The sequence below is a fragment of the Photinus pyralis genome, unplaced genomic scaffold (genome assembly GCF_008802855.1).
Source record: "Photinus pyralis isolate 1611_PpyrPB1 unplaced genomic scaffold, Ppyr1.3 Ppyr1.4_LG3b, whole genome shotgun sequence".
Taxonomy (NCBI): Eukaryota; Metazoa; Arthropoda; class Insecta; order Coleoptera; family Lampyridae; genus Photinus; species Photinus pyralis.
This window is the reverse complement of record NW_022170510.1, coordinates 5,578,237-5,722,415: the sequence shown is the minus strand read 5'-3', so window position 1 is coordinate 5,722,415 and position 144,179 is coordinate 5,578,237. Positions and strand designations below refer to the sequence as shown.

Below are 144,179 nucleotides of genomic sequence, written 5' to 3'. Positions count from 1 at the left end.
CCCACTATTTAGTTTTTTTCCTCGATGAACCGTTCGGGCTCGAGCGCCAGTTGAAAATTGGCGTATTTCGGCTGTATCCGCAAATACTCATCATTTATTATTATTTTATTATTATTCTGTGCAAATATAAATCCATACTTTTCATTGTCTACCGGTCTCCTCAAAAGATTTTATAGCTGTTCCGTCTGGTATAAAACTCTCCCACTCCTTCACAGATGAGCCAAGGCCCTTTACGTCCCCGTGCACCTACGTTTGCAGTCTCGAGGCCCTCCTCCCATACACATACATACACAAGCGCACAAAGTTACACAGATGGACGGACGGACAGTCCAAAATCATGAACTCGCTTTTTGTCGCTGGCTAACATGTAAACAGAAAAGAAATAAATCGGGTTCAGTTGTTAGCAGACATAACTTGCGTTACCCCACTCCGAGAAGTACGTGATTCTTCAGAACACCGGAGCAAGAGGGATAATGCCGTTGAATAGGAAATCAATATACCCCTTTTGCCATTTGAATTTTTTGAATTAATAATGACCACAGCGCCACTTTCCCAAATTCAACAATAATTATCCAAATATGCTACGGTAGGGTTTTGTGATTTCTTTATCTGGTTCGGAAGAGAGTGGGAATAATTTTAGATAGCACAGTATAAGTATTATATATTATAAATAATATAATATGATATACTGTTGTTCGTTAGAAATTAACTTTTCATACAATTCTGGACTACAATAAACACCTCGAACGTTATGAAAATGAGAAAAAACCACCCTTACATATAAAATTCAAATAATAGTAGGTAAATGCAAGGAATTCACTTATTGACAACGCTTAATATTAATTTAAGGTTTTAGTGCGAAAAAACTATGTTTTGTGGAGACAGCCGAAATACGTCAATTTTCAACTGGCGCTTGAGCCCGAACGGTTTATCGAAGAAAAAAACTAAATAGTGGAATCTGCAGGAAATTTTATGTACTTTAATTTTGAATAAGAAGGTTATTTTCGAAAAGTTGATAGTTTTCCAGTTGTAAGCACAAAACTGACAAAAAAATATCTTTTTCAAATTCTTTTGTATTTTTTTCAATGTTGCGTCATGAAATTTTGTTAGCAAACCTCAGATTCGGATTCAGCACCCCAAAAAACATATGGCATCAAAGAAATCAAAACTACCCCACAACTTTCCTGGTAAAAATACAATTTAACTGGATTAAACAATAAATACAAAAAATGTTGTTCTCCTACATTCTGAACCGTACTTTTTGTTGTTGTTTTTTTTCTTTTTAATACCTGTAGGTGGCTATGCCAAATGATCAACACTTTCTGTTTAATGTATGTTTTTCTGACGAGTGCTCCTTTTTCCTAAACGGTACTGTGAATCGTCACAACTGTCGCTATTGGGTTGATTCAAATCCCAGACTATTTCGTGAGGTGCATACACAACGCCCCGAAAAATTGAATGTTTGGGCAGGCATTTTTGGTAACCATATCGTAGGCCCCTTCTTTTTACCTGGCAATCTAACAGGAGAGATGTACCTGGAGTTATTAGAAAATACGATTCATCCAGCATTAGTGGAGATACTAGAAAATAACAACGAGTACTTGGAAAATCGTCTAGTATTTCAGCAAGACGGTGCGCCACCCCACTATGCTGCAAGGGTTCGTCAATATTTGAACCAAACGTTTCCAGGACAATGGATTGGAAGAAGAGGAGCTATTGAATGGCCTCTTCGTTCCCCGGACTTAAGTCCGTTAGATTTTTTTTATGGGGACTTTTAAAAACTAAAATTTATGCTAGTCAGCCAACATCGCTAGAGAACTTGCGACAAAGAATAATTAATGAATGTCGTCAAATCACCCCAGAAGTTTTGCAAAATGTACGGGAAAGGTTTGAACAAAACCTGTATTATTGTATGGAAGTCGAAGGTCAACATTTTCAACATTTACTTGATTGATTTTAGCTTTGAGCACTTAAAATAAAACTGATTTAAATCTTAAGAGTTATAATCTACATAAATATACATTCAAAATAAGGTATCACTCGACCCCCTATTCGATTTAAATTTTGGGGGCACTTGTCACCCCCGCTATGACTTTGCCCTCAGCGGGGCGAAACTAGCAAAAAAATGGTTCCTCCTTGGATCAAAAATTGAGGGGTCCGAGGATTTTTTTGTAAATGTTTTGAGGTCCTCAAAATAGGCTCTGTTTCGTTTTCAAATGGCCACCCTGTATAGCCTAGACTATTATTCTTTCCTTACGGCTGGCGGTCATTTTCTGTTTTTCTAATTTTTAGCTATTCCTAGCGATCGCCGTTTTTTGGACATGTTAAAATTACATCAAACGTCGAAGTTTAGACCATTTTAAGCTACTTTTAAAGCGTACGTGCGTTGGTTATTTTCCGAGGTAACACGGCTCGACGGTTTTTGTTCAAATTTTGGATATGCTTAAATATATTAGACATGCGGAAACGACAAATATCGGATTTTTGAAAAAAAAAATTTTCAAATAGCAACCTATTTAATTAGGATATTTGAAAGACCTTATTTTTCTGTGTACAACCTCCAAAAATTATGATAGGTTTTATTCCAAAAAACGGCAAAAAAAGTATCAAAGTTAAAAAACAAAAAAAAATTTTTCGACAAAACTGTTGTTGCTTTCAGTAAAATTTTGGCAGTGTACATTAGGCATAAAAGATGTAAAAGTGATCAACACTAAATATGAGTTTTTAACGCCGTGACGTCATACAACTGTTTTTTCAAATAGTTATTAACGAGGAAGGTTTTCGAATGGTTACCAATTCATATACAACTATTAACCGGGAGCAACGTTGCTTGAATGTAGATAATAAATAAATCATTAGTAATAAATATAAACAAGAGTAAAAAAAAGAAAGAAAGGACGTATCATAACAAATTATTGACTCTCGCGAACTAATTAGAATTATTAGTTTAATAAGGGGTAAATTTTGTCCGAGGATAACAATAGAATTCCGACCAAACGAATAACTTCAGGGGCAATATATTGGAGTTTAACTGCATAAACGAGACGAGTTGGGGTGTAGCCGAGAGGTCACTTCTTTTTTAATCTGTATCTACCAGTTCCGATAATCTCAAATTTCATAATTATGGAAGGGTCCATTTAATGATTATATGCATATTTTCACAACTGTCACTTAAGAGTCAAGTGTAGTGCAAATAATTTTTTTAAATGGAAAGCTAAAAAAATAGCTATACCATTTTCAAAAAAGTCTACACAATATTAACTTTATTGTTTGAATTGGTTTGTAATTGTAACTGTGAAAAATTCAACATTATCAACATTATTTCTTTATTATTAATTATTATACAGGGTGACAATTTGAAAACTTACCACCCCCCATATCTTAGTAAATAAACGAGATATTTAAAAAAGTCAAAATCCGTTTCGGTAATTCGGAGGGGGAATCACAATGACATAGTTGGCGACGCACCCCCTCTAACCCCCTGCGCCCCAGCCAAAACCCCCAGCCCCAACTTTTAAATCTTAATAGTGACCCCCCATGTGTGATACGTCGTTGGAAAGCTCTGAAAAAATGCTTTCCAACCATACCAAATAGCATTACATTTAGTTTAGTAATTATCGTGCAAATCAAAAAATAAACATGGAAAATCGTATTTAACTTGAACTTCCAAAGCCGACTCGACAGCAACTCATTTTTGATCGCGCGTTATAATCTATTCTCAAACTCTTGTCGAACCTTTCCAATGTTGGTTTTGCAATATTTCGACATTCTTGAATTATTCTCTGTCTTAGTTCGTCTATGTTCGCCGGTTGCGTTTTAAATACGACAGATTTCAAATGTATTATATTAGTTTATTTTTTGATTTGCACGATAATTACTAACCTAAATGTAATGCTATTTGGTATGGTTGGAAAGCATTTTTTCAGAGCTTTCCAACGACGTATCACACATGGGGGGTCACTATTTAAGATTTAAAAGTTGGGGTGGCTGGGGCGCAGGGGGTTGGAGGGGGTGCGTCGCCAACTATGTCATTGTGATTCCCCCTCCGAATTACCGAAACGGATTTTGATTTTTTTAAATATCTCGTTTATTTAATAAGATATGGGGGGTGGTAAGTTTTCAAATTGTCACCCTGTATGAACAATAAATTATAAAAAGTAAATATAGATGCTATACACATCTATATTTACTTTTTATAATTTATATACTGCAAAATAAACACTATTATAGAAAAAGATAAATACAGTAAAAAAAAAGTAAACAAACAGTAACAAAAAAGGATACTTGTATATATAATAGTACACTTAATCTTGCAAAGTAGAAAGCATTTCTATGAACGAAGGCAAAATAAATTCGAGCTTAAAACATTCGATAATGAATTATAATTAATGTCACAGTTCTGGCAAGTGGCAATGCATATTAATATTACATGCCATTGTTTAAGATGGGGTTCTACCAGGAAGATTAGAGTAGATGAATAAGTGAAGGTGTCTAAATACCTGGTACAATACATTGGAATAATAAATTACAGTTTTCAAGTAAATAAGGTCAGTATAAACTTTAGATCACACTTGCTTTTGGAGGTGATAATGATCTCTATATTTACTTGCGAAATAATATAAACGATTTAAATTCTTATCCTTACACTATTTGTGATGTCAATCGACAGAATTAAAAAGAACTGAGTGGAAAATTCTCATTCTGGTTTCATAAACATGCAGCAACAGTAAAAATTTGATTATACCGCAACTGGACTTGATCAAACAAGTGGCAAATCAGCATTTGCATGAAGAAAGCGCATTTTTGGTGATTCATATCAGTAGTTTATTAGCAAACTTTATCTATCTCACGAGTAATCTAAGTCAAAATACGCTAGAGCACTATAGCAGAAAGCTTTTAGTGAAAATTTGAAGAGTAGAGCTATTGTAATTGCTGAGATCTCGGCCGAACAGCCAGCCAGTCAATAATGGCGTATTTTTGTTTTCAAAAATGTGCGAAAAATAAAAATGCAACAATACCTACCAATATTTCCCACGACTTCAAATTGTTGTCTGTTAAAATAGGTAAGTAATGGTTTTAAAATGAATATGAAGTTATTATGAAGTTATTATACACGAATATACACGCAGTTAATAATACTAATTTTTGCGTAAAGAAACGTCAATATTACGGCCACGCAAGTACCAGTTGATGAGTGGGACCCGCTAATTAACGAAGTACGCCATTACGTCATTATCCAAATACGCAATACGCACAACAATCAAGCAAATTAAACCGGAAAGGCATCGAAGAGATCTAATAAAAATTTGGTTAATTGATATTTGAATGGGACCGGGCTTCAAGTTAAGAGAGGTTCATTTTTTCTACCCAGCAGTCAACCACCAAATGAATGGGAGTTATGAAACCCGTTACATTTGATATTATTTAGATCCGGTCAGGTAGAAATGCGATTCCCGGTCCTATTCCACACATGTTCGGCATTTGTATATTATAGGTGAAGGTGGGTACGTCATACTTAAAAATTAGAGCGGTGGTGCGACAAAAATCGCAGATCGTAGTGACAGGTACTTAAAATTGCGACAGTCAAAACACTCGTTATAATCGGGCTAAGAAAATAACGAATTATTTTCCAAAGGGCGATGGTCGCAAAGAGGTTGGATGTGGCGTGCTGCTTCATATATAAGTGGCAACAGATGGTTGATTTGCTTCCATGATTGCTACCCCCGGTTAATATTTTGGAAAAACAGGAGGAATTTTCGGCCGAGCCGGTAGGAGGTTACGCAGAAACAAGGGTAACGCTTATTTATTAACTCTAATTTCATCAATAAATTGGCTTCTTTTAGGAAATCGAAATCTTCAAGAGATTATGAAGAGCTCAGATCTGAAAGAATTAACAACCGTTTAACTTCATTTTATTTTGTTTCTGCACAGTCACCCGCCAACAAATATTCGATTAAGTTACATCAATAGCAGATAATCATATACAATGACCAAACTAAACGCTTTTCTATAATCAACCTGGTCGGTGGTCTCACCCCTACATTCTTTATAAAATATTGCACTTCTTTATTATTATTAAAATAGTCACACCGATTTCTCCTCGAGCCGCAATTTTCGACAAGTCGCCCTGACAGTGATAAATAGATTTACGGAAGGGTACAACATTCTCATTCTTCCAGGTTTTGTGCAAAACGCGACACGCCCATCAAACGAAGGTATACTCTGTTGTTCGCAGAAATATTTGTTTTCGTAATTGGCCGATCCCAACCCTTACATAACTTTGAAAAACAACGACGCTAACCGAAATTACCGCACCGGAATTCTTTATGTACGGCGGATCACCGCAAAATATAATTTCAAAGCATCAAATTACACGGACGGGGTGATAGTTTCCGGCAGGAGCGTTTAGATGGAAAGGCGAGATGAAATTAATGGGACATATCTTATACTGATGGTGCCATATATCGCTCACAGGGATTAGTTTATTATTAAGCAAGGGTATCGGACCACCTCGAAGATATTTAGGGTTGATTAGGCCAGGAATTACATATATTAGTTTGTATTGTTGATGCAATGTTATTTAGATTAATTACGAGAATCGTTTCCTTTAACCCATTCTTTTGGTATTAAAAGTAGAAGGTTGCTGGAAGGAAGTTCACATTACTAATATTCAAGGAAGCCTCACTAATTTTTGCGGAAACTATGATTTCTTACTTCATAAGGCATATTCCTGTCTTTACTTTATGAAAGACTTTTGCGTTTACGTTTATTAATTGTTATCAATCACATTCACTAACTCCGAAAAGGTATAAATAAATGGCTTATTCTGCATTTATCCTGGCATTTATCGATATAATCTACATATGAAAAAAGGTATCAAAAAAATTTCAAAAATTCCTACCGTATTTGAGATCTGTAGGAACATATCTACATACATACAGAGTGAATAGTGATTTTTAAAGGCTCATTTCATTTATGACACATTATTCATAATAATAATTAAAGGATCATAAAAAATTAACTCTGATGTAGTCTTTATTTTTACGAATACTATGAAAAGAATTAATCTGTTCATCGTTTAAGTAACAAAAAAACTTTAATTGAAACATTTCTTGTATTGAATATTGAAATTGATTTAAATTTGTATCCAAAATACAGAACCGTACGTAAAGTTTGTTTGTAGTAATTGTAGTGTCCGTTTTATGTAAAAATCTGCTGGTTTGAATACCGGATTTCAACAGTAATCTACAGTGGGTTCATCGACGAAAGGATTATGATATATGAAACTAATGTGAATAGATTTCTGAACATTTCTGTATAGCTTTGTCCCCCTTAAATATGAAGTTAACGTATTTTTTATCTGTAGATTTTTTGTTGAAGCCTTCAATGGGCGATATCGTTTTTTATATTAGAGGTATCACAAAATGGCCAAAACCGTTTCGGTAGAATCGAGGGGGAACCAAAATGGTCATATAAAGAAGGAACCAACTTCAACCTCGTACCCCCCGCCTCCCCCATGCCTAAATTTTGATTTGTGATGTATCACTTGTGATACATCATTGGAAAGCTCTTAAAAAATGCTTTTCAGAAATACCAACACTGGTACATTTAAACTGCCCATTCACAATTTATTACACTAAAATTTGAACTCCGCAAATAGACAACTTTTATTTAATAAAATGTTCAAAATGTTCACCGTTTTGTTCTAAACAATACCACAAACGGTCTTCAAATTCATTTCTAACATTTTTAAACACTTCCCTGGAAAGTGAACGGCACTCCCTGACTATCCGGTAGCGAAGATCATTTATGGAAGCTGGTTCAGTTTTGTACACAACCGATTTTAAATGACCCCAAAGAAAGAAATCCAATGGTGTCAGATCTGGAGATCGTGCTGGCCATTCTATAGGACTTCTTCGTCCTATCCATTGTCCCGGAAATTTCTCATCTAAAAATTCACGAACAGCCATAGAGTAATGAGGAGGAGCCCCATCTTGTTGAAAATGTATGAAATCTTCAATCAAATTCATGTTTCCGTCAATTGGATTTATTTGATTCTCTATTTCATGAGTGATGAGAGGCTCGACGGTATTTTGTAGCATGTTTAGGTAAGTATCTCCAGTTAAATTTCCTTCGATAAACAGAGGACCAATAATGCTATCACCTAAGATACCTGCCCAGACGTTAATTTTTTGGGGCCGTTGAGTATGCCCCTCGCGAAAAAGATGAGGATTTTTATCGTCCCAATACCGGCAGTTATGTTTGTTCACATTTCCATTTAAAAAGAATGTACATTCATCACTAAAACAAATGTTTTTCACCAGTTCCGGATTATTTTGAATATTCTCGGTCATTATTTCACAAAATTGGATTCTTCGATCGGAGTCGTCTTCGGTTAGTTCCTGTACAATCTGCATCTTATAAGGGTAGAATTTGTGCACCTTAAGAGTTCGTCGTACAGTTTCTCGCGAAAGTCCGGTCATAGTCGCTGCTTTTCGAATAGATGATGTTGGGTTTGCACCAAAATGACCTAAAACTTCAATCTGAGTAGCTTCATCCATTATTCTTGGTCCGTCTCTTTTCTTATTTTCCACTGACCCAGTTTCTTCAAATTTAGTCACTAACATTGCAACATAAGTGTGACTGACACGTCGTTCTGGGTGTCGGGCATTAAAAACAGCTGCTGTTCTAAATGCAGATCGCGCTTCAGAACCATAGATGAAAATAATTTCAACTCTTTCGGCTAACGTGTACACCATTATGAAATCTTTAGTTAAATTCAAAATTTGTAATTTTCTTGCCAAGAAATACTAAAAACGAGACTAAAATAATAATAACCGATCAACAAATAAAGCAATAGAAAATTATTATTTACTAAAAATTGCTGTCATTGTTTTTCCAAAGCATCACTAGATCTAAGAAATTTTTTTTATTTCAAACACTGACAAATTCATCAAATACTCAAATTACTCATTTTTATTACATAAATTGTGAATGGGCAGTTTAAATGCACCAGTGTTGGTATTTCTGAAAAGCATTTTTTAAGAGCTTTCCAATGATGTATCACAAGTGATACGTCACAATTCAAAATTTAGGCATGGGGGTGGCGGGGGGTACGAGGTTGAAGTTGGTTCCTTCTTTATACGACCATTTTGCTTCCCCCTCGATTCTACCGAAACGGTTTTGGCCATTTTGTGATACCTCTAATATAAAAAACGATATCGCCCATTGAAAGTTTTAAAAGTGTCACCCTGTATTTGGGGTGGTATGCTTTTCAATTGACTCACTGTATATAAATATACAGTAAAATAAACACTTCGCGGGTTAGCAGGCAACTTACAAATGCCCGTATTATCTTAAGGGTTCCTTCGTTTAAAATTAAACTTCCTAAATCAATGGAAAACAAAATGAGTTCTATAACAGCAAATTGAAACTGAAATGACACAATAAGATACGTAATTCACGGCGAATGAACACAAGTCAATAATCAAATGTTTTACGGTACCTTTTAAATATTTTCCTCCTAGAGTTACGTCGACCCCATAGAAATTGACTAAATTCTGGATAATCCTATGACTTGGTGTATTGAACTATGTAGTAATGGCGGGCGATGTAGTCGTCTCCGATATACCTTCCAATAATTTATGTGCTGTTTGTGGCAAAAACACTGCAAAAAAACGTGTCAAGTTTGTCAAGTGCTGTAGTTTCTACCAAGATAGTTGTGCCAAATCAAAATTAAAGTTTGTATGTGTAATTGACAACGAATCCATCAATTGTTGTGAAAATCTATATACGTCAAATAATTGCAACGAGAATGACCTCTATGTAAGTGATAGTAAGCCTAGTGAAACTGATTACCTTAAAGCTATTATTCGCGACAAAAATCAATTGATTACTCTCCTATATGACAAGATTAAAGCTATGGAAGAAAAAATGATTTCTTTAAATAGTCGATATTCAGCTACCAATTTCGGTGTAGATAAAAGGCAAATTAACGATCGACCATCTTCGTCAAATAAAAATGTAAATGCTGGAATTATTTCCACATCAAATCCTACAAAACAAACACAGAAATCTGACTTGGCGAAATAATCGCCTAATGCTGATGCTGCCGACTGTATCTCTGTTAATATTTCTAATCAAGAATCTGTCACAAAAATCGCTTCATATGCGGATAAACTTACGAATAACAATCGCTCACCACAGATAAACGAGTTATGTAGTAAAACTGACGATGTCAATCAAAGATTAAAAAGCAACAACTACGAAGGAGACTGGGTAGTCAAAAAAACGCGAAGAATACGCAAAAAATCTCCCATGCGTGGCACCAATGCTACTGCTACAGATATAAAAGGTATTCCTAGATTGTACCAATTGTATATTAGTAGACTGCAACCAAATATTACTCAAGATGATGTAATCTCATTTCTTGCAAAAAATGACGTTTACAATGCCGAATGCAAGAAAATGATTTCTAAATTTCCTGACATCTACAGCAGTTTTAAACTCTCCGTGTATGAAGAGTATCTTGACATTATACGTCAGCCTAATATTTGGCCATCGGGAGTCACAATTGGGAAGTTTTTTCCACATCTGGACAAACTCAGAGAACGCCACAAAACACTAATATTAAGCCAAGCCACAACGTAACTGATCTACTAATTTTGAAATTTTTCATCTGAACATCCAATCGGTCTCTACTAAAATTTTGGAGCTGGAAGCTATTTTAGAATTAAATAAAAATGTTAACGTAGTGTGTCTGACTGAACACTGGTTAAACGATTGTGCTGCAAACCTTATTAGTGTAAACGGGTTTAAACTGATTTCACACTTTTCTAGACAGACACATATACACGGTGGTGTATTAATTTTAGTAAAAAACAATGTACAATGCGATCCTATTCTTATCACGAAGACCCTATCGAAAGAGATCGACTGCGAAATATCAGGTTTAGTTATCAAAGACTGTAATTTGATTATTATCTCGGTTTATCGGTCACCATTAGGTAATTTTAATACATTTACTGATACTCTTAACACTTTACTGTCAAAAATAGACATTTACAAAAATGTGATAATTTTATGTGGCGATTTTAATATAAGATTCTGTTCTAATGATAGGCAAGCCAAATATCTTGTTGATTTTTTACAAAGTTATAACTTATATCCTACAATATTTGAAAATACGAGATGCAACAATTGCATCGATAACATTTTTGTTAATTTTAAACGTGGTTATAGTTTTAATACGCGTGTCTATGAGACATGCATGTCTGATCATATGGCTCAGGTTATTAGTTTTGAAATAATTCATAGTACCACAGATTTAAATAGTATATTTAAATCTGTGATAGTACTAAACGTGTAAATAGTAGTTTAAAATTGTCCAAACCTATTACAAAGATGGGTAAATTTATGTTTTACCGCCTGCTTGAAAACTGCGACTGGTCCTTCATCGACGATGGTCCTAAAACCGCAGAGGACAAATTTTCTACTTTTATTACTACTTTTCTTAATTATTTTGATTGTAGTTTCCCCACCAAGGTTCGGAAGGGTGGAAGTACTAGAAGCATCGCTCGTAGATGGTATAACGATCGATTGAAAAATATGCATGATGTTCTACTGGTTCTTAATGGATGTTACAAAAGGGTGAGAAATGATGATCTACGTAAACTTGTGAGTAATTACCGTAAGCTTTACAAGGTTGCATTGCAAAATGCAAAAATTGCAACTAAGGATGCGTTTATAAAGGCATCTAGTTGTAAATCAAAAGCCATATGGCAAGTAATTAAACAAAACAACAATGATAACCAAATGCATACTCAAAATCTAACACCTAATGAGTTTAACAACTTTTTTGTTCAAATTGCTGATGAGATAAGTGCGTCACTACCTGTGCAGAACAATGATCCAATTACATATTTTAGTAATTTCAAAATCAACAACTCTACGTCGTTTGATTTTCAAGAAATATCTTTTAATGAGATGCATGATACAGTATCCAGCATTAATAATAGTGATTGTAGAGATCATTTTGACATCACGGCTGACATTGTGAAATCCGTGTTAAACGTCATAATTGTTCCATTAACTAAAATTATAAATGCCTGTATACGAAATTCAGTTTACCCCAATGAATTGAAAATATCCAAAGTTATTCCTCTGCATAAAAAGGGTTGTAAGGATAATCTTACAAACTATCGACCACTATCAATTGCTCCAGTCTTTTCTAATATTTTTGAAAAAATTAAAAAAAAACAAATTATGTCCTATTTTGAAGCAAAAAAGTTATTTTGCGACAGTCAATTTGGTTTTCGTAACAACCAATCCACTGCGAGTGCCATCTCGAAGTTAACCAACTTAATTTTAACCTGTTTTGAATCTAATGAAATTTGTGTTGCAAACTTTTTAGATTTCACTAAAGCCTTCGACCTTCGAGTAAACTTCCAAAATATAATTTCCAATATAAAAGCGTTATGTTGTTAGAATCGTATTTGAACGATCGAATTCAGTATGTAATATTTAATAACTGTGCATCGGGTTTTAAGCAAATTGAGACAGGTGTGCCTCAAGGTTCAGTACTTGGCCCAGTACTTTTCCTAATATATATTAACGACATTGCTCAGGTAACCAAGCATGATGAGTTAATTTTATATGCAGATGATACTACTTTATTAAATAAATGTAACACCATAACTGACTACACAAGCACCGGTATTAATATTGTTGAAGAGTGGTTTACTGATAATAAGTTGCTCGTAAATCATGATAAATCAGTTAAGTGTATATTTAGTTTAAAACAAATTGATCAAATCAATAATACTGGTTCATTAAAATTCCTGGGTGTATATCTTGACCCGAAATTGAATTGATCTGAGCACTGCAATCAGGTGTGCACAAAAGTTTGAGGAGTTTGAAATCAATGACATCTCATGAAATTATGCTAAATGCTTACTATGGTTACTTCCATTCAGCCATAACTGCATGGGGACATTCTTCTGGGGTTAAACGGATTTTTGCTATACAAAGACGTGCGATTAGGATACTCACTAATTTAGGCTACAGAAGTTGTTGTGGGTGTAAGTTTGTTGAACATGGTATTTTAACCCTTCCCAGCTTGTACATTCTACATTGTATATTATTCATAAAAGAAAACATTGCCAATTTTAGTGGTGAATCCAAGTATCCCAAAGCAGATATAGACTTTCACCTATAAAAGTGTATTATATATGCTACCTAATTCCAGTATATCTGGTTGAGAAGGAATTATTGAAATATTTCATGGAGTAGAGTATTCGGCGGATACTCATCGTACGATACTAAAGGAACTTTGCTAACATGAGTAGAGACTTTCGAAAGAATTCTCAACGATATATAATTAAAGGTGAATAAGGGAACTAATTCAACCTGAAAATCTCTTGATTTGTAGAAATAAAAGAATTATATTTGTGCTATTATTTCCTTAAATCAACAATTGAAGGAACATGCCCTGGTATTTACTCTAAAGAACTAAACTTTCACGTTATCTAACCCCCTACTCTATTCCAGGAAAAATTGGTAGGACTAACGCTTAATGCAAGAAAAGTTCTTACGCAGAACATAAGGAGCAAAACTGTCAAAATCTCCAGTTACAGCAGGGCTGCCGTGCAGGCAATTCGCTACTGTAAAATTACCTCTAGGTTGGTTTCCGAATGTCCATGCATTAGAACAAGTAGCAAACAACCCTTGAGCCCGTATGGGTTAAAGGGCATGCTAGAATAAAAATTAAATGGAAAAGACGATGACGTAATATTTCAAGACGGCTAACCAGAACTTGATGTTAGATTGAGGACCATTTCGCAACCTTGCCCGTTTCTGCACAGGGCTGTCAAGGAAAAAACCTAATGTTACCTGTGAGCACACTTTCGGGGCAGTGCAAACTAAAGAAGCATATGCACCAGATAGGTGCAGGAAAATCACAATCTTGTAGATGATGTTACGTAGACGACGAGCACACCACATACCTTGTGAATATCCCACTCTAGTGCAACTGAGACAATCCATGTTCGGGGTACCCTAACCGAACTTCTCTACGATTAGATCCGTTTCCCTTTCCAGCGTCCTTAGGTTCATTTCACGTGTGGGATGGCTTGAGTGACGTTGCGGGGTCAGACGACTCTAGTAAGGGAGAGTCTGAATGTGAAGAGTAGACCTCGGACTCAATAAGAAAATCTGCACGCAAACGCAAAAGGAAAATTCGTACCCACCCTTCGTATGAAGCGGTATATATTCAGGTTTGCCCATTTTAAAATTCCAAAAATTTAACGGACCCCCGTTACAATTCAAAACCTATGACGTCAGCCTGTATTAGAAATATTCATTATTTTCGGATCTATTGGACGCCCGGTAGAAGTTTTGCCTCATTCTCATCGATCAACATTATTCACCTGCATAAAAATATCGGTTGCCTGAGTAGTACAATCAAACGATCGCTTCTTATCCTTAATAAAGCTAAAACGCCACCGTACTTATAAGTGAACCTCGATACGTTAAATTTTAGTTTTATTTTTATACCACATTTGGCCTACTCATACTCAAAAGTACTTTCTAAAGTGACACGGGGTGTCCCACTTCGAGTGAAACTGTATGATTTTTTTTATTATTGATTATTATAACGGGTAGGTTCAATAGGAAGGATTTTGGTCTTTGTGTGTTGACTAAAGTTCTGTTTAGAAAAAAATGGGGATCCTATTACCACCTATATCTATTAGAATGTGAGGCCACAATTCGTTAGAATTCAGTGCACTGCCTGTGCCGTCATTTGATCTAATCGAGTGCGTCCGTTACGTTGTTAACAGTGCGGCACATCAATAAACTACCGTACATGTACTAAGCGAACAAATTGGCATCTTAACCATATACGTCAAGTGACGTCACACGCTGAAACGAAGTTATTTTTCCAAGCGCAACTTTAAAATCTTGTAACTTTTTCATTTGTGGAGTTATTTTAATGATTCATTTGCAGTTTTGTTTCATTTCACTTAAGTATTCATAATAATCAATTTACAACAAAAAAAACTGGAAACTTCTCCATTCCCTCCATTATTAATAAACAGAACACCGAACCGAACTGTACTGTAAGGTTTATTAAAGTGTTATTGTGGTTTATTGGAGCTTTATTTTACTTTTTGTAGTTTCGATATAGGCAAAAATATTTCTAGACCATTTTGTGCTCATTTAAACAATCGTTAAAAACAGAAAAGTTGGTACAGCAATATCATCAGACAAACGATAAAACGCATTGCCGTGGGACACAAGAACTAAATTTTGTGCCTTTCCTAACGTCCTCAATTTTTAGAAAATTCCCTTGGAAACGTAGTATGTGACATAAGTTTCCCTTATGTGCAGGAACAAAAGGTTGAGTACTTTCAAACTTCTTCATTATTGCAACGAAGGAAATGATTGAAATATGTAAATAAATAAATAATAATAGCAAACGTACCACAATAAATCAAATGACATGATTACCTAGGTATGCTACCGATAATAAATTTCTGCTACCAATTTTTAACAATGAAGTCTAAATGGGAGGACAATGGGCTGGCGTTCGAGAGAGGGTGGAATAGTTTATAAATTCTTTGCAACGTTATATGAAATTGCAATATCAAGTTGGTACTTAGTATACACCTTTTCAATTCTTTAGCTTCCCTCATCTAATTTGCGACAGTATCGGACCTTTTAAATGACTACACTAATATTTTGTTATAAATCACCTTTGAGCATATTTGGCCGCGAGTGCCGCCTCCTACCGAATAAGTTATAAATTTGGGTGAAAAATTGAAAACCGTCCCGGTGGGCTGGGATTAAAATAGTCCCACTACTTTACGATGTGGGGATTAGTCTTGATTACAGGGCGCTAATTTGCACTTTGTTAAACGGACCTTTTCTAATAAATTATAATCGTTTCAGTTTAGGCGATCTTAAATCATTTTCGTTTGCAATTTTATTTTCGGTGGTAGATAGATGATAATCGAGTGGCGTTGCGTTCAGTTTTAGTAGCTATAATAAATAAGTACCTACTAAACACCGACCGCTCTTTCCGGTATTATCTAAATATCTACGTGTAAGGTAATCAAGTAGTACCTTAAAAGTCGACACTACATAAAATATCTAAAATACTATTAAAGCCGGACGATGTCGTAAAAATGTCCATAGGCTTATTTACGACGATCGTTTGCACTTCTGTTTGTGCTTTCAGATATTTTTCTTCAGTCGTAATTTCTGTTCCTGTCCTGTTAAAGCTCCTTTCCCCTTCCGAGTCGAGTTATTATCTATTTAATTTCGTACAAGTGTAATGCGAGGGCGCGTGGCAAAGCAAAACTTCCGTGCAAACTTTCCGACAGTTGGTAAGCGAGACGATTTTTGACCGGAACTGCAGCAGATTTTAGGATTCGGATGATTGTGTGTATGTATAGACGCATTTAATATACTTGATGGTATAATGAATACCAAAAGTCGTTCGTGTTTGGGGATTATGTGTCGGTTAGGACAATATCTATTACCTTTCTAATTGATTTGTAATTCGTCCCGTTCTTATCGATAAAAACCAATAAAGGACTTCGGCGCGACTGCTGTTACAACCAAATACCTACTGCCTTACCTGGAAGGTTTCTTCTTGTCCTTAGATGTTATGTTAAAGGATTTGTATAGGACGTTGAAAAAACCTTTAAACATGAACAATATTAAATTTAAAAATAGGTTTCTCTCCTCACTCTCTTTGCCCTAAGCAGCAGAAATATCCTTGTTCTTACCCAAGTTTTCGTTCATCCACTGCTCCGGCGTAACCCAATTCTACTAAGCTGCTTCCGCAGTCTCCTGTTGATGAGAAAAGTTGACTCAACCAGCAGTTCATTGTATCATGAGTTCAACCACACAGAACTACATCATAGATATGTATAAATCAGAAGGAAAAAAACGACGTTCTCTAACAATTTTGCATTACCAGATTACTTCGAGCTATCTAAGGTATCTTGAGGCTTACCAGAATCGTTAAATTACTTAAAGAAGTACTCGAAATCGGAAGTACTCCTAAGTGTTGTACAAATTTCCGAAATTAACTTAATGCCTCCTTTCACATTAAATTAGCGCTTATGAAACAGTCTGTCGAGGATTCGATCCTGAATGGGAAACGTCCCAGTTCATTCTGTAATGGGATATTACATAAGGAATTAAGGGTTGAAAGTCTTACCTCCTTTTTCTTTTTTTCTTGAATCTTTTGTTTGAGAGCAACTTCCTGATGGTTAATAAATAATAACAATTCCAACAATAAACTATATTATTAAAATCAAACTCAATCCAACTCCATTTCCTTAAGATTAATTCAATGAAACCTTTCCAAATCCAACACTTTTTACCAAATTCTAAAACCATGACCCCGTTTTTCTAAACCTTTCTAACTCTTAACTCTACTTTTTCCTCCTAGTATGAAATAAACATTGAACATACCCTTAATTGTCACTATTACAAGTACCTGTTTATTATCACAAATTACTTTTTTCCAAGGACGTTTTTTATTAAATGAACAGAAATTTAATTACCCGTGCGGGGTTGCTAGTCCCCCATCGGGCGCCTCCCCAGGTGGCGGATAGAGGAAAGCCTCCTAGATATAGTAGGTGGCACCGGGGAAATGAAATACTTGGGGCGGACCAAAACTAGCAGCGGCGTCTGGCCAGCGTGGTGTTTTATGTGCAAAATTACCCCTAAGAATGCCAAACTTATAAAGGAAATGTACCCCAGGTGGGTAGGTTAAATCCGGAATCCCACATCGGACGACCGATCAGCCTCAAGGATTCTGGGAGAAGCAAAAGCTCGACAAAGACAGGGAAAAATCAGAGAAAACAAAACCAGCAGAAACAAACAGAATACAACAATAGATCCAATCCATCAATATGAAAAAATAAACGAACTCGAAGAGGAACTAAGTAAAATCAAATAGGACATTTTAGGGATATCAGAGGTTAAAGGAAGAGGGGAAATGTGTATAGACCTACATTCAGGAAATCACTAGAAGATGAAAATATAAAACCAACAATAATTATGGGAGATTCAGGAAGAAAACGGAAGGCTCTGAAAACAAAATAAAAGAGTATGGACTTGGAACCAGGAATACTAGAGGTGACCGACTACTGGACTATTTAGAACAACAAAACCTTCCCGCAATCAATACGTACTTTAATTTGAAAAAAACACAACCGAAAATGGACATGGGTCTCCCCTGATGCGAAGACAAAAAATGAAATAGACTACTTCTTCTTCAAGAACAAACAAATCTTTAAAGACGTAACCGCGCTTAATAAATTTTCAACGGGCAGCAATCATAGTATACTAAGAGCCAACATAGAAATAGATAAACTAGAGATGAAGAAAACAAGAAAGAAGCCCACGGTAATCAACCATAATAGAATAAGACAAAACGCGGAAGAATATAGACAGATCTTGAGAAGAACCCTTAAATGACAGTCGGAAGCAGAAGAGAGAGACATTAATAAATCAATAACGAAATGAAAGAAAACCTATTAGAAGCGGGAATGGAAAGGTAATAAAAACTGAGCACGAAAGGAAATAAACTAAGTAATGAGACAATTAAATTAATGGAAAGTAGACGAAAATTAATAAACGAAGACAAAAGAAACCCAGTAGAATACCTAGAGCTGAACAAACTTATTAGGAGGAAAACAAGAGAAGACCTAAGAAAATATAATGAAACCGAAATCGAAAAGGTAATCGAAAGGAATAGGGGCCTAAAACGCTTACGACCAAATTTGGGCAAACCAGTACTTATTTCAATAAATGACGAAGCAGGAAATTATATAAGAAATACAACTAAAATATCAAAAGAAGTAGAAAGATTTTATAAAGAACTATACACCTCTAAGAAAGATGCAGACGTAAACACAGAAGGATATATTAAAAAAAGAATTACGAATTTGAACTCGGAAATACTACCAAAAATAGAGAATTGCGAAATTAAAGCCGCACTATCACAGCTAAAGAATAACAAAGCACCGGGACCAGATGGAATCCTCGCCGAAATGTTAAAGGAGGAAAAAGGAGAAGTTATGGAAACATTAAGAAATCTCCCCTACTTTTGATTGAGACGTCTAATCGAAAAAGTACCAATCGTTTTGGATTCTACGCACCCAAATTAATAAGAAAAAGTTTTTTCCCGAGAAATTTTGGTGCAGTCAATTTTGGGTAAAAAAGGAAGGTTATACACTGCCTTTTTTTTTATACACTGCGTTTTTTTTTTGCCCAGAAAAAAAAATTGTCTCAGATTGACCGGAAAAAAATATTTTCTTATAGAATGTGGCCTGTAGAATCCATAATTTCAAACAGTTCCAAGATCGGGCTACTAGATCAAAAGTTACAGCCTTTTGAATTTTTTGTCGAAATTGGTTTTTTGCCCATAACTTTTGATTGAGGCGTCTAATCGAAAAAGTACGAATCGTTTTGGATTCTACGCACCAAANCAAATGCATGTGCTGAAAAATGCTCGTGGTTGGGTAGAAAAAATAATTTTGCTATTCATAAGTTACACTTTGTTTCTATAATCAAAGGTATGCTTATTATTAAGTAATTATATTTGAATAATTTAGATATTTTTCAGAGGTTCTCTGTGCCATGTACCCAACATTAAAAGAAAACGACTTCGAAAAGTCTTGTGGCGAGTGGTTCCGCTTCGCTAAACAAAGATTAAACAGACAAAAGTAAAAAACATGTTGTACATATTCAGAGGTAATAAAATTTGTTTTATTGATGTACTGTTTAATTATCCTGCCTCACATTCATTTTTTGTTTCAATTTTGTAGTAATGGTAATATAACACCTTTAATAGCAGTTATATAACATAGATACCTAACAAATATATTAATAGTATATATAATAGTAATATGATTAAGTTTTATAACTGCAACATATTTCTGTTACATAATATAAACATAACTCAACGATATAACTGTTATGTTACTGTGGTGTTGCTTTGAGTGGGAAATTTTAACTTTCTGGTAACTTACTTGTAATAGTAGATTTACATTACTGGTACATTGTGTATGTAACTCTGATATATAACTTTTACATAAAAGGTATGTATCAGTGTTTGCTGGGTAGCGTGAGGACGCTTACTGAAAGTGAGGGATGTAGTAAATAATAATAATTTAGACTTGATGAACTCGCTTCCTTTAAAACACGAACGTGTAATAAATTCTCCTCTTTCTCTATTTATAGAAGATGTAAATGAGAAGTAAAATAAATTTCAGTTGACACTGACTCCATCTCTTTAATGTACTTTGTTGCAACAATTCGCCAACGATCGATTGGTTTGTTAGATGTCGCTGTATGTCGATATTTCAATTTGTAAATTTTAACTGCGGTGAATGCAAATTTAGCTATGGGACATTAGTTGGTCTATAAGCTAAGAGGTTTATAATTAATCAGGTTCAAGTTCAAAAGCTCAGTCGTTTTCTGACAGCCGATGAAGTATAAATTCATTGGAAAGCTTCTTATGAATTTTGAATTATAAATTGTGTTGGCAATTTTAGTTAGTGCTTGATTGTGCACGAAAAAGAAACCCATCCCTTGTTGAGGTATAGAGTACTCGTTTTTCGTGCAAACTTTATACCACTTTTAGAAGCACTAACGAAATGTCTTGTGGCAATCGTTAGTGCTTGATTATGCACGAAAAGGTAACACAGCTCCTCCGCCCCTTTTTGGGGTACAGGGTATCCGCTTTTCGTGCCAACTTCACACCACTTTTAGACGCACTAGCGTAATGTTTTGTACCAAATTGTTACCACCTGCATGATACGCGGACCACGTGGAGAAAAAAAAGGGCATGGATCACGGTAAGGGACAGTGGCTTTGTACAAAAAGTTTCCCGAAGGACTTTTGTGTCAAAACCAACATTAACATTAATGGATATCCACAATATAGGAGAATGGGAGAAGCTTTACCGTAAATGGTACACGGTACACAAAATAAATCTTTGGATATTACTTATGTTTTTTTCAACAGTCCTTAAAATAAGGGAGCTATGAAGATTTTTCGAAACTCAAATGAACGCCAATAACCGTGGCACTAAATCAAGAATCGGAACTAACAAATGTTGTTTGTTTTTATAGAGTTCTGATAGCCGTTTTCGGGTGTAATGACTTAATATTAACACCCCAAGAAATACACTGCAAATATTCAAGATTTGTTGCCAAACAGTAGAACCCCGATTATCCGTGACGCGATTTCCCTTAATTGAAATTACATGTTACATTTACGCACCATACACCAGAAGCTTAAAAAAAGCTTTTCACACAGACCAAAGCATAGATATCTGAAAAATATCCCTTTTTTGGAAAATTAACTAATTCGAGTAAATATTTTACTTTGGATATTTAAAGTACAAATGTTCTTGTATAAGGCTACTAGATCAAAAGTTACAGCCCTTTGAAAATTTTTTGTCGAAATTGGTTTTTTGCCCATAACTTTTGATTGAGACGTCTAATCGAAAAAGTACGAATCGTTTTGGATTCCACGCACCAAAATTAATAAGAAAAAGTTTTTTCCCGAGAAATTTTGGTGCAGTCGATTTTTAGTAAAAAAGGAAGGTTATACACTGCCTTTTTTGAGGCCGGAAAAAAAATTATCTCAGATCGACCGGGAAAAAACATTTTCTTATAGAATGTGGCCTGTAGAATCCATAATTTCAAACAGTTCTAAGATCGGGCTACTAGATCAAAAGTTACAGCCCTTTGAAAATTTTTTGTCGAAATTGGTTTTTTGCCCATAACTTTTGATTGAGACGTCTAATCGAAAAAGTACGAATCGTTTTGGATTCTACGCACCAAAATTAATAAGAAAAAGTTTTTTTCCGAGAAATTTTGGTGCAGTCGATTTTTGGTAAAAAAGGAAGGTTATACACTGCCTTTTTTTGAGGCCCGCAAAAAAAATTTCTCAGATCGACCCGGAAAAAAATTTTCTTATAGAATGTGGCCTGTAGAATCCATAATTTCAAACAGTTCCAAGATTGGGCTACTAGTTCAAAAGTTACAGCCCTTTGAATTTTCTTTCGAAATGGGTTTCTAGTCTATAACTTTTGATTGAGAAGTCTGATCGAAAAAGTACGAATTGTTTTGGATTCTACGCACCAAAATTAATAAGAAAAAGTGTTTTCCCGAGAAATTTTGGTGCAGTCAATTTTGGGTAAAAAAGGAAGGTTATACACTGCCTTTTTTTGCCCCGAAAAAAAAATTGTCTAAGATCGACCGGAAAACAATTGTGGCCTGTAGAATCCATAATTTCAAACAGTTCCAACTTCCAAGATCGGACTACTAGATCAAAAGTTACAGCCCTTTGAATTTTTTGTCGAAATTTGTTTTTTCCCCATAACTTTTGCAGCCTACATAAAGGAGAGATAACCATAGAATGGAATGAAACTCATACAATCCTGTTATTTAGAAAAGGCGACAAAAATGACTTTTAAGAATTATAGACCCATCTCACTGCTGTCGCAAACCTATTCATGAAAATCATTAACAACAGGCTAACATACAAAATATCGTATCAACCAGTGGAACAAGCAGGATTCCGGAAAGGATACAGCACCACTGATCACCGCTTAACGATGAGGACACTAATAGAGAAAGCTAACGGAATCGCATTTAGTATGCATCGATTATGAAAAAGCCTTCGATAGTGTCGAAATGTGGGCAATAGAAAAAGCTGTTAACAACTGTAGAATAGACTCCAGATACAGAATATTAATACACAACATTTATAAGAAAGCAACTATCACAATACAACTAGAAGACCTAGAACTAGAAAATCTATTCAAATTGAGAGAGGTTAACATTTAAATAATACACTGTTGCTTGATTAATAATAAATAGCCGTATTTACTTAGTCGTACTAATATAATAGGCACCTCATATCACTTTTTAAATATTTTTGGAAGTATTGGGAAAATTCCTACCTTTGCCCTACCAATGAATCAAAAGTACAATCATTCGCTGTGTGAAATCAACATAAATACGATCCGATGTTGCCATTTAGATATGTAAATTGCTTTGATAATATGCAATAAATAAATTTTTCTACGAAAGTGTAGAAACCTTAGACCATATGGTCTAAGGTAGAAACACGATTGTTTTTGTAGGTAAATTGATTGTGAAAACAGGTCTTTGAAACACTAGTGCGGCAAAAATATTTTCTGCACGCATTTTCTACACGCTAATAAACATATGCGAAGTAACTCTTTATAATTGTATTGCTTTATTCGCACAGTTTCGTTATATAAGACAGACAATGGTAGAATTTCCTTTGCCTTCTGCTACAGAAAACGTTCTTGGGACATGATTCTTGGAGTCAGGAATCGTTAAGTATCAATAAAATTGTATCTTGTTCTGTGAAATCCGTTACAGTCATTTTACAACGTTCGCTCCGACGGCAAGCTCCAGCTACTCCAAGGACGAGAGCAACCTGTAATTAAATTATGCTTATTTATGATTTAAAAATACAATAAGAAATTGACAAACCTTCATCATTACAAATGTTTCATCAGGCGCTTCTCCCAAAAACTTAGCGATTTGTTCTCTTATGAAAACGCTCCTTTCCGAAACGCTGCTTACACTTTTGGGGTAGCAATTCATGCGAAACCGCATTAGCCATTTCCGCAACTTCCGGCGGTGTGCACATACCTTCTTCATCTTCAGTTTCGTCAAAATCTATCTTAACACTTCTTCACTACGCCACAAATTGTTTGACTTAAATTTACGATTTTTCAAACAATTATGTTGTGTCAAGGCAACCGGCTTACTGGATCATTTACAATTGAAACATCCAACTACGATCAGACTATACGATTTTTTGTCGTTATTTGGCTAGTTGAAATTTCTAATTTCTAGAGAAGAATTTTTCACTTTCGTAGAAAAAATAGTATGAAACACGCATGCCGAAACGGTAATTGAAAAACTCGTATAATAGGAACACTCGCTGGCGCTCGTGTTCCTACATTTATACTCGTTTTTCAATAATACCGTTTCTGCACTTGTATTTCAATGTACTATTTCGTATTTGTAATTTTTTGACACTCATCTCCTCCTACACAATACAAGTCTAGCGAATTATGGCCCACCCTAAAACATATTGGTCCCCGGTTGGCTCTCCCATTGAAATATTTCTGGCGACGCCACTGTTGTTGGTCGTAGTCGCGACCAGTCGTCGTTTTGATTAGGTACTGGTTGGTTCAGGTGGCACTGTTTATAATTTAATCCTCCAAACTAATATTCACCATGTCAAAGTAAGGGAAGATTTATTCTCTACAACATGTCAAATTCAAAATACAACTTGTACTACTAAAAAACACGTACTAAATTTGGTGCCCTTAAAACCAGTTCACCAATATTCAAAAAAAAGCTCAATATTTGACGTTAAATATTTCAGCTGACAAAATTAATAAAAAATGCAATTATTTAACAGTCAAGGCTAAAATGATGATCTGCAACATTCCAACCCCCGTAAATCAATCACTGGGTTGATTTACTAATGACATCCAGAACTGCAAGCTTAGATGCAGGTCTCTGAAGAAGTCGATCATTTGTTCGTATTTCTGCTCTCCGTACTTGACCGTCTTTACCAGGAAAAACTTTCTCTACTATTCCCCGTATCCATTGTTTTCGATGAACATCGTCTTCACAAATGATTACTAGATCTCCTACTTTGATCGGCTCCTTCTTTTCAAACCACTTTGTTCTCCTGGTTAGTATAGGTAAATATTCTCTTATCCACCTACGCCAAAAATGATTTTTTAAAGCATTTGCCACTCTCCATTGCTTTCGAAACGTCCATAATTTTTCGTCTGGCGTATAAGGTGATTGTATAACATTTGTATCTCCAATTAAGAAAGAATTTGGTGTTAATGGATGTTCTTCTAATGCTGACACAGGTACATGAGTCAATGGTCTAGAGTTCACCATGTTTGCTGCTTCAAGCAAGTAACTGCGTAATGTTTCAACCCTCGGAGCTACTTCCTTTAACGAATGTTTGAGAACTCTTTTAATAGATCGCACTAGTCGCTCCCAACATCCACCCGCTGATGGATTGGAAGGACAATTAAACAGCCATTCTATTCCTTTCATTGTGGATTCCGATATTATGGCATCTTTATTATACAAATTTTCAACTGTCATCAACTCACCCTTCACTCCGAGGAAATTAGATCCGTTGTCTGATCGGATTCTAACTGGAACTCCTCTCAAATTCATAAAGTTTCGGAGGCATATGATACAAGAATCTGTCGATAAGTCTTGTGCAATTTCGAGATGTACTGCACGAATCGTCAAGCAAGTAAATAATGCCACCCACCTCTTTTCACGTCTTCTTCCAATTGTAACATGAACAGGTCCAAAATAATCTAGTCCGGTGTACGTAAACGGTCGAATGTTTGGAGTTAGGCGATCTAGTGGTAACTGTCCCATTTGTGGCACCTCTGGTTGAGCTGTTTCATTTTTACATTGCTGACATTGGCGTTTAGATGACCTTACTAAAACACGTAAATCGTTAATCCAAAATTTTCGCCGAATTTCACAAATGATCAATTCTTCGTTTTGGTGGTGACATAAACGATGATAATGACTGATGACAAGTTTTGTGACTGGATGTTGTTTTGGTAAAATTATAGGTCGCTTGGTCCTCATTGGTAGTGTAGGAGCGTTGTCAATTCGTCCATTTAATCTAATAATCCCATCTTCATCCAAGGCTGGTGTCAACTTATATATATCGCTTGATTTGCTGATAGGAACACGATTAGTCAGTGAATCGTATTCTTCGTGAAAAGTTTCCATCTGTACAGTTCGGAATATCAAAATTTCAGCCTGTCTTACTTCCTCAACTTTTAGTTCACCTGTATGCAAATTCATGTTGGAAGCTTTAGCTTTTAAATTCTTTACAAAACGTATCATCCAAGCAGCTGTACGTAAAATTTTGAAATAACTCGAGCTATTTGCAAAGTTAAATTGAATCATATTTTCACGAATCATCATAACTACATGTTTTGGTGGTTGTAGTTCTAGGTCTTCATCATTTACTACATGACAATCTGTTTGATGAGGCCATTTACTTTTGTCTTGCTTCAACCATTCTGGTCCGTTTATCCACCTTCGATTAGGTTTGAACTGAGGTGGATAAATGTCACGTGTCGCATCATCAGCAGCATTTTCATGTGTTGAAACCCAGTTCCATTGAGTGGGTTCTGTTGAATCCAAAATTTCACCCACTCTATTAGCAACGAATGTCTTGTATTTTCTTATGTCATCCTTGATCCAATGAAGTACAGTTTTCGAATCGCTCCAAAATGTCGATTTTGAAATAACAAAACTGTGAGATCTCAAAACAGTTTTATACATTCTAACTCCAAGAATTGCTGCCTGCAATTCGAGCCTTGGGATGGAAAGGTATTTGACAAGTGCGCATTTAGTTTTCCCCATGACGAATGATACTGTAACTTCATTTTGCGAAGTAACTCGAAGGTAGCACACTGCTGAAAAAGCGACTTCACTCGCGTCTACAAATATGTGAAGTTCAACAGCTTTTGGCATCCGCAGTCCCTTTGAGTAACAACGTGTAATACGAAAGTGACTAACCTTTGTTAATTCTCGACTCCATGCACACCATCGCTCGTAAAGATGTGTAGGTATTGGTTGATCCCATTCTACACCAGACCTCCATACAAGTTGCAAGAGTACCTTCATGTATACAAGAAAATCCGCTAAGAATCCGAACGGATCATATACTGACATGACAATCGCTAAAAATTCTCTCTTTGTTGGAATTCTTTCACAAGTGATTACTGTCGATTCTAAACGATTAAACTTCAAGTTGAATTTGAACTCGTCAGTGGATGTGTCCCATACCATGCCCAGTATCTTATCACATGTAGAGGATTTGTCCAAGTTCATATCCACTTGATATAGTTGATCACCTTGTTCCTGATTCAAGATCGAAGTAACCTTTCTTGAATTTGATATAAAACCTCGTAATTCAAAACCACCAGCCATCTCAATATTTTTAACCATCATGGATACAGTTATTGCCTGTTCATCGGTGTGAAAGCTATTAACGTAATCGTCAACGTAATGTCGTTCAATAATTGCTTTGGCCGCTTCGTGATGACTTTCTAGATACTGTGTTGCATGAAAGTTTTTGACATATTGAGCTGTTGTCGGTGAAGATGTGGATCCAAATATCATAACTAACATCTTATATACCTCAATTTCGCCAGTTTTATCATTTCTCCATAAAAATCGTTGAGAGTTTTGGTCTTCTTCACGAATTATCACCTGGTGAAACATCTCCTTGATGTCAGCACATACCCCAACTTGACCTTCACGAAATTTAGATAAAACTGTGAGAAGTGGCTGATTTAGATCTGGACCTGTCAACAATGATGAATTAAGGGATGTTTCTCCAACTTTAGCCGCGGCATCAAATACAAGTCTGAATTTTCCAGGCTTATTTGGATTCAGTACACCGAAATGTGGTAAATACCAAGTCCGTGGAGAAATTTCAACAACCTCTTCAGATGACAATTTACGAGCATATCCTTTCTGCACGTAGCTGACAATAGTTTCCTTGTACTTCATACCGTAAACAGGTTCTTTTTTCATCTTGTTTTCAACATTTCTCAATCGACTGATTGCCATTGGGTAACTATCTGGTAAAACTATGTCATCGTTTTTCCATAATAGACCACTTTCGTAACGACCTTTGACCTTTTTTGTTGTTGATTCCAACAGTTGACGCGCTCGAACCGTTTCAGAAGACTCTCTTGGTGTTGTTGATAGTTCAACACCAAAGTTTTCAGTGGTAAAATAGTCTTTTACAATAGAATGGATGTCGTCAAAGTACCCTCTCACATGAAACATTCTTTCTGGACTTGATTGTATCTCATTGTCAACTGTTCTTCCATAAACTATCCAACCAAGAGGACTTTCTGCAACAATAGGTCCATTTGATGTTTGTTGAATCTTTCTGTTCGATAATCCCAAATGACAAAAGTCCAATCCTATTAATAGCTCTGGTCGGGCGTCAGTATAGCTGGCAATAGGAAGATTTTGTAAGTAGTCATATTTGGAATGAAGTTGATTCATGTCTACAGTTTGCATTGGAAGACAAAGATTGTTTACGGTACACACATTCCTCATCTCAAACACTTCGGCATTGTTATGGATTCCAGATATGTTAAATTTAACGATTTCAGTTTCTTCAGAACTACAGTGGTCTCCGAACCATTGGAGATTCAACTTTCGCATAGGTCCCTTCAACTTCAAACGTACAGCTACGGTTCTCTTGATCAGACTTACGCTTGATCCCTCATCAATCAATGCATACGTGGAAACAACTTCTCCTCTATTGTATAATTTTACTGGAACTACTTTAAACAACACCTTGGATTCATTTGCTTTCAACGCAGCATGACAGGATACTTCCATATTTAAAACCGTTGGCGTAGATTTATTATCTTGACATTCACTGTGTAATTGAGGATGATGAACTCTGTTACATCCATTCTTATTGCAAGACTTTCTAATGCGGCACATTCTAGTAGAATGTCCAAATTTCAAACAAGAAAAACACAATTTCTTTTCTGTTACTAACTTCCATTTATCATCTGTAGATTTATTCAAAAAATCCGGGCAGTTAGCGATGAAATGGTTCTTTTCGCATAAGACACAGTTCATTTCTTTCTTACTTGTAACGTTGGAAGTGTGAAGCATTTGATATTTCTTGGGTGTCGTCTTTTTCTCTGTCGGAGAAATCAAAGAATTGCACACAGGAACTCTGGCTATGTTGTCGGCTTTAACTTCAATCCAGTTACTAAAATCTAATATAGACGGGACACCAGTCAGTGAACTAATATGAGAGGCCCATGCAATTCTCATATTCATTGGGAGCTTTAAGATCAACTCATTAAGCAGTGTGGGATTGGCAAGCTGATGTTGACTAGAACAAGTTAACATAAAGTGACTAAAGTTGATCACTTTGTCAGCAAAAGGAATAATCTGTCCCACATTATTTTCACAGATTCCGGGAATGTTCTTCAACATAGTAATTTGTGCGTCCACTAAAAGTTCTGGTCGACCAAACCTGCTATACAATCTCTCCATGATCTTCTCCGCCATGTCGTCGTGAATTAATAACCACTGAACAAGCTCACGAGCTTTCCCTTGCAAACTACTGTTTAGTCTCGTTGTATTTTCTGAAGAAGTATATGCAAACTCTGTCGTAGTTCTTTTATACTCTGCATTGAAAACCAGCCAGTCGCAAGGATTTCCATCAAACTTTGGCAATGCTACTAAATACTTTCTGACAGGTAACGATGGATGCTGTTGCCAATATACAGGGTTATTTGGGTAAACAGAAAAACTAGGAATTGAACATGAAAGTGTTGACTGTTGGTGCGTAGAATTTCTTGTCGGAGTTATCGAAGGCGAAGGCGTATCAAGCTGTGCAGGTAATGTTACTGGGACTGTATTATTCAGTATAGCTGATGATCGAGTTGTAGGAGGGACTTCAATTTTCATCGTTCGCTGAACTTCAGCTAGTTGTCGATTTGTAGCTTCCAGCTTCTGATGAAGTTCATTATTCTTCTCTTCCATCCTTGTCTGTACCTCTGTATTTTGCATCAGCTGTGCTTGCATCAATGTAATCTGATTCGTAAGTCCTTCCAAAAGTGATGTAACCCTAGAATCTTCCATTTTGATTGTTACATCCAAGTCTTTGTCGTCGTTTGAATCGTCAGATAAACTTCCAGTAACAAATTCCTCGAGGTAAGGTGGTGGACGCCCATTATTCAACCGCTCACTCTTCTTTGGCATAAATGACTATTAGAATGTCAAATTTAAGAATAAAAATGTTGTTGGTCGTAGTCGCGACCAGTCGTCGTTTTGATTAGGTACTGGTTGGTTCAGGTGGCACTGTTTATAATTTAATCCTCCAAACTAATATTCACCATGTCAAAGTAAGGGAAGATTTATTCTCTACAACATGTCAAATTCAAAATACAACTTGTACTACTAAAAAACACGTACTAAATTTGGTGCCCTTAAAACCAGTTCACCAATATTCAAAAAAAAGCTCAATATTTGACGTTAAATATTTCAGCTGACAAAATTAATAAAAAATGCAATTATTTAACAGTCAAGGCTAAAATGATGATCTGCAACAGCCACTGCCGATACAAATCAAGGTTTCCATACCTCTAGAGCATCTTCACCAATACTATGCAGAAGTACCGCTACTTGTACTGCTGGTAGTTTCCCCGAACTCGAAATTAGTGCCAAATCTCCTTCCATTACCATCGCTTTAGGTTATTTTAAGAATTCCATCTTGTATTCGATTATCCTTCTTTAGCCTCTTCTTCAATATGGAGATAATATAAGGATTGCAAATATAATTAAAGTAGTACAATTTTCAAATCGTGTCAAATTTTTCTAATATAACAGCGTTACTTATTAGTTACCATTTGCATAGTTACCAAATACTCATTTCTTTCAGATTTGGACCTTTAATACTGAAATTGCTGTAACTTTGGACTTACAGGAGTACAAAAAATAGGGTACATACCACAGGACTAGACCGCTTGCTACCCTCAACTACGTTTCGGACAACAATCTGCACCCTCGGGATTAAAACACACATTTTAGTCCCTTGCTACGTACTATTATAACCGCCTACACTGCAGAATACTATTATTTTTGTACTTACCCAATTCAGTAAACCACAATTATTTAAAGCAATTGTCGAGGCGCCGAAAATTTACATTTAATGATGTAACTAATGTAATGGCTTTGTTGAATTAGTGAGTTAAGTATTCAACTTACATTTTGCATTGCCAAATTACTTCAAATTATCCAAAATGCTTTTAGAATTTAGTACTTATGCAAAAATGAAAACTAATTAATTGTCTTCCAGAAGTGCGCAAACAAAAAAAAGAACAAAAAGGGCCGAAAACTTTATGTTTGAATTATTCAATACAAAAACGTGGTTATCATAAAAAAAAGTAGCTTTTCGCAGTTCGAATACTTTTACCAAGAGACATAAACCACAGAAACCATTTAAAAAATTTCATAACACTTCCAAATTAAAATTAGCGATGGTCATTTTACCGATCCCTTTAAAGTACCTTCACCCGTGTCATTTAAGAAATTAGGTATAGGACCCTATCGCTGTCGGCAAATCTACAAATTTAACCGAATCCTTTTATTTTTACCGTATAGCTCGAAGGCTGCAGTCGTTGCCATTCTCTTCGGCGTAAATCTCCGAAATTATTAATTTCCCTTTTTCGCTTTTGTCATCTATAATTGTCTGATACTTTGAACACATTTTCGTGATAAATGTACGTCATGAATGAACGAATGATGTAATTTGCATACGAGAAGCTGTCAACAGCAAAGGAAGACCCACGAAGATAAAATCTACAAGAATCGAATTTATAGCCATTGTGCGTGGGCAGGTGGACTAAACTAACTAGTATTAACCACTTTTTGTAACACTATCATCTATTTATTACAAATCTATGAAATTTATGTGCAATGGCAAACGGACCGTTCGTCTAGAGAGACGGAAGTGCATTTTTCACATAGATGAATAATCTAGTTTTCCTATGGTTAAATTTGCCGGTCATTGAAAATAATGCCACTTCAGCAATGTGCATACCAGCACCTGTTTATGTCAAAGAAGAAATGCTATCAATAAGGAAGTTCACGAATTTAAATAAAGGCATAAATATTTCAAAATGCAAAAAAACTACAAATAGAGATCCTAATCGTTTTGCATTATCATAAAAGTACCTTTATTTAATTTTAATCTATCCTTTCGGCTTGCCCGGTAAAGCGCTCTACGGGGGTGGCCGAATAATTAACCGTAAAATTGCCTCAATTAACACCAATTATTTTGGTTTTATGTGCTTTACAGGTTGTTTACATTTGTAATTCAAATTTGGATTTTAGGTAAAATGGTCCAGGTATCCAAAACATCCGCTGTCCTTTTACATACTCGTTTAACAAATCGCCTTTTTTACGACGCGAAGAAGTGGGTTAAAGGAGTGAAATTCGAGATGAACATCGAGGTAGGTGGGACCCAGTTCGTGTTACCTTTACCACTATTTTATCAATCATTGTTCAATGCACAATGTGCAAATTGTAAACTGTTTTCGACATTGAAGTACTGTAAACGGCAGCTTCTGCAGGCGGGACCGAAAAATTACTGTTTACAAAAAGGAGTAGATCTTAGATTTGAGCTCAATCAAAATTAATAACGAAAGCTATAATTCGAATAGATCTTTGGCTTACAACTAAGGTGCTATTGGGGTTATCCAACAAGCGGTAACGGCGCCTCTCGCAGCGCCGATTGCAGATAATGGTTCAATAACTAATCCCTCATATTATATCGCTTCAGACCTATACTTACATTTAGCTAATTGGGGTTAGCCCAAAAACCAATTATAATTTTTAAAGTAAACATTGTTATAGCATCCGCTCTACTAAAGAGGTACAAACCGTGTTTTATGTATCATAAATTTTTGGAAATCAACGACTTAACATTAACTGTAGATTACTCCACAGCGTTACCCAACATTCGAACAACGTACAGCATATAATTTTTCGAAACATCTATCCACCCCATCAAACCACTTAAAATCGACTTTTTCGGTGTACAACTTGGATATAATTTAAAAATGTTCAAACGCATTAATTAGAGAAATTTGCCGTTTTTAAAGTCTATGGTTTCAACTTTCAGTTTAACTTTATGAGCCATGATTGAGTTGGTTTAAATATCCTCATCCCTGATGACTTTATTGGAACTTCGGCTCGTATTAACAGAAAATTTTAGATTAGATCAACAAGTTTCGGAAGCGATTATTGGGGCACTATTATAAAAGAGTGCTCAGATTCTGTATTAAAAAAATCATATACCATAAGGTTTATCCTTAATTGGATTATGTAGTAGACTACGACAACAGCACCACATGTTTACTATATTCACAGCGTCTTATTACTTTATTATTTAGTGGTATATTAATACAGGTGTATTAATAAATAATGATTACTAACCAAATAATCTCAATATTATTGTTGCTATTAAATAAATAAACAATTTAAATAATTACAATTGTGTTAACAGTCCATTTTCCTTCTTTATATTATTACTAACATTTTTTTCAAGTTTTGGTACTATCAACAACCATATAGTTTAGCCAAATGGAATGCTATTCATCAGAATCCTTTTTATTTAAATATTATTTGTAAATTGTATCCAAATTTCCCTTTCTTTTCCTCTTCTATAGGTTTTTTCGTTTTCCACTTATTATCTATCTTTTTTGTCCATTATTTACCATTTCGTGTAATGTCTCAGTGTCTCAGAGCTAGACTTCTCCTTATAGCGATGTATTTTACCCGAGGGTTTAAGGGTAAACCACTGAGCAAAAATGTGTATCTACACCAGAATTCCAGAAATCCCAGCAATTTTCATCATACTGCGAAAAGACGTCCAAAACGGCAAAATAATTCCATTCAATTCTAAAAAATTCCATTGGTTTCCAAAGAATTCCGTTGAATTCCAGTAGCTTCCAAAAGTAATTCCAATGAACTGGATGAGCGGTGTGTTGACTTTAAGGAGACATGAAAAATGGACAAATGCATAGGAGAAGGGCTAAAAAGTAGCACACGAGAGTGGGTTGGGAGAAAAAAGTATTGTTTGACGTACTCTCCCAATGGATCAACGCACTTGAGCCATGTAGTCATACTTTCATGACCAATCGGTACATGCGAACACCCAGTATCTGGTGGCGCAAAGGTCGTGCCGAAAGTATTTTTGTTGGTTCTAGGAGTTGAAGATAGAAGGTAAAGGTAATTGATTTATTTTCTAGAGTTGTGTGTCACCCGCCTTTGCCGTAAACAAAACCTGTAATTCATTCAACGTTTGCAATCGTTCCCGTCAAGATATTTCAAATATCTTTGTTGCGTCCGAAAGCTCTTGCCATTTAGAAGACGAGGAAAAACTAATATTTTAGAATTTCAGTTCCGTTAAATCATTATTAGCAGGTTTTAGTTTCCTATGTTAATTTAAAACGAGCATGACCATGCAGATTTACGCCGGTATCAGTTTGATAAAAGACCTTTTGCGGACCTGAGAAATTCCAGGAGACAATAGGTGTTAATTAGAATTATGAATTTAGAAATATTATCCAGCAAATTAAGTAAGTGTAATTAGGGGTATCTAATTAAATGAGGTACTGTAAACAGCATCCGAATAATTCGTGAAGGGTTTCAAATGAAGCCCTCTTAATTAATTTAAATTTTAAGATCAATTACAGATTTTTATCACGTCCACAGGCCGCACAATTAATTAAAGAAACACCGATAATTAATTTGTGATTTGTTGCTTTCATTCCCGCTGTGAAACTTGCCGTTTTGTGTCAGCCAAACTTCCTGAAGCTACCGTTTACTCTGATTGAGTGTGCCCGAGACTTCCGTGTACGTTCCGAAAACTTCTACTACCACCGACCTTGAGTATGGGCAAGACCTTACTCCTTAGAGGCACTCGCATCCGATTATTTAAATTTTCTTGCTCTTTGTGCGCGGAATTACTACCGTAGCTCGTTGCAGAACTCTCACGCCAAATCAAACGAGTAATATAAGCGGGATGTGCGATATCAATTGAAATCGCAAATCGACCTATTTCTGGAGCATTACATTTATTTTTTTATGTACCCGCTAGTTAAGCGTCACCGCAATATCTAATATTGAAACGCATAAGGATCTACGACATTCCATTAAGTACGGAAATCTCGATCGACTTATAAAAGACGCCGGAACAAACGAATGGTCGGCCAGACGACAGTTGATGAAAGTATTATCTTCCTTTTGAAAACCAAGTAAAACCCTAAAGTTCTACAATATTCCGTTGTCGAGATACTGGTCCATATATAAAAGGCGATCTTTTAATGAAATTCATAAATTATAAACTTCAAGAATTTTTTCAGCTTTTAGACTAAACGATGCAGGAATAACACGATAGTACTAATATATTGCCGAAAACCCGAAAATTCTACGATATTACATTGCAGAGATCTCCATCGATTTATAAACGGCGCCCGAACAGCTGACAGTTAGTGAAACAAAAAGCTTTTCTTTTTGGGAGTCAAAAATGCGATAGAAACAAATCACGGTTAAGTGAACAATAAAAATCTTATCTATGAATGTGCAAAATTTGAAAGTATGTACTAGGACTCGATTTTTCCACCTCCCAATAACTTTATTTTCCGAAGAAATTCCATGGATACCACTGTTTTGAATTTTGGTGCAATTTTTCATTATGATTGTCTTTTAATCACATATGCCTTGATAACTTGTGTGGCAATTGTCTAGTCCAGGAATATAAAAACGAATCCCTCGTAATTTATACAAATAATTCGGCTTTCTAAGACGTTTCAATTCTGAAATTTCGTTCCTCGCATATATGTTAAAATAGGTATCCATCAATATTTCCGCCTCTGAGAAATTTTTCTTAATACTGCAAAACAGAAAAATGAAATGTTTACCGACTAATTGAGGAGAATTGTTTTCCGCCTTTGTTCCAATGTAATGCACCTCTGTGTCCATATAGTAAAATGAAAAGCGAACTCCGTTGACAATTTTAAAAACTGTAAAACAATCGCCGTTGTTTTACCCTATTGTGTGTTCAACATTTTCTGTTTGCCCAAATACAAAGGAGCGTGTGTGTAATGAATAAGTCCGATTATAGGGACGTTTACCCAATGAGGGTTGGATTTCAATTGATTCAATTAGGTACATGTTTACGTATATAGTTAGCAAACAACGATAGTATAGCCACCCTTCTTGTTTGCTTGCGAATGCATATTTTTATAATACCGCCGTACTTTTTTTGATAAACCTTTAAAATTAATTTAAGGTTTCGTTTCTCAGTCTATTGAGAAAAAATGTGAATATTCAAGTGTTTTCGTATAAAGTACAGGATGAGAATGGGGTGGTTAAAAGTAAAATTCTCAACACTAAACAATTCGTTTGAAATTATAATAATTATGCAGCACACAATATTCCATGGAAAAATGGTGGGTACAATATATCGAACACAATGAAGGAACGCGGTCGGTTGTAATGACGGGGAGATCCATACAAAGCTTTGCCAGAGCTTTGAATGGTCCTAATGATCACCTTCGCGACTTCTACCGTTCTTGACTTCTTTACGCCAATATAAACAGTTATTCTTTATGTAATCGAAATACAATTTTCCACGGAGCAAAAAAAAATGATTTATAGACTGGTAGCGTTTTTTGTTTGTTTATGCGGTTAGATTAACTTTCGGTTTCATTCTTTATCTGTGCTTTTATCGGCCCACAATATATTATCATACGCGATGTAGTGAATATTAACGCGTATCCTGCTAACGATACATCTCTATTAAGTTATCGACTTTTAGCTCGGGGCTTGAATTCGAACGTAAAGAAGTCAGGTTTTATATCAATTTAATTATTATGTTCTAAACGGCGGCAAACCGAAGAACAATAATTATAATTCACGGGCTGTGTCTTTGCCGACAGGTTAAAGCTATTGTCAGCACCGTTGCGTAACATGTGTTCCCTTAAAAACATTCCTCCGAGACCACGAAATTGTCTAATTGAAATTTCTTTCATTTTATTTTTACCCAGTTAATTTATAAATAATTATATCGCATGTACTGGTTTTTATGTGGCGATCCATAAAAAGAAGACATAAGTGAGATGAGGATAATTGGACAGAACATCTTTACATTAATAAAAAGCTATGAATGGGTTGAAAGTGAATATATAATTTATGTAAATGTGCCAGTGATGTATGAATTCAAAGTTATCCATTGTGATATGGCATTTCTTTTAGCAAAATTAAATTGGTATGTATGCGTACCTACTTCCTATAACTTTTTTGATACATTAGAATTTGTGAAAGTATAGTAAGGAATTTTTCATAAATTTTTGTAAAGTTGCACATTTTGCCCATTACTATAATCGATTCGCTGAACAGAAACACTGAAACCATTAAATTTTGTCCAATATAAGCGTCAGTCAGTTTTAAACCCACAAAACGATCAAAAGCGGGAAATTAAGAAAAGTTCATAGGAATACAAGAAGTCGTGATAAATTTTCAGTCTCATTAGTGTCATGTATTTAGCATTGGTTATTCATCACACCCTAGAAACTCATTTAGTTTATTATTTACACCAAACATAACATCTGAAACATCATTTAAAGCAAGTACAATTATATCAGTACAGTACACAGTACAGTACAGCCACAGACTTTAAGATCACCCACATTTACAATCTATTACCACCCTTTTCTTTAAAACATACACGCCACTGCACATAACATAACCACACTTATATTAATATACATTTGATTCATCCCATTTTTACAGTAAGTTATTTTTAATTAGGTACATAATTGGTTTTATATAAATAAAAAATTTTCAATTATACTATACTAAACATACATTTCAGCCAAGACATCTACATTCACTTCATGTTTTATAATAAAAAAATTTTCTTCATTTATGTCTTATGACGGTAAGCAAATTTGTTATTACTTATTTATTATATGTCACGGTATATATTTTATAGCAAGGCCTGATGATGGCAAATAATATCCGAAATCAATAACCAAAAGAAACTTTAATACAAACGTTATTACCACTCGTTTTATTTTGTAAATCAGTACAGTAGCGCAAATTTTGAAAATTGCATGTGTATGTATAGTATAATATAAAGAAAGATTCATCACAATTTCAAGATTACACGGCGTTAATCAGAATTCTGATTCTGTGGAGCACGAGTCATCTCCCACATTGATTATCAAGGCTCCACAATGATGTCCATTACGATATCAATTTATCACATTTTTTTCTTTCTTCGCTTTGGGCATGCCGAATTGCGTACGTCCAATTTTCTACGGTAACATTCTCTACAACTTGCTGAAATAATGAACGCAGGCCTCATTTTAAATGTGGTGTTGTTCCTCGCAACTTCACTTTTAATTTGCCTCCATATAAATTCAATTGGATTCAATTCCCAAATTTTGTCAACAACGTACTTAGCTTGCTTGACAAGCTGCAGGACTCTTACCATGTCCTCTTCGTAAACTGTCGATTCACTTGTCAATCAAGCTTATATATCGGCTTTCTTCGTGCCTGTGTTTGGTATTTGTTCACTTTCTTCTTTGATCTTTCTTCGTGATAGTCTCCCTTTTTCTTTGATTCAAAGAACAACAAACCTCCCTCGACAAAACCATCCTCAGAACCTTTGTGCGGGATTATAAGTCGACTTCCCTTACCCGATGGATCTTTTAATCTCGATGTTAATCCTTCGATGAATGCTTGTCTTGGGTTGCGAATTGTGACGTCCTTCCATACTTTGGTTACAGTATGACCAGCATTGACTCAAGTTTCATCTAGAAAATTCAACTTCCTCTCTTCTTCCCGGTATTTTATATTTTTTCCCTAAGAACACTATTGCGCGACCCAATGAATCTCGTACCTTAATTGGAATTATTTGGTCGATGTGTCTTCTAAATTTATCGTTATCTCTTGACGCAATATCAAACATTGCAGCACCCTTTTGTGTTTCAATTGTGCCTTCCTTCCAAGACGGTTTTGCCGGATTAGCAAAGTCTCTAAATAACACAGTATCACCTAATTCTACAAATTTCTCTTTACCTCCATTGTTACGGATTTGGCGTTCTTGATTTTGTTGAACGATATTTGCTGTACAAGGTCTTATCAAATCTAATCGATTACGTAAGCGGCGGCCAAACATTAATTCCGCTGGCGATTTATTAGTAGTGGAATGTTGGGCATTCCGGTAATCGAATAGAAATTTTTGTAAATCCTGACTTGATTTTTTTAAGTACTGTTTAACCATTTTTACTGCGATTTCTGCTTGGCCGTTGCTACACGCCCACGGATGGTAAGGTGGGCTTAAAATGTGTAAAACTCCGTTACAACGAAAATAATTTTCAATTTCATGAGAAGAGAAGTAAATGGAGGTCCCCCGTCGGTTACAACTACCTTCGGAAGTTCAAATCGAGCAAATAAAGGCCTAAGTGCCTCGATAATTTTTTCCGCCGTAGTTACATTCATCTGAATTACCTCGAGCCACTTAGTGTGGGCGTCAATGATAACTAAATACTTAGGATCTCTAAATGGTCCCAAAAAATCAATATGGACACGTTCCCATGGATTCTGTGGCCATTCCCAGACATGCAATTTAGTTCTTTGAGGTAAGGGGCGAACAGAATTACATGGCTCGCAAATTTTGCATACATTTTCAATGTCCAAATCTACTGTGGGCCACCAAACATAGGAACGTGCTAGCGATTTGCACTTATTAATTCCAAAGTGACTGCTATGCAATTCTTTTAATATCTGCGGTTGCAAAATTTTGGGAATGATAATGCGGTAACCCCATAACAAACAACCATGATCGTTATGTATCTCCGCTCTGCGAGTAAAATATGGTTTTATCTCTTCGGAATCAATAACTTGTGGCCAGCCAAACATCGTAAACCCTAAAATCTGATTTAACAATAAATCCTTACGAGTTTCCTTAGCGATTAATTGATAAAATCGGGAATACCCTCTTCTACATAAAATATTTGACCTAAATCAGGCTTATCATTAGGCGTCTGGCCTTCAGGTAAGCGTGTTAAAGCGTCGGCAATGGCATTATTTTTCGAATGGACGAACTCAATGTTAAAATCGTAAGCTGATAGCATTATCGCCCAACGCTGCAAACGGCTTGCTGCCATTTGGGGTATCCCCTTCTTTGTTCCAAAAATCGACACTAATGGTCTGTGATCAGTAATTATGGTAACTTTCTGCCCAAAAAGGTACTGATGAAATTTTTTTATTCCAAAAATAATGCCTACAGCCTCTTTATCTATTTGACTGTTATTACACTCGTTACGCGATAATGTTCGTGAAGCAAAAGCGATTGGCCTGACGTCCCCATTTGGAAATGTGTGGGAAATTACTGCACCAATTCCTGTAGAACATACTGGCATCGCACGATAACGTTATCGGTAACTGGTGGATTGAAATGCGTTAACACCTTTGTTGACCCTAAAACACGTTTTATAATTTCGAAAGAGTTATCGCACTCGTCACTCCAGTTCCACGGCGAGTCTGAATCGCGCGGATCTTCTCTTTCGAAACGCGTAGGTAATCCTTCAGCATCCACGATATGTCCCAAATAACTTACGCTATTTTCGAAAAAATCACACCTATTTGCTTTAATCTTAAGACCCAACGAGTTCAATTTACCCAACACTACCCGAAGTCTCGAAAAATGTTCGTTATCTGAAGGTCCCGTAATGAGTATATCGTCTAGAAAAACGCACACTCCTTCGATACCGTTAAAGATATTTTCCATAATATTTTGGAAAATGCTTGGAGCCGAAGCAATGCCATATGGCATTCGATTATATTCAAATAATCCGCGATGGGTATTAATAGTGCAACATTTTTTTGATTCATCATCCAGCTGAACTTGTGCGTACGCTTGCGACAAGTCCACTTTGCTAAATTTTTTACCGCCCGATAATTTTGAAAACAGCTCCTCTATCTTTAGTAACGGATATTGGTTAATTTTTAGGTTCGGATTAACCGTTGTTTTAAAATCACCAAATAACCGAATTGATCTCGGAATTGATCCGTCTTTTTTTTTACCGGAACGATCGGAGTCGCCCAGTCGGAGTATGCAACCGGCGTCAAAATTCCTTCACTCACTAATCTGTCCAATTCGGCATTTACCTTCTCCTTTAATGCGAAAGGCAAAGGTCGAGATTTGCGAAAAACGGGAACCGTATTTTCTTTTAAAAGCAACTTTGCTTTTAAGTGTTTTAAGGTACCCAAGCCTTCCGCAAAAACATTTGGAAATTCTTGAACTAATTTATTACGTATGTCAATTGCGGTTATCGCGTTGATACTCGAGCACAATATTGGGATTTCCAATTCCCTACACCACGACCGGCCTAACAGAGGAGGTCCTCCATTATCAACCACGTATAATTTTAACATTTTAGAAATACCGTTATACGAAGCATTTACTTTGATGTAACCATTAGGTATTATGAAATCACCGGTGTATGCTTTTAATTTTAGCTGGGTATTTTGTACTTTCTTATTGGGGAATAATTCCTTGAGTACTACCGAATTAATTACTGATATCGCCGAGCCAGTATCGACCTCCATTTTTAAATTAACATTATCAATTTTGACATTCAGGGTAATTGGTTTATCGCTATTTTTACTATTAAAAATTAAATTAAAAAAAGTTTGGTCGTCAGATTCATACTCGGACGATTCCACATCAACAAAATGGCTACGTTCAGTAATCGGACCCGTTTTATTTTTATTTCGTGGACACACGTACCTCAGATGGCCCCGTTTTTTACATTTAGAACACACCGAGTTGCGGTGAAAACATTGCACACTAGAATGATTACGGCGTCCACAGTGTTCGCAGGGGGTGCGATCTTCCTGTTTACTAGTAGACGCGCTTGGACCTCTGGGTACTCGATTCGTTGACGGTGAGCTATGACGTTTACTAGGTTTATGACGACTTCGTAGTTGATGGACTGACTGCACCTCACTTTCGCGGGATTCCACCAGCGTTGCGTCTTTGGCGGCAGTTTCAATATTAATTGCGATTCCGTAAGCTTTTTGGAAAGTCGAAGTAGTCGCCTTCTCGGTAAATAACCTTTGGATTATTACTCCGTTGCGTAGTCCAAACACTAGCTGATCCCGCATATTCTCGTCCAATTTGGAACCGAAATCACAAGTGCCTGCTAGCTTCTTCAGATGAACGACATACTCGGATATAGACTCTCCCGCTGTTTGCTTCCGCTGTCTGAATTTGTAGCGTTCCGCGATGACAGACGGTTAGGGATTTAAATGATTTTTCACTATTTTAACTAACTGGTCAAAATTTTTATCCTCGGGTTTGTTTGGGTCACACAAATCGACCATAAGCTCATATGTTTTATCACCCACGACCGACAATAACCCTGTTACTTCCCGCTGGTGCATTAGCGATAAAAAATTGGTTAACTCGCGCTACGTATGTTGGCCAATTTTTCCCTATCGGGTCGAATTCCGGTATCCTACCGATTGACATCATTAATTCTCAATCCTCGTCGCCACTTGTAACGAACGGCAAGAAGGTACGAATACGACTATTTATTTATCGGTTATCAAATAACGGGTGATCAAAAATGAGTTGCTGTCGAGTCGCCTTTGGAAGTTCAAGTTAAATACGATTTCCCATGTAAACAAAAGTTCCAAAGGTGACTCGACAGCAACTTATTTTTGATCGCACAGTACATGCATGGTACAAACTAGATAGCCTTGACCAATACCTATTCCTAACAGATGACTGGAGTCATTATAGACATTTAGCAATGTGACAGGTGCGGCAGGAAAAGTAGACTGGTCTGCCTTCGTCATGGAAGCTAACATTTTCCTAACAGAAAGTAGGCATGAAAATTAAGGTTTCATGACGATTTTGGGTAAACCAACTTGCTTTGTCAATGCCCGTAATGTTGTCCAAAATTGCACTCGGTCTGTGATATACTTCAGGTGCGTGAAGTTTGTGGGTCGTTTTATATTCTCGAATAATCTTTTAAACACTCGCGATACTAATGTACTAACTAAATAACTAAATGTAAATAATAATTTCCTTAGGTTTTTCCAAAAATTTACAAAAAAAGAGAAGAAAACAAAACATTTGTATTGTACACTTAATGAAATAAGGATTCATGCTCAGACAACTGACTTAAAGCCAGAATACTGTTCTTAAATAAATCTTTATGTCTACAAAAACTAAAAATACCTGCTGCATTTGGGGTAAACTGTAGGTTTTTTGTTGTCGAGTTTTCTGGGTTATCTTGAGAATAAAAGCTTTGAAGATATTAAAAATGCTCGTTTCTTCAATCGAGAAATGCTTTGAAAATCTTTTTTTCGGTGGAGAAAAAGCATTCTGCAGCCCCTGCTACATCCATCCTCGCACAGATGAATTTTTACAAATACTATTTTTTTCGTATAAATGAGATCAACGGCAATTTAAGCAAGTAAACGACTATGTAACCAGAAAAACGGAATGACAATTTTTTGACAAGATGACATTTTCGCTTTTACGTAGGTTGTGTCAGTATTTACTACCCTATCACCGTAGGTTCCGTACGGAGTTATTTCGGAAAATGAGAGCCATTTAAAAATAATTTGAGAGCTTAGATCAAAGAAAAGCACTAAATAAAGAACCATAAAATATCTATAAATTTCAAGATGTAACAACCAACTAGAGGGATTACTCTGTGGCTTTCAATTGTAATTCAAACATATACTACAAAAGCGCACCGCACGTGTAAGACACGTGACTTTGTAAGCATTGCGTATTGCAAATATGAGATTGATTACATTCTAAAAATCTTTTGTGTAACGTAATGTACACATATCACTCCAAAATAAAGCAAAGTGGTTGGTTACATTGTGCTTATTTTAGAAGCGTGCAGTTAGTTAATTGCGTGGGAGAGCAATTACCGAACTTAACGCAAAATCCTTCCTTTAATTTCTGTTATTTTCACCGTCACCGAGGGCGATCGCGTGCACCGTCCGAATTATATGGTCAATCCGTGGATTCGTGTGCCTTACCATAAAAAAAGATTTTTATAGTAACCTCGTAGAGCTTTTATTTCCCTCTACAGATAATCGTCGAATGTCATCGCGTAACTACTTAAAAATTCACACTTCATTTTAACGATGGTAGGCCACCCCTAATATTAAAAGTTGCTCGATACCCCTGGTTACGTTTAAAATAGTTCTTGAATAGTAAACAGATGCAAATCGCCCTAACGCACTAATAAGGAACCGTTCGTGAGCTTTCGGCTGAAGCCAAATTTGACCACTACGACCACGTAAACGATTATTTCAAGAAAATTTGTCTGATTAATCGTATCATAGACACGATATCGAAACCTGCACGCACGAGTAGCCTTTCCAAGTGTGTTATTAGATATTATTATGGTATAATTTCGCTATGCATATTACGTATACTAATGTTTGGCACGATATACGCTACTTCGTGTGTAGTGAAAAACTGATTTCATTCATCCCGCCAATCTTCTTACCCAAAGTTACCTACAATGACGAGGTTTATCTATTGCTTTCGTAATACCATTGTTCCTACTAATAAATTAAAAGGGGCAAATGCACCTGTTAACCGACAAATTGATGGAATAACCGTCTTTCAGTGAGAGCTAGGCGTCTTTTATGAACAATACATACTTACACTAAATATAGTGGACACCACTATCGCGTCAATCAGAATTAGAGATGGAAATCGTTCGAAGAGATATCTACTCTTGATCCAATAAAGCCTTCAAAAGCTACTGGCATATAATTCTTGGAGTCCACAGTGAACGACACTCCTCTTCTAGTTTTTCAATCTACAGGGTGTAGCACCTAAGACCCATCAGAGCATAATTCCTTTACCATAAAAGATAACGAAAAAAGCCTTAGAGCCAAATTGTACACATTTACCGTCGCCATATTTCTAAAATAGTTGTACTCACCAGAGGGGTGCTATATTCCAGTGGCGTATCAAACGTGCGTTTGTTTTTTAACGGAACACCTCATATTTTATTACTGATTTGGAAAGTACTTGAAAGATACTTATTTTTTATGCAACATGTTATACCCTTAACTTTTAATATTTCGCTGTTATAACCTTTTTTCGTCAAAATTGGACAGTTTTTCGAATTTTTTTTTAGAGAAACTAAATCGCGCAGGGGGCTAGGTTTTGGACGGAGGCACAGGTTAAGCCCTCTTCCATAGTCACATAATTTTAATTTGAGGTACTTAATTAAATTTTTGATAACCGAAAGAAAAAATTGTATCAATTATAAGATATTCTATGCTACCTGCTTTTTAATACGACTCTTATAATCTAATGGAGCAGTACATCGCGAAAATATCTTTAAAAAATCTTTTATGTCAAAAAATGCTCCTTAGTGATGAAAAAGGGTGTACAAAATTTCATACAAATATCTAAGAGTGATAAAAAATTATGATATAAAATTTTAACACTCGGTAGCACAAAAACTAAGAGGTTTATAACATATATTGATATAAACTTTTCTCTTTAAAATCACCCAAGGATTCACACCCTGTATTATCGACACTCAATTAATTAACACCATGTAAATATAAAGTTATACCCCAATTTGAGTTAACATCATTTGTTTCATACAAATGGTAATTTTGCTCCTGGGTGTATAGAAGCAAGCTTTACACAGAAACGGAAGATAACGTAGAGGATATCTAAGAAGAAAGATGATGAAATTTCCAACACAACCAATGACGAAATAATGGAGGTTCACTTCTAAGATCCGTTCTTCGGTAAAGACGCATTCGTCAATCTTTAGATGTGATTTGCGGAAGAATTCAAAGAATCTAAAGAAATTGATAAAAATTGAAGGGAAACATCTGGAACACCTGAAAAAAATCTGTAGAATTAAATTCAGACAATTTATAACTGAAGAATGAAAGGATCCGGTGTAATAAATCTAAAGTTTGGTGAAATTCATGAGCTAGAAGATCGGAAAAGCCGAAATAATCCAAGTTGAGGGAAAAAGAAGAATCCGAATCAATATAATCTGTAGAATGAATTGAAAAACTGGTGAATCCTATCGGAATCTAAAAAATCTCCTGCACAATCTGAAAGAATTCGAAGAATCTAAATGAAGCATCTGAAAAAATGGAAAACTTGGAAGAATTTTGATAAATAATTAGGAACAATACCAAGCGTTTGAAGTTACGTGACTCTAAAGAAAATGAGCTCAGGGAATTCGAAGGAATGAAAGATTCTGAAAGGGTAACTCATTGCTTCGTTTTTTGCACAAGAAATAAGCCATTCCATTCGCTTTTATTTAATTACACTCTCACTTCTTTCTTATCTTGTGTTATGCCCATTAAAATTCGCGTCGACCAATTTTTAATCTGAAACTGATTTTAAAATTTGTAACTGAACCTATAGTCAAATTTCTTAAATGGAAAATTTCATAAAATAGGAAGCGGTCGATATCCCTTGATCTGTATTTCAGTTATTTAATCTCATAGTCTGACCGTATAATAGAATGATGTATTATCTAGCGTTTTTCTTTTTTTAAAAACTTTGCCGAAATTTCTTTATTTGTTATTACTTTGTTTTAATACATCTCGTCGTTGTATTACTTGACTGAGGTGATGAAAAACCGATTGTTATGATATTATTATTTATGACTATACATGGTGCCCCAAAGAAAATGTGTACCCCCTGAAACTCGGCAAAATTAATGTTTGGTAAAAACCACAATTTGATATCGGGGAGGAGGGGGTCAATTATCATGCAACAAAAATAATTCTTGCAACTTTATCTTTTTATAAGAATAGCAACCTCCCACAAGTTTTTAAATAGAACAATAGACAAATTACTTATAATTTGGAATGGATTTTCATTATTTAAATAACGGATTATTTAGTTACAAAAAATGGGGCTGGGAAGCTTCAAAGATTAAAAATCAATAAAAGCCCATAAAGTTTTATATATTGCTCGAAATGGCCCCCACTTCCATACAATAATACAATCTTGAATCAACCCAGATCTTACACGTTCTAGGACTATGGAAGTTAAACTCGAAATTAAATAATATATATGTTCATCAATTCCCTATACCACAGATTACCCTACACTGCAACATAATTAAAATTTATATCTTTGTTTAAATCAAACAGGGATATATTATGTATCTGTTTCATGTAACAAAAAAAAGGATAATTATAGTAGCGCTTGAAGAGCTTGACTATTAAAATTAACATGTTGATACAATTTGTGCGATGGTTCCCCTTTTTTCTATATAGCTTTTCTTAACGGACATAGATAAAATAGTTGTGGTCTATGATTAGAAGTAGGCGCTATCGCGTGATCCCATACTTCACTATAACGTCCTTATAAAGTTACATTGCGACCGAAATGTTACAAATAATTTTTTGCTACTATAGTTTAATGTCAGCTTCTGTATTCAGACCGGATATTGTAAAATTGGAAACCCGAGCTTCTTATTAACAAAATTCATCAATCATTTTTCTGTTACCGCCGCAATACCTGACCTCTACAATTCCAACCGATTCAAAAGTTTATGTAGTCTGTCAGAAGCGCAATTAATTAATGTGCTTGTACTCGTCAAGTCTTGAATAAAAAAATCAATTTATAAGTTAAGAAAAGGGTTCAATCGATCAAAATCAATTTTTTAGATACTTTCTCACTAAGGTGTGATAAATACCCATTATATATTGCTTTTTTTTAATTATGACCTACTAATCTTAGTAATACATTGACCATCGGGGTTAGGTGAATCTTTTTACAGATTTATCTAAATTTAGTTAAGGGTTTAAGCATGACAGCTTAAAAAGGTCGCGGCTCGTTATGGAAGTAGTATGCGTCGGAACGAAAATAAAAGGTTTACATTTATTGAGGGTCGGTCCGGAAAAGGGATGTAATAACAACCCTTTATAAGCCATATGTGACCCATAAAAAGAAAAGTCATTCCTAGTATTAACGAATCAAGTACACTTAGCTTGCGTTTACACGTATTTGCATTGAGTGATCGCGTGGAGTTTGGTAAATAATTAAGGTTTATCGATGCGCGCAATGTAAATAAAGTGTGCGAATTGATCTAAGGAGGTGGACAATTGACCACTGAAAACAAATCGTAAATGTGACCCAGATATAGGGGGTGGTAAGGGTGGCGCACGCCTGCCAACTGTGGAACCCGCGACTGCTACGGTAGCGCGTGCCCTAGCAGGTGGCCGACATATGTATCTACTGCCTAGACATCCCCCACACTTATACGTCTTCGACCCTTCGAATTTAACTTTTGACTTTTTTTTTGCAAACGTGCAAATTACAAGTGCTTTTGTTTCACCGACCAGTTAAACTCAACCTCCCTGAAGTAATTTTAATTGATAACGCGTCAACCTGCATGTAGTTACTAATTTTTCAAATTACCGGTCATCCTCCGCACTTGGATCTGCACAAAGAACAAGTGGACTACCCGGTATCCAGAAAGGAAGAATTATAAATAATCGACAATCGAAATATGCACCTCAATTGGTAAATCATATTTTTAGTAAGTGTACATTCTTATGTTAAAATTTGCAGGAAAGGAACAATTTTGCACTATTACAGTTACCGCTGCTCTTTGCTGGTAATTGGTAGTGAGTCATTAGTCAACTAGATTGCTGATTTTTCACATTAATTGACTTGAAAATCAAGAATTTCAAAAACCTAATACTTGACTTGACTTGATATCAAGCTACTTGCTTACCTGCCTAATATAGCTAAATAACCTAAAACTAGATTGTAGTCAGTGTTGTCCATTTACGAATTGAAAAATTTCATAACTGTAGAATAAACAAAAGTACTTGTCTTAGTATAATTATTATAATTAAATTATTATTATACTATAAAGTTCCTTTTCGTTTTGCAATTACGTAGTTTATATTCACACATGCGTAGCAATCCTAGCTTTTGTGGTACACCATATATTTTTATTTCTTTGATAGATTATGTGTAAGTGATCTGCAAACAACCCTCCAATTGTATTCTAAAATTAAATCTTGATTTCAACATGTGCAGCACTTCCTAATTGCGGGGGTTGGAGCTTTTGTGGTGCGCTGAATATTTCTATTTCTATTTTTGATGGATTATGTAACACACTTACATTTACAACAGTCGTCAATTGAAGGGGTTGTAATTTTTGTGATACGTAAAACAATTGTTTCTTTGGTATAGATTATACTTGTATAAGGGATCCTTCTAAAAATAAAATGCTGTCTTCAGTTATGCAATATTTGCGGAAACTTTCCTTTACATATACAGCACTTTCCCCCACAGCGGGGGTTATAATTTTTATTTCTTTGACGGATTACGTTTAAATGATCCATAACCATACTTGTAATTGTCTTATAAAAATAAATGTCCTACTTACGTAATTTTTAGAAAACTCACGCTAGCAACCCTCAATAGCAGTTGTAGCTTTGTGGTACCTACATCAAACATTTTTTATTCTTTCGCAGATTATGTTTCCTAAATGATCTACAAGCAGCCCTCCAATTGCATTTTAGAAATAAAGTCTAGTAATTAGCGTGTGAATTAGTAGTGAATTCCTACTCACTCGATATTTTAGGAAGCATAGTTTAATTTATGAGTATTGTTATGTGATTGTTATTGTTGGTGTTGGCACCTATGGTAATGATTAATATAATATAGTATAATAATACCTTTATTTGGTTACATATTGCATCCATATTATCAACCCAGTAAACAAAAACAATTACAAATGAATACATTGCGAGAGCAATAGCAACTAAAAGGGCGAAGTTCAGATAGTAGTTGCCCAAGCTCCTACTTCTGCTCTTCCACTTAACCCATTTTACATAAATATATATTTAAAGAACGAAAGACTTTAAGATTTACAGAATACCGATACAGAAATTAGCTAGAGTGTGGTCGCAGTTATATAGCAAGAATACAGAGTAGATTAGTCAGCCTGTATAATTTAAATTTCAATTGTTTAAAGTTTATTGTGGTTGTTAATTTGAATTTGATTATAGTATTTCAATCTGAGTTCATGATCGATTCGTATTAGAATTATTAGATGTTTTATTTTTTGTTTATTTAATGAATCGCTTTGTATAGTTTATTTGCGATAACAAAAATTAAGGACATTAGGCGATAATTGCGTTGCGTTTTTATAAAATTAATCCGGTCTGGCGATAAGAAGTTTTTTTATCACCAGATCAACTGCTGTTCTGCGTGTTAACAGATGTGTTTATCGAAGACCCGCAGTTCATTGTGTGAGTGGTAGAGCGCCGGTCGTTGGTCTATCACAAAAGGCATATTTGATAGGCTAACATTGTAGAAGCAAGATCGGAAGTTCCGAGAAAGGAGGAATGTTTAAAAAGAAAAGAAGACCGGGCTGTGCTTTTTGGTAAATGACAATCAGTTTTGGTGGTTGAGAAGTTTTTATAGAATAAAGTTCAGAAGATCTCTTACGAGATTTAATTTATAAAAGTGAATAGTCGAGTTAGAGTTAAGCATAAGTATTGTGTGTCACGTATTCAAAGTAGTAGATTTAATGAGGCGTTTCGTAAGGTTTTCCAAGTACCCGTTAAATTAAAGCCACATTTGCAATTTAAATTACAAAAAGGCTTCATTTCAGTCATTAACCAAGAGAGGAAAATAAACGAAGTTTCAGGAGCATCATCAGTTGGTGATTGTAGGCCTAATCTTTCATAGCGCCTCAATGTCTATCGGGATTTTTGGAATATTCGTTAGCTAAGAGTTAGCCTTAAAATAATCAGTCCAATTCTGTAACTAACAAATTTGCAATATCGCTAACTATAGCAAGATTGCTCACACAAAATTCTACAATATTATGAGCAATAACCACAAATTTGTCATTCTCTAACTACAACTTGAGCAATATTGTTAATATTCCTACACTTCGTCAAATTGTTGCGAATTAGTCAGAACTTAGTAACAGAGTGTTATCACTAAGCCTAAAATATAGATGCATTAGGCCTACTGAACTCTTACCACCTAAATTCACAACTGGTTAAACTTTTTAATTGTAAGGTTAGGTATATTTTTGATTTAAGTTTAACCGATTAGGCGCGTTGTGTGACTTTTAATTTACCATGGAAAATACAGATACCAAACAGCGTGGCGCTAGAAAAACATAGGAGCAACATTCCATAATTGTGGACAATTTAGAAAACAAGTAAAAAAGTTTTCGCCCTAAGGCTTTAGCGCATTTTTCATGCATTGATCAGTAGTTCCTAAAAGGTCACTGAATGGAAATAATGCGGATGTGCAGTGTAATTGTTTCGATTTTTCTTGGTTTTCTTGGTTTCTCTATAAATAAGAAATAAGAAATTTGGCAGTTGCGCAGTCTGCGCATTCGCACATCTAATGTTCACAATATGCGATACGCTTATCTTTACTAGAGACATCTATGTTTAAATTTTCAAAAAAATATCTCTATAAAAAGGAAAGTTGACATTGCGTCGTTTAATCGTCAAGATTTTTGCTTGGCTCAGATGCCAGAGTTCTACGCTACCGAATACAAAAAGAACGAACCAAATATCTTGAAGTGTAGGAGTAGTTAAGGCCTCGGACAGACGGACCGAGAAAGTGGCTGCAATAGAGCAACCAACTTCTTTGGAAATTGCGCTAAAAAGGCCATGTTAGTTCATGAAAGAACTGCTCCAAACGATATTAAAAACTAGATGAATTATGGGACGAATTGAATCTTCAACAGCGTTTAAAAATTCGTATTTAAACCATCCACCTGCCATGTTTGAACGGGTGAAATACACTTGCTAAGTAGATATGTCAGTATGCTGTAAGTTATATTTTGAATTACTTAAAATATTTGGCAAGCTTAAAGCATACGGAAATTTATTATTGAAGGGCAGTTTAAGGGTTGTTTATACATTATTTAAACATAACAACAGCACTTTACCTATTGCTAGTGTCAAGCTATTGAATTGTTAAAATTTTAGGCAACATTACTAAGTTTGTCAGTACAGAATACCACTTTTAACAAATATTGCTCATCTAGCAATTACCTTCACTATTAGCAAGTTGCTAAGGGTATTTTAAGTTACAGAATTGGACTGCGAATGTCATTGTAAGGATCAACTTTAACTTAATAACCAATTTAACCGATATGGTGGCTCTTGAGATACCTAACTGTAATCACGGCGATACGAGGAAAATGAGTACTCCCTCTTACAAGCAAAAAACAAAAAAATCTTTTAAGATTGGACTAAATGATCCAGAATCGTAAAAACTACATTTGTTCACCAACAGAGAAATGCACTCTATACCCAAGGGTAACCATGTCCTGAACATTGAAATGCAAAGATTTAATTCGACTTGTTGAATTTAGTGTTTAGGCACTATTTTGATCGAAATTGCCTTATATCTGTACGTAGTGAACCCCTTTAAAAGGTTTTATTTAATAGTGAGGCAGATAATAGCATGTATCTTTCAGATGATGAAATTTTGGTACTATCTTATATAAAACGCTGATCATTTAAAAATGTAATATGGACGCCATTTTTCAAGATGGCGGCACATATTAACTAATATTAATGGTAAACATCTTTCAAATGACGATACTATCTGACCGTCAAATTTGGAATGAATGTTAATGTAACCTACAAGGGTATTGATTTTTATGAAAACGCTAGCTATTTAAAAAATTCAAAATGGCCGCCATTTTTAAAGATCCAGAACATGCACTTAAGCAAATTTAATTTAAGTGGTCAGCACTTCCAAATAAATCTGAAAGTTTGTAGGAGCTTTCATACTTCGTGGTAGTATCTTCATTTGAAAAATACTTGCCACTACGAATAGTTAATATTTGGATGATCTGTATCTTGGAAAACGGCGACCATCTTGAATTGTTTAAATGACCACCGTTTTCATATAAAACCAGGTATAAAACACTACTCTTATAGGAGGATTCATACCAAAGTTCATGGTAGTACCATCATTTGAAAGATACTTACCAGTAATATAGTTAATGTTTGCGGCCATCTTAGAAAACGGCCGCCATATTAAATTCTTTAAGTGGTCAGCTTCTATCATCATCTGAACCATTCAAGCATTTTCTGGAATTTATCTGCCCCACTATAATGCTTATCGCGAAACCTATTTGATTACAGCAAAATACTCTAAATACCTATTTGGATGCTATATATCTACAATCCCTTTGAATACACATTTCAACAATTTTACGCTAAATAAGCCTAGAAATTCCTGTAATTGTGACCCTTGAGATCATCCATTAAGGGTAAATAGGTCACGTGACACCCCAGAGGGGGGAAATGTTTACGCGTGAACGACCGAACGAACCTCTGGGTTTCACCTTGACTCACTTTGCAAAGTCATCTCCAGGAAGCGAGTAACTTTTAAACGTTACCTTGACCTACAAAACTGTGACCATTAACCTCCGATGACCTTGAAGATAAATGAGAATATGAGGTCACAAAAAATGGAATCATTGACTTCAACTCTCGAATCATGAAAAGCTACTGCGAAGTTTGTATCTTAACTAACTAAAAAAATTTTCGTTTTTTTTTGCAAACGAACTTAAGATGGGACAATTTCGAATTTGTTTTGCCCTTTTTTCAGTGATGAATCAGATAAACGCCATGATATGAACACGGACCTGACAGACGAACGGACGGACAGACGAACGGATAAACTGACAGACGGGCAGACAGACAGACAGCAATACAATCTCGAGGATCGTTAATAAAAGACAAAAGTGTAAAATTATGGTAGATACACGAAAAAATTGATGAACTTTTTTTCGTAAGCGGTACAGAAAAAATCCTTCCGACACGATAGCGAACCAAATAGCAAAAAAAAGCTCTTAAGATGAACTAGCGACCGAACGGCCGTAGGGACGGACAGACGGACGGACAAAGTACTCACAAAAGCGTATTTTTTTATGGAAATGCGCTAAAAAGTAGTAAATGCGTTGCTTCAGAAAACAAATAATTAGCAACTGCATAGGGACAGTGGATAATTTCACTTTAATTTTAAAACAGCGGTTTTACCTGAAAATTTGGTCGGTTTTATGTACGTCGTTTCGGTATAGCATGCAGGAAAGCACCCTTGTGGTTATATACAGTTACTACTAACTAGCGGATAACTAGGCCTATAAGTACATATGATTAGTGCTGTCAACACGAGCCGACCGGTTCTCTTTGTGGTGGACATAGAATACGAAATGTCCATCTTATCTAATTTGTTCGGGTTGGGTGGCGACTGACCACCAACTTATACTTTCTTGTCATTAAGGTACACACCGCCTACTAAAGAACAATTTGTTAATTGCCCTGTTTCTGTCGCCAATGTAATCTACCCTGCAATTATTATTTGCTTTGAAGGAATTTGCCGATGAACGGCGGCAAGTGTATTCTGCCACTTATTTCACTGTGGACAATGTAACGAAAAAATGTAGTAGGCGATAAATCAGTTTTCATACATGAATGGTCAGCAAATAGTAATTAATAGAGAAATATTTGTAGTAAAAGCTCCTTCTCCGCAATATCGAGAAACGGTTTCATATTACAATTTTCGAATATGCGTATTTCATAGACAACTGCAGGAAGACGTAATCAATCCTTTTTTAAAGGATTAAACCATGCTCATTTGTCGATTTCTAATGATTAGCGTCACTAAAGAGGGATTATATCGTGTGAGTAAATAAATAAAAAAAAGGGCTGTTACGAAGAAATAGGTACTATATCAAAGTGCACGAGATCTATTTGTCTTGATTGGAGCCTAGGGGTACAAAAGTTCATACCTTTTTATATTTATTTATCAGAAAACACATACTTGGCTTAGTGACAAAATTTTTTATTTGTAAGAATAGGAAAAAAAATAATTATAGCGGAAACGTAAAAACTATCCAGGTCAGAAATCATCCTAACGCCGCCGTCCTTCAATTATATAATATAACACAGTTTGAAAGTCAAATTGATTAAATATTAGGTTATCCGAAAATAATAATAAAATAATAACGCTTATTTTCACACGTGATAGGCCCAATTATAAACAAATTTTGCATCAATTACTGGACCCTCCAAGTGGTGTAAGTTATACCTATTTCTTCTGATTTTCAAGGACGAGGTTGGTTTTCGATTAAAAAAATTAGTTAGGAAATGTTAATTTTTCTGTATAGGAAAGATACGTTTAAAATAAACAACTAAATTAAAAGGTTGCTGGTTCTCATGCAAAAGGTAGGTAGAAGACTAACGATGTGGGGCGTTAGGGAACTAATTAAAGCTAGACTTGATCATTACGGCACTAAATTATAGGTCAACCGAGACCACAGACGAGGATGATTGCTACTATACCACTAAATTCGCATTTTCCACTAAATATTAAAGCAAAAATAAAATATCTTTATAAGAACGATAACAATTACTTCTTCTTGAATTGTTCAAAAAACATACACTAAGCTTCATTACCACGCTTTTTGTAAATCTAAATTACGACAAACAGAAGCTTTTAATTTCGTTAATGATAATAATCTAGCGAAAACCATTAGTTTAAATTGTTCAACTACGCACACACGTTATACGATTCGTCGTTGTCTTATACCATAATGATGCAGCTCTTGAAACTAAACCATTTTTTGTATTTACTTATGTTTATTTTCTGATAAAACACGTATGACGACACGTGTCTAACTGTCGTGTATGGGAAAGACGGTATCATTTGACTACTATTTGTGCTCACGAAAAAACTACAATAATTTAAACGATTTGAGCATGTACTAATAAGATTTGGAGATAACCACTTATATAATTCTTTATTTTCATAAGAAATAAGAATAAACGCGTACATTTGGTGGTAAGTTGGGAGGCATTAGATTGTTGTATTGCTTTGTTATAGAATTTATCTGTAAATCTATCGCAACCCCTACTCGGGGATGCATTTTGGATCGCCTTTCGCGGCCTAACATAGAGCAATAAGGTGTCAATATCACACAGAACTTCAAGGGTACGAATTACTGAACCAAATGAAACTTCTTCTAGCCTACTCAATCTACTACCAAAATCGCCAAATAAAAAAAAATTATGGTCAAAATGTCCTTTGGACCTTTCTCTTCAACCTATTGAAAACCCCATATGTGGACGGTGCGCAAAATTAAATTTGGGCTACCATCACGGAGAAAATAAATTAAAGGGAGCTTATGTTCAGAAATAAAATATTTTTTCGAACACATGTTTATTCCTTCTTAGTTAGGCCACTCAATTATCATTCCCCCCTTGTACACATCTCAGTAATTCTTACCGTAACTTGTTCCATTTTCCCCAAATTGCCCTATTCCTTATTCCTCTATTATCCATCCAGATGGGTTCTCCCTTCGAAAACTGTGATTTTCACTACCGTATTCTCCAAATTTCTGACCACCCGGTAGTGGTTCGATTCTCCCGTAGTGGCGTAAATAAATTCATGCTCACTTACTTTATAATCCTAATTAGCTTTGTAACGAGAGCATTTATTTGCGTTTTGTTTTACAATTTTTTCCGTAGAACTATGCGGAAGTAAAATTTCTCAGTTTAAAAAGGATCAAGGTTTCAAGAACATTCCAGCAAACAAATACTACTCATAATAACAAGTTTTTATTTTGTCGGTTGTAATACGGTAAGCTTTTAGTATTCTTCTCACACTTTTCGTCTATGAAGTATTTGTTCTAAATTGAGTCTGTCGCCCTATTGTCTGGTTTTAGTTTTGAATTACACGCTGAAAATACATCGTATTATGTTACTTATGCAACTTTCCCAATTAAGCGCGGCTGGGTAAAAAGAGGCTGATTTTACAAAATTCTGAAGCTCAGTGAACCAAAGAAAATTAATAAAATATCGCCGCGATTTCTATTCCGCGATTGAGTAAGCGTTTTGTGTTGAGAGAGAGAGAGAATCAATGCACCATACGAACCGATTAGAAAAGAGTTAAGGCCCAGTTAGATTAGCGTTCTGATAACCAAACTTAGAAAATCGTTTTAAGTAAATTCAGGGCGATCTTGGGGTTCAGTTCGTGAACAATCCAAGTGTCACCTTTGGAGTGATTAAAAAGCAAATTCTCGTGCCGTGGAGTACACAGCGAAAATCGAGTGTATAAGTTATAATCGTCAGTTAACAAAGAGTGCCAGGTCACAAAGAATTACAGTTTATAATAAAAACTAAGCTAAGGGATATTTGCGTAAGCAGGTAAAGTCACAAGGGCTAGTCGACGGCATTTTAGTAATTATTTTATGATACAGTTTGAAATGGTTGTAATTTCCCGTTAAATAAATAGCAAAATGAATTATCAACAAATTATTTACCGATGCAATGTTTCTTATGGCTTCCTGAATCGTTCATCCGATTGCGATGAAACTTTCTGATTTAGCGAAACACTTCCCGAAAACTGCGGAAAATAGAGACTTGACCTTTAAGAACGTAAGTTTCTTTGACGGTGTTAAGGTGTACTCCGAGCAGACTTTGCCAAATTTCTCACGAAAACGCGGAAAAACGGAATTAAGGCACAATAATATTCTTGGATAGAGAATAAAGGAACCTTTCAAACGACATATGGCAAGCCCATACATCCCATTAAAAAAATTGGGAGTTGTAACTGTCACTCGAAGGGGGTTGAAAGTCGGGATCACATGTTCACGTTGATATTTATAATTTAAAGATGAAATGTTTCAGGATTTTCTATAGGTAAATATGTACAGTAACCGAAATAATAAACTTATTCCATTTGGGTTTTTCACACTTAAGAATCCTTGAAACCTTTCAGATCCCTTAGAATCTTTTTATAGTCTCCTTCTCGGAAAGTCAAAGTCTTTGCAGAATCTTCTGATATTTTTCCAGGTTTTTATACCTGATTGGAGCTTGCTAGACCGCTAAAGTCTTCTTTAGGCCTCTGTGTGCCCTTAGCAGGGTTTAGGCAAATACTTCTAAGTGCTTTCAAGGCTCTTATAAACACGACTCTGAAGATTGAAAGGCTTTCCAAGGCAATAAAAAATACTCCAGCTCTTTCGAGATGATTTCCATAACCTTATATCGCCTCTATATCCCTTTGAAAACCTCGGTCAAAGATTAGTAGTCCTCTTCAATAGTTTTAGATCACAAAGATTATTTGGTCCTGCACAAAGGACGCTTTTTGAGTCCTTTCTAAACTTTTCATTGTTCAACTAACTCTGAGAAAGATGAAGACCTAAAAAACCTTGGAAAAGATCTAGAAAGCTCTCTGAACTCTACAAATAACTTAAATACCCTGGAAATAGTTAAAAAATTATAAACAGTCTTCTAAATGCTTTCCAGACCAAATAAATGACTTGCAGTGCAAAAAAAGAGCTCTATAACGTCTTTCAACAGTATCCTATCGCATCCACAATAAGTAAGAGCGTGAGGTAGAAATTTGTAGAAAGCACTTTCAGGAGACTTTTGCAACCTTTGCCTTTCCAGAGCGTTTTAGACCTCTCCCAGGGTTTTCGACTTTTATATGTAAATTAAAAGGTTCATAACGCAATCAACTGGTACAGGTTAAACTTTGAGGAAGTAGATACCAGAAATTAATTATTGCATTTTTTTATCACGAAATATTGATTACTTCGCTACAAAACTAATTTTTAGTAAATCATTAATAACGTTACGCCCTTGCCAAACAAATCATCGCTGATGTGCGGTAGGTTATGATACATCAACACCCCCATTGCAATTTATATAAAATAATATGCACAGGATGATGCCTTTATTTGAAATTAGTTACAAATGTGAATCTTGGCATGGGTCCATTCAACGATAAATGCGAATTCGTAGCGTTTTGCCATACTTCCTTCTCGCCGCAGGGTTCGGCGGCATTCACACGATTTAGACGAATCAAATATTTTCGAAGTCACATCTAATACTGATGATAATTTATGACCTCAGATATTAATTGATGCTATAGAATTTTTATATTAAAAGTATCACTTAGCCGTAGGTATATAATTTTATAATGATTAAATAGGGGGTTGGTTAGGTTTAAAGTTAAAAAATACGTTCACACCCTCTTGAAATATTAATTAGGTAGAATTTAATCTTTTGCAAAGGGGTTGTGCTAGAGAATGGCTTCTTAAACGTTAAAAAGTGTCTTAAAATATATTACTTTCATTTTCTAAGGGTGAACCTTTCATCTATTATATTGTTCCATTGTTCCAAAACTACAATTTTATTTAATTTTTGCCGTCAAGTAGCATCAATCGGCTTCGGCCATTTGAAAAATAAAAACGTTAATTAATATCTAATTCCCTTTACGTCAAAAGATAATTCTTACTTTTACAAAATTTAGAATTCTGTTAACTTTCGCGTTCGATTTTTCTGATCTAAAAATTACAGTCGTCGAGGTGGTTATACTTCAATCCTTTGCTTAATTGATGGCTGTCGAGTTCCTGCAATTTTGAGTTCAAAGGTTGGGCGGAGTTCGCAATGTGACATGGGTTTAATATGAACCTTTATTTAGCAGTTTAAATTATATAGATTGCTCATTTTCTTCCTTGTGTTTTATGTCTACTGTACTTAACTTTGATGGGAGTATTTGCGTTGTGATTACCTTCACAAAAAACGTTTTCACGAATCCCTTTCATGAAACTGACCCCAAAATACAATGAGACGAAACAATATCGAGTTTGAGTAAGATTCTTGTCCTGCCGTAGGGCGAATGAAATGTAGAAATGTGTACGACTCTAATTAAAAAAATATATACAGAGTGTTCGACGACGATCTGAGCCGATTCTTATATTGAAAATGACAATAAATTTATGAAAATTGATGCATAAATCTCATTTCGGTAAAAAATTTAAATCTGGAATAAATTTTTCGAAATAATCTCCTCTCTAACTACTTAGTAATTTTTCAACGCCTACTCAATGGTGGAATAGTAATGGCGGCGATATTTTGTTAATTTTCATTGGTTCAACCAGCCTGCAGGGCTGTGTACTGACTTTCTGATGCGATGTCGGCATATTTTTTCCAAGCTGTGCAAAAATTACAGAGTTGCAGAAGTAACTTAACATGACCCATTTCCAATGTGTAATTCAAAACCAAACCCAGATAACGGGGCGACAAACACCCTTTAGAACAAGTAATTGATTGAAAAACGTGGGAAGATTACGAAAGCTCGCTGCTATTATAATCGACAAAATAAAAACTTGAACTTATCATGAGTAGGTAATATTCGCTTGATGGAATGTTCTTGAAACCTTGACTCCTTTTACTCTTTTTAACAATTTTTCTTCCGCATTGGTTAAATTACCCACTCATTGTTGCGCCACTGGCATAATATTTAAATTTATTTTACTGATTTGTATTGGTGGGAGGTCACTCTCGCTCAAGCCGCAATAAAGTAATGTGCTTTGTCTATGGTAACAAACACGCATAATTCAACGGGAAACATCGCACAAATTTCAACGCAACTAAATGCTCTCGTTACAGTCTTGTGAATATGAATAAAAACACAATCACACTATATTTTTGCAATTGTTATACAGCGTGATTTATATCAAAGTTGCATTTTTTTTTAATAGAACTCCTTGATTATTGCACATTTCGATTCCTTAGTCAATTTTGGTGGGATTGTATGTTCACCCTAAAGTCGCGATACATCAATTGTTACCGACGTCCTTCTTGTTGGTCAGTACGCGTATCACTATTGCTTATAATTTAAATAATTTGCTTTATTTCGTTAACCCGCCATCCATTAATGATTTGGATATCGACAGAAATAATTGCCACATTATACGATTAAAACGGTTACCGATTTGTATCGTGGACTACACTATACTACACGCGGAAGTACACAATTTGTAAAACGCTCCGTATATCTTCGTAACTATTTCACCTGCACCTGCACAAACACAAAGCGTCTCTCTCGCGTATCGTGCATTCAGCTATTTATATGAAATTTAAAGCGGAACCACCGAAACTGCTGAATCTGGCGTCCCTTTTACACTAATAGAAAACCCACATTTCTTGTTTCTATGATAATTTCGGCTTTGAAAAAAGGGAACTCACACGCAATTACGGTTGCTGCTATAGTGTAAATGCACGTTAATACTTGATCGCGCCTATTACGCTGATAAAAATCGGTATGCTTATAATTTTATTCGTATGTGTATTTTGGAAAAGAAAATTCAAGCCACACCGTTACAATTTTTACGTTTTGCTGTAGTTTTTATACAGAAAAACTGCAATTTTAAATTCAATTTTGTTCCGAGTAATTTTCCTCTGGAAGTTTATTCAATGCAGAATCAAGCATGTGCATACGTTGTCATTAGAATGTCACATTTAATTATTTGAAGCGTTTGCTTACATTGTTTATTTATCTCAATGGCGGTCGCGGTGCCTTTATCATTCGCCGCAAAATGTGATCAGACGATCAGTCGTACAGGTTACAATTCCACATAGTCTGCTACCATACTGACCAGTTTTTCAGGTTTTGGTTTATACAACTATTTCGCCTTGGGGATGTCCTGTGCGTGTGCCTTCTCCCAATCAACCGCCCTTTCCAGTTTACCGTTCGCAATACCGTTAACCATATGCGACGACTACGCCCTAGCACCACCGTACACGGTGCAAGGTGTCGACTTTTCCCTATATTTGGGTACGTACGGGTTAAGATACAGTCCTTACATACGGGAATGTAGGTATGGCTTTTGGCGGGTCCGTTCTTTCTAGCATTTCGGACATAGTTGGAAGGAAAAGTTTGATACCTATAACGTTAATAATAATTTTTGGAAGCACATTGGCTTGTGGTTTCGCACATCATTTTCAAACAATTTTCGTTTGTGTTTTCATCTTGGGCTGCGGGTAATGATGATAACATTTTCAATTTGAGAAATGGACCACTCGACTAAAGTTTACAGGCAAATGCTAATACGGTAAAAATTCACTTGGCAGAGATTTTACCAAACAAACGACGGGGAACGTTGCTGACCTTTCAGGATCTCTTTTGGAGCGTTGGGTATGTTGCCGGCACGTGTAAGGTCGAAATCAGGGATAAGGGAACTTGCTTATTAGTGTCTTTCCAGTGGTAGCGTGGCTCTTAACACCTGCAATCGTGGATCACCAGAAGGACGCAATACGTTGGGCCACGTGGAGGATGATCTTTGGTTTGTCTGGGATGTGTAGTATTATTGTGTCATGTGCGTCCGCACTTCTTTTTCCCAGCCCTCGGTACTCAATTCTTGGCAGGCAGTTCTCAGAAGCTGCAGATACGCTTACGCGCATTTACGCCATCAACAACTCCAAACACTGGGAGACGTTTTCCGTGAGTAACAAGACTTTATTTAATTGAACTAAACTCCCCTTATTTCAGATAGGGTTAGACGATCTTCGTGGTTGTATCGACGAATTCGACTTACACAAACACCCTGAACCAATATCCTATTCCAATCGCATTGCAGTTTCTCTAAGAAAAATTGCAATTATCATTTCCGAACTCTTTCACCAGAGATTCCTGAAAGTAACACTCCTTTTAATCGCGTCTAAATTTGTAGTAATATTTGAGTATGATTACTGATAACAACTCTCGTAGACCTAACGCAATGTTTCAGCTTGTTAACCGTCAACGTGTGGCTTACTCAGACTGTCACAAATAACAGCACAGACTGTACGTTCGTAATGACATCATTACATGGTGACAATTATGGCTGCAAAGATGCACCAGACTCTCACTATGGAAATCTTTTCGCTTTATCTGTAAACGTTTTCATTGGGCAATTGATTTTAATGGCACTGGTTGAACGTGTGGGAAGGCGGGTTGTATTGGGTAAGTGTGTAAAAAGATTTACGAGTTTCTGAAATGTTGCTACTGATGTATTACTTCTGGTAAGCCTATTCTTACTTTAGATTATTTTGCCACTTTTCAGTCTTTGTATGTTCAAGTTACTACTAACTATCTATGGAAGTTGCAACTATCCATAATAGTGCACACTAGATTCATCTACCGAACCCACTTTGTAGTTCAATGGTAAAGCGTTGGGCTATATAGTCGGTGGTCGGGTGTTCAAACCCGGACTGAGATAAGAATTTTTCATCTGTGACAGAGATGGGAATTTGCTTAGACCAGTTTCGAGCATTCTGCCTGCTACTCCAAATTAGGTTTTCCTGCAGCTTTCCTAATTCGTAAGGGAAATACCGGAGTAGTATAGAACAGCTTAAGAGCTTCTGCAGGGGAACCTCTAAAAAGCACTACGCGGATCACTCTGTAATTGGGCGCAAGCCTGTCGAGGGCCCAGAACAAGAGAGGGACAATAAATAAATAAATAAATAAAATAATTCTACAAACCTCTTAGGGAAATATTCAAGAAATCTAAGAGAACATTTTTCAGGCGTTACATCATGCGTCTCTTTATGAGATTATTTAAAACTTCTAAGAGATTAATTAAAAAATTAATTTTCTTGATTTGTTTAAAAAAGCTTATCTTCAGTTTATTTAACGAATTTTTTTTCAGTTAGCCTAAAGTCGTACCATTTGGAATATCTAAAGTTCGTAATTTGCTCCGCATTGTTCCTTTTGTAATCCCAATGTTCATTCTTTATTTGCTTTCTCTAAGTTTAGCACCATTCAACCTTAATGAAGATTACATTAAAACGGAATAGACGTAGTGTTTACCGACATTAACCACGAACGCCTTCACTTTGACAGATTACCATTTTTCGCAACTATAAATGAGCGCACGAAATAAAAATTATCAGAAACGTGTGTATTGTAATAAATTTTTCATCTTATTTTAAGTCAACTGCATTATTTATAACCACATCAAAAGCATTTTCTTTTGATTATTGCTACATGTATAGTTCGGTTTTATTTTTAACGTAATTTTCGCAAATAGAACTTATTTCATCTTGTTACCACCGAGAGAGCCGCGTTATGCAACTGTTGCAGCTACGAAAATAATTTTTAATTAACACATTTACTTTATTTATCAACGCGGATGTGTGCGTGTGTGAGGCTGCAAGTTCGTGCAATGACATTAGATCTAAAATTAATGCGTTATTGATATTATATTGTGAAAGGGGGTTATTTTAAAACGGCTAGAAAAACAAACTACCTCTTTTACAGATTTTCTAGGGAGCTGTGAGGGGCGATGGAGTCATTATTCATTAAAAATGCAGAGCAAATGCTTTATAATAACAAATCGTGATTAATCATTAGCCGTGCTTTGTAAATATAGTCGACGCTGTTCTTTATCATTTTCTATTATTTCCAATATAAAATATTGCAAAGCATTTTTCATAAAATTTTAATCAAACAACGCGTTTCGACAGCGAAACTGTCACCATCAGTCAACAACTGAACAGAAATCACAAATGAAAGTTTGTGTGATGGTCCCTGACATAATTGGGTGCACCTAAAGAAAAATTTTGGAAGTAATGATCTAATTACATTACCAAAATTTTGTTGCCATTTAACTAACTCATTCGGTTATAGGATAAAAATATTTTAAGCAAAAGCTCCCACAGAATGGACGTTATTATTTTTTATATACAGGCTGTTTCACGCAAACCGTTACCTCAAAGTATATAGAATGTGGCTAATAAACGTTTCTTAATTTTCACTAATAATTTCTAAAAATAGTTCAATGCCTAATGTAAAAACCCCCTTTTTCAGTTTGTGGTTGTGCGACATGTGGAATATTAAGTTACATTCCCACATTTATTCATAACACGTATACAGCAAGATTTGTAACTTCTTCCAGCTTTCTGGTTGGTTATAGCATTACAGACTCCGCTCTAAATATAATTATAATCGAATCATACCCGACTGCATTTAGGTGAGTAACACGAAAAAGTACAATGACACATTTTCGCTTTGGTTTTAGAGGAACGGCATATGGTTGTGTACAATTTTTTGCGAGATTTGTAGGTGGAATTCTCAAAATGTTTTTAATCCTCCCCTGTGAATATTCTTTTATTCTTATGGGATCTCTCATGTTGGGTACGTATTTTGCTATAGTTGTGCTAATCCCGAATATCAAATTTTTCAGCTGGTGCCGTTATTTGCTACTTTCTTCCGGAGTATAGGGGAAAGCCAATGGAGGAATGACCCGATCTGAGGCTGAGAATAAATTCTAATGCCCTTTGTTTTTTGTATAATATTTTTCAAACATCAAAATTTGGCCAGTAGCGTCCTCTTTAAGAAGTTTAACAAATCGAATAGTTTCGCCTAACAGTATAGGGCCAAATAGCAAAAACTATAACGGCCCGTGTTAAATTATCCCCTACTGTGGTTTGGTGCATATTGATTATGGTAACTGTATTAGTTGCTTGGTACAAGTCTACCATTCATTGTCAACGTTATCATATCAAAGTTCAACCACGTGGTGCATCAGAATCGTCAAAGTTAACGTGCAGGTTATCTCCCAAAAAACGTTATTTTTCTTTATATAGGCAAGATAAGGTTTTCTGCAGATAACCTGCACGTTATGTTTGACGTTCGTAATACATCACCGGTTTGTTATGCCCAAACCACTTTATATTTTGTATTTAGCTCTATTTAACTGCACCTACTCAAATATCAAAAAACTACTAGAGAATGCCAAAAAATATAGGAGTTTTTGTTAATAAATAGTATGGGGAGATACTAGGACAAAATAGGGCAAAATTTGCAGTTTTATGATCGTCTTTTGTTTTTCCAAAAATACATATTCACGGTTTGCTAGATATTTTAGAAAAAATGCATATGTTTCGACTTTTCTTTAAATCACTGTAGCTTCTTTATTATTTTTGCTACATAAAAAGTGTAATTACAAAAATAAAAGATAATTGAATTAAAGGTAATATTTATAATCTGTCAGTTATCAAATAAAGTTTTTTGTATTTGAACACCGTGTATAAATAGAAATATCTAGCAAGCCATGAATCTGTTTGGAACAACAGGGTGCTCTGAGTAAGTCACATAAAACTGCAAATGTTGCCCCACTTAACCTAATTCGTATCTCTTATACTTTCCGAAATCCCCATACTATTCGTTAAAATATATACACTGTGTTCAAGATAAGAATGTCCCTCATGAGGATCTTGGAAACCATAGAAAATCAAATTAAGAAAAAATTGCGCAATTAATGAGTTATTACCATGCTGAAAAGTAAACCAGAAAATTGGTACTTCCGAAGATATGCCAGAAAAACCGAAATTTCCGATTTTGCTTTTATTGTTTTCTGATGTTACTTGACAACACACCGTTGAGAGATTTTTATTACAACGTTTAGTTTCGGAGAAATCGTCAACTTTATTTTTTATGTTGCCCGTAAAAAAGTACATACTGTAGTGAGTAGCATTTTGTATTACGAATACAACGATGTACGGCACACAAAAAGAATAAAAGTTGAAAACTGTTGGTTACAACAGGATGGTACACTCGCGCATAAATAACACCTGTTCCTGGGCAGAGCGGCAGTTTCGGACAGTCGGGTGGCCACAGATGCCACAGTCACAGACAAACTCAACCAGAGAACGATTAAAACCAGGTATCACTCAGCAACCACTAACGAAACAAAAATGTAAAACAGAATTATGAATGCACGGACGGCAGCGAGAGCTTAAACTGAATGGAAGTACAAAACTTAGTTTTAAAAAAGCAATGTCTACAGGAAGTCCCAAGCAGGAATTTCATGGAGGGTACGACGGTTTCCCAGCCGACCCAATGTATTCGATGTATGAACGTCCAAAAATTAGACTTCTTTAATTAATTGCGTGGGCGGGGATCAAAGGAAAAATATGGCACTTAATTAGTTGATGCCTCTTGCTAAAATGCACATATCAAACCTTCGCCTCATGGACTGACGGACTTTGCCAAATATTCCAGCAGTATTGCGAATGATTCTGACTTTATAACAATTGCCATAGGCAAGTCCATAAATTAAATGCACCTCTGCATATTCTGGATTTGTTAATTTAACCATCATTAACAATGACAATAAACAGAATTAACAATAAATTTCCTGCCCCAGCCTATACTATTTTTTTTCTCATATTTATTAGGTATTTCACCTACACATAATTTCCATCGATGGCTATTTTTGCAAATAAATCGAAAACTTTGCCACCCGGTGTAAGGAAAACGATGCTCTTTACACCATGCATATATATTTGTTTGTTGCAGTATTATCAGCTCCTGAAATATCTGTATGACATTAAGTAACACCATGTATAGATGCAATGCTGAAGGGCGCAGTTCACATGTCGCATTGCTCTTCCACTTCATGAAAAATTTATTACCTACTTGTAAATTTTCTTAGAAACTTGTTCTACGAAAACTTAGAAATCTTCATGGAGAGCTAACCAAAGATATTCCTGCGAATCATGTTAAAGATGATTTCCAAACTGTTGTTAAAAATCTGTTTAGGTATCTTCTCATATAATAAATAATTGAAATTGTTTTACTGAAAATGAATATCCTCCTTTATGTGTAGAAATACAAGAGATCTTCTCGAAAACCTTGTTAGAAATCTTTTTAAAGATATTATTAACAATATACTGAAATTTTTTTTAAATAATCTTACAGGTCGTTCTAGAAAACCATACTAAACTTTCTCTAGCCCTCAATACCATAAGTAGTCTCTTTAGAGACGCCTTTGGAAATGTTCTTAGACATAGTCCATCATTTCCCTTCTTATTAGAAATCATTTCAGGGGATTGCCTAGAAATCTTCATAGAAAGCGTTCTAGTAATCTTCAAGACACATTATTTCCGACATTAAAGCTTCATTCACAATGCAAGAATTAGCAATTATAATTAGTGCGTACACTTAACCCAGACAATAAGAAAACAACTATCATTCACAAATACACAAAATTAGCTCGTTAATTGTAAGAGTGACAGCAACGTCCTTATTAACAACAGCAACAAAGTTTCAATTTTTTTACTAACAACAGCGTTTTTTAATAGTATATTAAGATACAAGTGTATAATCAAGTCTTTAAAGCACGCGCAACGAGTTTAAGGGCACGACGCAAAGCGGAGTGCCTTTAACGTTGCAAGTGCTTTAAAGACCAATTATACACGTGTATCTTATAGTATTTTTTATTATACCTGCAGTATAATTTAAAAATAGGAAATACAATGAAATCATATTGACGTTATACTCGAATACATGTTTAATTAAGTGGGCTGGGTGTTCGTAATTTCACGATTGCCATGGAAATGTCACTTGACGTTTGCTTATAAAAATTATCGTCTTTGTGAATTAAACGATTTCCGTTGAAAAAGATAATACACCGTCCATTAAATCGATTGTTGTAAAATCTAAACACACGTTGGTAGGTGTAAAATCCAACTCCAGTAAAGCCTATTATAAAGAATATGAAAAGTTGTTTCCATGGATGAATAGGAAGTTACTTACGAATACAGTCTTAAATGCATCCATAATGCTGGCATATATGAAGGAAATGTCAAAGGTATTTAAATCTTCTATCTTTTGGTGCATTCATTCAAAACTTCGAACAATGCTGCGATTAAAAAGTAGAACAGATTTGGAAGCATACCCTAAATTATGCGCGTTTGTGAAAGCTTCAACCAAAGGATAGGTACAAAAGCCAAAGAAATGTTCTGCATTTACAGAAAGCGACCTAAGAGGATTTTTTATTTCATCCAGATGACAGTTTCAAAAGTCATACTTGAAGTATCGTTACTTAGCAACTTTAAAGCACGTGTGTTTTAAAGGCCCTTTTTCGCACGCATTTGAGTGTTTAAAACGGAGATTGTGATTCAGGTATAATAAAAAATAAATAAATCACCTTTGTTTACGTTTAGTACACCTTGTCTCTGGAAATAAAAATAGCCGCCACGTGGCCACGAAACGAGTTTATTAATTTTCATATGATAGAATTTAAACAAATCTCCTAAAATACGAGTACAAACACCGTGCGCATGACATCAATTGCAATTAGGGTACAAATTAGCGAAGAAGTTTGGAGTTGTGTAATTTCTAATTGATTCCATTGTGAACGTTTTATAGTATGTCAAACTTCTACGTTAAGTGTACGCACTAATTGGTAATTGCTAATTCTTGCATTGTAAATGAAGCCTTACTTAAGGTCATCTTAGGAGTCCGCGAAGTGTATTTTCGCAGAAACTTATGAATTTTGTTAGGTAGAATTCTTGGAAACCCTCTACTGGATTGAAAAATACCAGTAATCCTTTTACAGGTCGCCCTAGAAACCTTTTCAGAAAGCATATTGACGCATACTTGGTTGTTAAATATGTAGATTATCCTAGTGCATCTTCAGAATAACATAGGTAATCTGCGAAGCAAAAGCATTTTCGCAGTTTAACGGACTTAACTAGATAATCTGCAGATTAACTCTCCAGATTAATCTGGACTTGACCGGTTTTCTGCACATCAACGGTAACATATACATTACATAGTGAGTGTGTATGGAATGGATGTATTATAAGTGTGTAGGTAAGATCCTAATGTGTAGTATACGAATAAGATCATCATGCTCCGATTTGTACTTTCAGAATTTTTCAAAAAAAATGTTGATTCGTTTTTTAATCATAACTCATTTATTTTTTTGATAGAAAGTGCATTAAAGAACCATGTAGGTTTTTACAAGAGCTACGAGGCTATTTTACATCAAATCCCTTTAAAGAAGGCTAAAAGGAGGTAGTACTCGCATATAAATACAAGTCTATATCTCACTTAATTTTTGTCGTACAGAAAATTCCCGGCGAGGAAAATGTTTGGAATTAAAAATGTTACAATTGGATGCTGTAGCATTTTTTACATATCTCCAGTTGCTTTCTACTCGTAGTTATTTTGAAGAGAAGGACGATTTTCACAAAAATACAGAAATTCGTGTTTCACTTTTAGCTTCAATTATATTTCAAAATTAAGTCTTCTAAACTGGTCACACTTTTAGAATGTATCAATAATACGTAATTAGAGAAAACTGGAAAAGGAGAAAGACTAATTTTAATTAGGGTGGTTATTAGGGTCTAGGACAACTCGCCGTCGCCAACTGGCCGTTGGCGATTCGCCGTCGCCGACCCGCCGTCGAACAAACTCGCCGTCGGGCAAACTCGCCGTCTGGCAAGTCGCCGTCAGGAGAATAAATAATAAAAAATACTACTAAATGTTTGTAAGTGCAATCAGTTTGTTCTTATCAAACAAAACCCTCTAAAATTGCAAAAATATTTTTGGTTATACATTATACATTTATATTTCATAATTATGGGCTAACCCCCTAAGATATTCCGAAATATCACTATCAATCAATCAATCCGTGTATTTTACGACGGGTACAGGTAAAGGATTAGTCTGTCAGCATTAGAAGAAAGAAAGGATAACATACTTTGATGTCCAAGCACGAAAACCGAAGTGCAATTATAATTTACAACTGTTGTGAATTCTTAAAAGGGTGTAGGCGGTTATTAATTTTCAAGGAAGGTCTTTTTCACAACGGTTTAGGTACAATTTTTCTTGCTATTTTGCATACGATAAAAGGATTTAGATCGTTTTGGGGGACTCTTGGATCTGGATCAAATTATGATTTTTAAATGTATCTGGATCTCTATCTAGATCCAGAATTAAAGGATCTTACACAACACTGCAAATAACTACAGGCCTACAGCATTCCACTGATGAAACGAGATTGCTAAATAATATATGACTAAACTGATTGCAGTTATAGACATCTAAGTGTTAGATTTAAATATTTAAAAAAAATAATCTTTATTTTGTTTCCGGTGACGGCGAGTTAACCGACGGCAAGTTGACCGATGGCGAGATTGCCCGACGGCGAGTTGCCAACGGCCAGTCGGCCACGGCGACTCGGCGACGGCGACTTGTCCCTGCCCGTGGTTATTAGGGGGTTACTTTCGCTGATATTTTTGCTGAAAAAAGTAGCGATCTACGGTATTTTCATCGTAACTCACTAAATTTTTATGCTAAAGTTTGTTTTAAAAAAAAAGAAAGGTCTTTTTAAGTACTTTAAAGGATATTGTACAAGTTTTGCTCGAAAAATGCATAGTTTTGCCGTTATTTGACTGTGAAACTCTCTAATTTAACGTTTGACGAATAAGATGCATACTTTTCGTGTTTTTCGCGAATAACCAATTAAAAACATTGATCTTTTCTATGAAAAACACATAATTTCGGTCGCGTATAACTGGAGAAGTATTAACTTTCCAAAAAAATGGATAGAACACTTTTTGCTCTATTCCTGTGTTAAAATTATAATTAAAAATTGCAACCCCCGAGATGGGGTGGCAACTATCTCTCAAGTGTAAGCGCCCTTTAGCATGATATAGATTTTGAACCTTGCGCTATTCTCTACCTAAGGTCCAAATTTCAAGTTAATCGATTGAGTTTGAATAAATTTCCATCGCAAAACCTTTCCTGGACTATAAAGCTTGTTTAACTGCGTCGAATGCTAAGATATGGTCGGGCGTCCATCGAAATGAATGTTTTGTTGATAGAAGGCTTCGGATCTGCATTGATGTAGGGTTGGTTGGTATAAAGAATTCTTAATTGACTTTTATTTTGGACTTATCTACTTCGCACCCTCCCGGCTTGATCGTATATTCCGCAAAATCAACTTCCGAGTTCAGTGTAATATTATGTTCAGCGGACCGTTCGTGGGCGATATTAATATGATATTAAGATATCGTCCACTGTCTTCAAGATGTTTGGAAATCCTTGAAGGGCAAGGTCTCACATGAGTCGACTGTGGACTTGAAACAGCAAAGAGAACATTCCTGGTTGTGGCGCATCGCAAACGGAATGGTCCCTTTTTTCAGTATGATCGTTTCACGATCGTTTTATAGGAATTTTGGGTGTCAATAAAACGTATTACTGCTATGCTTTATAGCCCTATTATTGGCAGGGTTTATTAATAATGGAGTAACATTAAACTAATGAGTCATAATCTGTTGGCACAGTATGCGCAGTGTCTGAGTTATATGGGCAATGTAGTGTCGAATAATCCCCCAGAAGACGTCCTTGTCCTTCGTCTCACAAAATTGAGTAACGGTTGGTTATATAATTTGAGGATTGAGGTCTTCAAATTCCCAAAGTTCCACTCCCAAAAATTGCTTGTTTACTCGAAAAATTCACACGTGCGCGTCTTCAGCACCACGGGCCACGGGCGGGTCTAACTCATTACTTCATCATGTTTCAATTATTATGAATTCAATTAAGAGAAGATGAACTGTGAGTGGCCGTCGTGAGAAAAAGTATACTGTACAACACGTTTGCAAAGTACTCTTCAGGTTCCTCGCCTATACCTATAGTTGCACATGACAAGTGGTCATTTTGTATAAAAACTGCGCTTTTCGAAACTTGTCTAAAACAATCAATAATTTACAAAAAAATGAACGATAGTAGTCGTTTACTCGTTTATCTCTGTTGGGCGAAACGGATTTCACTAGAGTGCACGTCTTCCAACCAGCATCAAATATTGTTTCTAAAAGTAAGGCGCACTAAGGCTGTTTAAACATATTTTTAAAATGTTGAATTCTATTCGGGTCAAGGACAATACTATGCTTATAATTCTACGTTTTTTGTACAATTTCCTAAATATGAAACTGTATACCTAATCTTCAGACTGGAGGGTTATAGCCACATTGTACGTGAAGCAAAGAGTGAAGTATTTATTTATAACCAAGCATCAACAAGTTCGTATAATCGTCTTACTTCGTATAAAATAAACCTCTAAATAATCTTAAACACATGGCTTTCCAATAATGAGTAGATGAAGAGTGCAATTTTTTAGGCGCAATTTAGATCACTTTTTTAGCGCAATGAAACTTGTCAGCAGTAACATCGCAAAAGGTGAAACAAATGGAATATCTAACTCATTTCAATTTCTCATGTCACTTATGTAAAACTTCATAAAACTGATCCACTGGCTAGGAAAATATTAAGAAAGAATACGTCTTTAAAATTTCGTTGCATGTAAATTGTAAGTGGTACCGTGTGCCAATGCTAAATCGGTATACGACGCTCGACGTCGCGTTGCTAAGCCCAGCCAGTCTCGAACATCAGGACGGAATCGCAGCGTGTTAAAATTGATTCGCGATCAACACATCGATTTCATTTTACGAACCGTGTCGCAAAAAGTCAAAATAATGACTTCAAAAAAAAATTCCACTTTATTTAAATTATTTTCAAAACAGACAGGCGTAACTTTGTAACTGGAGAATACAATGTGAAAATTTTAAAATGAGTGACAACCCCGAACCTTCAACTTTGTCCGTCAAACCGCACCGTAATAAAACGAAACGTAAATTTAGTAAGGGCCGTTTACCAACTCCACCACCGGATCCTACGTTATTTTCTGATATACTCGAGCCGCCCGAAAGTCCCCTTTCGCCAGATAGAGATGTGCATTTCTTTGAATACATTAACTCCTTCCCGAAGACATCTCCCTTGCAATTATCACCGACGGGCGTTACCGAGGATGCCTTCGATCACCTGGAGAAGCTTTACAAGCTCATGGAACAAATGCTTAATTTACGCCAACAAAACGCGAAGCTACAGAGACGGGTACGTGATTTGGAGCATCTCAAGAATATACAATCGATGAACTGTCACCTAGCTAACATTCCAGTTCCCCCTTTTGAAGATATCCCGGAACTCGACGACGATTCATTGTTTGCGGAGAGCTTATTGGATACCATGCTGGTCGGAAGTAAGAAGGAATTGAAGACAAAACCCTGGACCCGCTCCAGAATTCGGCAATCGCTTATGAAAAAGCAGCGAAATCGAAGTGTGTCGGTGATTGAAAAATCTATTGACTTGAACAGTCTCGAGGATCGGCGATTGTTTTCCGGTGGTGGTAGTGATCGGGATAAATCTTCGAAAGTGTCAAAGTGGACGAAGGTTAAGGCGGCTTTCAAGTGGGAAAAGGCATCTCCCAGTGTGACCGGTGCAAAATCGCAAGACAGTGGCATCGGAGGAATCTTGCCCAATAATTATGAGGTTGCTCGATATTTACGCGTACCATCCACCACTGAGGACCCAGGTATTAGCCCTGCCGATTCCGGTGCCGCTGACGGTTCCACACCGGCGTCACTTTCTTCGGCCTCGTCAGTCGACGACATTCACAGACAAGGTAATTTTCTCTCTAGACACAAAATATTATTTGTTATCTTATTATGACACGACGGATTACGCTTTGGCAAAATTTTGAATTTATTTAAAAGTCCACTCGTGCGTTATGCGCTTACTGAACTCTTTAATGTCACCGAACAACTTTTAAAACTGGCACGTCCTGTCTGATGAATATCATTAAAGAGTCGAAACATTTAGGTTAAGTTATTAATTTGTTTTATCAATTTATTTATAAATTTCTAAACTAGACTGGCAGTTAATGAGTTTATATTCCTCTTCGCCGTTCTTGGCTCAAAGCGAAACACGTGTTTTCCATTAATAAAAATGAAAACAAGATTTCTGTGTCAAATATACAAATTCAACATATTTGTGGGTCTTTTAGTTTGAGACAATCGACGCAAATTCCTTTAAGGTTTACAGACAATTTCGTTTTGGAAGCGCTACTTTTTTTAAAATCAGGTTAAGGGCAATCTCTATATGAAAGCAATTCGTCAATTTAAAGTATTAGCAGCGCCGATTTCAAAAACCTGCCCCAAGTGGCTTAGAAAAGAAACCTATTAAGCTAAATGAAGTGTTTATTTATAGTGCGGTTTACTTTTTTGAAATTGCTTACAGACTAATTATAATTTTTAGTGTACGCATTTGATGAAGAAGCCGTAAACAGGTAGACTAGAGGAAAAGTTACGACACGTGATAAAAATTTCCCCAACATATTGAGGAAAGATTTATTTTTTAAGATTATGAGTGATGGCCTATTGTACCATGAGTAGGTTACATTTACGGAACTAAAAGTGATAATCAATCTTCAGGTACCTGCCACTGTCAAAAGTCGCTCTTAGTTCCTGTCACCAAATGCTTTACGGCAATACAAAGTATGGATTTTAGTGGACTTCGGGTCCAATCAAATAAATCAAAATTCTGAGATATTGAGTGTTTATATTACTTACATCCTTACTTACCTCAACATATTTTTGTTATAGTTAGTATTTGTTTTGGCACTTTATATGAGATGTTTATAGACTTGGCGTGTAGTTGGTATGCACAAAATATGCCGTATTACTTAAAAATGTGTTTAATTCGACAATAACATTCTATATGCACGGATGCCAGCAATTTAACTTTTGCAGTTGATCCATTTATTTGACCAGAAATGGCCACGCTTCAATTGTAACTAATGTAACTGTTTGAAACCACATTCTTGTCCGATTATCTTGAACGTTACGTATTTTAACATGTTCTGCTATTCCCTGTAGGACCCAATTTCGTATTGTTACTAGAAAGTGACTGCCAATACTTTTGGTAAAAGATCTATTAGGTACAGTAAATAGCTTGGCTCGGTGAGAATACTGAGTGACCCAGTAGTAACCCCCATCTTATACGAGGATGTTCTTTTAATTTTCTACCAGCTATGAAGGAAACGTACATTGTTTCAAAAAATTTATTTCTCCACGTAAATACCATCTACAACTACATTCTACACTAATATATGTCCAGCGTTTCTCCAGCTCTTTCTTTCCATCTAAAATAATCCATTGAGCTACAAAAAACGACGATACTCAGATTATGATCTGAGTCAAAGTGTCCAAGTGACCAACAAGATAAGCTTTCAAGCGCAAATCAGTTTTGGTAACCGAATGCTCATTTATAGGTACTCGGAGTTATTGAAAATTGCGCACTACTTTTTAACGCATTTCCACAAAAAAATGCGCTATTGGGCCGTCCGTCCGTCTGTCCGTCCGCTCGTTCGTTGGGACGCTACTAGTTTTGCATTCCTGCTCATAATGACAACGCTGAAACAGTATTTTCACTAGTGGCACAACAGTAATAAAGGAATTTATTGAATATTGAAACAGTCTCGTTAGTGATAAAAATACAATACAATTTTAAAGATTATAATTGTGTAGATTTTTATAAATTTCTTGTAAGTAAAGAAGCTATTCTAAAGGCTATTGGAAAGACAGATAAATACCGAAGATCTGAAAAGTAGTTCCCTAAACATTTTATTTTACTAAAAGACCAAATTTTTGTTTCATTTAAAAATTATTGTTATTAGCTCTTATAACTTGTATTTTATTTTGTTAAAAAAGTATATTATTGCTTCATTTAAAGAATTTAAAAATGTAAATAAGCCGTTGTTGATTCCTAACAGTTAAAGAAGATTTTGTTTCGTGATAGACTACGCCTTGTTTTATTTAAAAAAATTAATTGGTTGTTTTATTTCTTTAGAGAATATTTTTTATCAAATTCAGTTGATATGTCCGGGTTTATAACCCCTAAATCCGGGGTTTTCATGCTTCCTGTCCTAGTTGGTAGAGTTTTGAGATGGCGACCCTACCCATAGACTACATCACAAAAATTAAAATGGAACAAAATCACAGAAATAGACAAATGCAATTTAATTTTAGGAGTAAGAATATTTCTATTGGGGTACAATTTTCTTAGAGTCCCAAACGCTTTGCTTCCACAGGCACTGACATGCTGTGTAAATTTAAGATCTGCATCCCTGTTTAGACCCAAATTACGTGACATGTTCATTACAGGCAGCAGCACATTTCGGAGATGAATTTTAATAAAAGGTAGTGCACGCTCCCTAGCTAATTTACGACCGAAAATAACAACCGCAGATTTTGTCGAGTTAATGTGCAAATTGTGGTCTAGCTAGAGCAATATCAGCCAAAAGTATTTATCTCCATGTTCACTATTTCAATGGCTTCGTTCAATTTAGCAGGATTAAAACTGTGATAAATTTGCGTATCATCCGCATATTGATGGTACTTACATATATACACATTACTACAAAAGTAATTAGAATAAATAAAAATGGTCCCAATACGGAACCCTGCGGAACACCCCGACGTGAAGAAGAACGAGTATTATTCACAAGAACGCTCTGCCACCTACCATAGAGATAAGAAGAGATTAATTGTATAGCCGTAGAATGAAAACCGTAGTGATGTAGTATTTTAAGGAGTACCTAGTTTATGATCGATAGTGTCAAATGCCTTTGAGAAATCGAGTAAAACTGCTATTGTCAGCTTCCCTGAGTCCGTTGCCTGTATGATATCGTCCGTGATATTTAGTAGTGCAGAAGTACAGCTGTGACCTTCTCGAAATCCAGATTGGAACTTAGACAATAAACAGTTGTTTTTGAATTAATCACGAATTTGAGCCTTCATTACCTTTTCCAGGATCTTGAATAAAGTCGGCAAAATACTTATTGGTCGAAGGTCCTTGTAGTCTTTAGGGCGTCGATTTTTAGGAATGGGACTCACAAGTGCAGTTTTCCAAGCTGTAGGGAAAATATTAGAGGATAGGCAGGCATTGACAATATGGGTTATATAAGGAACAATGTACGGACAACACATCTGAATCATTTGAATATTGATGCCATCAGAACCAAATGCTTTAGACTTAATCCCATTGAGTATAGTTAACACTGTTGTATCATCAAAAGAAGTGAATGTAAATATTCTGGTGACATTAGGATGAATGGAGTTATAACCATTAGACGAGGTATGTATGTTATTCGAAGGAACAGAGTTAATGAAATAGGAGTTTATGTCATCGGGGATTACGATTGTAGAATGACTCTTCTTGTAAAAAAAAAAAAAGTTATTAATTGCCCTCCGCAGAGATGTTTTATTATATTTAGCTAAAGTAAAATTTAAATAGCCTTTCTTTTCATTTTTAATTGAAACGAACACTAAACTTCTAAGGGATTTGTAATACTCAAAGTGTCCAGCGATTTTGGTTCGCTTGCAACGTTTATAGGCACTATCTCTTAATTTCATCATAAATTTTACATTACTGGTTAGCCATGACAATTTCGGTCTGTTAATAACTTTGGTTTTAAGCCCAAAAATAAATAAACTGTTACTACTACTGTCATAGAAAGTAAAATTTCCCGATTAAGTAGGCATGAAATAGTTATTTACATAAAAGTCAGGAAAATGATACATTACTGGCGAGGAAATATTGAAGTACAAGGCCCCCAAATACTTTAATTTCCGAGTCAAGTAATGTCATTTTACTGACGAGTATTGTATTAAATTTTTACCCGAAATCATATTTTAATATAAAATTTCAATTTTCATATAGAACTTTTGATTAATGCCAATCTGTCAATGATGACAGGAGTCATATAGACATTTAGCAATGTGACAGGTGCGGCAGGAAAAGTGACAGGTGCGGCCGGTAAAGTGACAAGTGCTGCCTCTGCTATGGAAACTAACATTTTCCTGACATAAAGTAGGCATGAAAATGAAGGTTTCATGACGATTTCAGGAAATAATTAGTGGTATTGAGAAAATCACAGCAACTTTCGTATTTCTTATGGACGCTATATTGGATTTATATGTCACTCGAGAAAAAAATTACACAATTGGCGATACAGCCTCATTTGAAAATTAATCTAAAATTTTTGACTTGGAGTTTACTGTAATGTGTTTCTTATGACAATAATTCCATGGTCGTGTTGATCGTGAGTATACGAGACAATAATAGTAGGTATATTGTTTACCAAGAAGGAGAAGTGAGTTTTCACTAACATGTCGGAAGTTTTACGTACGAGGTGCCGAGTACGGAAATTCCGACGTGTCAGTCAGCGGATCTCACTCGTCCGTGGTAAACACTAAATTTTTGTTTATTAGTATGCGAGAATTGGGGAAGTAAAATTTCTCTGCCTCTTTTCCGCTTCTCTGCTCCTAGCAACGAAACAATACTTCACTGTTTGAATATGATCAGTGAAATGTCACATTTGACGTACGTACAAAAAAATACAAACAAGCTATAGAATTATTGCCATAATAGTATATTGTAAACTCCTAAAAATTCAAGGTTGATTTGCAAATGAAATATGTACTAAGTATTGAGTATCACTGTTTTTATAATTTTTTTCTCTATTGAATGACATAAAAAATCCCATATGGCGTTCATAATAAATCAGAAAGTTGATGTGATTTAATCAAAATCCATACAATTTCATACAATTTTTATTTTACCACGGTCAGAAAGCTGATAAAAGATCACTAAGGGTTTGTTGAATCTAATTTTTAACATCTCTGAAAATAAATTAACGCTAGTGCATTCTGGAAAATGACATTTTTTATACATACGTCGAATGTGAATTTCGCTGATCAATGATGATATTCAAACAGCGAAGTATTGTTTCGTTACTAGGAGTAGAGAAGCGGAAAACGGGCTTCTATGTCTATAGCCGTTTATATAAAACCAATTCCGTCATACAAATAAAAAATAGTATATTATTTACCAAGGATGAAAAGTGAGTTTTCGTATAGAAATCAAAAGAGGCAGAGAAGTGGAAAGGAGGCAGAGAAGTAAACTTTCTCTGCCCGTTTTCCGATTCTCTGTTCCTAGCAACGAAACGATGCTTACATATCGGAATTATTTTTTTATCATAACTTTGCTATTTGTAGAGCTACAAGAAACTTTGAAAAGGGAAATTAATCAGCATACAATTTTGCATGAATTTGCCCTTTGCCTTTGTATCTCTTACAGTTAACGAGATCCTCATATAGCGAGGTCGTTTAATGTAGAATTTTAACTTCATATTTACAAACCGGATACAAGCATCACATTTTGCATGAAGCTTCCAGAGACCCTAACAAACAAGTATCAAAAGGTCACCAAAGAAAGAACACACGCCCTGTTCACTTCAAATCAAACCGCCGATTGTAATTTTAATTTAAAAAACATAACAAAAATTCACCATACCGCCACCTTAAGATTGCATTGAGTACACACATCAAATTTTAATAGACTGTTACGAATTAATTGTAAAAAAGCAAGGCAAATGGAAAATAAATAAATTTCACACATTTCACATTTTTATTGAAATTTTTCTTTTGAAAATACCTACATTAATAAAGTATCTTCAAAAATGACGACAGAACAATTAACTTAGTTACCAATAAATGAGTCCTTCCAAAAAAATAATCTTTTTCTTATTTGTAGTTTGTTGTTTTTCATTTTGTTTGCAACTTTAGTTTTATTGATGGAATTAGTTGAAATCGTTTAGTTTAGTAGCCTACCCAAAACAATATCGAGCATAAGTAGGTATGTCATGGAGTTGGTGCGCAAGTTTCAGGACACGGGATCCTGGGATCAGAGTATATCAATACAGTGCAGGTGCACAGGTTAGACGAAATAAACGATAGCGAAATTTCATGCTTGTTTCGAGAAGATCGCAAACAATTTCAAAATCAATGTTTGAAGAGGTATTCTTGGGCATCAAATTATTGAACCAAATTTGAGCCTAAACGAGGAGAACTGGCACTTCCATCAAAATGCGGTTTCGCAAGCAGTAGGTCAGTCTGTGGTATTTAAAGGGGGCGGGGGAAGAGGGGAAGTAACTCGAGCTGTAGAAGTACAAAAACAAGGTAAACATTCTATTAAACTTCTCCCGAGCTATCCCAGTAGACGTGTTTTTGCAATTTTTGATTTTACAATCGATGGTTCGCTTGGTAATAAGTCTTGTTTATTAAATATTTGAAAAGATTTGTTGACCTATAGGTACATTTCGCAATTGTAAGTTTTGTTAAAAATAGTCATTAGTAATGGTTGTGCAACGTTCACATGTAATTAAGCTCGTTGTTAGTGATACAAATTTGATGAATTTCAGCAACCCTTTAACTTTGGAATTATTTCAAGTTAACAAGCTGACATATTTATGTGTTATTTTAACAACGGAAAGGTGTCTAAACAAATCGGCATTAAGCGTGCCATACGTTATTTACTATTAATCACTCAAACTGTGGGAGAGTTATAATAGCCGAGAACTCGAATTCCATAGATCAACAACCTAATCACAATGTTAATGTACCTACGTCGTCTGTATCAAAATGGTCTGTCTCAAAATGTTTGTTGAACAATTTTAGCGACTCTGTGGAGAAAAGCTTCCGTCAGTTTCACTCATGTGTCAGTTATTGCCAAAAGTACTTATCTAGCCATCTATTATCTTTCGAAATTGTTGCCAAACTGTACATTCATTTTGGCATTAATTCGGTAGTAAAATTGGCGCAAACTTCAAATTGTACGATAATAAGAAAATATTTTACAATTAATGTGAGTCGGAAATTATGACATTATGTAAGCCAAAATACTTTCTAGGTTATCTACTTGATCTTAGAACAGCATGTGCCACTTTATTTCTTGATGTATGTTATGAAAGGTTACATTCGAATTAACAGAATAACGGCTCCCACATATAAAATATGTAACATATCCTTATGCACTATGTACCGGAAAATAAAGTTTGTACTAGGTACTATGTCACCACCGTCGTCGCCAAAAACGCACACTATGTTACATACAAAACGATGCTGGCACAAATATAAGATGCCAAGGCTCGGTAGCTCAGTCAAAGTGGGCGTTTTAGGCATTTTTAAGTCCTGAACATCTCCATCCCATTTTTCATCTTCGACAAGGTACTTCTTTATCTACAGACTTTGCACATGTGCTATAGCTTATCTAAATCAATTAAATTTTACTTTGATAAAATCCTCTTGTCAAACATCTGTCAAATAATTTGCAAAATTCGACCAGATTTCCTGATCTGAACAGAAACCTCTCTCGTGAATGGGAGAGTTTTCGGTTTTAACGCCGCTTACGATCACTGACGAGGGTTGTAAGAATTTATGGCTTGGAATACCCTCGCGAACACCAACGACGTGATTAAAAGACCGATTAAGATCTAATAATACTGTTTTTCTACTCCCATCTCTAAAATGTCACATTTTGTACTGACATACAGTGCGCGAAGCGTCATTTTAAATACGACTACTCATTAGATACGGATTCATGCCCGTTCGGGTGTTTTCGGTCATTATAAACGGTCGAAGTTTCATTAGTCACGGCTTGAATTTTGTTGACTAAATCAAGTTGGTAGTTTGACGTTTGTCATTTTGACATTCATCGTAAAGCGAATTCATGTTTTTCAAAAATGGACAAGGAGAATGATAATGGGAGAAAAATGTTATTGCTGCTCCTTCTGAAATAACGCAAGCGGTAACAGAATTCTCGTACAAAAAGTATAGTATGTAACGCGTTTTATAAACTTTTTTAGACACTCGTGTCTAAAATGTCGTTTATAAAACTTGGTACATAATACAGGGTGTTTTTTTTGGGAGCTTTAGTTAAACCTTTCTGGGAAAGTAAAATAGGTAGGTTTTTGAAAATTTGTACTTAGGAGTTACTCTGAAGGCCGAATCGATGTAAAATATTTTCAAAATGTCCGCACTTCCGGAAATACCGGAAGTAGATAGTAACTTCGTTATTTTAATTGGCAATCCGTATTTTTTTACTGAATTTTTGGATTCTACGTGAAATTTCAGTTCTTTTTATACCCGCATGTCGATATCTGCCATTTATGGTTTTTAAGTTATTTTGACTTTATGAAAAAAAATGGCGGATGCAGATGGTACCTTGATAATTGATTACTTGAAAACGATTATAGTCATGGCAACCCATTTTTATCAGTGCATAGAGAATGAATAGGGCTTTCTTTTAGTGTACTTAAAAAAAAGTTAAGTTGCGTACAACCGCACCTATGCATTGGAGATCCAAATTTAAGAAACTTCAAAGTCTACAAACTCAGTTTTTTTTAATGGAATGACCATGTTCTTACTATTGCATGAGATGAAGAATCGAAATTGGCATATTTTGATATTACATGTTCCTATAGCTATCTTTAACAGTTTCTGATTTATTCCTATTTCATTTAATTGATCTCGGAATTGATGCCATTTTTTCTTTTTAGTAGTTGGCCATGATTTTATAACAATCGAATTTTAAACAAATCAAGGAATGGATTCGTTAATATCATTGATTCTAGTCTAAATAATTCATTAATAAATAAGTTTGTTGTTAAGGATATCAACTGAATTTCTTAAACAACGTATAATCTAGACAGAGTCGTTCAACTGATTCATTTTCTTAAATATTCTCTTGTAGAGCTTTGTATCACTTATGCTTGACAGTTTGGAGTACATTTGGGGCTACAACATTTCCAAAATTCATACAATTTCGTTTCATTGTTCGAATGAATGTACGGCAAGCACGTGTCGCGATTCTGTCCATTTCACCATAAATAACAATTAAATTCCAAAATGAGTGAAACCACTGCGAGTCATTTTTCGATTTTTGAAAAAGTTATATTAACCTATAACAGTAGGTGACGGATTAGTGTCACTAGATTTGTTTAAAATTCGATTGTTATAAAATCATGGCCGACTACGAAAAAGAAATTCCGAAAAAATAGTGTCAATTCAATAAAATGGGAATAAGTCAGAAACTGTTAAAGATAGCTATAATAGGAACATGTATTGTCAAAATATGCCCATTTCGATTCTTTATCTCAGAAAATAGTCATTCCATTAAAAAAAAATAAGTTTTTAGTCTTTGAAGTTTCATAAATTTAGATCTCCATAGGTGCGGTTGTACGCAACTTAACTTTTTTTTAAGTACACTAAAAGAAAGCCACATTCATTCTCTATGCACTGATAAAAATAGGTTGCCATGACTACAACCATTTTCAAGTAATCGATTATCAAGGTACCATCTGCATCCACCAAACATTTAAACGAATGAGAGCGTGACACCACTTTAATAAGTATCAGACGAGGTTATCTATTTATTTTTTAGTGAAAATAGCTGCACTTTACTAGGAGATAGTTATTTATTCAAAAAATTCTTCTCGAAGAGACGATAACGTTAAACATAACACTTAACTTTAAAAGAGTGTGAACAGATCACCATGAATAATTTCTTGAAAGTCGATAACTCACTTTTATTAAACCTTTAACAAAATGTGCTTTCCAAAATTAGAAAATAATCAGTGGCAATAAGTGATTAATTTGAAATGAGACATGGCATAGACGTTGCAATTTGTAATAGTACTATATGATCAGAATGAACTCCATGTAGGACGATCGAACATTCGACTATTTATAAACCAAATTTGGCAGCTTCTCCCAAACATTTGCCACTTTAGAAGCACATTATTGCAATTTACTAGCACTGTTATAAAATATTTTGTACTTGCACTTCACCTTCTCAAAATGCCCCTGCATAATATACAAACTTACTATACTTAGTAACTACAATGTTAAATCCTCCGACAGTAGCGAACGAAGCAAGTAGAGTGGAACACCACTAAAAATGCAACGGAGGGATGTTCTAAATATCCGAATTATTAAAAGAACAAATTGACGATTAAAAATAACCGCGATTCGGAACACGTGTGTCCTATGAAGATCTAAATAGATTTATTAGTTCATTACTGTTAGGAGGAGGAATTTGAGCTGGACTGCATTTTCCGTGCATTCTCAATTTTAACTTTCCGTGAAGTGAAAAAATTTCCTGATTATATCGAAGCTTAACTTAGAAATATTTACAGTTTCTACGAACTGACGTAAATCGGATAAAATATTACCGATCATCAGGTTATATTTTACTTCGATTTATTGCAATAACAAATATATAGGTCAAAAAAGCTTGTTTTGTTTTACTTACTCAACTTTTGCAACGCCCTCCTCACTGGTTTTTCTGCGAAGTGATCTCTCGATATTTGTATTGCACGGTCTTCCAGTAAAAGCATAAACAATACCTATATGTTATTGATTCGTGTGTATATTGATCCTGGGACCCATTTTATTCTCAGCCTTGCACTTTGAAATTGTTCTTTACGTGCCAAACAGTGAGGATTGAAAATAAGCACCCATCAATTATTAATCCCGATTTCCGATACACAATATAATACCTACATATTTTTAATAGCGGATGAAAACAAAATGTTTACCTACCAACAAACCTTTTTTTGATTCCCATTTTTTATCTCCAAAATTTGCAATTCCGGCAATTCCAGGTAAAAAAATCCCCATGATCATGTCACCCTTTGCCTGCTTCGTGATTCGTATTTACACTAATGAATTGTTTAGAGACAACAGGAACTGCAAAAAAACTATGCCGTGAATAGTTCACCAACACAACTGACAGTGGAAAGCGCAGAGGAAGTAGAGAATCACCACAACGGAAGTAATAGTAGCCATGAAAGAAATAAAGGATGGGAAGGCAGCAGGAGTCAATAATATCCCCATAGAAGGTACTCTTGCTAATAAAATCTACGAGAGTGGGATGTGGCCAGTGGACTTTTTCTGTCCCTAAAAGCAAGGTAGAAAAACATAGCAACAATATTCAAATTAATTAATATGACAGCCAGATCTTTCTTTGTTTTAAGAAGTTATTTTTGTTGCATAAAATTAGGCACCCTTCAGAAGAAATTTTTTCATTTAAAAGTAGACATAAGCAAAAATAATTCACGAAAATCCCGCACACACAGGAAGGATCTTATTGAAAATTTTGAATAGAATGCTTAACAAAGTTGCGAGAAGATGAACAGTTTGGTTTCAGACGAGGAATGAGCACGAGAGATGCAATAGGAGTGGTGAGAACGATCGGCGAAATATATTTGAAAAAAGAAAAGACATTCTGTGTAGCTTTTGTTGGCATTCTAAAGGCATTCGATTGGGTAAACTGGGAAAATAACTGTTGGAAATACTAAAGAGGTAAGGTGCCAACTGGAGAGAAAAACGACTAATACGAAACTCGCATGTGAAACAAAAAAAATGAAGGTTGGCGATTTGGTTTTATATTGGAAGAGGAATTAGACAGAGATGTTGTTTATCACCAACTCTGTTTAGTTTAATTGATATGTAGAAGACATGGAGCAAATGTGTTAGAAAAGGAGAAAATATGGTATGAACACGGCAGGGAAGAAGATTATTAGTATACGATTTGCGACTGACATGATTGTATTTGCTGAGTGAAACAGAGCTTGAGATATTTGTTAGAAAAGATAGATAAAATGAAAACAGAGTGTGACCTGAGAATTAATAAGAACAAAACAAAATGAAAGTGGGAGTGCGAGGGATATGTCTGTAATGGTAGACGGGGTGAGGTAGAGCATGTGGAAAGAGATAGGTATTTAGATAACACAAGGTTAGAAAAGCGAAAGAGAAATTAAAACCAGGATAGCGATGGCAAAATGGCAAATTTGATAATAAAAAGAGGACAGCAATAAAAAGAGATTAGGAAACGTTAGAAGCTTTTTAAATGTGGGTATGGAGAAGAATGATGAACTTCAAATATTAGTAACATAGAAATATTAAGTAGAATTGGAAAGGAAAGATGCATGTTAAAGATCATAAAGCGAAGAAAAATGTGCACATGTACTAAGAAACAACTGTTTATTAAAGGAAGTAATCGAGAAAAAATGGAAAAAAAACGAAAAAGAAGGAAATTGGTTGACGACCATATTTAGATTAACAGGAACATGCAATTTGATGCCCAAAATAGTGTTGTGCAGTGCAGGAACGTAAAGTAAGATGGCCCTGAATCTCAAGCATGGAATTGATCAGCCATTTAAAAATTATTATTAACGATCCTCGAGATCGTTTATAATTTTGTATTGCTGTCTGTCCGTTCGTATGTCTGCCCTCGTGCACGATAACTTTATGTGGAAACGTCCGATTGCTTTGAAAATTGATCTACATGTTCCTCAGAATGGTCGCTATTATCTTTTGGCTACGTAAAGCAACGGGCCAAAAATCTACAGCCCAAAAACTGCCCAAACTTCCAAAAAGGGTTTCTTTTATAACTCTTGTTACAAAGAACATATGAATGTCTGGTTTTCTGTGTTAGTAAATTTTCCTTAAATCTCAGGCAGATGCCAAAAAAATATTGCGCATGCGCATTCCAACTTTTGTATTTGCGCAATCGATTTTTTTTAATGAAATTTTGTATGTTGGCACCTTGAATAAAAGTAAAACTAATGCCGATTCAAAAAATGTGTTTTACAAGCCATGCTGATCTGGTGGGACAGAAACAACCCCTTAAGGTGTATTATAATAATGATGTATATGGGAAGATATCGAGTGTAGTTCGGTATTCAGTTGTATAAGATTTTTTATGTCTTACTAACCTATCATAGCACATTTTATATCTGTGATACGCGGGCATAAAGTACCACTTTATGCCCTAGGGCATTAAGTATCACCATAGTAACTCATTTATACTTAATGACAAAACGAACAAATATTTGCAGGTCATTGAAAATTAGAAACGTCAATTAATAATTGTCATTACCTACTAAATCACAAGATTGACCTTATTTCGAATAGTTTCTGGAACTTCTTGCTCATTCACGATAAATTGAATTATTTAAAATTACGTTTGACGTTTGGATGGTTTTAATCACATTAACAAATTCGAACCACGCATACTCGATCAAACATAATGAATTATTTTGTAAACGAATTTTGACGAAGAAAACTATTTGTAAAACATAAAATTGTGTATGTACCACGGGCATAAACTGATGTTTATACTCTCGGGCGACTAAAAAGCTCTCGGGCCATAGGCCCTCGAGCTTTTTAACTCGTCGCCCTCGAGAATATAAACATCACTATTATGCCCTTAATACATAAATAACTATTATGTACAAAATTTCTGGGATTGACGTTTGATAGCAAACTAACGTGGAACGCGCATATTGAACACCTGAAAACAAAATGTATGAAAACCATGAATATCATCAAGGTATTATCGCGTACCAAATGGGGTGCTGAGGTGCAAATGCTAATAAACGTATACCGGGCCTTAGTTATGTCGCAAATCGACTATGGAGCGATTGTATATGCATCAGCACGTAAATCGTCGCTATTACTATTAGATAGGGTGCATAATACTGGAATAAAGTATTGTTTAGGCGCGTTTCCTACCACTCCTATACACAGTCTTTATTGTGAATCGAACTTGCCTCCATTGGATACGCGAAGACAACAGCTGATGATCAATTATATGGTTAAAATAAAATCAGATCCCACTCACCCGAACAATGTTTTCCTATTTCCAGACGGAAATGATTTTGACGCCAGGCCAACTATCCCACGACCGCTCGGGATACGGTTTAAAGAGATCCTGGGGGAACTACACGAAACAATACCTCACCTAGTGCAGAAAAACCAGTACAATTGCTACCCGTGGTTGATACCTAAAATAAAGTAAAATTAGACCTTAAGAATCTAAACAGAAATTTAGCAACAAAGCCACAATACTTACGTCTATTTGAGGAGATCGCTAACAACTACACAAATAAAACGGTTATCTTTACTGATGGCTCGAAAAACCAACAAGGGGCGGGATCCGCCATGGTAGTTGATGGTGTGGTCCACTCCTGGGCCCTAAACCCTATAACCTCGGTGTATACTGCGGAACAGTTTGCATTATGGAAGGCTCTGGTACACATTCCCGTAGAACCTACAAATAAAACATATTTGATAGTTAGCGACTCCTTAAATGCCATAAATGCTGTAAAAGATATATACACGAGAGATCCTCTGGCTCGTTTATGCCAAGGTTGTTTGGTGGACCTGAGTGAGCATAATGTCAGACCTGTTTTTGTTTGGGTACCTGGACATTCTGGCATTAATGGAAATGAAATGGTTGATAGAGCAGCGAAAATTGCAATAACAGGTCCAAGAATTGATGAGGAGCATGTCAAAATGACGGACGTACAATGTCACCTTAAACAAAAAATAATAGAAATCTGGCAAGGCAAATGGGAAAGACAAAGTACATCCCTATCACATGTTAAACTATCGGTGAAGGAAAAACTATACCTGAAAGATTTTCGTAGAGATGAACAAATAAAGATACATCGGTTAAGATTAGGCCACACAAATGTCACGCACCAATATCTTTTGACGGGTGATCCCAGGCCGCGATGCAATACGTGTAATGTTGATCTCTCTGTGAAGCATGTAATCTGTGATTGTGTTAAGTATGTAAATCAGCGTGATAGGTTTAACCTAAAGGAAGATGTTAGAAGCAACCTTAACGAAATACCAAACTTGAAGAATGTGCTAAAGTTCCTGAAAGCAATAGGGATATACAGCAATGTATAAAAATATAAAGTTCTAAAATACTTACTTTTTACTTGGAAGGTATGTGTATGAATGTCGAGAAGACCCAAGTAGTCGAAGCCATACCTAAAAAAAAAAAAAAAACTATTATGTACCTATAGTTGAAAAAATTCCGTCGAAAGAGATAAATATGCCCTTTTTTTATTATTTATTGTTTAAATTTTAAAAGCGAGGGTGGAAAGATGCGATATATGGATCAGTTATTGGTAGATACGGAGAACAAGCAAGGAGCGAAAATGGAAGACGCTTATTGGACTTTTGCCAAATGCATAACCTTATAGTAACGAATACATTTTATAAACATAAAGACATCCATAAATATACCAGAGTAGAACCTGGCAGAGATGAAAAATCAATAATCGACTACATACTGGTACCGGAAAACCTTAAAAGCGACATATTAGATGTTAGGGTAAGACGAGGGTCTGAAATCGGCAGTGATCACTATCTATTGGTAGCAAGAATAAAAAACGTGGAAAATCACAAGGAAAAGGAGCTGAGTTGTAAGAAAATGGAATTTGAAACAATAAAAACGTATAAACTTTCTAACATGGACATTGCGAAGAAGTATAAAGAGACAACACATCGAAAAATGACAGAAACAGCTGGCAGCACAGGAAACATGTCATTACAGCAGCTATGGATAAAATTCAAGAACATAACGATAGAGACAGCTCGAGAGATATGCGGAATATGCAAGCATTCGAACAAACGTAAACAAACATCATGGTGGACAAACGATATTAGGGAGAAAGTGGAAGGAAAAAAAACAGCATGGAAAAAATACCTAGCAAACAGAAATGACGAAAACTATAATTTTTACAAAGAACAAAGAAGATTGGTCAAGGATACTATTATAAAAGCTAAACAAACTGCTTGGATCAAATTTGGAGAGAAGCTGCAGAGAGATAGTAAAAACCATCAAAAGTTATTTTACAAGGTGCTGAAAACCCTCAAGGAGGGAAAGACTAACATACCTATGGAAATTAAAGACAAGTATGGCGAGAAAATTAAAAATGAGGAGCAAATAATGGTGAGATGGCAAGAATACTTCGAGAAACTGCTTGACGGTGAAAACAATACAAGTCCTACAACACACGAAAGAAGTATTAGGAGAAGAACAAGAAACACAAATGAAAATGTTACAGGAATGATAACAGGGGAAGACATCGAAGAAACATTGAAGGAAATAAAAAACAATAAAGCACCCGGACATGACAAAATTACCGGAGAAATGATAAAAAACATGGGCTTTTCCGGAAAAGAGTTGCTAAGAGCGATATATACCAAAGCATGGGAGGAAGAAAGGGTCCCTCAAGATTGGGAGATAGGTGTAATCGTGCCCGTCCATAAAAAAGGCGATAACAAGGATTGTAATAATTACAGAGGAATAACACTAATAAGTACTGTGATGAAAATTTATGAGCAAATACTAAATAAGAAACTGACAGTAAGCACAGAACAAACCCTTACAGATACACAAAGCGGATTCAGGAAAGGAAGATCAGTGCAGGATCACATATTCACAATCAAACAAATGATAGAAAAGAAGAAATTAGGAGGAAAAGTATATTTTGCATTTATTGATTTAGTGAAGGCTTTTGACTCTATCCCCAGAGATAAAGTTTGGGAGAGTCTACTGAAAAGAAACGTTGATAATAAGTTGGTTAGAGTAATTAAAAGTTTATATAAAAGCACTCTTAACTATGTGATATGGAAAAACATGAAATCAGGATTCTTTGCTACAACACAAGGATTGCGACAAGGTGGAGGGCTAAGTCCGACACTGTTTAATATTTTTATGGATGATGTTATTAAAAGTTGCAACGCTAACACACAGAAGGCTTTTATAGGATATAGGCAGATGAATAGGGTATTAGTATCGGAATGTGCTTTTGCGGATGATATAGTTATTATTACAAACACGGAACAGGATTTGCAGAACAATTTGAAGGTGTGGGACGAGGAATTAAGAAGCAATGGCATGAGCATAAATACCACGAAAACTAAGGTCATGGCAATAGGAGCAGAAGAACTGAATCCAAAAATCACATTACGCGAGGAAACCATAGAACATGTTAAACAATTTAAGTATCTCGGGGTAATGATAGACGAAACAGGTAATGAAGATGCAGAAATCAACGCAAGAATTAACAACTCCTTAAAACTTTATTTCGCGATTAACAAAAGTTTCATAAGTAAAAAAGAAGTCTCAAAACAAACTAAAATAAATGTGTATAAGGCAGTGTACAGACCTATTTTGACATACGGGTGTGAAACGTGGGTGTTAACACAAAAACTTAAAAGTAAATTAACGGCTGTGGAGATGAAATATCTTAGACGAACAAAAGGTGTAACAAGAATGGACAGACTACGTAATGACCACATACGAAACGAACTGGACGTACAACCAATACTAAAATTCATTGAAAACAGACAATTAGCGTGGTGGGGGCACCTTCAAAGAATGGACAACGTAAGACAAGTGAAGCAGGTATGGGAATCCAGGAGCCAACACAAAAGAAAAAGGGGCAGACCGAAGATAACATGGGACGAGAACATAAGGAAGATACTAGAGGCGAGAAATACCACATGGAGAGCAGCAAAAACCCTGGCCAAGAATAAGAAAGAGTGGGCGAAATTTGTACACACATAAATACTACTTTTTTTTTTTATGAGAATTTACTTTTTTTTCATTTTTAATGTAATCACAATGAAATTGTTTAAGTTAAATGTGAAGCTGTACTATAATACCTTTACACCTACGGGTAGAAAGGTTTCATGATTATATATATATTTTAAAAGCTTGCATAGGTAGGCAAACCTGGAAACACCTTCTTCATTACTGCATTTGATGTATGGTTTATTTTAAAAGATAGTACAAAATCGTCTGTTCTAGAAATGTTGGCTCATCGAATAGAGATTTATAAACAATTCATACGTTGCGCTTTTTACTACGAAATAATTATTTATAAAGTTGGTCTGATCTGTGTGCATACTGAACCATTATAGGTACTTAAGTTGGTTCTATTTGTTTATATTGGCATTATACCTAGTAGAAAGCTTAATGCGGTTACGTATACATGAATAGAGTAGTTTTCGATTAATTTATCTCGTTTGCCCTTGTCTCTGTTTTAACATTCAGATGTCTAAATATACCTAAGGTTATGAATCAGCAATTTTCAATTTCACACAATACAGACAATAATTACAGTTTATGATGAAATTCTTCACGGACATTAACAAAAGTGGCCCTTTGTCTACATTCATGTGTTATCGCAGCTCTTGAATATTATCAAGTGGAGTGTCAAATGTCCCCAAAGAAAGAAATCAAAGTGATTTGTATCGCAAGATCGTGGGTGGCCATTCTTTGGGACTTCATCTGCCTACCTATATACCAGGATTATGTGATCAGAAGGCCTTTCACTCCTTCCAATAGAATAATTCTCATTTTCTTCACGAAAAAAGTGTGGAATTTCGTTACAACAGTACCTACAATTGTGTTTGTTCACAAATCCTTCCAAAAAGAAGGTACATTGGCCGCTAAAGTAACTGTTTTTGGAAGAATTAAGGATTTTCATTAATTCTTTGGGCATTCATATTTATCCAACTCGTGTAAAACTTGTACCTTGTATAGAAAAAACTAGACCCGGTAGACAGTAATCAATCGGAGACCAGTAGAATTGATGAATTTGCAACGCAGATTGTAAAGAAACAAGAAAAGTACACGTACAAAATTTGGTTTTCAAGCAATATTTTTTTAATTCTTAAAATAAGGTTGTCTGGGTAATTTTTTTTATTTCCATCGTTAAATACTTTTCTGTCATTTTGTCTTAGCATCACGGTTATAGGATTAATTGCATAATTCTCCTATAATCTTTGTTATTATTTACGAGTATATTGAATGATTTTGGAAGCTGAATGATTTAGCATAGCAGGTGCGTGCGTAAGAAACCGACATCTTGGCATCACTTTTACAACAGTTTCATTCGAACGTTTATTGACCTTAGAAAACTGTTTGAAGTCGGACTTTTAAAAATGGGACACAATTAGCCAGATATAAAATTAATCAGAGGACGAAATTTTGGGAGCGGAACGCAAAGCAAATTTCCAATAAGTTACTGCTTTTGCTTACGTCATCTTGATGGATTAATCTTTCCTCGTATACCTACCTAAATTTTTCTAATTAAATAAAAGTTGTCAAGCTTTTGTCGTGTATCTGAATAAATCATCAGATTAAGTTAAATATATGATCAAAATTCTTCAGGTGTGCCAAAAAGATTGACTTTATCCAAATACATTGGTTCATGTATAGTATATGGTAGCAAATTGCTGGGGAAGCACTCATAACAATGTACAGTTCATAACAAATCTAACATTTAATTAATTAAATAGTTTAAGTTAAGAATAAGTATACATTACCAAAGTATTCTTTCGTATAAACCTAATTAAACGAAACCTAATCATACCAACTCATAAATTTTACATTGGCTATTTTAATAATACTGTTATTTTAAGAACAGAAATAGAATTTAAACTAGAAATAAATCAGCTGAGAACTAAAATTACGAAGTACTTAAATGCTCAATGTGAGACCGAAACTATAAATTACAAATAATTATTCAAAGCATTTGCCGACCCATACAGATTATAGACGTAACTTCTCAAACGATTTGGAAAACTCATAAATTAGAATAACGTTAAAAGAACTTTATTGCAACGCATAATTGTTCAAAAACTGTGTAATAATGATGATGACACTTTAATGCTAACAGTTTGAGTAATTTATTTTGGCCACCACTTGGTACTATATGAGCAAAATGATATTTGGAGTTTGCTCAAATTAATAGCGTTGGATACCCAGATACGGTGAGCAAAAATTGTATTTGTAGATTTCGGTCACCGTGAATTTGGAGACAAGTGGGTCGGGTAATTCTTTTTACTTTCATAATAAAACCAGGTTGACTCCAGAATGATGCTAATAGAGACAAAAAAGATTTATTTTCCCAATTTTCCGTCTTTATTATGCAAAAAATTGAAAACTAATACGATTGGCGTACAAATTTTTTTTCTACAAAAAAACCTTAATAGATTTTTGCTCTAAAATAATATGGGGAGCCAATAATCGCATGTTATGAATTTTACATTGAAATCCCTATGATGCGTTACACAAGTCACCACCCTGTATATTTTAAGTCGTCGTAGTCTTCTGGAAAAGCCTCGATTGGATTGAAAAAATGTCAATAATCATTTGACAGGTCTTCATAGTATCAGAAAAGACGTTATTAATCTACATAAAAATATTCAATGGATCTTGAAAAACTTATTGGAAGTTAGTTATTAGAAACCTCGGTAGAAACATTTCTGCGAAGATCCAAGGGAATTTTTAAAAAATGCTACGTAGAATCCTGATAAAAATTAACGGTCTTCCGTCTATTTGAAAAACTATTAAAGCATTTTCTTATAAACAGTTTTGGGTTTCAAATCTCGTAGGAACCTTTTTGTAAATATACTTAGAAATATTGTATTAAAAAATTTCTCAAACAAATATTATTGAAAGTCATCATTTTCGAAATTTTTGAAGTTTTCATAAGTGTTCCTAAGAATTTAACTACTTTTTTAAAAACCAGAAAGGTTTTTCAATACTTTTCTCGTGAGTTTTCATAGAAATCTTTTAACTTATAGGTCTTATACAAATTTGTGTAAATCCTCCTACAATTTTACTAAACACCTTTCTGCATATTTCGGAAGTCCAAGATTTTTTCTCAAGCATTCTTCTAGAAAAATTTTTCAAAATTCTCATTACATCACATCATACTCAAGCTCTCCCTAGAAAGCTTCTTAAAATATCTTCTGGGGGTCTCGAAAACCTTGGCAGTAATTTCAAAACTTTCTTGGATGTATTCAAAATAATTTTATAAAAAATATCTGTGGGATAGATAGAGTGAACTTTCTTGAAAATCATATAAATGATTTTAAGAAATATTTTTAAAAATAAAGACAAATGAAATAAAAATCTTTCTTTGAATGCAAGGTTCATTTTATAAATCCTATTTTTGAATATTGTTAAGATTTTCCTTAATAATATTTAAATTATATGTCGTAATAAAAAAGAATAGGCCCAGTCCGGACCTGGAAAATTGTTTCTAAATGCTAACTGTCACAACAATTCTACAACTACAAGGTTGTGACAGATTATACTGATGGCAACCCAATTACGACAACTATAACAAAATCAAAGAGTATTCTCATATTTGAGGGTACCTTCAAAAATACATAAATCAATAATTTTTTCTTTCAGTTCATTGTTTTAATATACACTTTTTTCTTATTACAATTCTGATTTTGAATATTCGAAGTTTCAAAAAGATTTTTTAATAGATTATGAGAATTTTTTTCACGTCTAAAAGAAGCGAGTGGAAGAAGGGGGAAGGGGGTCAAAATAAATTTAATAAATAATGTTTTTCTTTGAAGCGAAACACATAAAATGATGGATCTAATATTTTTGAGTGTACTCTTTCCAGTTTTGTAAAAAAAATTCAAAACTTCGTACACCCCGAAACGGAAGTGTAAAGGTCGATTCGTATTTTACGAACAGTCAACGTCACGTCACAGACCGGCAACATCACGTAAATCTTGCTGCCAATTCACACTTTACGTCAATAGTTTCTTAGGATGGTTGCGATTGGATTTTTATTCTGGACCTTATCATGCTCAGATTAAATAGAAGAAAATTAGCATACTCTGCAGTAACCAGTTAAAATGAGAAAAACATATGTGAGAAGAAGCGATAGAGCTAAATCGTATAAAGAGAATTTAAAGCTGGCCACGGAAGAAGTAAATAGTGGAAGAATAATTACAAACATACACAATATACACTTAACTATCACATTAGGGAGATACGTGGCAAAAAAATCAATACGTTCAGCAGATCCTAAGCTCTTTCACTATAGGTGGAAGGCCAATTAGTGGAGGGTATCACAACAATGTAAAAGTGCGGATGGGGATTATACCGGCTGGAAGTTTTAAGAATTGTGGGTGATTATGTCGCGCGTAATAAATTTAAAACGCCTTTTAAAAATGGTGTTCCCGGAGAAGACTGGTTCCTTGGATTTATGAAGAGTCATGATTTATCCATTAAAAAGCTCCAGTCAGTTGAGATTTCCAGAAATAAATGTATGGGGCCATTTATTATTGGTCAGTATTTTGACTTATTAGTAAAACAATAAATGACTTGGATTTAAGAGATAAACCACAATTTTATTCATTATGTAACATGGATGAATCAGGATTTTGCCTTGATTTGTCCAAGGTAAAAGTTGTGGGAAAGAAAGGAACTGCATCTTAAAGAACCACAGCAGGATTCAGAAGGAACAACATTACTGTTCTAATGGTCGCAAATGCCGCGGGTCATAAAGCTCCCCCCTTAATAATATACAAAGGGAAAAATATTTGGAATAGATGGGTTGCTCCCAAGGGTAAAGACTTTCCTGGAACTACGCACGCAATGGCAGCCAATGAGTATAACAATTTCTCGAAATATTCAGAGAAGAGTTTCCTGAAAGAAACGGGTGATGCCAGAACGGTCCTGGTAATATATGATGGTCGTGTGTCCGATGTGGATGATCGACTGCTATCACTTCCACTTTCACCACATTCCAGCCATTTGCCTCAGCCACTTGATATAAGTGTCTTTCGTTCCCTAAAAATAAGATGCAATGCACAATTGGTCTAGTGACAGAGGCATAACCAGAGTCGACAAATTCCATTAGTTAAGTGGCCAAATCGAAAAACGACTCTGTTTCTTAGTTCTAACGGCATTTTTTGAGCCATCTTGGCCATATGGTTTTTTAGGTGTAAAAAAATGTACTGAATCCGATTCCGGATGTTGCCAGGCCGAATTTTGCACTAGTTCACAAATACAGCACGATGGAGCCACTATCTATTGTATTGTGTACTATTTAGTATTAAATTGTTTTCCATAATTTATTACTTATATAGGTACGTAAGAGTTGGTTAATTAACTTCATAGCTAGTTCAGAAAAATGTAGGAAAATACATCCTGTGGTGATATATAGAGTGTCCCAAAAAAGCTGTGAATTAATTAAATTAGTGTTTTTAATTTTCCTCGGCAAATTTTGTTTGTTATTAAATTTTGTACTTTTTAAAACCCGTTGTTAAGTATTTAGGTTTTTTCCAACTATCAGAATGAAAATTTATAATAAGTACCTACAATTAGGTACTAATATAAATGTCAAGTATATCCGAAATTCACACCTGTAAAATTCTGGTGTTCTAAAATTTAAGCGCAACTTTTTTACATTATAGTGTATAGATGATTATAGTTGCAAGAGACAACATGATATTCTTGCTTTGTCAACTCCTGTCTTGGTCCTTAGTTAGTTCCCGCCGACACTGTGCAGCGGCGCCACTTGCTACATTCAAATTGTTGATTTACCGTCCGCCAAGATACAGACTTTATTTACAAAAAATATGATTTCATTTTTTTGGGGTAATGTATAGAAGTAACTTATTTAGAAAACTGTCGGTTTACTTTTTCCATAAATCGTCTTGATCGAGAGCAAGAAAATAAAACAGATTACCGCAATAATCGGTCCAAATCATCTAATCTTTAAACAATCGGTATTCCGTTGCTATAAACTTTTTAAGAAAAATAGTCCGAACATTTTGTAGATAAAGGTCTAAATTTATAAAATAGTTCTTAAAAAAATTTTTTTTTGAAAAACAACTTTTTTTGGCGGGCGCTCTTATGGAAATTTACATTAGGTGCAGTGGGTACGGAAGGGCGTACAGTTGCATCTTCTCATGATCCTGTGGCCGGGGACATTTTCTACCATACATATTGTCTCGCAAATGCGATAAGAAACTGAAAAATCGAATGTTCAGACTAGCCCTCCTAAAAACTTGGCTCTAAATAAATTATGCTATGAACTAAAAGTGCACAAATATCTGCAAGTGCCTTGGCGACTGCTTCAATGGTAAAAAAAATGAGCAGGATGATGAAGAAATTTAAGTTCCGTTAAAATTTTTGAAATATAATACATTTGCCGTCAGAATTATTTATTTATTTATTTGTTTAGCAGAAATACCATTTTTACAAAAAAATACACAACATAATATCATATAACAATATGAAATAACAAAATGAAGTGTGATTATAAATCAAAATTACTGAAAAGCTTAACAAAAAATATTTCAAATAAAAATCAAATGCATTTTAATTGATAAAAAGAACGATAAATTTCATCGATTCTAATAAATTGTGTTACATCAGCTTCCTTCTGAATTCGATAAACGTAGTACCAAAAAATTAATTAATTATCTCTATATTCTCTGTATAATGTACCCAATTTATAAGTTTTGCAATTTTCTGTGCCTCCTGTATGTTTTTTAACACCTCAATCCGAAAAACTATGTGAAATGCGTCTGGCATAAAAATTTATATATTTGGCCGCCATATTGGCCGCCATTTTGAAATTAGCCAAAAATCAGATTAGCAACATCCGAATTCGGGTTCAGCAGACATTTTTACCCTTATAAAAGCACGTTTCCAAAATGGCTCATTAAATGCCGTTAGACTTGCGATTTATTAACTATGGGCACCCAACTACGTGGGTTGATTGGGAAAATATGGTCGGAAACTGATTCGCAATTATAATTAATGGGTTTGGAAAAGGGGGAATATATCGTTTTTTTTATACCCAAAATTTAAGTTGTACTACGGACAAAATTTAAAAAAAATTAAAAAATAAGGTGATATGATTGTGGTTGAAAATTACAAAATGAAATCATGGTGTGTGTACACGTCCAAATATTTTGTTAAAGTATTGTAGCTAACTCTTAATTTGTTTAAAAATGGCAATTACATATATAGGACCTTTCAATATGTTGTAGTGATTATTCTAGAAATACTGATAGACATCGAGGCTCCATGATAGATTAGTATAAAAATATAATATTTCGGGTAAATACAATAAACGCCCTAAAAAATCTGGAATAAACCGAATATTGTCAACAAAATTTGGAAAAACACGATTATTCACATGTCAAGGACACCCATATTGCTTATAGTCAATAGTCAAAAGAGGCTACTAAATTTCAGATCCCTAGATCAACCAAGTGTTGATAACTGCAATTGTTTTATTGTTGTCCGTCCACCCGTAATACTCATTTTGGTATACGCGCTCTTTATTTGCCCACAATCAATATTTAGGCACCAAAGTTTCTCGGCAAGCTTCCGAACGTATGATTTCGCTGAAAAATAAGTAAGTTTCACGTAAATCTTTGTGAAAACAAGTTTTAGTTATTTTAATTTTTGTGCTTTCGTTACTTTCAATAACAAAGCAAGTAGGAACTGCACAGTTTAAAAGATAACAACTCAAATCATAATCGCAACTATATGGACAATACGATTCTCGCAAGTACTGTCAACTACCACTCAATAAATAACTGCTGGTGTTCCTAGTGCACATACATATCCTGAAAACACACAGTATATCATCGATGTACAGTTTTGTTATTGTTAATGGTAATTATATTATAGTAGGTAATCCAGATCCACAAATCGCCGTGTTTTTCGAAAAACATATTCATGAAATGTAGTGTTCACGTCTAATTATCATTAATTAAACATCAATAAATTGTTTATCAGTTGTAAAATGTAATCGTATTCCTATTTCAGATCACCAAATTTCGGACGATGACCACCACAGTATTAACTTGGACGATGAACACTTTTCAAGGGTAAATTCTTACTTAAGACATTACTTGATATAAATAGCATGACAATAATGTTCAGGAATCGACTAACTCATCGCGAGCATCGTGGTTTAAAACACGGAACACAAGATCATCGCCTATCGATCCTCAAAATAGAAACAGATTGAGCCTAAGAAGTGATGATTTAAAAATTGACGTAGAACATGATGAAATTCGGGATCATAACGAAAATATCAAGTCCGGTTACGAAAACTCGACAGAAGCTTGTGAGAATGCGGACATACCTGAGGCTATTGTTGAAAGATATAAACAAGCGCTTGCTGAAAATGAATTTGTAAATACCTAAGTTATAAATTCAGCCTCTAATAATCGATTATTTTAGCAGCAGAATAAGCAGCATATATCATCCAAGCCAACATCTAAGTGGAAAATGGTAAAGAAAGCGTTTTTGACCCCATCGAATCATCACTCATCCACAAATACTCACAAAAATTCAACATTAGCTAGCTATAAAGGTAGGAATTTCCATTAAGTTTATGATACTTCTCATAATGATTAAAACCAAGTAGTCTTTAAAACAGATTTGACCGATTCATATTTAATAATAAAGTTATTTATATTTTTAGTTCTGGCGTGAGAGTGTAATAAAACTCTTTTTAGATAACCGCTTCCTGAAACAAACTGACGATAATAAAAGAATTCATGAAGAAATCCAGAAAAACTACAGGCAACTCCAAAAAAAGTTAAGCATCGAATTTCAGGGTAAACTGCACGAATGGGAAAGACTAAAATCACAAACTACTACAAACGCAATTGGTAAATCTGATATAGGTGAAGATCAGAAGGATCATGCTTTTATTAAAAAAATGGAGGAATGGCAACGTATTAAAGGCCAACCATCGCGGTCCAGTCAAAGCGTGCAAATGATGCGACAAGAAAACTTGGCGCCCGAGTTTAAGAAGAAATTGGAAGAGTGGCAAAGAATTAAGAAGTATTCCACTAAAGATGATTGCGCTTCAACGTCTAAACCTAAAAAGAAAATTGGGGAGTGGCCTAAGTGGAAATCTATCAGTGGAACACGAGAAGAGCCCGAAGTGACAGGAAGTGCGCCACTTTCAGACGAATTCATTAAAAAGCTTGAGGAATGGCGTAAAATTAAAGAATTTAGTAAGCACAACGAAGCCAAGGAAAAAACACCGAGTCCCCGCATTAAAAGAAAATGCGAGTCTTCCACTTCGATTCAACCGAAATACGCAGATCAAAAAGAACTGCACTGGTTTGAAAAGGAATTGAATAAAATCGAACTGGAGAAACGAAGGTTGGAAGAAGAACGCAATAAATTTTTGCAACGCGAAGAAAAGTACTGCTATCCATTTAAGCGCTATCTAATCTTTATTTTTTTAGGTTAGCAAAACTGCGCCGAACAGTGATGGGCGAGGGAAACAAGAAAGACGTTTTAATCCACACTCCTTCGGGATTTTACAAGTTCGAGGGTATATCCAGAAAATTTACACAGAAACTATGCCAGTGGGAGAAAGCGCAAGGTATCGGGCCCGAAGCATCGACTTTTGCGCTGATATCGTCCACGTTTAAACCGCACATCACCGTCGATTACTACGAAACTGACACGCCTAAAGGTAAACTGATCGTTGTGATGCTGTTGTTAAACTGGCTATTTTAGCCGAAGTGGTTCAGTACAACAAATCCAGAATTATAAGATCGAAATCTGCCGAAAGCGTTTCCACGAAAAATTTAATACAGAGTTGTCCAGCGAGTCATCATCCCTCGAGCCTTTCGCTCAACGACGTTGATGAATTGGAGAAACAAATGTCGTTGTCTAGAGGCTCATCCATGCAAGATATTGACACATCCTCCGAGAAGCTTAGGAATGATGAACCCGAGGCTGTCATTGTAGAAATCGAAGATGTGGAAGAAGAAACCGCAGATCTTCTGGAAGAGCGGTTGCAGGAGAAACACTTTGCGGTGTACCAACGGGAAAATGCCTTGAGTATATGGTTAGTAAGAGACAAACTTGCGATTGTAAGAGTAATTCGATTGTTTCAGCAAAAAACAACCCTGTGTGGTTCCTTACGTGCAGTCGATCCATTTCGACAGCGGTCAACCAAGTTTTGCACTAATTGATAAAGTGTTGAAGCTCGTAAAAGGAATAGATGAGGAGGAAAATGAGAAGAGGTAAATATTTTACGCTTCATTTCAGGTTATAAAGGGACGTTCAAAAGTAAGCTCCCTGTTTGAATTGGTGCTGTTTTGCTAACTCTGAAAAAATCATTTTGTTCATCCTTTTTTTTTGGAAGATAATTTGCAATTTCGTCGAAATCATTAAATCTTGAAAGAAAAAGTTCATCCTGTGGGAAACTTTTTTTACCAAAAAAATTCAAATTTGATACAAAACTTTAAAATTGATTTTTTGTGCGTTATTCCAATAGGAACTCTACAAGGTGACCACAAGAAGATAGGCGGTAAATTTATTTTAGACAGGTTTATTACAGTTTCGTCCGTAAATTCTTCTTGTATCATTTTTGTTACAAGTGACTTTTATCATCGATTCAAAGTCTATATAAAATAAAAAATTAGCTACCGGAACACTAACACCAATAAATTGGTTCTCAAAAACTCGCCGCGGGGAATTCGCCCCTAGAAAATTTGGCCCCTGAGGATTGGCGGGCGGAATATTCACCGTGCGGAAATTTAGCTCCAAGAAAACTTGTTTATAGGACTTTCATCTCCAAAAAAAGCTCCTGTAGTAGGTCGGAATGGTTGTCCTCAGGGGGGGGGGGGCAGTATCAGGGGGAAACTCGCTCCCAGGAGCTTCACCATATCGTCTTATCCTTCCGAAAGGTACCATCGATAGTCGGCTCTCGTAAGATCTGTAACGCAGCGCTTCGTATACTTAAGTATAATCCCCACTTATATCTCGGGATTACGTATAGTCCCGACTTATATCTCGGGATTACATAATTTGAACTAGCTTGTCCGTTTTACCATTGAATAAGTTTTATTCAATGGTTTTACGCTTTCGTAGAAATCTTTTTAAAAATAAAAAGAAATAGACATTTTTAATAATTTTATTTCAGTTCTTTTTTTTAATATAAACTTTTTTTCTTGTTATAATTCTGATTTTTTAATAGATTATGAGAAACTTTTTTTTCGTCCAAAAGAAGCGAGTGGGAGGAGGGTGAAGGGAGTCAAAATAAATTTAATTATCAATCTTTTTCTTTTAAGCGAAACACAAAATGATAAATCTAATATTTTTGAGTGTACTCTTTCCAGTTTGTAAAAAAAAATTCATAACTTCGTACACCTCGAAACGGAAGTGTAAAGGTCGACACGTCACGGACCGGCAACGTCACGTAAATCTTGCTGCCACTTCATACTATACGTCAATAGTTTCTTAGGATGGTTGCGACTGGATTTTTGTTCTGGACCATCTGTTCTTATCATGCTCAGATTAAATAGAAGAAAATTCGCATACTGCGGTAACCAGTTAAAAGGGGAAGAACATACGTGAGAAAAAGCGATAGAACTAAATCGTATTCTAAAGAGAATGTATAGCGGGTCATGGAAAAAGTAAATTGTGGAAGAATAACTGCATACAAATCGAGTCAAAAATACAAGATACACTTAACTATCACATTAGGGAGATACGTGGCTACGTAACTAACTATTCTCCTGGTGAAAATCAAATTTTATTGGCCAATCTTTTAAGAATCACAAACATTTGTAAGCGGCCATCAAAAATCTTTTATGTTCAAGCCCCCTTCACCTTCGCCCTGTGAATTTTTTCTGATATGTTCCTTTGAAGTCGTCGATAAGTTCTATTTGCAACTCTCAGTTTTTGGTTCCCACTTGTCCGCCATATTACATCGGTAGAAATCTTCCATGGTGAATCTTCCGAGGCAAATCTTTTGAAGACCCCGTACCCCCCGTACGTATTTCTACCCTTCTCACTCAAACAGGGAAACATTTTGTGTTAACCTGCCCCCAATTTTACGAAAAATGATAAATTCGGTCTTAAGTAAGTTTTGTAAAAGAATAATCATCCTCCATGAGCGCAATTTCCGGTGATTCCATTGGAATTGGCTTATTTTCCAGGGAGAATCTTTTGAAGACAAATCTTCCAGGGGCGAATTTTCCAGAGACAAAACTTCCCGATTCAAATCTTTTGGGGGAAATCTTCCAAGATACAATCTTTCGTATGCGAAGGTGCTATATTTTAAAAGCGAATCTACCGGAGATGAGATTAGTTGTAGAGGTATTTTCGGGAAGAATTTTCTCAACAATCGAAAGTATCATGATTTCTCATTAAATACAATATAGTGTAACAAAAATAAAGTAACTGATGAGGAAAGGTAGACAAGACATTTGGAACGTCGTGGGAATGAGCCTATTAACCCTATGCAAGTATAGGGTAGTAGCCCCCCAATGTTGCAATGCATAACCGATAAGCGCTGTACGAATGTAAAACATGCCACCAACAAGCGAATATCCAAAATAATTCTCTTTACACGCTGAAATTCGATATATTGGTGGTGGTTTGGTGGGTTTTGGGGGGTAAATGCGTAACCGCACAGTACGTCTCCTTGTTAAGAATACGTATTTTAATTACACACTATTCTAAAGGGGAAACTATTTACTGGGGGAAACACAATTACATACATACAAATAGAGATTTACGTGTAATTGTTTTTCCCTATGTCTACTGTTAAAAGACAAAAGCTCTTCTGAAGGGCGCCTAATTTCATCCAACCAAAATAACTTTCCATATTAATTAATTTGAATATTGTTGCTTTGGCTTGCGTATTTTAATTTTTGTACGTATGCGATGTATTCAACTAAAGAAAAAGTTCAAATTCTCAATTGGCATAGTGCCGTTAACAGTTTAAGTAGTTTAAGAGATTTATTTTTTGTGAAGCCAAAGCAACAATATTCAAATTAATTAATATGACAGTCTGATCTTTATTTATTTTAAGAAGTTATTTTGGATGCATAAAATTAGGCGTCCTTCAGAAGAGATTTTGTCATTTAAAAGTAAACATAGGGAAAAACAATACATCTAAATCGCTATGTCTATTTCTTAATAACTATACCACTGTACGAGTATATCACCTATTTAATTAATAAAGCGATGCACTGGTGGCACGGATAGATTCTTATGAAGAGATGCTTATTTATCTGCCGGCGCCCTCTTGCGGGAATTGTGTCTAGTATTTGATGCTGGTTCCGTCGTGTGGTTCGCTCTCGAGGGAGTTTGAGGTGTTAGGTTAAAACGGGGGTGTAAAAATCTCCCCCTCTTGAACCGATGACCGTCCCGATCCCGGTTCAGATATGTGGTTTTTTCTTAGTCGGCCTCTCCTTAGAATCGTTAGAACGGGGAGGGAGGCACCTAACATCTCCTTTTACAAAACGCATCAATTTTAAACTGGGCATTTACTTTTAAATATCCCAAATGACCAAATCAATTATGTCATTTGTTAAATGGTAAAAAAACGATTTACTACACATGATCGCATTTACTTAGACAAATTTAATTTTCTAGGAAAATGTTCGAAGTCGAAATAGAAGGAAACCAAGCAGACTCCGAGCAATCCCCTTCACCAGATTTGTACAAACGCAAAGTAAGTTGAACTGCGCCAACTTGTTTCACTCAAAAATTCATTTTTTAAGGAGAGGCATAAAAGGCAAACCCAAGGAAGCGAACAGATTCTGGAATATTTGATACAATTGCAAGAGTTGCACTCAAAAAACATCTCCATGATCGTAGATGGAGAGGTCGATTTATCTAATTCTCATTTCACCAATATAACAGAAGCGAGTCAAGATCTGTTTGCCGACCTATTTCAAATTGTGGGTTCTGATTTTAAAACTGCAAGAATTAATATTTTTTGTAGGTGGAACAATTACAAAACACATTGTGTCGCAGAAATGAGGAAGAGTACAGCTCATCATTTTTTGACTTCGAAGATTTTTCGTATTCCAATATAACAGCAGTCACTTCGGAGCTTACATCGAAGCTTTGCGAACTGAAGAGGATTTTAAGCTATTTCTACGCAGCTTCCGGTGAGTAAGCATTTGAAGATGTTAAAGTACACCTATCCAATCCTGATAGATAAAACGGCCCCCAATCGAAAATTGAAGAAAGTGAAACAAAAATGTTTGGATAATAGTGACAACGGCGAGCCCCAAGTACACACGGATGATGATAATTTAAGTTTCAGACGTATGAGGTACAGAAAAAAGGATTACTGCAGCAAGACGGTTTGTGAAAGCGAAGATAGCGACGGTCACGATACACAGGAAAAGTTGTTGCGTTCAAAACGGGCGGCAAATTCTATAACTGTCGATCCATCAGTTGTAGAAAGGCTTATAATTCCTACTAAGCCAAATTATGTTAACATTTCTGATGGGATATCGTTCGACTGTAAACCTGCGGATGTGCTAGTGAAAACCACGAAAAAAGTGTTTTCGCCTACGATCACTAGTCAATCATCTTCCAGTTCAAATTGCACCGAGCTCACTCAAAGTACAGAAAGTGCCAGTTCTGCCAGTGCAAATACTCGGCTTCCGCCCTTACCGCAGTCGCCTACATTTCAAAGGAAGTTGAGCAAGGAAATTTCGCCGGGAATACGATTTATGTTAGCTAAATACAATCAATTAATATCGCAACAAGAGGTACCTGCAAATCACCGATCGGCTGGAAGCAGTGGATCAGCTTCGCCAGTTGCTTGGCGATCACCTGTAAGTGAACGGAGAGTCAAAGCCCAACGCGATCGATACTTGGAGGAGGTGCGTAGGGACTGCAATCGTCCCGAGGTTAAAAAGTCGGCGAGTATCAATTATTTGCCATTAGAAAGCACAACTGGCTCATTTGCTGGAGTTTCAGTAAGTCCTAGTCCACTATGCGCGTCTAAGGGAATTCTTCGATCAACAAGTGCCAGTGTCATCCAAAATAAATTTGAAGGAATTCCGAAACACCCACCACTTAGACTAGTGATTCCGGAACAAACTCCAGAAATTAACATCAGTAATTGCGACACTAGGCACAGTAAAATTAAGAAAGCCAAAGAAGACTTCTTGAATTCGCCTTCCACACCAAACCCCAGCTCCGCACCGCCCACCTTCCCCGACATGGCGGGTGTCGTCACTTATCCCAGAAGAAGTCGTTTTAGCCAATTCAGCATGGGAAGTGAATCCAGCTATGATTCCTCTCCTTATGAGGGCGTACTGGTTAAGTCGGCCAGTGCGGGCATGATTAATGTGGACGAAGACACGTATCGACAAATCGATCCCGCTTTTCACCAAGAAGGTTACGTTTCGCTTCCTCGAACCGTTCAGAAACAAAAGGAAGGTTTACTAGGAGGAAAATTATCGTTGTCTAACATCGCGGCTAAGTTTCGTAAAGTCAAAATGCGTAAAAGTCGGGACTCGAAGAAAATGAATACGGTTTCCGCGCTTTGTAGGCAAAGCTTAGTTGTTACCATAAACTCCGACAATCAAGAAACTGAAACTGTAGAGAGACAAACCAGAAGTGATAGCTTAACAGTACCTGTAGAGAGAGGCGCTTCTTCTTCAGATGATACTTCCCCATCGTCGTCGAGATCCGGAAGTTGGATTAGGAGGTCTAAAATATTTAAAGTTAAATAAGTACATACGTTGTAATTTTTTATACATTATCTAAGTGTATTTAGATTTCTGTTCATAATTGATATAATAAAATAGTCGATGCTCTTTTTATACTTAGGTAGGTATTGGAAATTTCATTTTGAAAGATTACGAGAAAGCGTTACGGCAACCAATATCCACTGGCCATTATTTGTGCATCTGCGGTCATTCACTTGGGTAAAAAAATCGTCAATCATCCCTATTGTAGGTGGTACCCGACACCTACCGTGTAGGAGCCTCAATATGAAATTATGATTGACTTGAGTAAATAACACACATTCAAGTCTGAAAGATCGGTAGATTATGAGGTTTTGTCTGTTTTCATTAAAAATCGATCAACTTTGGCGGTATTTTGTTCATTGCTTTTCCATTAATTAGACATATTGAGTTAATATCTTGTATACTTTTTATAATTTAAGAATTATATTACTGAACCTTTTGAACAATTCTTAATAGCTGTGTTTTATATGATAATAAAATATTATTTCACATCGAATATAACACAAAAGTTTCTAAAAAGTATTTATTAATTTGTTGTACTCTGACTGAAAATATTAACAATGATTCAGCTTCTTATCCATGCGTTAATCGTGTCCCGCCATGACTCGAATAGGTATCTCAAATTAGGAGGATAATTATTTAAACGATCATAAATTGTACTTAAAAATTGTCAAGGGTTCAGTCTCGTTCAAAACCGCAAGACAAAGCACGCACAATATTATGATTTTAATAATAAACTTGTAAATCAGCATATGCATGAAGAAATCACATTTTTGGTAACACAGATCAGTATTTTATTAGCAAAGTGTAAAATTATCGATCTCACGGATAATCCAACCCAAAATAGACTAAAGCCTGCACATCTGTATTATATTAGGAAGCTTTTAGTGAATATTTGAAGTCTCCAGGTATGGTAATTTGTGAGATCGTAGCTGGACAGCCAGCCAGCCAGTCAGACAGCCAGCCATAACGAATAGGGCGCTAAAAATGATCTTGAAGGGATGTTGGGCGAATAATTGAAACACGACGCCAACACTTATTTATCAAAGACACCAAAGTATATTATTACCTACTTGCAGCTACTTATTCTTAGAGCTCTAGCTTAGCATGCCATTTCTTATTAGTTAGTACTAATCAAGCCTTCGAAACCTACCTACCTATTGCAAAACTGTATCGCCGGTTCCTCAAATCTGATCAAATTAAAGGGTAGTTCGGTAATTCTATCTCGAAGAGGGGTGTCAATTTGTATTGATATCTTGCAAAGTGTTGAAGATTTTCTCAAGTTCGTGGTGAAAATTCTTCTGGTAACTTCTTCGTCTTGTTAGTCTTGAAGTAATTTTGGAACTTACCTAACTTTTTGTACTTTTATTTCCAACTAATTCAGGCAAAAAGAATTTAGTTCATTTCTATTCTAGGTCTTTTCTCTAGAACGGCAGAGCTACGATTACGGTTGAATCACATTTAATGTCATAGCCATAATGGGTAGGCGGTAAGCGTATCTTCTAGTAGGTACGCTTCTTCAATTTTATACATACAGGGTTTGTATTAAAAGTATTGGGAACTTTTTCTCGATACTTTAAGAACATTGAGAAGAAACGGATTCGTTCCTGAAGGTTTACGTTCAGCATATCTGAAATAATATACCTTATATTTTTTTATTGAGACGTCTAATCGAAAAAGTACGAATCGTTTTGGATTCTACGCACCCAAATTAATAAGAAAAAGTTTTTTCCCGAGAAATTTTGGTGCAGTCGATTTTTGGTAAAAAAAGGAAGGTTATACACTGCCTTTTTTTTGCTCCGAAGAAAAAATTGTCTCACATCGACCGGAAAAATATATTTTCTTATAGAATGTGGCCTGTAAAATCCATAATTTCAAACAGTTCCAAGATCGGACTACTAGGTCAAAAGTTACAGCCCTTTGAATTTTTTGTCGAAATTGGTTTTTTGCCCATAACTTTTGAATTATATACAAAGAATATTCAGAATAAACTGAGAATATGTCGTCAGTAGGTAGACAGCTAACGGCGCTTTTAACATAGAAATGCTACGAAACATAAAGACAAGGGTTAACCGTGTGAGACCAGCCAACGCTGGAAATTGAAAACTGCATCACAACAATGCACGCAGCCACACCTGCTCCAAGGTGACCGATTATTTGACGCAAAACGACATTGCGACGATTCTCCAACCCCTCTACAGCGGGCGACTTGCCCCAAGCGGACTTTTTTCGATTCCCAACAGCGAAATCCTTCGTCAAAGAACATGATCACCATGGGACCGTCAAAGAGACGGACCTTCTGGAATTCGCTTACCACGAAGCCTTCGAGTCGTTTTTAAGTAATTGCAGCCTTACATTAGTTAAATAGCAGTACCTACCAGGGGGACTACTCTCCAGCTTTGAAACCGTGTTGTGAAGGGAACGCGGATATTGGTGTGTACTTTCACACGAGTTTTGATGTTGAGTAGGTGCGTATATCTTAAATATGTTTAAATCCCTATTTTCGACAAATAACGTCATATTAAGCCAGTCGTGATAGATACTATACGACCGGTGTTTGCGCCCCTTAGCCCCCACGTAGTCGGCGCCAATGTCTTTTGCATTTGGTCCTTAGACCATATAGTACATGGACTGCTATTATCCCTATGTTTTCAATACAAAATGGGTGGTCACGGATAGAGGGCACTGTAGTCGTGGGTATGTGAATCTCAGGGTAAACTAACGCCGTATGAACACCACTCGGATCGCGTAAAGAGTAGCTTTTATGGGAACCGCGTAGTACGGGAAGCTTTAAATACCCTTGATTATCTTCTATACGTCCACAAATACGGATAGGTTTGCTTTGTTGGCATATCTAGGCGATTAATTAATTGACGTTTGTTAATTTATAGGTTTGACAGTCTCAAATCGTATCTAATCGCACAACTTCGGACAGACTCGTTTACCCTGAAACTCACATACCCAGGCGATGTCCTTGACCATATTTTCGTTACAATTAGCAGTCCATGTACTATATGGTCTAAGATTTGGTCATATTCAAAGGTTGGCAACATCCGTTTAGTAGGGATCTTATATTTTTATAACCATTAAAGTTGCAACCCTGTTTAGTGTATTGTGTTTATGAACGTAAATGGAAAATTTTTATTAAATTTTCATTTAAAAGTGATGGATTTTCTGAAAAACAATAATGTCGTATAATAATTCAGCACGTGAGGCCGACGAATACAACAAATCGGCTAAAAAAGATGAGTATTCGTCTCGCCTTCAAAAGTTGAGGTTAGGTGATGCTCCTTAAATTTCTTATTAATTTTGCATTTTCAGTCCACCGGATAGAAATAGTAAATCCGATACACATTCAAAATCTGAAAACCATTACCATAAAAGTAGTAGTAGTTTAAAAGAGAAATCCCACCATAAAAGGTCCAAGCATCAAAAGCGTAGGCATGATGAGTATGACAGGGAATTGCATAGAGATAGAGGTAGGTACCGTAACCAACATAGTTACACGGATCGGCATCGTCATAGAAGTAGTACTTCTAACAACAAACATAGGTATGAAAAAGCGACGAACAATTTAACAGAATTATCTAATAAAGCAATCGAAATTGAAGATGAATTTCATTTACACAAATATAAAAGGCTCAAAACAATTATAGACTATAAACCACCAGATAATTGGGAAACCGAAACTGTCGAACAAGGGGAAATGCACGAATATAACAAGGTGCAAATGCTAAATACAGGTTCGTTACCATAATAGATGTAAAGGATTCTATCTCGTATTTCAGGTGAGATGCCCTCGATTCAAGAACGAAACTCTGATACAATCACAGGCTCGGAAACTTCAGAAAACGAAGCGGAGTCGAATAAAATTGACAACATTAAAGCAGAACATTTTGCTCAAGTGAATCATCTGGGATATTCCTCTAAAGACGCTAGCCCCGAATTACAAGAGGAGGTGGAAAGTGAGGATGATTTAATAGAGCCCTTAGACCAAGAGGTACTAGTTCACGATAATACGGAAGAATTGGAAGATCTCCCGCCTTACTACCCCGCGATTCAAGGTTGTAGATCGGTGAATGAATTTCAATTACTGAATCATATTAACGAAGGTACGTACGGTATCGTGTATCGTGCCAGAGATAAACATAATAACGATATTGTTGCATTGAAACGTCTAAAAATGGAGAAAGAAAAGGAGGGTTTTCCGATTACGTCTTTAAGGGAAATAAACACTCTGTTGAAAGGGCAGCATCCTAATATCGTTACCGTTAGGGAGATTGTGGTCGGGAATAATATGGATAAAATATTCATAGTTATGGATTATCTTGAGCATGATCTTAAATCGTTAATTGAAGTGATGCGAAGTAAAAAGCAAAGCTTTACCGCGGCGGAAGTGAAATGCTTACTTAAACAGTTAATGTGTGCCATTGCTTATCTACACGACAATTGGATTTTACATCGCGATTTAAAAACATCCAATCTGCTGTTGTCGCAGAATGGACTTTTAAAAGTGGGCGATTTCGGTTTGGCGAGAGAATACGGTTCGCCTCTTAAACCGTATACGCCGATTGTAGTGACACTTTGGTATCGTGCCCCGGAATTATTACTGGGCATTAAACCGTATTCCACCTCTGTCGACGTGTGGTCTTGCGGTTGCATATTCGGCGAACTTGCACTTATGAACCCGGTCTTTCCGGGCAAATCGGAAATCGATGAACTCAATAGGATATTTAAGGTAAAACTGACATCGCCAATTGGGAGTAAAATATGTCGTTTTTAGCTTCTTAGTACTCCAAACAAAAACACTTGGCCAGGTTTTAATAAGCTTCCGACAGTGCAGAGGATTAAGTTAGTTCAGTATCCTAATAATAAATTAAGTCAACGGTTTAATATGCTTTCCGTACAAGGACAAGCGCTACTGCAACAACTCTTGACCTGCGATCCCAGCCAACGCATAAATGCGGAAGACGCCTTCAACCATTCCTATTTTAAGGAATTTCCTTTAGCCTTGGACCCCTCATCGTTTCCATCGTGGCCTACTAAGAGCGACATAGGGCGCATCCATCCCGATGATGTTAAAAAAGTGGTGAAAAATTTCTTTGTGTACAGGGTGACCACAAAATGCAGGCATTACAATTTTCATTCTTACTTAATAATAATAATTCTCTAATCACAAAAAAAGTAAGGAATAAAAGATAGCTAGGTATACAAAAAAATCAATAGTTCCTACAGAAAAAAAACTACTATATCTAAATGTACCAAGGGTAAAGTTCCCAAAAAAAAAAGAAATATTGTTTTCTGCCCTTCCACTTAACTAATAATATAATTCATTATTTTTATAATTGAAATTTGAAATAGTTTGCTAAATTGTCTTAAATTTTTGTGTAAGTGTTGTGACCAAATTGCAAAGTAAAATTATATGGAACTTTGGGGTGTCATTTTTAAAGTATAGCTCAAAATAGAGTGGAGCCGTAGTTCCACTTCTTATATCTAGAAAGATTAAATTATAACTAACTTAATTTTTTCCACATTCTTTACTAGAAATTACCAAGTACAGCCTGATACAGTGGTCACCTGTTGGTATTTTGATTAACTTTTGAATATTTTAGGACGATGGTGGTTTCCACATCAATGCATCTGCAATGGATAATAGAAAATTACCAGTTGGCGGTGGCTTCAATCTTAAGTTTTAATTCTTTATCATTCAATTTAATTGTATAAATTAGTTTTTGAGATATAATTGAAAATAGTTTATTTTGATTTTAGGATTTGTGGATGTTGAAATAAAAAAGAGTTTTGTACATCGAGTGTTAACTTTATAAAATTGGCGATAGAAGGTACTGTGAATAATACACTAATTTTCTGTCGAATCACACTTTTATTTTCAGAGAAAGTTTTAGTGACTTCATACCATGAGCCCTATCACTGCCAAATAATAAGACATTTAACCATTTTGATTTACTTGTCCATCGTAAGTAATATTGACCCTCACATAAAATTCCGTCTTAATTCTCCTACTTTTGATACAGGTGAAGGAAAGTTGGAAGAATCCATATTACAACTTCCAGATTCAAACCATATTAAAGTTGGACAAGGGGTTGAATTTCTTCTTAGTAATGATTAAATGAAAAAAAATGTGAAAATTGGAAATATTTTTTCTCGATTGTTTTTGGATGTTGTTTGTTATGTTCGCAGATGTTGGAAATGTGGAAATTTTATCCATATGTTGAGTATCTCCATACTGGACCACAATTCAATTTAAGTCGGGCTCACAATCAAAAGATATGTCATTGCATTAATTCTGATTCAAATGTATTTTTTTATACAGAGCAAGTTTTTCCAATGTTTAGTAGGTATAAGGATTTCAGAAGCTGACAGAGATAGATAATGACATTGGGAAAAAATTTACAAGCTCAGAGCAACTGTCCAAAATAAGCTTATTAAAAATTCACATAATAGTAACGCTACTTTTCCAATCAAATGAAAACATTTTCAAAATTGCGCCGCTCCCGCTTGACACTAACATTGGTTTAAATGGCATGACCCTTTTTTATTCACTTAAAATTCTGCATCTTTCTTAAAAATGTTTAATAATAATAATATTTATTATACCGTTATCCGTGTGGGTACACTTACGGTCGTCATTGGGAAAAAAATATTACAAACAAAAATACAAAGATACATTCAGAGACTAACTAACAGAGGAGGATAACAGAGTACAATTTTACATATTACATCGCATGACAGTTTTTCATGAACTCTCCCTGACAATAAAAAGCATGTTTTGAGGCGTGACATAAGAGCTCCAATGGGCATAGATCTTATATTATTAGGGAGGCTGTTGTACAGAAGTTGAGATTGGTGGACTACACCATCCTGTGTTTTTGACAACCTGCAGTACTTAGTTCGAATGTTATGCTTAAGCCTAGTATCGTGATCGTGTACGTTACATTGTTTTTTTGCCATTGATAAGTTCTGCTTAGCATAACAAATCGCTTCGAAAATGAACATGCAAGGAAAAGTAAGAATGTTCAGTTCAATAAAAGCCTTCTTGCAATCCTCCCTGTATTTCAACCCAGCTATAATTCTGATGGCTCGGCGCTGCAATCTAAACATGCACTGCCAATGTGAAGTACGTCCCCATGCTAATATTGCATATAAGAGGATGCTTTGGATGAGAGCATAGTATGCAGTTTTGACAATCTTTGTTGATGTACTATTCCGCAATCGTAACATCAAAAAAATAGCTGTATTAATTTTTTTTGTTAGATGATCACAGTGGTAATTAAAATATAACACATAACTAAAATTGGTGGAATTTTTTTGCGTTGACCCATTTAATATAATTACAATTGTTTGGTGGCGTCAGATAAATGTAACACTGTTTTGGATAATCATCAACTTCGATTCTTGGGGATTTCTCGACTATTACAAAAGTCGGTGGTAGAGGGGTATATTGAAAATTCAATCCGGAATAAGGGTGAAACAGCAGAAAAGATCTTTATTAAACCTCCCAGCGCAAGTTTAATTGCATGTGTTCCACATCTTTTCATTATGGTAACTGAAATTCAAATTATGTAGGTACACATAAACTCAAAAAATGTTACTGATACCTTACTTACACTTTGTGTATATTTCTATCTGCGGTTTATTGAATATCGTTATAAATATTACTAAATCCACCGAATAATAAAATTAACCTTATGCACTCGCATTAAAATAATTGCGTTTCATTGGCCTGCATTTTTCATCGACTAATTTCAAAGGCCTCGAGGATCCTTCGCAAAAAATTAGATTTTTTTGTCCCCATGGTGCGTTCTACCAGGGACACACTGTATACAATGACTAATAATGAGCACGTCATGCGATTAGCGTTTATAGAGCCACAGAATCATCAGTGGGTCTTGTCAAAAATTCAGTTACAAAGTTGGGTTATGTAGTATTTTTTTAATAAATATTTAACACAAAATAAATATGACTGAAAACAATGAACAGGTACAAAACAATGCATTAAAACATAACATATAATTATCCTAACGTTCTCTAAACAGGAATCCGTAGAAAGCCTGAAAGAATTAGGAAACACTGCAATTCGGAATAAAAAATATGAAGAGGCAATCTTACACTACACTTATGCTCTTAAAATGGAACCAACAAATTTTACCCTCTACAGTAACCGATCGTTTGCATTCTTAAAGGTTCATCAATATTATTTAGCGATGGAGGATGCAAATGAGACTATTAGATTAAATCCTTCATGGGCAAAGGTTGGCTTTAACCGTATAAGGTTTTCATGCAATTTTAATAAGCCACCCTACTTTTAAGGGCTACTTTCGTAAAGGCGAAATTGAGTTAGCGACATATCAGTACAGTGACGCTTTTAATTCGTATCAGAAAGCTTTAATGTTGCAACCAAATGATTCTGTGATTATTAGTGCAATGACAAAAACTCTACAGGAGCAGAAGAAGGACCAGAACGGTAATTGCATTTATAAGGAAATTAATAATTTAACCATAATACACAGCAGTACTTTAATTAAATTTGTCTAAGTAGCAGATAGCCAAATTCCATGGGTGGGCGCTGGAGTTGGGATCGTCTTGGGTGTTATAATTGTAATTGCCGATTACATGTGTACAAACAAGCCAACTTTAACGGTAAGGTACTTGCAAAGATCCTCTCAAACGCATAATATTTAAAAATTGCAGCATCCGATTTTAATGGCATTGCTGACAATAACAATTGCGATGATAGGGTATGGAATTGCGAGAGCGCTTCGTTACTATACCAAATGCCAGAGAAATGCCTTAGTAGATGTTCCTATTAATTTATGTAAGTCATTTCGACAAATTTTGATTTATCTTTCAGGACTGATTTCAGTTGATGAAGAAAATATGCCAGCAGATGACACAGGGAAAGACGAAACTGAATCAAAAACCACTACGAATCATAGATACAGCAAATCTCAAGCCAGGCAAAGGTATAAGAAAGGAAAAGCCTAGTTTTTGTTATAAATATTTTTTTATTCATTCCGGATGTTTTATTATGTGCTGTAATATAATTTGATATCAGTATCTATTAAAAAATAATGTTTATAATTAAACTTTTCAATTCTGTATTACCTGTTTTCACTTATCATTTTGTAATGATGTGTCTCTGTTTGTTTATCTTCTCTGTACATCATTCTACACTGTACACATTTATTAAATAGTGGCCAGTTTGATATTCAAAAAGTATATAAAATTTCGTTTGCGAGAATGTGAAATCGAGTCACAATTTGAATTTACCTGCTTCATAAACGTGGACGTTAGGGGGCGTTTTTTAGTTTTAGCATGGACTAATTACACTAGTCTATGGTTTTAGTCTTATTTCTTTGATGGCTCGCATATCTTCTTTCTTATTGGAGGTAATTGAGTTCTGACTGTAAAAGCAGCGTTATGTGTTCTAGGTTTTAATATAGGGTAACTTTCGTCCAATTGCCATGAATCTCTGAGATGTTATTGAGTACACTCTCGCGAAGGTTTCTGGCATGTATCCAATGAAGAATCTCAACCGGAGTATTCCCTCCTCAGGTAAATGCATCTTGATGATACTTTCTCTTAAAAAGTTCGCCTACAGCATACAGTGCATTGGGCGCCTCTAAACAGCTATAAAATTTTATGTTACGCCTTACTGTATGCAACCCACATTACCAATTGCAATAAGAATACACACTACACAGGTACCCTACCATTGTTTTTATTCATTGGTTGAGTTAATGGAGGTTTATTGTATTGGATTTTCAACCTTATTGACAAGAAACGTTTCCATTGACTTCTTCAGTTTATCCCAAAATTTCTGCACCGAAGAACCTGTGTTATAACAGAAGTCACAGTAGTAACAAAAACAGTAGAGGTATCGTGAATTAAGAAATAGTGACGTGAATTTTCTAGATCGTTATCAAAACGCCATGTCGATAACGGTTTACAGTTAGTCACCGGCGATAAGAATGAAAACTGATCATCACGCGTTACTATAAAGCTGCTCTTTAAGCGATTCGAGTGGTGTTCATACTAAAAGTCCCCGTCAAAATCTGTTGCGCTCGAGCCGCCATCTTGGAAAAACGGTACACTTTTACAGTTTTTTGCCCATATCTCGGCAACTATTACTGATACGAAGAAATAGTTTAGATAACAAATAAAGTTTACTAAATTTCCTTTAAAAAAGAGTATTTACATTTTTTTGTACCTCCAATACTTTAGCTGTAATCTGACGTTGAATACGTCAGAACGCGTTTAGGCTCCGTTTCGTAGTTGTAGGAAGGAGGCCGTTTTTTATGACTACACCAATAGCTGCAACAGCACCAAAAAATGAACAGCATCATCGTGCGAGAAGCATTCTAGCACTGACATAATGTTCGATGCTACAGTAACTCAAATCAAGCTTTTGGGTAAAAATGGAAGGGTCTGAGCTCATACAAGCGGAAGATGATGATGGTATCCTTATCGTCAAGATCGGAATAGAATTATCTCTGGCTGAAAATATTGTCATTGTTGGCACAGATATTGATCTCCTCGTTCTACTAACTGCATTGGCCCCGCAGGACAATAATATGTTTTTCAAGAAACCACGAAAGGGAAGAACTGAGCGAAAATATATTTCTTGGGTATCTTGCAATCACATGAAGGGATTAAGGATTACATTGCATTACTGTGTGTGATACATCATCTTTTTTTTCCAAAAAGGTAAGCGAAAATGTTTAAAATTGTTGGAGCAACGAAATTACTTCTGAAGCTGGAGAACGCCCTTATCTGCATATAACGAGCTGGCTAGCGAGAGACTTCGACATCGTTATCAGACCTTCAGAAAATATGCGTACAAGGGTTGCCGAATCTACCACTGTTACCCCCTACGGCTGCAGCGGCGCAGCAAAACACGTTTCGTGTTAATCAGCAAGTTCAAAAATTGCGTGGATATGAAAATAATTCCCGAACTGTGTAGTTGAAGGCGAGTCCACGATTTCCTTGACACTGTTCGGACACTAAAGGCTCCCGGTCCACACTCATTGAAGATGAAAATTCCAACCCCGATCCACCACTTCCACACCACATAATTGAGTTTCAGACAATGCTATACCTACACTTAGTACGTAGTAATCAAAACGTTACAGATGATCATTGGAAAAACATTGAAACATTTTCCGGGTAAAACTGATAAGTACCTACATATTTAAAAAAGCTGTGGAATGCAACGAGTTTAATTGGAAAGATTTTCGCATATATAAGAAATACTAGAAGAATGTTCAATAAATTTAATGATTTGTCATTCATTCATAATCTTTACAGGTCATAGAGCTGTTTAAAAATATCTGCACGACTGTTTCGAGAGCTCAAGATACTTTATTCCCTATTCGATGTCGGATTATAGCTAAAGTATTGGACATACAAAAAAATGGTAATATGCTTTTTTATGGGTAATTTAATAACCTATATTTTTTATCTAAGCTATTTTTCCGTATCAGTAATTGTTGCCGATATATAGGCAAGAAACTGAAAAAGTGCTCCTTTTTTCCAAGATGGCGCCTCGAGCGCAACAGATTTTGACGGGGACCTTTAGTATGTTCAATGGGGAACACTAATAAACATGTATACCAAAATTCAGATCTTTACCGATTAATGTTTTTATTTTTTCTAATTTGACTGGACTATATGTATAAACACAAACCGAAGAAAAAATGGCAAAATGTCGTTTCTTTTCGCATTTGACTTCAATTATCTCGTTAACTATTGCTCTAAGGGAAAAAATGAAGAGAAATGAATTTGTTTAGAATTGAATTTTCTATAAGATACGGTTGGTATTAAACGTTCATTTTCAAATGTTATTGTTTATTATGGAAAAATATAAAAAAGCAATCCTGAAGATTATCAATTGGTTATTACTAAGTAAAATTCATCCGATCTTTTTGAAAATTCGTATTTGGTCACTTCTTTTGATAACAAAACAATATGACAAACCCGATCACCGTAGGTTTTATAGTTATTGTATAATTAAATAAACAAATTTACAAAACAATACTTGGTCTTTCAAATTGAGTGACTCCCAGAGCGTGCTAAACTTTTTACAGATGGTCATGGTGGAATCCTAAGACAACCATTTCCAAAAATTGTCCCGATGATTCTTGCAAATTGATGGACTGTGGAATATAATTAAGGTAACTCGACTATAATAGGCCCTTGGCGCTCTAATTAATAATAATCATACATTTTCAATTCAAAGTTCACGCTTTAAAGAATCGTTCGATGCGATCCGATTTGCAAAATCATTGTTGGTTGCCTCGAAAACAAATCCGAAGTCAAAAGCTCGTGAAGTATTAATCGGATTTTGATGTAGTTTAATTAATGTACTGAACTCTTTCCGAGAGCTTTCCATTCCTCTACTATAGATTTACATTTCTTGTGGTGTTTTGAAAATGATTCCATTTGTTACCTAAGAAAATTCTTCGGAAAAAAAATGCACAGTCCGTCGATTTGCAAGAATCAACGGCACAATTGTTGAAAAAGGATATTTTAGTATTAGTTATTGTAAAAAAAATGAGAACGCTCTGGGAGTCGTCGTCTTGGAACTGCAAAAAACACTTTAGCGGGAATATTTGTAATAGTGGTTTTTGCACTTTGGTACAAGACAATACCTAAAAAATGGTTTTTTAGCTTTTTCCATGGTCTGAATAGCTATTGCTATTACAACTGAAAATCTGTTTAAATAACTGAACACTAAAACTAATCAAATACTGGTCGTGGCTTGTGACGTCATCCAAGGCCCGCTGAAAATGTGGCGACGTTCAAACACATCGAATAGTCAACGTTTTAAATATTATTTTACAAGTTAAATTGAATTGTTTTAACAGTGTTGACACTTTTTACTGTGTTAGAACGATTTAAAAAAGCGATTAAAGAATGAAAAAAAATACATGCATATTCCCTATTGGGGCAATGGCGTTATTCAATGGGACACCCTGTAGCACGGACGCGTCTCTAAAAGGACCACGCTGTAGATGAAATTACGCGTGGATTGATTAATGCACGTTGTCGTGTATATTCAAGCGTTTTAAGTTCTGTTCGGTCGTTTACCAGTTACGAGAAGTTTCAAATGAATTTAAAAATTTTTTTATTTCATTTGGGTACTTTACAAAATGTGAGCGTGTCGTTCGAAAAAAGTTGCAATTTAAAAAAAAATGACGTTAATCTAATTTTTTTACATTCGAGTAAATAGAATGACTGACAATGAACTCGTAAAATAAATGGAAATGGATAAACATCCATCCAGCAGCGGCGATCTACCGCTCGCTCATTCGGTCGGTGTAATCCGCGCACAACCATCCCGTATATACCTATCACGCGCGCTTGCTTTTCACATTAAACATTTTCCTTGAGAACGGAACAATGCATGGAACTCCCGTATTTGACAATCGTGCGTAATTTGCAGCGGTGTTACTATTAAATGAGCATGGAGCAGGTGAAAATCCAGTCATCCCGATTATTTGTGACGTCTGCTGTCGAAAATAAAGACGATATAGAGGAGGTAAAAGTCTTAAAACGTAATATTTGTAAATGATGGTACTACCAGCGGCCATTGTGAATCGCCCCTACTTCTTCTTTTCGTTTGCAGCTTGTTCTGATTACGCGCGCAATTCAAATTTTCTAATCGTTTGTTTATTTTTCAGAAATTTGAACGAAGTTACCAGTACGTTCAGAATTTAATCGCGGGATTGAGTGACAAAGATGCACACGACGTTCTCAATAACGCACTTTTAAAAGAAAAGGGACACGAAGAAGTTTCTCTCGGACTTTTAGTTGCAATTTTAACCGAACCGAATAACGCGGTCAAGTGCTATAGGGACCTTACGCTGATAACGCGCGACGGTCTCGGATTAGTTTTAACGCACTTGTCTCAGCTTGTGCTCGACAGGTATTTGCGATTTAACGATGTCGCCAAATCGCAGTTGCTGTGGCTCGTGCGTGAGTTGATCAAAAATTCTGTTTCGAACGTGGACAATTTGTGCTGGAATTTAATGCGGCACGCCGCCGGAGGTGACGTTTCCCCGAAGAACATAGCGCTTATCGATTCGTTACTAGACGTCTATATCGAGTACAAAAGTTGGTTGGATAAGTTTCCAGTTTTGTTAGCGTCGGTGGTTTACACATACTTGCGGCTACTCGAGGATCACAATGGCACATTCCTTGCGAACTTACGACAGAAGGAAGTCAATTTTCTTATAGGCATATTACGCGAGAAGTTCTTCGAGTGTATGGTTATCGGTAGAGATTTAGTTCGGCTATTGCAAAACGTCGCGCGGATCCCCGAATTTGAACAGTTGTGGAAAGACATGCTGTTGTCGCCTAAGACTTTGTGCCCTTCTTTTAATGGAATTCTGCAGCTTCTGCAGACGAGGACTTCGCGAAGATTTCTCCAGTCGAGGTTGACTCCGGAAATGGAGAGGAAGTTGGTGTTTCTAACATCTCAAGTTCGATTTGGAAATCACAAACGATATCAGGAGTGGTTTCAAAGGCAATACTTATCGACACCGGAATCGCAAAGCTTAAGATGTGATATGATTAGGTTTATTGTCGGTGTAATCCATCCGACAAACGAACTGCTATGTTCGGATATTATTCCACGTTGGGCCGTTATCGGTTGGTTATTGGCCACCTGCACGTCTCCTGTCGCTATTCCGAACGCGAAACTAGCCTTATTTTACGACTGGTTGTTTTACGAAAGTGATAAAGACAATATTATGAATATAGAGCCCGCTATTTTAGTAATGCATCACTCGATGCGATCGCATCCCGCAATTTCGGCGACATTACTAGACTTCTTATGTAGGATTATAACGAATTTTTATCCACCTTTAAGCGATAAGGTCCGGTCGGGGATTTACTCATCGTTACGACAAATTTTAGATAAGCGCGTTTTACCGTCACTTTTACCTTTATTTGACAATGCGAAATTAGATCGTGAGCTACGCGTAATGGTTCGAGACACCTTTAAGGAATTTTGCAATTCGCCACCTATGGAATCGTCTTCAAAAATCGACGACAAACTGGAGGACGGGCGGCTCAACAACACCATCAATAACCACATTCTAGATTCGGAACCCGCCTTTAGCGACGAAGAGGAGGATATTAGTATTACAATTCATACGCCCGAAGATGATACAGACGACGATGATATTCCACTAGCCAAAGTCAGGTTTGTGATACACTCCCTGGTGGGGGGAATATTTCAAATAAATAACTGCTTAATTAACAAGATTTCTTATGTGGGATTCCTCAATCACTGTGAGTCTATATATATAGAATAAAAATGTCCAAGCAAATAGTTAGGTTTAAGAAAGTCTTCAAAAAAATATTCTTCTTTTACATGAATTTTGAAGAGATATTTTATGAAAAGGTGTCAAATTTCCCTAAAAATGCTTTCAAAAAAGGGTGCATTTTGTCTATACTATACTATACGTGAAAGCAGTATTTCTATGTATGACACACACTGGCGATTGGGGGGTGAAAAATGTACTGATGCAACAGATCTGTGCTTCCGCTTCCGCAAGGGCGGAAGTTCTGCATATCTGCCCACTTTCGTATCCGATTCCGATATTTTAAAACGGAATACCGGAATTATTTAAATATTCAAAGGTGCGCTCTGACTGGCCGAACGGCACGGCGCGTGACGTCAGCCGTGGGTGGGGTTTGTCAGCGGCAGATCTTCGCATTTGTTAGTCTTTTGTTTACTTTCATTCATCTTATTAGTTCGTTGTAACAATTCGTGCGTATTATCGTTTAGTTTAATAAACCAAATTTTTGTGGCTAATTATTCTAGTTTTTATCAAAGTTATAATTCTGCTTTTGTTTCCGCAAAAAATACTTTGTCTTCTGTGTCCGCTTCTGCTTCCGTTGTATCACTAATTCTAAGTCACTTTTGTTCTACAACGTTTTTTCTGCAAGTAAAATTTTAGTAAAGATCCCACATAAGGTCAACCTTCTCCCATGTGTTTACCGAGTGAAATACATTTTTTAGCAATCTTGATATGGAAATGGTTGCCTAAAAAAATTAAGTCAAGATTACCTTTAATTAAAATTAATGTAATTCATATTTCAGTCTGCTTCTATCACATGGGGAGAGCGCGTGCGCACTCTCTTGCATCGATGCGTACACCACTCTGCGTCCTTATCTTTCACATGGAACAGTACGGTAGTAGTAGCGCGAGAGAGAGACGTGTATTCTGTGTGAAAGAGAAGGACGTAGCGTAAGAGCTGCTTGTAGTGTAGATATTTTTTTTATTTTATTATCCCTCTCTTGTTTTGGGCCCTCAACAGGCAGGCGCCCAATTACAGAGTGACCCGCATAATGCGAATGCGATAGCGAATGTAAGAGTGCGAATGCGCTCTCTCTATGTGATAGAAGCAGACAGAAATATTAATTAAATTAAGGGTAGTTTTGATGTACTTTTTTTAAGCAACCACTTGCAATGTGTTTTTTACATATTAAAATTGCTAAAAAATGTATTTCATTTTGTAAACATATGAGCGAAGATTGCCCTTATGTGGGATCTTGAACTATTTCAACCTATTCGCGAGTGAAAGTGTCAATATTTCAACAAAAAAAAACCGACGTCATCAGATGGTTTTTCGCGAATAACTCGAAAAGTAGCTAAGCTTGTAAGTTGTTCAAAAAAACCATTTCGTAGGTCTCTAAGCTCATATAAATTTAATGTTCTTTCGGTCCTTATTTTTGAAAGGATTTGAGCTTAAAGGGCTTGAAAAAAGCTTGCCATTTACAAACATATGTTAAACGGCCATAACTGAATTTTATATTTATATTATTTAATTTTATGTTCTCCATATATACATATACATGTTATGTTTGTGATTTGACGTTTCTGTAATTGTTATTTACAATTTTCCAAATTAAAGATTATTATATTGGTTCCATACGTTGCGCGTCATGTCATATTTCACATCACTTTGGTAATTTGTACTAAGTATCAAAAAAGTAATACCTATAGGATGTTATGTGCTTTAATGAAATACCCTGTATATTTTATTCTAAAAAGGTAACATTAAATTTTATTTCCAAAATTATAACAATAAAGAAATTCAAAAAAATTCAATTTTGGTTGAAAGATTTTTCAAAAAATTTAAAAAACATTAATATTGAAATTTGAATCTTTTTTAAATTCTTTTTTGAATCACATTCCTAGTGTTTTATATTTTTAGGAGGCCCCACTTCCGCAACTACACGACTTACAGACTTGGTATTGGTGTCATTCAATCAGAAATTAAAAATTATTTCATGTTTATATTCTCGGTAAGGCATGAAATGTCCATAAGGACTATTAAAATGGAAAAAAACAAATTTTAAAGTGCACTCTTGCCTCTTGCTCACAAGCGGCTTAATTTACCTTTGTGTTTATTACTAATAATTTATTTATTTTCTACAGTCCAGCAATGTTGCTCCCTCGTATTTGAATGAGTAAACACTCGAAAACTTCGCTCGTTAATAAAAAAATTGTGTTACTACTTGAAAAAAACAGTTGTATGACGTTACGGCGCGGCGCTAAAAACACATATATTAAAGTGTTTGACAGTTTTACATCCGTAATGAAGTCATAGTAGCCGTTTTGGCGAAAAAAATATGTTAGTTTTTTATCTTTCACGTTTTTTTTCAGTTTTTTTGTTATAAAACCTGCCACAAATTTCGCAAGTTGTACATAGAAAAATAAGGTCTTTCGAATAATTTAATAAACATTTTGTGTTACTATTTGAAAAAAGTTCGGTGTCATTGCGACGCTCCAACATTTTTTTCCAAAAAATCCGTTTATTATTTATACAGAAAAATTATTTTTAAGATGTGTCTAACTTTACAAGAAAAACATCAAAATCAAATGGTTTAGGTACATTCTTTTCTCAACAAAACATCCACGGATAACTAGATCTTGCTGAATGGCTATAATGACGATGCGTTCAAATGAATTTCTTTTTTGTCCTCTAACTCATTGCGTAAAAATCCAATATGGCGTCCAGAAATTAGGAAGTAGTAATCTTTAGCGTCTACATCTACATTATAGAAAGTCTGATAACAGATTTAGATTCTCTGAAAAAGTGCCCATAGAAGCTGCTAACGGGAACCGTCCATTTCCGACCATTAGGGCTAGGGAAAAACAACGAAATTTGACATTTTTCGTTTTTCGTTTTTTTGGTTACAAAAAGGGGAAACTTTGCCCCCACCCATTTAACCTACACTCAGATCCCAATGGTGATCCCGAATTTTAACCACACTGTACACTGGCGATTTGTCACATTTTAAATGCTTAGTTTGAAAAAATTGAGCTTGAAGTGAAAAGGGCATTATCACATTTTGCAAAAAATGCCTTTTCTTCAAAATAAATCAAAAACTATTAATGATACTCGAAATTGATGGCTTAAAAACCAAGTTACTTTTTGAGTTATTTGCAAAAAAACTGTATGAAAAGGTAGATTTTTTTGTTGAAATAGCCGAAGAAATTGCACATTTAACAGATCGGGAGAGCTTGACGTCAATCGCAGATGTTTGCGTCAAATTCCGCTGGCAACTCTTCTTTAATCTAAAATCTCTCATGAGGTCTTCATCATCAATTTTGTCAAGGTCAATCAAAAATTGACTTCCTGATTCTGTATTGTCTTCCACAATTCGCAATTTTGAACAGAACCTTTATAATAGGGGACAAAATTTCCCATTATGTATGTCGTTTTCAAGAATGCTTTTTCTCTAAACTCTATTCCATTCTTTCTACTACGCCTATAATTTTCACTTCTCAATTCTGACACGCGCGCTTAATTTATTTTACCATTACAGGTTAAAAGAGAAGAGTGAAAAATCGGAGGAATTGCTTTTGGAGGGACCGTTTAAAGCATGCATATCTCGAATTCAGACTGAGAAGGACAAAGAGAAAAGGTGCGAAGCTATGGAGAACTTGATCGAGCATATTCTCGACCTGGACATCGATTCGGACGTGTTTCCCAGCCTAACCAAATGCCTCTGCAATGCGATTCAGGGTGACGTTAAGGCCGAAATATTTCCGGAAGTGGTAAACGAGGAGACGTTGTTAGAAAGTGTTAAATTGCCAATTTTTGTTTTGTACAGAACTTTATATAAATTATGTAAACACGATAATACGGGTAAACAGATACTCTTAAAGTTAATCTCGGAGTTGTACGGGGTGTTACCAAATTTAGGATATTTGTTGTTGTACTTTTTAAAAGTGCAGTTAAGGACGGAACAGTCGAAGGAAGATCAATCTAAAAATAACTCGTTAAAAATTAGTGTTTATAAAGAGTTTTGTCACTGTGTAGAAAAGAAATTGGATGTTTGTTTGTACGACGATTTGAACACATGCCATTTAACGGATCATAAATTAATGATGTGGTTAGTGCCTGATTTGTACAAGGATTTTAAACAACAAACCGTAAACAATGCTCAAATATTACAAGTAATAGTATCGGTGATAGACGCAAAGCAACTCCAAGTATTACTCTTCCTTATCTTGCAAGGAAATCTTAATATGTTCAAAACGGACAATTTACAGTCTCTTTTGAAAGCGAGTCTCTTGTGGGAGACGATAGAGCAATGTTTTCTATGGCAATTACTTCATGCGCACGACATCGCTTTGGATACTGTTGTACCTTTACTACCTTACATAGACAGTAATAAACATTCGGAGGCCTTGACGGCTGTTACGCTTATGCTCAAACAAGAGCAACCTTCTGCCGATAGTGTTAAATATTTATTTTCAAGAGACGTTCGCGAGGACGATAGTTTCCTTTTTACGATAATTAAGTATTGGTGCGAGGACTACTTAGATAAAATTTGTGAACTCATTTTCAATTTACTTAGTACAAGGTATCCGACGTCGCCAAATAAAAGAAAACGTACGAGTAATAAAAGTTTAAACACGACAGTGCCAAGCGCCGATCAGGTGCTCGGACATTTAGATCAAATTAGAATTCGGTTCGAGGCTAATGACAATTTAACTTTTTTTAATGTCGATTCTTTACATCGAGGACTTGTGTTAGCGCAAACCAACGGAAACGAAAGTCAAAGGAAACAGTTTAGTGAGTTGTTCGCGTTAGTTGAGGAAGAGGATACCACGGTTAGTAAGAGCAGATCGCAAGGTAGAGGTAGAAAAGGCACGACGAAAGGAAAACGGCCGCCGACCAAAGATATTTCGGACACTTCGGATGAAAGTAGCGAGGTAAATTTAACCAATAAATATTTGTTACCCCAGCAATTGTAGGCAGAAAAATTTCTATTGATTGACCCGCTTGAGGGATGTCTTCTTACCCTCTGAAAATGTTCTGAAAAACTGATATTTTTCACTTGTACTGAAATTAGTTGTAGTAGGTAACTGAACAGACCGTTATATACACTGAACTCTATACTAATTGGAAAGGGGCAAAGGGCGCAACAGTACTACTATCTTTGTTTATCATACACAGAACCATTATAGTCTGTCCTTTTTTCGCGCCTCTACCTCAACCGTGTGTATACGTTTGTAAACCCTGCCACCATTCCAGTTAGTATACAGTTCAATGGTTATTTATAAAATCATGATTTTGTTATCATCTGTCAGGTAAAAGTATACAGGGTGAGTCGACATACTGTAGTCGGCCGATAGCATCAAAATAGATGGAGCTTAGGGAACAATGTATTAAATGAGGGGTTGGTCACAACTTATTTTAGGGGACAAAGATTTTCTTCACTGTCTAAAAATTGCCACCATTTCTCTTAATTTCCCCAAAATTTCTAGCATTGTTTTAAATTTCCCCATATTTACACAAAATTTCTCCGAATGAACGTGAAATGAGTAACTTTACTTCCCAATAGAAACCTTTTATTTCCTTAACATTCTCCCTAGATTTCCTCAAAATTGTCTAATATTTCCTTAAAACCTAAAGAAATTTTCATACAAAGTATTCTATAAAAGTGATATGTTTATTTATTGTATTTATGTCAGGTAGTACGTTTACCTGGAAATAACTTATGTAGGTTTGTAGGTTTGGGTGTGTGAAACTAAAATTTACAAAATTCGAAACTTCTCGCCGGTGCTGCCATCTTACCAAGATGGCTGCCAAAAACTATTTTTCGCAGATATCTCCAAAACTGCATTTTTCGTAAAAATATACAGGGTCCTGCAACAGGGCGTCAGTCTTTCCTAGCTCATGCCTGGTAAAAATATCAAAACCTTTTTGTGCAAATGTCAACTATACAAGGTGTTTTTTTGGGAGTTTTAGTTCAACGTTTCTGGGAAAGTAAAATAGGTAGGTTTTTGAAATTTTGTACTTAGTATGTAGTTACGCTGAAGGCCGAATCGATGTAAAATATTTTCAAAATGGCCGCACTTCTGGAAACACCGGAAGTAGATAGTCACTTCGTTATTTTAAATAGCAATCCCAATTTTTTATTGGGTTTTTGGATTCTACGTGAAATTTCAGTTCTTTTGATCCCCATATGTCGATATCTGCCATTTATGGTTTTTAAGTTATTTTGACTTTAAGAAAAAAAATGGCGGATGCAGATGGTACCTTGATAATTGGTTACTTGAAAACGGTTGTAGTCATGGCAACCTATTTTTATCAGTGCATATAGAATGAATACAGCTTTCTTTTAGGGTACTTAAAAAAAAGTTAAGTTGCGTAAGACCGCCCCTATGGAGATCCAAATTTATGAAACTTCAAAGACTAAAAACTCAGTTTTTTTAAATGGAATCACCATTTTCTTAATATTGCATGAGATAAAGAATCGAAATGGGCATATTTTGACAATACATGTTCCTATAGCCATCTTTAACAGTTTCTGACTTATTCCCATTTTATTGAATTGACACTATTTTTTTCGAATTTTCTTTTTAGTAGTCGGCCATGATTTTATAACAATTGAATTTTAAACAATTCTAGTGACACTAATCGGTCACCTACTGTTATAGGTTAACATAAGTTTTTCAAAAATCGAAAAATGACTCGCAGTGGTTTCACCTATTTTCGAGCCTATTTTGGAATTTAATTGTTATTTATGGTGAAATGCACGACAAACCGTTGAAGCACAAGTGATACAAAGCTCTACAAGAGAAAATTTAAGAAAATGAATTGAATTGCAAATGCAAGATTAACAAAATAAATTCAATGTAAAATATAAAAAACTTCGTTGAAACATTTTTTGTATGGAATTGTTGCTAGAACAGATATCGCATTATCTCTCTGAATTTTCAGACTTATACGTTGTTTAAGAAATTCAGTTGAAAGACTCTGTCTAGATTTCTCAAAAATTTTCCGTCCTATATCCTTAATGAATGACTTATTTAGACTAGAATCAATGATATTACAGTATCCTTTCCTTGAATTGTTTAAAATTCGATTGTTATAAAATCATGGCCAACTACTAAAATGAAAATGCGAAAAAAAATGGCATCAATTTAATGAAACATTTAACTAAAGCTCCCAAAAAAACACCCTGTAGATGGTTGCGCATCTACAGAAATTATTTTTAAATGTACAGGGTGTCCTATTTTTACGGTCATCAACTGATATTTTTTAATGGAACACGCTGTATATTTTTAGATGTTTCGATGTCATTTTTTAACCTCTGCATGGAAACCTATTCACTTTTTGGTTTTTTGTCAATGTTACCAAGTTATTAATTTTTTTCCTAATAATTGCCCATAAGCAAGCCCAACTTTAATAAATCGTAGCGACCTTGATTTTAAAGTTAAGAAATACATTTGATCAATAATGTTAATCTGAATAAAAGGAAACACTGGTAATGAAAAAGTTAAATTTAGTGATACAGGGTGTTCACAAAAAAATAGTAGAGTTTCCAAATTTCAAAGTGTCATAACTAGTTTTTTTCCAATGGTGCTCTTCAATATTCTTTACAAGAATAGTAATTCGAGTAGTAATTATTAATTACCTACATGTCTATAAACAGGAGTAGGCCATAAACAGTTTGGTGCTAGGTTTTAAATATAAAGGGTCTTTCATTAAGCGTTTCCTATGTTTAAATTTAAATAAAACAAAAAGTGTGTGGAAGTAGCGCGAGTAGATTGGACGCACTCTCCTTTCGTTGAGACCTTTCATTAGAATACCATGAAGGGTAAAACGTGTCCCCCCTCCCCCCATTTTTAAAAGTTTTATTTGGCATAAATTTTTAATTAACACACGTTTGGAGTCATTTTTCTGCTATTTGTCATAGCGGTTGATCTGTAATAATTGTATTATGGATCTCACCTAGAAATACATATCCACGTTCTGCTCTAATATTTTGCAAAACAAGGTCTTTGTAGCGATTTTGGTAGGAACATTTTCTCAAACTTGCTAAATCATCTTTCCCGCCTAGGAAGGGCCGTCTTAGAAACGCCCTCAATCATTTTCTCGAGAATTTTCTAGTCTTGGAATTTTCCAAGGTATTTCCCAAAAGATTAATTCCTTGAAGACATATCAAAAAGCCCCTTAGAAATATTCCCTGGCTCCTCAGATAAGTTGGAAATCTTTTCAGCAACATTTTTGGAAATATTCTTCTTAGAAATGTGTTCGCTCGCGAGTCGCCTGTTCGCAAAACTAGAGGCTTTCAAGTACATGAGCGTTTATTTCCGTGTAAGAGTGCTCAAGGATTTTCTAAATTTTCAAGAGACTTCAGTCTGCAAAAGTTTTGAAAAAACCTCGAGGGCTATCATTGGGGTATTTGGGAAACTGTAGTGTTTGAGAGCACTCAACATCTTTTAGCCTTTTAGAGCCTTAAAGACACTTTATTGGCCTTTAATAAATGTTAAGAGCCGTAGTGAGTTTCAAAAAGGTACTTCGGGGCCTTGTAGTATAAAGTAATAAAAAAGTTCAGAAAGGTCATCTTTTGTGCAGCAAATTCGAGAGCAAATTTTTGTTTTGTTGTGTACACGCTTGCATTACATGTTGAAAGAAGTTGAAAGTGATATATACAAAACATTGTGGTGACATTCTATCCAAAGACCCAAAGGTATAAGAATTTAATTTCAGTATTAAAATCATAAACATGATAAAAATAACGTAATTGTTATTTTACACTTATGACGCATAAGTAGATATTGTGAAGAATGTGAGTAGGACAGAACGCTTATCTTTTTCAAGAATTTTTGTTAATGAGAGGTAAAGACAGGAGACTAGTTTGTCTTCTTATCTCATAGTGAGTTATTGCAGTTGCATAGGACTGGTCGAATAATGGAAACTTTTCTGTTTTATAGATTCCGCTCAAATGTAAGAATGATGTGTTAAGATTTGTATTTTGTTTGCAGGAAGAAGAAATTGTAAAACCGAAACAAGCTAAAAAAAGGAAAAAGGTAATGTCTGATAGTGATTGACGGAAGCAAGTAAATTTAAACGACTTTCTATGGGGCTTTGTTTATTATCACAAGAACAGAGTGCCCAATTTGTTGATCAATTTATTAAGTGGCTAGTGATATGAAAAAGATGTTTTATACTTCCCGAATCATTTAGACACCGATAACTCATTAATTTATTAGGTGAACACTGCCTATCTAAAAGTCCATTATTTCTATGCGATTATTAGTTAAAATATTCAGGTACCAAATTTTTAGCTATATGCAAAATTGCTTTTTTTTTCTTTTGAAGATGCTTGTATTATATTGTATTTTAAATGTTATTTGTGTAATTAATTACTGTAAAAATTTGAACTGTATCCTCTATTTATACCTGTACATATTTGTTATTGTTAGATTTCATTTGTTAGATTTGAGGATTTTACAAGTACATTAATAAATACTATGCGTATTGTAAATTACCATAACATTTTACAACAATAAGGAAAATTTGTAAATAGCATATTTGTAAATATATTTATAAATTCTGTCATTGATATGCTTAAGTTTACACTTTTGTTTTTTTTTTTTGTAATTATAATTTTATCCTCATTAACATGTTTTGACAGTTAGCATCTTATAATGTTTATACTTCCAGTGTGATAGCCACAAATAGAACACAAACAAATTATTATTAATCACGTCATTTATTTTTGGATGTCCGAAACTATGGTGCTGGATTGCATACCTAAAATTAAAAAAGAATAGTCACATCAGCCGATGACCTCTTGTAGCACTCGGTGAGTAGGTGATTAGATATAATCATTGTGCAATACTCCTCAACACGTGGCTACATAGGAGAAAAAGTTGGTGGTTTACTGCTTTTCAGTTTTTATTTTATGATTGCACTGTTTTTACAGGTCACGATTCTTCCTGAACTTCCTAAGGATAATTATGCAACAAGGACGAGAAAATGCATAGTTGGATGGACTTGATTTTTGGGTGGATGATTTGCTATGTTTGATCGTCCTGCTTACTTCTTTACTATACTGCATTCATTATAAGAAGGTAGTAGATGGCGCTGTCTTTGAAGATAAACACACACAGGAAAAATATAAAACGGCCCCAAATTATTGTAAAGTAGAAATGTCCAGCACTGCAAACAGAAATAAATCTTTGACATTAACAGCTAATGACATTTCAACAGTTTAGTTGGCAACAGAAACTACCAGCTTGCAAAATTCGCTACTGGTTTTATGTTTCAGTGTAATACTGACTCGCGTTTTAACCAATCACACTGAAAGTCAAAGTTTCCCTATGCTTTCTACCACAGCTACCGTCTTAAAATGAATACAGTATAGTTGACTACATTTCGAAATAATCACACTGAAAACTAACTCCTGCTACCTGTACAAAAAGTCTGTACGTTGAAAGAGCAAGGAAATGCTGAGCTGAAATATGAAACAAGTGGTATAGATACAACGCAAGCAGGATAACTTCTGAGAAGAAAGTCTACAACAAAACTTTAAACATTCATATGTGGAACAGATGATGTGGCTAGTGGTCTAGAGCGCTTTTGTGCAAGCTTGTTAGGCTCCTCTCATATGTGAAATAATTATTTGCCGATACATTTTTAATGTTTAAATATAACCCATCTCTATCACTCATTCAGTTGTATGAAGAAGACTAGGTGTGGTGGAAACATTAACCTTGAAGTTTTCTTATGCTTTCCTTGTATATTGTGATTTTTTTGCGGCATGCCTTCCCTACGTCCTCTTCAACCTCCCTTTCTGATAGCTGCAAATTTATTAATGCCTTTTACACATGCAGCACACCTCCATACCGGTTTCATATCAACCTTGGCGTTTCCTTACTCTCCTTGAAGTACTTCTTGCTCACTATAATCCCTTCACAGGCGCACTTGTACTTTACAAATTTTCTCAGCCTCTAACCTGCAACTGCACATTAGCATAGGGTGGGCGCGAGCCTTCTCCCTTTAAATAATTTGTGTCTTCCATAGTGCTCTGATGATATTTCTTTTTCAAACACGGTGTAGTGGGCAATGGAAACAACTGATACCTACATGAAAAGAACTGCGTCTATTGTGATTACTTTTTTACGGTCTATTTACTTGGAACAGAAAAAAGGGGCTTTCAAAACTATACGTCTCATTAACGCTTTTCTAATCTCATCAAGTTTTCCGCGTTCCACCCTAATTGTATTTATCTACTTCCATGGTCGTACAGTATACATTGGAGGCGTCAATTTTATTTATTTCGTGTTTGTCTATACTTTTAGATGAAAAAAAAATTATAGCCCGTATTAAATAAGAAGCCAAAAAACGGCTTCAGTATAACATTGAATTTTCTAGTAAATGTTGATATTTTTTTAAATTTGGGAAATTGTCAAAAACTGAAACTACAACATTTGTCCTAAACATCTTTTCAAATTTTCCCAATTCCAATTTCCAAAATGGCCCCTCTTTCGTAGGATAGATTGAAAAAAATGTTGTAGTAACCAGTGCAGAGATTTTATAAATGTTTTACTTTCAAAAATCGATAGGGTGGTTATCAAATAATGATTTTTTGATCAATCGCTATTTTGTTATTTGAAAAAATAATTGCAAATACAAATGTTTTAGAGGGCTGAAAGATAGTTTTGAAAATTTTTTCTTTCAATGATCTTTAAAATAAGGAAGTTATGACGATTTTTAGAAAAACAAGCACGCCAATAACTTTGAACTAACGACTTAGTTTATTTGTTTAAAATTACAGTTTTTTAAACGCCTAACCGTATCCGAATTTTAAATTTTCTGTTCGGAATATTACCTCAATTTTCTGAAAGCATGAATAATACGCAAGTTACTCTCGTTCCGGGACACCCTGTATTGGTATACTGTCTAGGGTATTTAGGAATTTAAGTTGAGTACAGGTTCGGGTCACCAAATTTGGAAATTTAAATGACATGACTTGTGGTCGGTGACGATTGACACTGACAGATAACAATTTTTTGATTAACCACACCTTGAAAATGTGAACCTACGACTTGGGGGTCCTCTACGAAACAGTTTCTCCGAAATTAGCATAAATGAATAGTACGTGCTAAGTACATTTTCAACAAAGAAACCCGTGCAATATCACAGCAGGGAGGATGAATATTTCAAAAATATTCCGAAGGAATACCCACAAGGACGATAACGGCCCTTCTGTGATCGGCCATCCTACTAACGTGATACACGACATTCACGTAATTAAAAATAAAGAAACGGGCCAACTGGAAGGATTACCACTAGCATGGCAACGGCAGATAGGAAATTTGTTTACGAAGGCGGAACAAAACAAGAATCCCGATGCCCTTATCCACGCTATAAAGTATTACAATTATTCTATGAAAAAAAAGGAAGAAATCGAACCGTTCAAGCATATTGTCACGGAAAGAGATATAGATGAAGAATCGGAGGCGATCGATTTGTATATGAACAGTGATGCGGCGCATCAGAGTAGGGAATGTTTGCTGAATGATCCTGTTAATGTAAAGTTAGGACAGTTTGGGACTAGGTGAGTGTATTTTTTGTTGTAAAACATGTAGTGTGTTCAATAAGGATGTGGTCAGGTGCAGTCTACATGAAAGCTGCTAGAGGTACAATCCCTATTAAGTAATTCTGGCAATATCCAACACAATCTGGTGACAAATTGGTTCACAATGTCCAAAATCGATGTACAAAATTGCCACAGTCCTTTAGCAATCCCTACAATCTTGACCATCACCTTAAAAAGGAAATTGACTTTTTCTATAGTGCAAAATTTAATTTTTAAATTTAGAATAGCAGTAGAGTTAGTTTTCATAGTTTGGGATTTTGATTAACATTTTGTGTGTTGTACCTAAAATGAATCTTTGTTCTTTTGTTAAATTAGGCCAGAAACGCTCCCTTCATTACCACCAAAGAAGTTTGGTAAACTACCGACGAACTTGGCAAATGGCGTGGAAGACTTAACCCTTATACCAGAAGAAAGTCCAATCATGCGGCGTAAAACTCAAGAATTCGAATTCTCGGATGAAAATATTCTAAAAGAATTGAAAAAGATTTGTAGCAGCGAAGATCCTTACGAGCGATTTAACAGAAGCAACAAAGATTTGGGAGCAGGAGCATCCGGAATTGTTTTCGTCGCGACGGATCTCGTGACGAAACAACAGGTCGCGATTAAAGATATTGATATGACGAAGCAGCAGCGCAAAGAATTACTCTTGGGAGAAATAAAAGTTTTGAGGGATTTTAAGCACAAAAACTTGGTCAACTTCTTGGAAGCTTACTTAGTATACGATGACCATTTGTGGGTTGTTATGGAGCTGTTAGATGGGGGACCACTTACTGATGTTGTCACTGAGACGATTATGAAAGAAGGCCAAATCGCAGCTGTTTGCCACGAGGTGCTTCAAGCCATACAATATTTACACACCCGTGGTACTATTCACAGAGATATCAAATCTGATAATGTCCTACTGGGTATGGACGGATCAGTGAAAGTTACGGATTTCGGATTCTGCGCCAATATTGTTGGTGATGAACAAAGGCAAACTATGGTCGGTACACCTTATTGGATGGCTCCCGAAGTAGTAACAAGGAAGCAGTATGGCAAAAAGGTTGATATATGGTCGTTGGGTATAATGGCGATAGAAATGATCGAAGGGGAACCGCCTTACTTAAAAGAGCCACCTTTGAGGGCGCTATATCTCATTGCAGCCAATGGGCGTCCACAAATACCCGGTTGGAAGAAATTGTCATTGACTTTACAAAGTTTTATTGACGATTGTCTTCAAGTAGATGTGAATAAAAGGGCATCCGCCGAAGAGCTTTTAAGACATCCTTTCCTACAGGTACGGATGGAATTATCCACGCTTACTCCTCTAATCAAAGCTGCTAAGAAAGTATTGCAAAAAATGTAGGTAGTGCTCTATAAACAGTTTTTTAGAACCACACTGTGAAAGACTGAAAGTTAATTGTCCGTGTACCCTTTTTGAGACAGTATTTTTTATAGACATTTTTTATATTGTCCATTTTACAGAAATAGTGTTAAGTTAATGTAAGTAAGATGTTAGTTGTGTATCTTCAAGTCGACCAAAAAATGCGCCTTGTGACTACATTAATTTAGGGGGTTACTGTAATACTGTTACAAACCTTTTCTCTCAAAATGGTCCATTTGTGATAGAAAAGCTTTAATATTTTATGACTATTAGTCAAGTATAATTTGGGACAATTTTGAAACTTAGATTCCAACGATGAAATTACGCAATATTTAAATGTGACAATATCAATATGATGTACTGAACGTTTCATATGGTACTTAGGTCATTTTAATTCCAAGCCAAGCCCAAATTGTATTGTCTAATTCAACCATTTACATTTAAGGATGTCATCAATCAATGAGGACTTTGTTATGTTACAGGTAAATGTTTATGTAGATCATAAGTGTTGCATGTAACTGGTTACAATCATTCCTTGGTCCTTATGCATTTATATTTTTTCCAGCAATTTATGAGATGGTACACCATTTTTGTAATATAGTATAGTTAGGGATGACTATATTTATGAAAAAAATATTTTTGGATACAATGATGTATGATATATACTGTAAAGCTTTTTGTAAATTATGTATATAATTTTATTTGGCCCAAAGGGTAAAATATATTATTTGATCAGTACTAATTCTACTGTTACTCCATAGTTTACTACAATTAATTAAATCTTATTGGGTATTGTGGTCTGTAGAAACGATTAGTCACAAATTTGAATTTAATTCTACTCATTTTATTTGTGCTTCGCCAGAAAAGGGTATTTACTTGCTTGTTTGAACAGAACTGCAAATTTTGAAAAAACTTGGCAAGATCTTAAATTTCTTTCTTTTTTGCTTGTAATTTACAAAATTTGTACAGGTTTTTTAAAAGCTTATACTTTTATGCAACAGACTTTGAATTTTTGAGTTTTTTATTCTACACTGATTTGAATTAAGTCGCACAACAAATCAGAAAATGTTTCCTGTAATAAAAATCACTTAAAAGTGAAAGACAAACTTCGTTGAGCCTTTTATTTAGACTACTAAAAGTGCACTTTCAGAATTTATACAAAAAACTGTCTTCAATATACTTACGGCATTGAATAAAAAATTAATTTTTATTCAATGCTTACGGCTAGTTGCACAAAAAAATTCAGGATTATTGTTTAATCCGGTATTAAGACATTTGATTGGCTTTATATTGCTGTAGGCAGCCAATCAAATGTCAAAATTCTTGTTTAAACTCAGATTTGACAAATAATGTAGGATTTTGATTATAATTCGCTTTCCTGCAACCGGCCGTTAATTACTTAAACTACAGACAATTTTACCAGTTACAGCGATACTCGCACCCGCATTTACTCACAAAAATAAATTTAATTGTATTAAATTATTTAATTATCTCTATATATAAAAATGAACCCCTGTTTCTTCTGGTCACGGAATAACTTTAGAACGACTTTACCGATTTCATCCATCTTTTTTTTAAAAGTTTTGTAATACTGTGTAGACGGTTCTTACGGCAAGAGCTTAGCTTAAGCATAGCTTAAAATCCATGGCAATGATTATTGAGACAATGGTTGCCATGGATTTTAAGCTAAGCTCCACTTAAATTTGTCGGTGCAAACGGCCATAAGTCAAACTGACGAGCAAAGTGAAGCGCGAAACGAAGTTACCGGAATCGATTATGTTGCGCGCCAGTGGCCAAGTGAATTTGACGCCATTGGCACTGCCACCAGAGCCACTACATTCTTTGGTTTCCGGAAATGGGCCAGATTCTATACATTTTTTTATTCATATCTAGAAATACAATAATTGCTTTCAAATTACGGAATTTGGCATAACTAAAAAAGGTACGTTACTAGCTCTGAATTGCCAAAAGTGCGTTTATTATTATTTTGGGGCAAGTGTGTCAAAATCTCTTTTCCGGCTAAACGGTTGAACCGATTTAAACCAAATTTGCTGCACATATTCTTAGACCAAAGAGATGGTTACTCTTTGCTTAGACATAAAAGGGCAGAATCGCGCATGCGCAGGTGGGGCGGGTGGTTCCTGTGCTAGCCACAGCGAATTTATTGAAATAATTTTAAGAAGGATTTTAAGAAAAAGGACAACGTCCATCGGGCCAACTAGTATTAAATAAATGTATTCCAAAACAATATGTCACAAAATTAAAACAAAATGCCTGAAAGAACGACAAGCTAACAAAGCTTAGTTTGGACATTTTACCTCACACCAGACAGTCGACAAAAATAAGAAACTTGAAACTTTGACATATGCCTGGCGTCGCCGCCTCTCCCAGGATTTAGTCAACTGTCGTGAGGATGCGTCCCTGGTAGGCACTATCAGGGACGTTTCATCACTATACTTTGTTGCCATCGCGCTGGGCCGCGACATATGCCAAACAATGTGGTGGAGTTTGTGGATTGGGGGGGTTGTGGGGGGGCGGCTAACTGGGTGTTATGCGACCCGAACGGGTACGGCCACAGCTTCGCCACTGGTATTCTGCCTTAGAGGGAACTCTGCTTTCTAATGATAGCTTCTTCTCGGGCGTTCATTTGTTTCCGATGTTAATTCCCTTATCTGCTTTCTTGTAAGGTTGCTGTTTTCCATCAGTATCCTGAGTGCCTTTCGCTCCGCCCTCCTCAAAGTTAGTCTGTTACTTCTTGTTAGCGCTGAGGTGTTAACTCCGTATAAGATTGTCGGTGCTATGATCGTGTTGTACCTAAATCATCATTTTCAAGCTGTGTGGTATTTTCTTCTCTCGTATGAAGTTCCGAATTCCATGTGTGATTCTGAATGTGTTGGTTATTCTGTCTTTCACTGTGTTGTGCCTGCTGAGTGTGCTGCTTATGTACGCTCCCAGATATTTAATCTTGTGCTTCATAGTTATCTCCTTCCCGGCTATTGCGATCTTGCCTCCTTCTTTGTACTGGGCGTTGCTTCTTGGGTCCCTTATCATCATGCAGCTCTTTTCGTTGTTTATGTGTGAGTTGGCCATTTCCAGGCATACCTCGCTGGTTTGGACGAAGTCCTCAATGTCTTCTATAACTTACCCGCGATTACGAGTATATCGTCCGCGTACGCCAGTAGTGTCGGTAGTTGCAATTGGTCGCTTGTGCTGGATATACTCTAAGTCTTAAAATTACTTTCAGTTTTTTTCATTTGGTCATACAAGATTTATGCGATATAAGGCACACTCAACTAACACAAATGCTGACAGCTTTTCACTTTAATTTATGACATAGAATTAGATGACAAACGCAACTGGCTGGATGAATAAAATTAACAGATTTTCTGAGGCTGTTTGGGCAGTAGAATCTTTTAACAAAACAAAACTTGTTCCGTAAATCGGACAACTCTTCACCTGGTTAACTTGCGTCTGCACAGATTTATTATAAAAAACGCGTATTCGACAAAACAAATAGGGCCAACTGCCCGTAATTTAGCGTAAACAGATGTACACGTTTTTCAACCGTCGCGAAAACTAACAGCCGCGTATGCTCATTGCCTCCACTATTTAATAAGGAAATACCACTTTCATAAACTCCTTTAAAAATTTTCAAGTAACTCCCCAATCAACGACGGAATGCGGCAAAAGTCCACCTCTCCAATATTCAAGGTAAAACCTTTTATAAAGCACGCAAATTTGATTAGATGCGTTTTACTTCTAACACCTTATCTAAATTACAAAAGAACAAGAATTTGGCATTTTCAAAATTTCTAAAAGGAAAAACAACACTTGAGAGATACAAATTCAAATGAAACAAACCAATTTGACGTTGTTTACACAACAATATGAAGGGCTGTGATATTAGAAGTTTTTAATTTGTTGTCATTTATGCTCGTACACTGAATGTTCAAGTTCAACATTTTAACTTTTCATTTCCTGTAAATGGTATCAATATTCACACTCCTCCCACACGCTGTTGCTGTGCAAATTGGAGCTCCAACGATGATCAGATCAGTGTTTATCTTTCCCAACTCTACTTTAGTAATTATTTTTAGCATATTTTTCCGAGATGGAATTGTGCTGTTTATTTTTTATGTCCGTCCGTACATTCTATAAATGCCTAAAGCCATAACTTCTGCACTTCTTGCTATAAGAAATTAGACTTGACAAAAATCCTACCGATTGCTTACGGATCTTGGTTTATGCACCAATCATCGGTCAGCTTATATAGCTGGTCGGCAATGGTACAGAAGTTTTGTAATGAGGCAGACAGGTACAGCACATCAGCTAACAAACGAAATTGTAGGGACCACAAGAAAAAATATATTCACATACGTTTATTTCATTTAATTATTTACATTTAAATCCATACATCTTGAATATAACGATTAGTATTTTGCAATTGTTTCATGTAACCTTCCGCGTCAGACTGAGACCAACTCATAACATCCGTCAAACAATTCACAATGGTACTACTGACTTGTTTGACCATATTTTTTGCGTCACCACATACATAAACAACAGCATTTTCTCTAACAATTTTATTAACAAAGCTCTCATTATGCTGCCTAATTAAATCCTGAACGTACACCTTTTCAGTCTGATCCCTCGACGAGCAACAAGATAGTCTAGTTAAAATGCCAGTTTGTAAAAACTGGTCGATTTCTTTTTTGTAGAGGAAATCTCTGCTAGCGTAACGGCATCCATAGAATAACCATGCAGCACCCACGTCCAAATTTAGCAGTTCTCTATGTTGCAAAAAACCAATGAACGGCGCGACGCCAGTACCCGGACCGATCATTATTATTGGCGTCGACATGTCCTCGGGTAAACGAAAATTATTTGGACGACGAAAATAAAAATCTAAACTTCTCTCTGGGTTGTTACTGAAACGCTCCAACCAACTTGTGCAGACCCCTTTAAGATTATTTTCTAAATCTATAACGGAGAAAGTAAAATGTAGTTGCTTAGATGTGGAATTATTGATTAAAGGCGAAGACGATATAGAGTACGGTCTCGGCTGTAAAGGTCCCAGGTGCTCTAGGAGCCTTTCAACAGGTGGCCTGCATGATGGAAATGACTGCAGTAAGTGTAGCAAACTGTCACAGTTTTGTATAAAGTTGTTATACTCCGTTGAACCACTTGGTGAGCATAACTGTTGTAACTGAGCCATTTCTTGTGAATCGGTTGTGAATCTTAGTAGCATTTTCAGGAATAACTGCAATAATTGAATCATCATGAAAGTCAGATTGAGATACAATACCTTCTTTGGTGTACCACGCAAATCTAGTCTTTTGCTGAAAAGATCCCGCAATGTTCCACAGGTGGGAATGTGTGGTGGAATAATCGGCTTCTTTTTGGTTGTTCCAGTACGAATCTCAACAACGTATGGAACATCGGCTACAGCCAACAAGTTGAGATGATGCAGAAGTTCTGCAACCTCATCATGATTATTTTCAGGGAGGATGGCGATCGTGTCACCAGGTTGAAAGTCTTTATCGACATCCTGAAATATTACGGGATTATAGTTGGGAAAAATGGCATATTTGTGGAGATGTTAAATTTTAAAGGGTTTTTCTTGGTCGAGGTGCGAATTGGGGTATAGCGGTCATTTCCTTTGTGAGTTTGCGATTACCAGCTGCGTAATTTTAATTTGAATGTCACTCAATTAATCTATATACAGGGTGTCCATTTATCTGGAGACAGTCAATTATTGCGGAAACTAGCGGGATATCGGCATATATTACAAATTTCGAGTCTATGAATAAATTCAAACTTAAATCCTGGCTAAAACAAAATTATTTTTAATGATTTACATAAAATATTCTTCATATGGAAGGGCCCATTTAATGACGCTATCCACATGCTCACATAACTATCCCTTAAGGGTCAAGTGTAGGGCAACTTAATATTTATAAATAGAAACCTCTATACTTTTTATTGAATATTCTTATTCTACATAAAATAATAAAGTTTCGTGGGAAATTCCCTTTCCCTTACCACTTTTTGAAGACACTCTTCCAAGCTAGAAAGCTGTTTTGACAAGAATTCTGCACATTTTTTGGTTTAGAGTCTAAATGACTGTACATGGATGGATGCGGACTTAATGGATAAAGAAAGTATGTCTTTCTTTTAAAGTGGGCTAATGGTTTGTGCAACATAGAATCATAAAATTGAAAAAGTATCAAATTGTTAAAATAATCACGTCTACCTAAAACTTTTGAGACAAAATTCTCAGAATATATGGTTTCATATATTCTGGAATTCCAAATCACACATTTTCAGTTTGCTCTATTAGCAATCCCCTCTTCTGTCCATCTGTATGTCTGTGCCGGTAACTAGACTACTGATGAACATTTACATTGTCGTCCTTTTTGCATTTGGTAGCACAAAGCTCTTGAGACTTGACTCAAAGAAAAATCATGCGATTAATGTGACTCCATCAACTACCTGAATTATGATACAAAATATAAAATCATTATGCATTAGCTCACTTCGATAGGAAAATGTCCAAAGGATTTACTTGAACACTCCACAAGTGAATATGCATTTTGATTTTTGGGTGCAACAATTTTGGTGAGTGGTAGATATGGTTATGGTACTTAGATACACAACAGTCTCTGGTTTTTGCTGCTATAGCCCAAAATGGAGCAGTCTGGCTCTGTGCACCTATAAAAATGACACGTAGAGGCTCAGGTTTGTGAGACAAGGAATAATTAATTAAGCCTAACTTATTAACATAAGATCTAAGTTTTGCCTTTTTCCTGCAAGTACCTATTATTTACTAAAACAATCCGCTCCATGTTTTGATTAAATGGGAATCCTCGGGCAGCTAAATTTGAAATCAACAAATTTGTTTGAGTAGTAGTCTTCGCCGAATTACCTGCAAGTCTAATGCAACATCGTAGGTACGTTTAACATCAACACCTGTCGTGAGTCGTCTTATCTCGAGTACTTTCCTTTTGTACAGCAGACTATCGGCGAATGGTAAAATTCTTCTGTCGTCCTAAAAGCAATTGCAACAGTCCGATAATTTGCCTTCACAAACTTACACTTTGCAAGTCTCTCTCGACATTAAAAGTTATTTGCAAATAATCAGCAGGCTCTAGTGACATTTTCAAAATTTGAAACTTTAACCTAATTCATTCATGCTCCAAACAGACCAACAGCACATGACAAGTGGAGGAGTAGGGAGAAGAAATGGTGGATTGTTGCATAGACTTTTGAGAACTTTTTAATAATGTGTGCCATTGCAAGTAAGGAACGTCTTCGGGATTTTCTGCAGGTGAGTACATTTACGTTGGAGTGAAGTAAGAATTATAATAGAAATGAATGTTGTGTTGCAAAATTTTTTGGTGGAGGGTAAATTTGTGTACCAATTACAATGTAATGTTTACATTTTAACTTTTGGTTGCATCAAACAATTTAATGACCGACAGACGTTTGAAGGACACTGTTGAGGATTTGCCACGTTTTGGAACCATAACTAACGAAGGGTTAGTTTTAACTTGTTTCCAAATGGGGACATTTCAAAAAACGCGCCGTTAGTGAAAGT

The 144,179-nt window shown here is 35.5% G+C and overlaps 9 protein-coding genes and 2 long non-coding RNA genes across 21 annotated transcripts; 7 read left to right on the top strand and 4 right to left on the bottom strand.

The window, feature by feature from the left end:
• The first annotated feature begins 19,508 nt into the window (after positions 1-19,508).
• LOC116167456 lies at positions 19,509-19,795 on the top strand. The gene is made up of 2 exons (XR_004144531.1): positions 19,509-19,595; positions 19,646-19,795. It is a non-coding gene; the product is annotated as an uncharacterized LOC116167456 (long non-coding RNA).
• Positions 19,796-24,548: 4,753 nt separating this feature from the next.
• On the bottom strand, positions 24,549-30,380 carry LOC116167044. Its single transcript, XM_031482280.1, has 2 exons — positions 30,279-30,380; positions 24,549-29,903 (listed from the first exon to the last, which is right to left on the bottom strand). The coding sequence occupies exons 1-2, from the start codon at positions 30,378-30,380 to the stop codon at positions 24,549-24,551; spliced, it is 5,457 nt and encodes a 1,818-aa protein (XP_031338140.1).
• An 8,670-nt stretch (positions 30,381-39,050) lies between these two features.
• LOC116167041 (uncharacterized protein K02A2.6-like) lies at positions 39,051-41,882 on the bottom strand. Its single transcript, XM_031482279.1, has 4 exons — positions 40,755-41,882; positions 40,130-40,695; positions 39,709-40,019; positions 39,051-39,640 (listed from the first exon to the last, which is right to left on the bottom strand). Exons 1-4 carry the CDS (start codon positions 41,880-41,882, stop codon positions 39,051-39,053), a joined length of 2,595 nt encoding a protein of 864 aa, XP_031338139.1.
• Positions 41,883-61,075: 19,193 nt separating this feature from the next.
• Positions 61,076-64,873, top strand: LOC116167450 (organic cation/carnitine transporter 7-like). The gene is made up of 10 exons (XM_031482812.1): positions 61,076-61,179; positions 61,225-61,392; positions 61,436-61,598; positions 61,648-61,769; positions 61,820-62,058; positions 62,107-62,297; positions 62,345-62,559; positions 64,405-64,567; positions 64,616-64,731; positions 64,781-64,873. The coding sequence occupies exons 1-10, from the start codon at positions 61,119-61,121 to the stop codon at positions 64,837-64,839; spliced, it is 1,497 nt and encodes a 498-aa protein (XP_031338672.1). The 5' UTR covers positions 61,076-61,118; the 3' UTR covers positions 64,840-64,873.
• A 7,880-nt stretch (positions 64,874-72,753) lies between these two features.
• On the top strand, positions 72,754-107,348 carry LOC116166640. 2 transcript variants are annotated; one of them, XM_031481666.1, is made up of 12 exons: positions 72,754-73,852; positions 99,553-99,614; positions 99,670-99,924; positions 99,976-100,105; positions 100,251-100,950; positions 100,995-101,227; positions 101,272-101,605; positions 101,655-101,783; positions 105,148-105,226; positions 105,276-105,455; positions 105,500-105,668; positions 105,718-107,348. In XM_031481666.1, the coding sequence occupies exons 1-12, from the start codon at positions 72,961-72,963 to the stop codon at positions 107,250-107,252; spliced, it is 4,698 nt and encodes a 1,565-aa protein (XP_031337526.1). In that variant the 5' UTR covers positions 72,754-72,960; the 3' UTR covers positions 107,253-107,348. The 2 variants fall into 2 exon arrangements, with proteins under 2 accessions (XP_031337526.1, XP_031337525.1); XM_031481665.1 differs by having other exon boundaries at positions 72,755-73,852; positions 99,973-100,105.
• On the bottom strand, positions 87,370-88,428 carry LOC116166641. Its single transcript, XR_004144365.1, has 3 exons — positions 87,988-88,428; positions 87,480-87,919; positions 87,370-87,426 (listed from the first exon to the last, which is right to left on the bottom strand). It is a non-coding gene; the product is annotated as an uncharacterized LOC116166641 (long non-coding RNA).
• Positions 107,349-110,350: 3,002 nt separating the features above from the next.
• LOC116167212 (cyclin-dependent kinase 11B-like) lies at positions 110,351-113,076 on the top strand. 6 transcript variants are annotated; one of them, XM_031482483.1, is made up of 6 exons: positions 110,386-110,546; positions 110,592-110,822; positions 110,882-111,013; positions 111,059-112,008; positions 112,054-112,359; positions 112,883-113,076. In XM_031482483.1, exons 2-6 carry the CDS (start codon positions 110,714-110,716, stop codon positions 112,964-112,966), a joined length of 1,581 nt encoding a protein of 526 aa, XP_031338343.1. In that variant the 5' UTR covers positions 110,386-110,546; positions 110,592-110,713; the 3' UTR covers positions 112,967-113,076. The 6 variants fall into 6 exon arrangements, with proteins under 6 accessions (XP_031338339.1, XP_031338338.1, XP_031338337.1 ...); XM_031482480.1 differs by having other exon boundaries at positions 110,867-111,013; XM_031482481.1 differs by having other exon boundaries at positions 110,390-110,540; positions 110,867-111,013.
• A 269-nt stretch (positions 113,077-113,345) lies between these two features.
• Positions 113,346-116,389, top strand: LOC116167214 (hsp70-Hsp90 organizing protein 3-like). Its single transcript, XM_031482485.1, has 6 exons — positions 113,346-115,268; positions 115,325-115,540; positions 115,599-115,752; positions 115,828-115,928; positions 115,980-116,103; positions 116,152-116,389. The coding sequence occupies exons 1-6, from the start codon at positions 115,248-115,250 to the stop codon at positions 116,271-116,273; spliced, it is 738 nt and encodes a 245-aa protein (XP_031338345.1). The 5' UTR covers positions 113,346-115,247; the 3' UTR covers positions 116,274-116,389.
• A 3,978-nt stretch (positions 116,390-120,367) lies between these two features.
• On the top strand, positions 120,368-132,775 carry LOC116167211 (integrator complex subunit 3 homolog). Of its 4 annotated transcripts, none has more exons than XR_004144482.1 (6): positions 120,368-120,828; positions 120,971-122,496; positions 126,136-127,531; positions 131,597-131,641; positions 132,279-132,420; positions 132,541-132,775. XR_004144482.1 is itself a non-coding variant. In XM_031482476.1 (5 exons), the coding sequence occupies exons 1-5, from the start codon at positions 120,748-120,750 to the stop codon at positions 132,294-132,296; spliced, it is 3,066 nt and encodes a 1,021-aa protein (XP_031338336.1). In that variant the 5' UTR covers positions 120,368-120,747; the 3' UTR covers positions 132,297-132,775. The 4 variants fall into 4 exon arrangements, 2 of the variants coding, with proteins under 2 accessions (XP_031338336.1, XP_031338335.1); XR_004144481.1 differs by having other exon boundaries at positions 132,279-132,486; XM_031482476.1 differs by having other exon boundaries at positions 132,279-132,775.
• Positions 132,776-134,478: 1,703 nt separating this feature from the next.
• Positions 134,479-137,281, top strand: LOC116167213 (serine/threonine-protein kinase PAK 1-like). Its single transcript, XM_031482484.1, has 2 exons — positions 134,479-135,177; positions 135,535-137,281. The coding sequence occupies exons 1-2, from the start codon at positions 134,771-134,773 to the stop codon at positions 136,562-136,564; spliced, it is 1,437 nt and encodes a 478-aa protein (XP_031338344.1). The 5' UTR covers positions 134,479-134,770; the 3' UTR covers positions 136,565-137,281.
• Positions 137,282-140,946: 3,665 nt separating this feature from the next.
• LOC116166874 (methionine synthase reductase-like) lies at positions 140,947-144,132 on the bottom strand. 2 transcript variants are annotated; one of them, XM_031482062.1, is made up of 4 exons: positions 143,677-144,132; positions 143,508-143,630; positions 141,888-142,130; positions 140,947-141,842 (listed from the first exon to the last, which is right to left on the bottom strand). In XM_031482062.1, exons 1-4 carry the CDS (start codon positions 143,737-143,739, stop codon positions 140,985-140,987), a joined length of 1,287 nt encoding a protein of 428 aa, XP_031337922.1. In that variant the 5' UTR covers positions 143,740-144,132; the 3' UTR covers positions 140,947-140,984. The 2 variants fall into 2 exon arrangements, with proteins under 2 accessions (XP_031337922.1, XP_031337923.1); XM_031482063.1 differs by having other exon boundaries at positions 143,508-143,622.
• Positions 144,133-144,179: the final 47 nt, after the last annotated feature.

Coding starts and splice junctions, on each gene's coding strand:
- LOC116166640 (XM_031481665.1), top strand. CDS start 72,961: ATGAGTGACAACCCCGAACCTTCAACTTTGTCCGTCAAACCGCACCGT. Junction 101,606..101,654: donor GAAAATGCCTTGAGTATATG/GTTAGTAAGAGA, acceptor CGATTGTTTCAG/CAAAAAACAACCCTGTGTGG. Junction 105,669..105,717: donor CTATTTCTACGCAGCTTCCG/GTGAGTAAGCAT, acceptor CAATCCTGATAG/ATAAAACGGCCCCCAATCGA.
- LOC116167214 (XM_031482485.1), top strand. CDS start 115,248: ATGACTGAAAACAATGAACAG. Junction 115,541..115,598: donor TAAATCCTTCATGGGCAAAG/GTTGGCTTTAAC, acceptor CCTACTTTTAAG/GGCTACTTTCGTAAAGGCGA. Junction 116,104..116,151: donor AGATGTTCCTATTAATTTAT/GTAAGTCATTTC, acceptor GACTGATTTCAG/TTGATGAAGAAAATATGCCA.
- LOC116167041 (XM_031482279.1), bottom strand. CDS start 41,882: ATGCGGGATCAGCTAGTGTTTGGACTACGCAACGGAGTAATAATCCAA. Junction 40,696..40,754: donor GAGATCAATTCGGTTATTTG/GTGATTTTAAAA, acceptor CCGTTACTAAAG/ATAGAGGAGCTGTTTTCAAA. Junction 40,020..40,129: donor AACGTTATCGTGCGATGCCA/GTATGTTCTACA, acceptor GTGTAATAACAG/TCAAATAGATAAAGAGGCTG.
- LOC116167213 (XM_031482484.1), top strand. CDS start 134,771: ATGAATATTTCAAAAATATTCCGAAGGAATACCCACAAGGACGATAAC. Junction 135,178..135,534: donor TTAGGACAGTTTGGGACTAG/GTGAGTGTATTT, acceptor TTGTTAAATTAG/GCCAGAAACGCTCCCTTCAT.
- LOC116166874 (XM_031482062.1), bottom strand. CDS start 143,739: ATGTCACTAGAGCCTGCTGATTATTTGCAAATAACTTTTAATGTCGAG. Junction 143,631..143,676: donor TCGAGAGAGACTTGCAAAGT/GTAAGTTTGTGA, acceptor AATTGCTTTTAG/GACGACAGAAGAATTTTACC. Junction 142,131..143,507: donor ATGTTGCATTAGACTTGCAG/GTAATTCGGCGA, acceptor GTAATATTTCAG/GATGTCGATAAAGACTTTCA.
- LOC116167211 (XM_031482475.1), top strand. CDS start 120,748: ATGAGCATGGAGCAGGTGAAAATCCAGTCATCCCGATTATTTGTGACG. Junction 120,829..120,970: donor ATAAAGACGATATAGAGGAG/GTAAAAGTCTTA, acceptor TTTATTTTTCAG/AAATTTGAACGAAGTTACCA. Junction 127,532..131,596: donor CTTCGGATGAAAGTAGCGAG/GTAAATTTAACC, acceptor TTTTGTTTGCAG/GAAGAAGAAATTGTAAAACC.
- LOC116167212 (XM_031482477.1), top strand. CDS start 110,458: ATGTCGTATAATAATTCAGCACGTGAGGCCGACGAATACAACAAATCG. Junction 110,547..110,591: donor TCTCGCCTTCAAAAGTTGAG/GTTAGGTGATGC, acceptor TTGCATTTTCAG/TCCACCGGATAGAAATAGTA. Junction 112,360..112,882: donor CCGATGATGTTAAAAAAGTG/GTGAAAAATTTC, acceptor TGAATATTTTAG/GACGATGGTGGTTTCCACAT.
- LOC116167450 (XM_031482812.1), top strand. CDS start 61,119: ATGGCGGTCGCGGTGCCTTTATCATTCGCCGCAAAATGTGATCAGACG. Junction 61,393..61,435: donor CGACTTTTCCCTATATTTGG/GTACGTACGGGT, acceptor ACGGGAATGTAG/GTATGGCTTTTGGCGGGTCC. Junction 62,298..62,344: donor AAATTTGTAGTAATATTTGA/GTATGATTACTG, acceptor GCAATGTTTCAG/CTTGTTAACCGTCAACGTGT.
- LOC116167044 (XM_031482280.1), bottom strand. CDS start 30,380: ATGGTAATGGAAGGAGATTTGGCACTAATTTCGAGTTCGGGGAAACTA. Junction 29,904..30,278: donor TTGGTGAAGATGCTCTAGAG/GTATGGAAACCT, acceptor ACATTCTAATAG/TCATTTATGCCAAAGAAGAG.